Consider the following 125,392-nt stretch of genomic DNA (forward strand, 5'->3'; position numbering starts at 1 on the left):
TCATATGGCAGGGCAAAAACCTGAGAAGTTCCGCTTCCTGTTTGGATTTTTTCTGAGGTGGCAGATTTTCAACCAAGCTCTCATTGAAATTGCAGCGAGATATTGATGAGTTTTCACTTCCTACGGCTTCCACTAGATGTCAACAGTCAATAGAACTTTGACTGATGACTCTAATGTGAAGGGGGGCCAAAGGAGACAGGAATTAGTCACCACTGCCACGAGCTGACCATGCTTTGACCACGAGCGTTCACGTGAGAGGCAGCTCCGTTCCATCGCTCAACTGAAGTCAATCTAATTCTCCTGTTGGAACGTTATTCAAGATGTATGTTAACAACATTCTAAAGATTGATTCAGTACATCGTTTGACATGTTTCTACTGACTGTTATGGAACTTTTGGACATTTGGTCACGTTATAGTGGACGCGCTTTGTGACTTTGGAATTGTTTACCAAACGCGCTAACCAAAGTAGCTAATTGGACATAAATAACGAACATTGTCGAACAAATCAAGCATTTATTGTGGGCCTGGGATTCCTAGGACTGCATTCTGATGAAGTTCATCAAAGGTAAGGAAACATTTATCATGTATTTTCTGGTTTCTGTTGACTCCAACATGGCGGCTAATTTGGCTATTGTTCTGAGCGCCGTCTCAGATTATTGCATGATTCGCTTTTTTCGTAAAGATTTTTTAAAATCTGACACAGCAGTTGAATTAAGGAAAGGTATATCTATAATTCCATGTGTATAACTTGTATTATCATCTACATTTATGATGAGTATTTCTGTTGAAACGATGTGGCTATGCAAAATCACTTCATGTTTTTGGAACTAGAGAATGTAACGCGCCAATGTAAACTCAGATTATTTTATATAAATATGAACTTTATCAAACAAAAAATGCATGTATTGTGTAACATGAAGTTCTATGAGTGTCATCTGATGAAGATCATCAAAGGTTAGTGATTAATTTTATCTCTATTTCTGCTTTTTGTGACTGCTATATTTCACTGGAAAAATGGCTGTGCTTATTGTGGTTTGGTGGTGACCTAACATAATCGTTTGTAGTGCTTTCGCTGAAAAGCATATTTGAAATCGGACACTTTGGTGGGATTAACAACAAGATTACCTTTAAAATGATATAAGACACATGTATGTTTGAGGAATTTAATCATGATATTTCTGTTGTTTGAATTTGGCGCCCTGCACTTTCACTGGCTGTTGTCAAATCGATCCCGTTGGCGGGATGCAGCTATAACAAGTTTTAAGAACAAATTCTTATTTACAATGACGGCCTGGTGTGGGTTAACTGCCTTGTTCAGGGGCAGAATGACAGATTTTTACCTTGTCAGCTTGGGGATTCAATCTAGCAACCTTTCGGTTACTGGCCCAATGCTCTAACCACTAGACTACCTGCCACCCCATAGAGCAGCTATTTCCATGTTAAAATGTTATGGGATGCATTTTCTCCATTGTTTTTGATGGTAGGCCACTCTGGTAGGCCTACATTATGATCAAATAGCCGCAGTAGCCTACGTGGCCACTGTTAAAACTGTAACTTAAAGTGGGTACAGCCTCAGTGTTCACAGTAAATGTTTGCTGGAAGTTGCACAGAAATTTCACAACATTCCAAGTTTGCACTCAGCAGACCTGAAATTTGCTCAGTGCCCAAAATTATTTGATGGAACATTCCTGACAACCACATGACGACCTTGACAAGTGAGAAGAGAAACAGTCTGTGTGATTCTGATATACAGTACATACTGCTTGCTGGCATACTAGTTATTATGCAAGGCATGTAGGTGATAGATTGGGGGTAAGGCCTTGCGTCAAACTAGTGTCCTGTCCAGCGGCTGTACAGTGCCTTCAGAAAGTATTCACACACCTTGACTTTTTCTTTACATTTTTACATTACATTTTGTTGTTAAAACCTGATGAGGATAGAGGGCGCTATTTACACTTTGGGGGAAAAACGTGCCCAATTTAAACGGCCTCGTACTCTATTCTTGCTCGTACAATATGCATATTATTATTACTATTGGATAGAAAACACTCTCTCGTTTCTAAAACCGTTTGAATTTTGTCTGTGAGTAAAACAGAACTCATTTGGCAGCACACTTTCTGACCAGGAAGTGGAAAGTCTGAAAATTATGCTCTGTTCAAGGGCCTGCCTAGAAATGGGCATGATACGTATGAGTATACATGCACGTCATACACCTTCCCCTAGATGTCAAGAGGAAGTGAGAGAAAAAATGAAGTGTTTATCTTGGTCTGAGGTGGAATATATCCTCTTGGCACGACGAGTCATCCATTTCCTGTTTTCTGGAGAGCGCGCAGATGGACCTGGAATTGCCTTTTGAAAAGCCGTCGTTATAGGCGACTACTATCTCCGGCTTTGATTTTATTTGATACATGTCACAATATCATCGTAAAGTATGTTTTTTCAATATAGTTTTATTAGATTTTTGAAATTTATTCGGGACGTTAGGCGTGTTGCGTTGTGTGCCTTTTTTCAGAAAGGAGAGTTTGCGCAACTTAGCCAGTGTGCTTGCTAATTTACATTTACATTTAAGTCATTTAGCAGACGCTCTTATCCAGAGCGACTTACAAATTGGAAAGTTCATACATTTTCATTTTGGTCCCCCCATGGGGAATGAACCCACAACCCTGGCGTTGCAAGCGCCATGCTCTACCAACTGAGCCACACGGGACCTAACGGGACCTAATTCAAGAGGGAAAAACGATGTTCTAAATCCAAACAACGACTGTTCTGGACAAAGGACCCCTTGTCCAACATTCTGATGGAAGATCACCAAAAGTAAGAAACATTTTATGATGCTATTTCATATATCTGTCGAACTGTATACTAGTAGTTTTGCGCCCCGGTTTTGGCCACTCTCTCGCTATAACATAAGCCTTATGTCGAAATGAAGATATTTTTTGAATTCTAACACTGCGATTGCATTAAGAACTAATGGATCTATCATTTCCTATACAACATGTATTTTTTTGTAATGTTTATGAATAGCTATTTGGTCAGAATAGGTGAGAGTCTAATAGAAATGTCCGCACATTCTGGGAAAAGGAAGCTACGTTAGCATAATGGATAACCACTGATTTCAGCTCTAAATATGCACATTTTCGAACAAAACATAAGTGTATGTATAACCTGATGTTATAGGACTGTCATCTGAGGAAGGTTTATGAAGGTTAGTGAAAATTGATATCTTTTGCTGGTTTATTCGCTAACGCTAACGTGCCTATTGCTATCGCTAACGTGCCTTGATGAATGAATGCGGTTGTGTGTAGGCTATTGTAGTAAGCTAATATAATGCTATATTGTGTTTTCGCTGTAAAACACTTAAACAATCTGAAATATTGGCTGGATTCACAAGATGCTTGTCTTTCATTTGCTGTACACGATGCATTTTTCAGAAATGTTTTATGATGAGTATCTAGGTATTCCACGTTGGTCTCTATAATTACTCTGGCTGCTTCGGTGCTATTTTTGACGGTAGCTGTGATGGTAGCTGCAATGTAAAACTGATTTATACCTCAAATGTGCACATTTTTCAAACAAAACATAGATTTATTGTGTAACATGTTATAAGACTGTCATCTGATGAAGTTGTTTCTTGGTTAGTTTGGTTGGTTCTTGGTTAGTTAGGTTGGCTTTGTGCATGTGTAACGGATGTGAAATGGCTAGCTAGTTAGCGGGTACGCGCTAGTAGCATTTCAATCAGTTACGTCACTTGCTCTGAGACTTAAGTAGTGTTGCCCCTTGCTCTGCAAGGGCCGCCGCCTTTGTGGAGCGATGGGTAACGATGCTTCGTGGGCGACCGTTGTTGATGTGTGCAGAGGTTCCCTGGTTCGCGCCCGTGTCGGGGCGAGGGGACGCCGTAAAGTTACATCTGTTACACATGCTACCTGTGCTGTGAAAAATGTCTGTCCTTCTTTGTATTTGGTGGTGAGCTAACATAAATATACGTGCTGTTTTCGCTGTAAAACATTTAAAAAATCGGACATGTTGACTGGATTCACAAGATGTGTATCTTTCATTTGCTGTATTGAACTTGTTAATGTGTGAAAGTTAAATATTTCTAAAATATATTTTTTGAATTTTGCGCTCTGCCTTTTCATTGGAATGTGGGAGGAGTTCCGCTAGCGGAACGCCTGGGCTGTAAAGGTTAAAAAGTGGGATTAAAATGGATTTCATTGTCATTTTTTTGTCAACAATCTACACAAAATGCTCTATCAGAGGAAGAAAATTTTGAACATTTGTAAAAAATTGAATATGAAAAATAAAATATATCTTGAGTCAATACATGTTAGAATCACCATTCACAGATATTTCTGGGTAAGTCTCTAACAGCTTTGCACACCTGGATTGTACAATATTTGCCCATTATCCATTTCAAAATTCTTCAAGCTCTGACAAATTGGTTGTTGATCATTGCTAGACAACCATTTTCAGGTTTTGCCACAGATTTCAAGCGAATTTAAATCAAAGCTGTAACTCGGCCACTCAGGAACATCCAATGTCTTCTTGGTGAGCAATTCCAGTGTAGATTTGGCCTTGTGTTTTAGGTTATTGTCCTGTTGAAGGGTACATTAATCCCCCTGTGTGTCACGCCCTGGCCTTAGTATTCTTTGTTTTCTTTATTATTTTAGTTAGGTCAGGGTGTGACATGGGGAATGTTTGTGTTTTGTTGGTTTTGGGTGTTTTTATGGTAAAGGGGTTGTTGGGTATAGTATATGGGTTTGTGGTGAGTAATTGTCTATGTCAGAACGTTTGTAGCCTGTTGTATGTGCACGACGTTTATTAGCTTCACGATCGTTTGTTGTTTTGTTAGTTTGTATTAAATGTTTCGTGTTTATTTTTCGTCATCTTTTTTTAAAATAAAAGAAGATGGCTTACTTTCCAAATGCTGCGTTTTGGTCCATCAATCCGCCACACGATCGTGACAGAATTACTCACCATTATAGGACCAAGCGGCATGGAAAGCGGCAACAGGACCTACCTACACAGGATTCGTGGACATGGGAGGAGATACTGGATGGTAAGGGGCCGTGGGCTCAACCGGGAGAATATCGCCTTCCTCGTGAAGAGCTGGAGGCAGCTAAAGCCGAGAGGAGGCGATATGAGGAGGCAGCACGGAGACAAGGCTGGAAACCCGTGAGTACAACCCAAAAATTTCTTGGGGGGGGCCTTAAAGGGAGTGTGGCGAAGTCAGGTAGGAAACCTGCGCCTACTCCCTGTACTTACCGTGGAGAGCGAGAGTACGGGCAGACACCGTGTTACGCAGTAGAGCGCACGGTGTCTCCTGTACGCGTGCATAGCCCGGTTCGGTACATTTCAGCTCCACGTATCGGCCGGGCTAGACTGAGCGTTGAGCCGTATGTCATGAAGCCGGCCCAACGCATCTGGTCACCAGTGCGTCTCCTCGGGCCGGCGTACATGGCACCAGCCTTACGCATGGTGTCCCCGGTTCGCCTACATAGGCCGGTGCGGGTTATTCCACCTCCCCGCACTAGCCCTGAGATGCGTGTCCCCAGCCCGGTGCCACCAGTCCCGGCACCACGCACCAGGCCTACAGTGCGCCTCAGCCGGCAGGAGTCTGCCGTCTGCACAGCGATGACTGAACTGCCCGTCTGCCAAGCGCCATCTGAGCCATCCGTCTCCCCAGCGCCATCTGAGCCATCCGTCTGCCATGAGCCTGCAAAGCCGCCCGTCTGCCATGAGCCTGCAAAGCCGCCCGTCTGCCATGAGCCCACTGAGCCGCCAGCCAGACAGGAGCCGCTAGAGCCGCCAGCCAGACAGGAGCCGCTAGAGCCGTCCGTCAGACAGGATCTGCCAGAGCCGCCAACCAGACAGGATCTGCCAGAGCCGCCAACCAGACAGGATCTGCCAGAGCCGCCAATCAGACAGGAGCAGCCAGATCAGTCAGCCAGCCATGAGCAGCCAGATCCGTCAGCCAGCCATGAGCAGCCAGATCCGTCAGCCAGCCATGAGCAGCCAGATCCGTCAGCTAGCCATGAGCAGCCAGATCCGTCAGCTAGCCATGAGCAGCCAGATCCGTCAGCTAGCCATGAGCAGCCAGATCCGTCAGCTAGCCATGAGCAGCCAGATCCGTCAGCTAGCCATGAGCAGCCAGATCCGTCAGCTAGCCATGAGCAGCCAGATCCGTCAGCTAGCCATGAGCAGCCAGATCCGTCAGCTAGCCATGAGCAGCCAGATCCGTCAGCCAGCCATGAGCAGCCAGATCCGTCAGCCAGCCATGAGCAGCCAGATCCGTCAGCCAGCCATGAGCAGCCAGATCCGTCAGCCAGCCATGAGCAGCCAGATCCGTTAGCCAGCCATGAGCAGCCAGATCTGTCAGCCAGCCATGGGCCGTCCCTCAGTCCGGAGCTGCAGTTCCTCCGTCCGGAGCTACCATTCCTCAGTCCGGAGCTGCCATTCCTCAGTCCGGAGCTGCCCCTTACCCTGGTGCTGCCCCTTACCCTGGTGCTGCCCCTTACCCTGGTGCTGCCCCTTACCCTGGTGCTGCCCCTGACCCTGGTACTGCCCCTGACCCTGGTACTGCCCCTGACCCTGGTACTGCCCCTTACCCTGGTACTGGCCCTTAGTCCGGAGCTGCCATTCCTCAGTCCGGAGCTGCCCCTTAATGCAATGGGGTTAATGTGGAGGGGGGTCATTTGGAGGAAGCCTAGGAGGTGGTTAGGGACTGTGGTGACGTGGGGACCACAACCAGAGCCGGAGCCGCCACCGTGGATGGAAGCCCACCCAGACCCTCCCCTAGACTGTGTAATGGTGCGCCCGGAGTTCGCACCTTTAGGGGGGGGTTATGTCACGCCCTGGCCTTAGTATTCTTTGTTTTCTTTATTATTTTAGTTAGGTCAGGGTGTGACATGGGGAATGTTTGTGTTTTGTTGGTTTTGGGTGTTTTTATGGTAAAGGGGTTGTTGGGTATAGTATATGGGTTTGTGGTGAGTAATTGTCTATGTCAGAACGTTTGTAGCCTGTTGTATGTGCAATCAATCAATCAATCAATCAATCAATTTTATTTTATATAGCCCTTCGTACATCAGATAATATCTCGAAGTGCTGTACAGAAACCCAGCCTAAAACCCCAAACAGCTAGAATGCAGGTGTAGAAGCACGGTGGCTAGGAAAAACTCCCTAGAAAGGCCAAAACCTAGGAAGAAACCTAGAGAGGAACCAGGCTATGAGGGGTGGCCAGTCCTCTTCTGGCTGTGCCGGGTGGAGATTATAACAGAACTATGCCAAGATGTTCAAAAATGTTCATAAGTGACAAGCATGGTCAAATAATAATCATGAATAATTTTCAGTTGGCTTTTCATAGCTGATCATTAAGAGTTGAAAAACAACAGGTCTGGGACAGGTGGCGGTTCCATAACCGCAGGCAGAACAGCTGAAACTGGAATAGCAGCAAGGCCAGGCGGACTGGGGACAGCAAGGAGTCACCACGGGCGGCAGTCCCGACGCATGGTCCTAGGGCCCAGGTCCTCCGAGAGAAAGAAAGAGAGAAGGAGAAAATTAGAGAGAGCCAAGATTTTCAAAATGTTCATAAATGACAAGCATGGTCAAATAATAATCAGGAATAAATCTCAGTTGGCTTTTCATAGCCGATCATTAAGAGTTGAAAACAGCAGGTCTGGGACAGGTAGGGGTTCCATAACCGCAGGCAGAAGAGTTGAAACTGGAATAGCAGCAAGGCCAGGCGGACTGAGGGCAGCAAGGAGTCACCACGGCCGGTAGTCCCGACGTATGGTCCTAGGGCTCAGGTCCTCCGAGAGAAAGAAAGAGAGAAGGAGAAAATTAGAGAGAGCCAAGATTTTCAAAATGTTCATAAATGACAAGCATGGTCAAATAATAATCAGGAATAAATCTCAGTTGGCTTTTCATAGCCGATCATTAAGAGTTGAAAACAGCAGGTCTGGGACAGGTGGGGGTTTCGTAACCGCAGGCAGAAACAGTTGAAACTGGAATAGCAGCAAGGCTGGGCGGACTGGGGACAGCAAGGTGTCAGCATGCCCGGTAGTCCTGACGTATGGTCCTAGGGCTCAGGTTCTCAGAGAGAAAGAGAGAACGAGAGAATTAGAGAGAGCATACTTAAATTCACACAGGACACTGGATAAGACAGGAGAAGTACTCCAGGTATAACCAACTGACCCTAGCCCCCCGACACATAAACTACTGCAGCATAAATACTGGAGGCTGAGACAGGAGCGGTCAGGAGACACTGTGGCCCCATCCGAAGAAACCCCCGGACAGGGCCAAACAGGAAGGATATAACCCCACCCACTCTGCCAAAGCACAGCCCCCACACCACTAGAGGGATATCCTCAACCACCAACTTACAATCCTGAGACAAGGCCGAGTATAGCCCACAAAGGTCTCCACCACAGCACAACCAAGGGGGGGCGCCAACCCAGACAGGAAGTTCACGTCAGTAACTCAACCCACTCAAGTGACGCACCCCTCCTAGGGACGGCATGAAAGAGCACCAGCAAGCCAGTGACTCAGCCCCAGTAACAGGGTTAGAGGCAGAGAATCCCAGTGGAGAGAGGGGAACCGGCCCTGGAGAGACAGCAAGGGCGGTTCGTTGCTCCAGAGCCTTTCCGTTCACCTTCACACTCCTGGGCCAGACTACACTCAATCATATGACCTACTGAAGAGATAAGTCTTCAGTAAAGACTTAAAGGTTGAGACCGAGTCTGCGTCTCTCACATGGGTAGGCAGACTGTTCCATAAAAATGGAGATCTATAGGAGAAAGCCCTGCCTCCAGCTGTTTGCTTAGAAATTTTAGGGACAATTAGGAGGCCTGCGTCTTGTGACCGTAGCGTACGTGTAGGTATGTACGGCAGGACCAACTCGGAAAGATAGGTAGGAGCAAGCCCATGTAACGCTTTATAGGTTAACAGTAAAACCTTGAAATCAGCCCTTGCCTTAACGGGAAGCCAGTGTAGGGAAGCTAGCACTGGAGTAATATGATCAAATTTCTTGGTTCTAGTCAGGATTCTAGCAGCCGTATTTAGCACTAACTGAAGTTTATTTAGTGCTTTATCCGGGTAGCCGGAAAGTAGAGCATTGCAGTAGTCTAACCTAGAAGTAACAAATGCATGGATTAATTTTTCTGCATCATTTTTGGACAGAAAATTTCTGATTTTTGCAATGTTACGTAGATGGAAAAAAGCTGTCCTTGAAACAGTCTTGATATGTTCGTCAAAAGAGAGATCAGGTTCAAGAGTAACGCCGAGGTCCTTCACAGTTTTATTTGAGACGACTTTACAACCATCAAGATGAATTGTCAGATTTAACAGAAGATCTCTTTGTTTCTTGGGACCTAGAACAAGCATCTCTGTTTTGTCCGAGTTTAAAAGTAGAAAGTTTTTAGCCATCCACTTCCTTATGTCTGAAACACAGGCTTCTAGCGAGGGCAATTTTGGGGCTTCACCATGTTTCATTGAAATGTACAGCTGTGTGTCATCCGCATAGCAGTGAAAGTTAACATTATGTTTTCGAATAACATCCCCAAGAGGTAAAATATATAGTGAAAACAATAGTGGTCCTAAAACGGAACCTTGAGGAACACCGAAATGTACAGTTGATTTGTCAGAGGACAGACCATTCACAGAGACAAACTGATATCTTTCCGACAGGTAAGATCTAAACCAGGCCAGAACTTGTCCGTGTAGACCAATTTGGGTTTCCAGTCTCTCCAAAAGAATGTGGTGATCGATGGTGTCAAAGGCAGCACTAAGGTCTAGTAGCACGAGGACAGATGCAGAGCCTCGGTCTGACGCCATTAAAAGGTCATTTACCACCTTCACAAGTGCAGTCTCAGTGCTATGATGGGGTCTAAAACCAGACTGAAGCATTTCGTATACATTGTTTGTCTTCAGAAAGGCAGTGAGTTGCTGTGCAACAGCTTTTTCAAAAATTTTTGAGAGGAATGGAAGATTCGATATAGGCCGATAGTTTTTTATATTTTCCGGGTCAAGGTTTGGCTTTTTCAAGAGAGGCTTTATCACTGCCACTTTTAGTGAGTTTGGTACACATCCGGTGGATAGAGAGCTGTTTATTATGTTCAACATAGGAGGGCCAAGCACAGGAAGCAGCTCCTTCAGCAGTTTAGTAGGAATAGGATCCAGTATGCAGCTTGAAGGTTTAGAGGCCATGATTATTTTCATCATTGTGTCAAGAGATATAGTACTAAAACACTTAAGTGTCTCTCCCGATCCCAGGCCCTCGCAGAGCTGTGCAGATCCAGGACAGCTAAGCCCTGGAGGAATACGCAGATTCAAAGAGGAGTCCGTAATTTGCTTTCTAATGGTCATGATCTTTTCCTCAAAGAAGTTCATGAATTTATTACTGCTGAAGTGAAAGCCATCCTCTCTTGGGGAATGCTGCTTTTTAGTTAGCTTTGCAACAGTATCAAAAAGAAATTTTGGATTGTTCTTATTTTCCTCGATTAAGTTGGAAAAGTAGGATGATCGAGCAGCAGTGAGGGCTCTTCGGTACTGCACGGTACTGTCTTTCCAAGCTAGTCGGAAGACTTCCAGTTTTGTGTGGCGCCATTTCCGTTCCAATTTCCTGGAAGCTTGCTTCAAAGCTCGGGTATTTTCTGTATACCAGGGAGCTAGTTTCTTACGACAAATGTTTTTTGTTTTTAGGGGTGCAACTGCATCTAGGGTATTGCGCAAGGTTAAATTGAGTTCCTCAGTTAAGTGGTTAACTGATTTTTGTCCTCTGACGTCCTTGGGTAGGCAGAAGGAGTCTGGAAGGGCATCAAGGAATTTTTGTGTTGTCTGAGAATTTATAGCACGACTTTTGATGCTCCTTGGTTGGGGTCTGAGCAGATTATTTGTTGCGATTGCAAACGTAATAAAATGGTGGTCCGATAGTCCAGGATTATGTGGAAAAACATTAAGATCTACAACATTTATTCCATGGGACAAAACTAGGTCCAGAGTATGACTGTGGCAGTGAGTAGGTCCAGAGACATGTTGGACAAAACCCACTGAGTCGATGATGGCTCCGAAAGACTTTTGGAGTGGGTCTGTGGACTTCTCCATGTGAATATTAAAATCACCAAAAATTAGAATATGATCTGCTATGACTACAAGGTCTGATAGGAATTCAGGAAACTCAGAGAGGAACGCTGTATATGGCCCAGGAGGCCTGTAAACAGTAGCTATAAAAAGTGATTGAGTAGGCTGCATAGATTTCATGACTAGAAGCTCAAAAGACGAAAACGCCATTTTTTTTTTTTGTAAATTGAAATTTGCTATCGTAGATGTTAGCAACACCTCCGCCTTTGCGGGATGCACGGGGGATATGGTCACTAGTGTAACCAGGAGGTGAGGCCTCATTTAACACAGTAAATTCATCAGGCTTAAGCCATGTTTCAGTCAGGCAAATCACATCAAGATTATGATCAGTGATTAGTTCATTGACTATGACTGCCTTTGAAGTGAGGGATCTAACATTAACCTGTTTGGGGTGCAAGCCCGACCTCGGACCGAAAATGACAACAGCTGCAGAGCGCGAAATTCAAAATCTATTTTTTAAAAATATTTAACTTTTACACATTAACAAGTCCAATACAGCATTTGAAAGATAAACATCTTGTCAATCCAGCCAACATGTCCGATTTTTTAAATGTTTTACAGAGAAAACACCACATATATTTATGTTAGCTCACCACCAAATACAAAAGTGGACAGACACGTATGAATTATGATTATGAAGTATGAATTATGATTGAAGTAGCATGCACAACCAACCGAAATAAACTAAAACCAACCTAAAGAGCCCAGAAAAAACGACCTCAGATGACAGTCATATAACATGTTACACAATAAATCTATGTTTTGTTCATAAAAAGTGCATATTTTAGCTATAAATCTGTTTTACATTGATGCTACCCAAAAATGCTAACACATAGCTAGAGTCTGAATCCAGCCGGGAGTAGCCAGAGAAAATACATACACCAACGTCGGCTACTAATTACACCTCATAAAACATTTCAGAAAAACATATGGTGGATAACTAATGAAAGACAGATATCTTGTGAATACAGACAACATTTCCGATTTTTGAAGTGTTTTACAGCGAAAACACAATATATCGTTATATTAGCTAACATCATAAGCTAGCATAAGGCAGCATTGATTCTAGTCAAGCGCTAGCCTAGCATAGTTAGCAGCGTTAGCATTCAACAGTTCGACATATATATGAAAAAGCATCCCAAATTGGGTCTTATCTTTCTTGGTACTCCATCAGAATGTTGTAACGGGGTCCAATGTCCAGTAGAGTCTTTAGTTGGGTTCCAGAACGAAGGATTCCCCTCTTTGGTTAGCTAGCACGGTAGCATTGCTGCGCCAGAAAGCGTTTCTTCAAAAAATTCTTCCGTCGTTTCACATCTAAAGTCCAGAATAAATTGCAATAATATAATTAAAGTATATTGAAAAAACAACCTTTAGGATGATTTTGTGACATGTAGCAAATAATATCGTAGTCAGGCATCATATTCAAAGTTATCTACCTTGTTCCAGAAGCCGAGATCAAATTATCCTTCGCGCCCGGATTTTTATTTTAACTGCGCATGTCTCACAAGAAGTTCTGTTATTCAGTCCAGGGACGAGATATTCGACCCCTTTCAATTCTCACTTCCGCATTACAGTCTGAGGTACGCCTCTGACGTGTCTCTATGGTCCCAAGTCAAATGGCCTTTTATAGAGAAGGTCTTAAAGAGACACATCGCATTTTGGGAAACTCAATTCGGCTGGGAAAATGGCTGTAAAAATATTTCTGTTCGACTTAGAGAAACAATTCAAACCTTTTTAGAAACTACAGACTGTTATCTATCCAACAGTAGTAAATATATGCATATTGGAAAATAAAAAGTTTCTTAGGAGGCCGTTTGAAAATGTGCACACATTTTCCAGTTTTTTCAATATTCAGCGTGCAGCCAGAACAGGTTTTAAGTAACCCTATTTTGAGATGTGAGGTATCACGATCTCTTTCAATAATGGCAGGAATGGAGGAGGTCTTTATCCTAATAAGATTGCTAAGGCGAACACCGCCATGTTTAGTTTTGCCCAACCTAGGTCGAGGCACAGACACAGTCTCAATGGGTATGGCTGAGCTGACTACACTGACTGTGCTATTGGCAGACTCCACTAAGCTGGCAGGTTGGCTAACAGCCTGCTGCCTGGCCTGCACCCTATTTCATTGTGGGGCTAAAGGAGTTAGAGCCCTATCTATGTTGGTAGATAAGATGAGAGCACCCCTCCAGGTAGGATGGAGTCCGTCACTCCTTAGCAGGTCAGGCTTGGTCCTGTTTGTGGGTGAGTCCCAGAAAGAGGGCCAATTATCTACAAATTCTATCTTTTGGGAGGGGCAGAAAACAGTTTTCAACCAGCGATTGAGTGCTGAGACTCTGCTGTAGAGCTCGTCACTCCCCCTAACTGGGAGGGGGCCAGAGACAATTACTCGATGCCGACACATCTTTCTAGCTGATTTACACGCTGAAGCTATGTTGCACTTGGTGACCTCTGACTGTTTCATACTAACATCGTTGGTGCCGACGTGGATAACAATATCTCTGCTTTAGCCAGCACCATCTTAAGATTAGCCTTAACGTCGGTAGCCCTGCCCCCTGGTAAACAGTGTATGATCGCTGGGTGATTCGTTTTAAGTCTAATACTGCGGGTAATGGAGTCGCCAATGACTAGGGTTTTCAATTTGTCAGAGCTAACGGTGGGAGCCTTCGGCGTCTCAGACCCCGTAACGGGAGGAGTAGAGACAAGAGAAGACTCAGACTCAGACTCCGACTCGCTACATAATGGGGAAAACCGGTTGAAAGTTTCTGTCGGCTGAATGAGCGACACCGGTTGAGCATTCCAACAGCATTTCCCTCCAGAAGCCATGAGAAAGTTGTCCGGCTGCGGGGACTGTGCGGGGGGATTTATACTAACGTTACTATCTGTACTTACTGGTGGCACAGACGCTGTTTCTTCCTTTCCTACACTGAAATTACCCTTGCCTAACGATTGCGTCTGAAGCTGGGCTTGCAGCACAGCTATTTTCGCCGTAAGGCGATCGTTCTCCTGTATATTATGAGTACAGCGACTGCAATTAGAAGACATCATGTTAATGTTACTACTTAGCTTCGGCTGTTGAAGGTGTTGACGAACCATGTCCAGATAAAGCGTCCGGAGTGAAAAAGTTGAATGAGGGAAAAAAGTTGCGATGGAAAAACTAAAAATATAAACGGTAATTAAAAACAGAAACAAAACAAAAAACGTAAAGTTGTCAGCTAGCAAAGTAAAGTAAAGTTGGCAGCAAAACGCACAGCAACACGTCTGCAGATTCAACAGGAAGTCAACGGTGCACGACGTTTATTAGCTTCACGATCGTTTGTTGTTTTGTTAGTTTGTATTAAGTGTTTCGTGTTTATTTTTCGTCATCTTTTTTTAAAATAAAAGAAGATGGCTTACTTTCCAAATGCTGCGTTTTGGTCCATCAATCCGCCACACGATCGTGACACTGTGTCTGGTGGAAAGGAGACTGAAACAGGTTTTCCTCTAGGATTTATCCTGTGCTTAGCTCCATTCCGTTTCTTTATTATCTTGAAAAAATCCCAAGTCCTTAACAATTATAAGCATACCCATAACATGTGGCAGCCAACACTATGCTTGAAGATGTAGTGGTACTCAGTAATGTGTTGTATTGGATTTGCCCCAAACATAATACTTTTCACTTTGCTTTTTTTGCAGTATTTTTTTTGTGCCTTGTTGCAAACAGGATACATGTTTTGGAATACAGGCTTTCTTCTTTTCACTGTCAGTTAGGTTAGTATTGTGGAGTAACTATAATGTTGTTGATCTGTCCTTTTTTCTCCTATCACAGCTGTTTTAAAGTCACCATTGGCCTCGTGGTGAAATCCCTGAGCAGTATCCTTCCTCTCTGACAACTGAGTTAGGAAGGACACTTGTATCTTTGTAGTGACTGAATGTATTGATACACCAAAGTGTAAATAATAACTTTACCATGCTCAAAGGGATATTCAATTAAACAAAATGTTTGTACCCATCTACCAATAGGTGCCCTTCTTTTCGAGGTATTGGAAAACCTCCCTGGTCTTTGTGGACTTTGTGGTGTTTAAAATTCACTGCTTGACTGAGGGACCTTACAATTATCTGTATGTGTGGTGTATAGAGATAAGGTAGTCATTCATTATTGCACACAGAGTGAGTCCATGCAACTTATCATGTGACTTGTTTAGCAAATGTTTACTCATGAACTTATTTAGGCTTGCCATAACAAAAAGGTTGAATACTTATTCACTCAGACATTTCAGCTTTTCATTTTTTATTCATTTGTAAAAAAAAAAAAAAATCCTAAAAACATCATTACAATTTGTCACTATAGGGTGACATAAACATCTCAATGTAATCAATTTTAAATTCAGGCTGTAACACAACAAAATTTGGAAAAAGTAAAATGGTGTGAATACTTTCTGAAGGCACTGCTGTACATCAAGCAGCCTCATGCTACAGAAACAGGAGATAGGCCCCTGGCCTATGGTCCATTCTGGCTCGGACAAGGCTTACTTACTTACTGGTGTATGCACTTACCCTTACCTCAGCTACTACCACATTCATATTAACATGCCAATTTGCCTCAGTCAAAATGTGGGGCCTCCATATTCTCCAGTCCCTATTATTGTGGCTTAAGTTTCCATGTAAATAGAGTGATAATGCAGTCAGCGGTTATGGTAATGGTTGACTCAAGCCTCGCTGTGCAAGTGTCTGTGGGAGAACCCAAGAATCCCGATGTTGATCGGCAGCACTGCTTCCCGCATTCACTTATACACGTGTATCACAACCTCTGTTATTTGCACCCCCTGCCCCCCCCCCCCCCCCCCCCCCCTCCATTTTACATTTTTACCTCAATCTCACAGTCCCTTGCTCTGCACTCGATAAAAATTTAATTTTTTTCTTCTCCAGCTAATGTGAGGGCAGACTAGCCCGCTGGCTTCTTTTGTTAATTTCCAAATTAAACTCGTACTCACCACTCGCGTAATTCATTGTGACAAATGGCCTCTCAAGTTTACAGTGGAAACCAGCGAGGATCGGACTAGAACCTGGGTCGTGTCTGCCTGCAGCAGACAACATTATAAAGGTCCAATGCAGTTGTTTTTATCTCAACATCAAATAATTTCTGGGTAACAATGAAGTACCTTACTGTGATTGTTTTTAATAATACTTGTCAAAAAGAAACAAAAATAGCTTCTTAGCAAAGAGTAATTTCTCAAGCAAGAATTTTGCTAGGACTGTCTCAGAGTGGTTTGAGTGGGGAGGGGAAAACTGAAAACTAGCTGTTAATGGCAGAGAGGTTTGGAACTCTTTGTTATTGGTCTATTTGGCCTGTCACCAGGCAGGCCAAAACTCCATCCTACAAAACAGGCTGAAAATGAATCTGGTCTTTTCTTTTCAAACAGCTCTTAAACATAATTTTCACAATGTATTATTACAGTATTATTCCAACCTCATAGTGTGAAAATATATATGAAACACAGGTAAATCACGTTTTTGACTGCGCTGGGCCTGCAAAAGAAAACTGCGCTGCAAAAGAAAACGGAAATTAGTGTTTCTTATTGGGCAAGTTCAGGTAGTCCCTCCCTGTTCCAGCCTGTTTGCTTACGTTTCATGCCTAGTGAATATTACTGTAGTTTTGTAGAGCAATAGCAAGGCAGTTAAAAAAGGGGGAGCTGCTTGAGCATTTCATTTCTCAGTGACAATTTTGTATTTGTATTTATTATGGATGCCCATTTGTGGTAGCAGAGTAGTGGCCTGAGGGCACACACTTAATGTGTTGTGAAATCTGTTGAGAAATGTATTTTAATGTTTACATTTTTTTATATAACTGCCTTATTTTTGCTGGACCCAGGAAGAGTAGCTGCTGCCACATTACGTGTGTGCCCTCAGGCCACGACTCTATCCCCACATATCTACCACAAAATCAATGTGTACGTGTATGCATAGTGCGTATGTTATCATGTGTGTGTGTATGCCTGTGTATTTGTCTCTTCACAGTCCCCGCTGTTCCATAAGGTGTATTTTTTATCTGTTTTTAGTGTTTGCATGAGTTACTTGATGTGGAATAGAGTTCCATGTGTAACAGTTTTGCTTCCTTCGCTCTCCTCAACCTTACCTGGGCTCGAACCAGGGACCCTCTGCACACATCAACAACTGACACCCACTAAGCATCGTTACCCATCGTCCACAAAGGCCATGGCCCTTGCAGAGCAAGGGGAATAACTACTTCAGGTCTCAGAGCGAGTGATGTCACCGATTGAAACGCTATTAGCGCGCACCACCGCTAACTAGCTAGCCATTTCACATCGGTTACACATGTAGTCATGGCTCTAAGTAGTACTGTACACCTCCCATAGTCTGTTCTAGACTTGGGGACTGTGAAGAGACCTCTGGTGGCATGTCTTGTGGGGTATATATGTGTGTCTGAGCTGTGTGGTAGTAGTTTAAACAGACAGCTCGGTGCATTCAACATGTTCATACTTTTCTCAAATACAAGTAGTGATGAAGTCAATTTCTCCTCTACTTTGAGCCAGGGGAGACTGACATGCATTTTATTTACCTGGCACCATCCCTACGGTGAAGCATGGAGGTGGCAGCATCATGCTGTGGGGATGTTTGTCAGCGGCAGGGACTGCGAGATTAGTCAGAATCCAGGCAAAGATGAACAGAGCAAAGTGTAGAGAGATACTTGATGAAAACTGCTCCAGAGCGCTCAGGTCCTCCGACTGGGGGGCGAAGGTTCACCTTCCAACAGGACAATGACCCTAAGCACACAGCCAAGACAAAGCAGGAGTGGCTTCGGGACAAGTCTCTGAATGTCCTTGAGTGGACCAGCCAGAGCCCGGACTTGAACCCAATCTAACATCTCTGGAGAGACCTGAAAATAGATGTGGAGCAACATTCCCCATCCAACCTGACAGAGTTTGAGAGGATTTGCAGGGAATAATGGGAGAAACTCCCCAAATACAGGTGTACCAAGCTTGTAGTGTCATACCCAAGAAGACTCGTGGCTGTAATCACTGCAAAAAGGTGCTTCAACAAAGTACTAAGTAAAGAGTCTGAATACTTATGTAAATGTGATATTTCCGTTTTTAATTTTTTATGCAACATTTTCAAAAATGTGTCATTATGGGGTATTGTGTGTAGATTGATGAGGAACAAAATGTATTTAATCCATTTAGAGTAACGTAACAAAATGTGGAAGAAGGTAAGTGGACTGAATACTTTCTGAATGCACTGTATTTCTTGCCACCCATTCTGAAACTGACTGCAGCTCTTTGTTAAGTGTTGCAGTGATTTCACTTGCTGTGGTAGCTGACGTGTATAGTGTTGAGTCATCAGCATACATGAACACACAGGCTTTACTTAGAGTCAGGGCATGTCAATAGTAAAGATTGAAAACAGTAAAGGGCCTAGACAGCTTCCCTGGAGAATGTCTGACTCTACCTCTACCTCCCACAATCTTTTTATTATCAATTTATCTTAGCCAATCATCAGTCATTTTTTGTAAGTGCCGTACATGTTGAATGCCCTTCCCTATAAGCGTGCTGAAAATGTTGTTAATTTGTTTACTGTCAAATAGCTTTGCATCTGGTCAAACACCATTTCTTCCGAAAGTTAGCTAAGGGTTGGTCACCGACTGATTGGTCAGCTGTTTGAGCCAGTAAAGGGTGCTTTGCTATTCTTGGGTAGTGGAATTACTGAGGTCACACACTTTCCTGTAGGCTTAGATTGAAGAGATGGACAGTAGGAGTAGCAATTTCGTCCTCAATAATCCACATTTTTCATCCAAGTTGTCAGACACAAGTGGCTTGTCATCATTGATAGAAAATAATCATTTGTTCACCTCTTCCAAACTCACTTTATGGAATTCAAAATTACAATTCTTGTCTTTTCATAATTGTAACGGTGGTCCTCCTCCTCTTCAACCGAAAAGGAGGAGTAGTGAGGGAACCAAAATGCAGCGGAGTTTGAAGACATAATTTATTAAAGAATAACACGAGAACACGAACTTGACTAATAAACTAACAAAACAACAAACGGTGTAGACAGACCTGGACGACGGACTCACATAACACGAATAACGCACGAACAGGGAAAATAGCCTACACATAAATTAACGATGAACAAACAAACCGAAACAGTCCCGTATGGTGCGACAAACACTGACACAGGAGACAACCACCCACAACGAACACTGTGAGACAACCTACCTAAATATGACTCTTAATTAGAGGAACGCCAAACACCTGCCTCTAATTAAGAGCCATACCAGGCAACCCATAAACCAACATAGAAACAGAAAACATAGAATGCCCACCCAAACTCACGTCCTGACCAACTAACACATACAACAAACTAACAGAAATAGGTCAGGAACGTGACAATAATTTGTTCTGTTATGCATGGATGTGTAGGTTCAGAATTTGTTGTTGGCATGTCATGCCTTAATTTGCTAATCTTGCCAATTAAAAAAATTATTAAAGTAGTTAGTGGGATGGCGCCAACAGAGACGGTCGACTCGCTTCAGGTCCTTAGAAAACTATGCACATTGTTAGCCCAGAAAATCTCAAATGTTATTACATACAGCCGGGATGAACTACTGGATATAAAAGCGATGTCAATTTACCAACATTATGACCAGGAATACGTCTTTCCCGAAGCGGATCCATTGTTCGGACCTCCACCCTGGACATGGGATCTTATCTCAGAGGCCAACCCAAAACAACGCGGTGGCCGCAGGAGAGGCAGACGGAGCCTGCTGGTCAGACTCAGAAGGCGAGCACACCATAGACCGCTTCTGAGCATCTTACTCGCCAATGTCCAATCCAATCTAGATACAATTCGGGCACGAGTTGCCTTCCAGAGAGACATCAGAGATTGTAACATTCTCTGTTTCACGGAAACATGGCTCACTCGGGATATGTTTTCGGAGTCGGTACAGCCACCCGGTTTCTTCATGCATCGTGCCGACAGAAACAAACATCTCTCTGGTAAGAAGAACGGCGGGGGTGTATGCCTTATGATTAACGACTCATGGTGTAATCACAACAACATACAGGAACTCAAGTTCTTTTGTTCACCTGATCTAGAATTCCTTACAAACAAATGCAGACTGTATTATCTTCCAAGAGAATTGTCTTCGATTATAGTCACAGCCGTGTATATCCCCCCACCAACCAAGTCGGCCCTGAAAGAACTTCACTGGACTCTATGTAAACTGGAAACCATACATTCTGAGACTGCATTTATTGTAGCTGGGGATTTTAACAAAGCTAACGTGAGAACAACTTTTCCTAAATTCTATCAGCATATCGAATGTGCGACACGAGCTGGTAGCATTCTGGATCATTGCTACTCTAACTTCCGCGATGCCTACAATGCCCTCCCCCACACTGCCTTCGGCAAATCTGACCATAACTCCATTTTGTTGCTCCCAGCCTATAGACAGAAACTAAAATAGGAAACGCCCGTGCTCAGGTCTATCCAACACTGGTCTAACCAATCGGATTCCACGCTTCAAGATTGCTTCGATCACGTGGACTGGGATATGTTCCAGATAGCCTCAGACAACAACATTGATGTATACGCTGACTCGGTGAGCGAGTTTATTAGCAAGCGCATCGGAGATGTCGTACCCACTGTGACTATTAAAACCTTTCCAAACCAGAAACCGTGTATTGATGGCAGCATTTGCTCAAAACTGAAAGCACGAACCAACGCTTTTAATCATGGCAAGGCGACTGGAAACATGACCGAATACAAACAGTGCAGCTATTCCCTCCGCAAGGCAATCAAACAAGCAAAGCGTGAGTATAGAGACAAAGTAGAGTCGCAATTCAAGGGCTCAAACACGAGACGTATGTGTTAGGGTCTACAGTCAATCACTGATTACAAAAAGAAAACCAGCTGACGTCTTGCTCCCAGACAAAATAAACAACTTCTTTGCTCGCTTTGAGGACAATACAGTGACACTGACATGGCCCGCTACCAAAATCTGTGGGCTCTCCTTCTCCGTGGCCATTGTGAGTAAAACATTTAAACGTGTTAACCCTCGCAAGGCTGCCGGCCCAGAAGGCATGCCTAGCCGCGTCCTCAGAGCATGCGCAGACCAGCTGGCTGGTGTGTTTACAGAAATATTCAGTCAATCCCTAGCCCAGTCTGCTGTCCCCACATGTTTCAAGATGGCCACCATTGTTCCTGTTCCCAAGAAAGCTACGGTAACTGAACTACCTGAACTGCACTTCTGTCATCATGAAGTGCTTTGAGAGAATAGTCAAGGATCATATCACCTCTACCCTACCTGATACCCTAGACACACTCCAATTTGCTTACCGCCCCAATAGGTCCACTGACAATGCAATCGCAATCACACTGCACACTGCCCAATCCCATCTGGACAAGAGGAATACCTATGTAAGAATGCTGTTCATGGACTACAGCTCAGCATTGAACACCGTAGTACCTTCCAAACTCGTCATTAACCTGTTTGGGCTGCAAACCCGATGTCAGAACGAAAATGACAACAGCTGCAGGGCGCGAAATTCAAAATCTATTTTTTTTAAATATTTAACTTTCACACATTAACAAGTCCAATACAGCATTTGAAAGATAAACATCTTGTCAATCCAGCCAACATGTCCGATTTTTTAAATGTTTTACAGAGAAAACACCACATATATTTATGTTAGCTCACCACCAAATACAAAAGTGGACAGACACGTATGATTATGATTATGATGTATGAATTATGATTCAAGTAGCATGCACAAGCCAACCGAAATAACCTAAAACCAACCTAAAGAACCCAGAAAAAACTACCTCAGATGACAGTCCTATAACATGTTACACAATAAATCTATGTTTTGTTCATAAAATGTGCATATTTTAGCTATAAATCAGTTTTACATTGATGCTACCATCATTGCTACAGCATAGCTACAGTCTGAAATCAGACGGGAGTAGCCAGAGAAAATACAGACACCAACGTCAACTACTAATTACACCTCATAAAACATTTCAGAAAAACATATGGTGGATAGCTAATGAAAGACAGATATCGTGTGAATAGAGCCAATATTTCCGATTTTTGAAGTGTTTTACAGCGAAAACACAATATATCGTTATATTAGCTAACAACATAAGCTAGCATACGGCAGCATTGATTCTAGTCAAGCGCTAGCGTAGCACAGTTAGCACAGTTAGCATAGCACAGTTCGACAGATATATGAAAAAGCCCCCCAAATTGGGTCCTTATCTTTGTTGATATTCCATCAGAATGTTGTAACGGGGTCCAATGTCCAGTACAGTCTTTAGTTGGGTTCCAGAACGAAATATTTCCCTCTTTGGTTAGCAAGCACCACGGCTGTGCGGCGCTAATCTTTCTGTCTTCAAAAAATTCTTCCAAAACATCACGTCTAAAGTCCAGAATAAATTGCAATGTGACATGTATCAAATAATATCGTAGCAAGAGATCATGTTCACCTTTATCGAGCTTCTTCCAGGAGCCGACTCCAAATTCTGCCTCCCGCCCGGAATTTTTTTTTAACTGCGCAGGTCTCACAAGAAGGTGTGGTATTCAGTCCATGGACGAGATATTCGACTGCTTTCAACTCTCACTTCCGCATTACACCCAGATGAAGGCGTATGATGTGTTTCTACGGTCCTAAGTGTAATGACCTTTTATAGACAAGGTCTTAAAGAGACACATCGCATTTTGGAAATCTCAATTCGGCTGGGAAAATGGCTGTAAAAATAGTTCTGTTCGACTTAGAGAAATAATTCAAACCTTTTTAGAAACTATAGACTGTTATCTATCCAACAGTAGTAAATATATGCATATTGTAAAATCAAAAATTTCTTAAGAGGCCGTTTGAAAATGTGCACATATTTTCCAGTTTTTTCAATATTCACCCTGCAGCCTGAAGAAGTTATTAAGCTCAAGACCCTGGGTCTTGACCCCGCCCTGTGCAAATGGCTCCTGGACTTTCTGACGGGCCACCCCCAGGTGGTGAAGGTAATAAACAACATCTCCACCCCACTGATCCTCAACACTGGGGCCCCACAAGGGTGCGTTCTCAGCCCTCTCCTGTATTCCCTGTTCACCCATGACTGCGTGGCCACGCACAACTCCAACTCAATCATCAAGTTTGCAGACGACACAACAATGGTAGGCTTGATTAACAACAACGACGAGACCGCCTACAGGGAGGAGGTGAGGGCCCTTGGAGTGTGGTGTCAGGAAAATAACCTCTCACTCAATGTCTACAAAACAAAGGAGATGCTTGTGGACTTCAGGAAACAGCAGAGGAAGCACCTCCCCTATCCACATCGATGGGACAGTAGTGGAGAAGTTGGAACGTTTTAAGTTCCTTGGGGTACACATCACGGACAAACTGGAATGGTCCACCCACACAGACAGAGTGGTGAAGAAGGCGCAACAGCGCCTCTTCAACCTCAGGAGGCTGAAGACATTTGGCTTGTCACCTAAAACACTCACAAACTTTTACAGATGCACAATCAAGAGCATCCTGTCGGGCTGTATCACCACCTGGTACGGAAACTGCACCGCCCTCAACCACAAGGCTCTCCAGAGGGTATTGCCGTCTGCACAACGCATCACCGGGGGCAAACTACCTGCCCTCCAGGACACATACCACACTCGATGTCATAGGAAGGCCAAAGAGATCATCAAGGACAACAACCACCCGAGCCACTGCCTGTTCACCCCGCTGTCATCCAGAAGGCGAGGTCAGTACAGGTGCATCAAAGCTGGGACCTAGAGACTGGAAAACAGCTTCCATCTCAAGGCCAGCAAACTGACATAAAGGCCATCACTAACATAAAGAGGCTGCTGCCAACATACAGACTCAAATCTCTGTGCACTTAAATAAATTGACTTAATAAAGGTATCATTAGTGACTTTAAATAACGCCACTTTAATAACGTTTACATATTATATTACCTATTTCATATGTATATGCTGTATTTTATACCATCTACTGCATCTTGCCTATGCCGCACGGCCATCGCTCATCCATATATTTATATGGACATATTCTTATTCATCCCTTTACATTTGTATGTGTATGAGGTAGTTGTTATGAATTTGTTAGATTACTTGTTAGATTTTACTGCATTGTCGGAACTAGAAGCACAAGCATTTCGCTACAATCGCATTAACATCTGCTGTGTATGTGACCAATAAATTTTTTTTTTTTTTGAAAACTCTGTTTATTAAGTTTTACACACACACAGACAAGACAAAGCAATATAAATAATATACTCAACTAGAAAAAAATACAAATAATACATATAAAAAAAATAACTTTAAAGATACCATACTTTAGACAAGTTAAACACACCAGGCAGAAGGCTACAAAAGGTTAAAGGGCAATCTATAGTATAGGGACAGAGCAAACACCTCACCATTGTTCCTGTAAACAGTCAAGGGATGGGGTGGGGAAATGCAACCACTCACAGACATTCAAGGCCACAGACCAACCATCCACTGGACCAAAAATAAAAAGTTTACAATGCTTTAAAATAAAAAATGAATAATAATAATTTTATGTAGGCGTGAACAGAATTAAAAAATAAAAATAACTGGGAAAAACAAGCTCACACCTTAGTCTCTGCCCGGGCAAGATGAACAAGGCATCCGCAGGTCACAATCAATAAGCACATCAACCTTAATGCCCCCCACCCCCACCCCAGAAAAAAACACAGAGAAATGCTCATCCAACCTCTAAGTCACAGGGGGGTCAAATACAGACTTATTTTGGTTTTAATAGGAATGCCATCAGAGGATGGACTGTTTAAAGTAAGACCGGAATGGAGCCCAAGCCTCATTAAACAGTTTGGGGTTCCCACGTGAATTGAATTGAATTTTTTCTAGTTTCAGAGAGCACAACACATCTCTCACCCAATATTTATAAGATGGGGGAGCTGCCATCTTCCAGTTCTGTAGTATTAGCCGTCTAGCTAAAAGAGTTGTATAAGCAACAGTGTCCGACTGGATTCTTGACAGGGGGGTGCCTATGGGCAGTACTCCAAAAAGGGCTGTAAGGGGAGAGGGATCTATAACAGTGTTACATATGTCAGAGAAACATTTAAATATTAATTCCCAGAAACCTGACAGTTTATGACAGCCCCAGAACATATGCAACAGTGTGGCTGGTTCAATTTTACATCTGACACAGGTAGGATCAAAATCAGAGAATACTCTTCCAAGTCTGGCCCCAGACCAGTGGATACGGTGAACCACCTTGAATTGAATGAGGCTGTGTCTAGTGCTAAAAGAGGACGAATGCACCCTGAGCAGCACAGATTCCCAGGTGTCTTCCCCAAGTTCCTCCCCCAAATCCTTTTCCCATCGAGTCTTTAAAGGCACCAAAGAAGGGTTCTGTAAGTCATGAATGATTGCATATACATCTGAAATTGCGCCCCTAGGAAGCTTGTTCAGCTCCAGGATGCTCTCTATAGCTGTATTCACAGGCCTATGGGGAAATTCAGGTGTGTTAGCTCTGACAAAGTTCCTAGTCTGGAGATAGCGGAAAAAGTGGGATTGGGGGAGGTTGAACCTTTCCTGTAGCTGAGCAAAAGAGGCAAATGTATCATCAAAGAATAATTGGGCTAGTGAGGAGAGGCCTAGTGAGTGCCAGATGCCAAAAGCCCCATCATTCAAAGATGGAGGAAATAAAATGTTCTGATTGATTGGGCCTGATAGAGAAAAGCCTCGGAGGCCAAAGGCTAAACGGAACTGATTCCAAATTTTAAGAGACTGCTTTACAATTGGGTTGACACACCTTTTGCCTAGGGACACTGGGAGAGACGAGCACAACACAGAAGAAAGTGCAGCAGGTTTACACGATTCAGACTCCATCTGGACCCAGATTGGTCTAGGGCCAGTAGGATCAGTCTGCAGCCAGTACAGAAGGGCTCTGAAATTTGCAGCCCAATAGTATGTCTGAAAATTTGGTAGAGCTAAACCCCCCAATGACTTAGGCTTCTGTAAATGTTTTCTACCAATCCGTGGTACCTTGCCATCCCAAATAAAATGCATGAATGTTTGATCCAGTGAAATAAAAAAAGATTTTGGAATAAAAATGGGTAAACATTGAAATAAATATAGAAATTTGGGCAACACACTCATTTTAATGACATTAATCCTTCCGATAAAAGAAAGAGGTAGCGCATTCCAAAAAGTAAAAGATTGTTTCAAACTGTCTGCTAGAGCAACCAAGTTTTCCTGAAACAGATTTGAATATTTCCTTGTCACTTTAACTCCCAAGTAGGTGAATTGATCCCGGACAATCCTAAACTGAGAACTTGTAAAAGAGCACTTTAAAGCAGCCTTGTTTACAGGAAAAAGCTCACTCTTGCCTAGATTCAGCTTGTACCCTGAGATTGATCCAAACCTTTTAAGAACAGATAAGGCGCGTGGCAATGAGGTATCAGGGTTAGAGATAAACAAAAGGAGGTCATCCGCATATAGCGAGACTTTCTGCTCTGAGCCCGTCCGGATTATTCCTTGAATGGCATCATTAGAGCGTAGTGCAATGGCGAGAGGTTCGATTGCCAAAGCAAACAACAAGGGGGAGAGTGGACAGCCCTGTCTGGATCCGCGGTGCAAGGGAAAATAGTCAGAGGACAAGTTGTTAGTCCGTACCGAAGCCATGGGGGAAAAATAAAGAATCTTTATCCACGCAATGAATTTGGGGCCAAAGCCAAATCTATAAAGGGTAGCTGTTAGGTAATCCCACTCAACGCGGTCAAAAGCTTTTTCTGCATCAAGTGAGACCACCACCTCTGGGTCCTCCGACGCAGGGGAGTACAGTATATTCATAAGGCGCCTAATATTGAAAAACAAATGCCTATTTCTCACAAAGCCAGTCTGGTCAGAGTGTATTACTTGATGCAGCGAGCCTTCCATACGGATGGCTAAAAGCTTGGCTAGGATTTTGTAATCACAGTTTAAAAGCGAGATTGGACGATAGGATCCACATTCCAGGGGGTCTTTGTTTTTCTTTAATAGTAATGAAATTGAAGCCTGATAAAGACTAGGCGGTAGCTTTGAGGTATTAAGGCACTCTGCAAATAGTCGAGACAAGAATGGGCAAAGCAGACCAGAAAACGTCCTGTAAAATTCGGTTGGAAAACCATCCGGACCCGGTGATTTACCACTTTTCATTGCGGACACTGCTGTTGCAATCTCCTCAGGTGTAAATTCTTCTTCTAGACAGTCATGGGTGTCTGTATCAATTGAAGGCATATTCAGGCCATTAAAGAAGGAATCAATCAGCAAAGGGTCTTGAGGGGATTCAGAGGTGTATAGCGCAGAATAAAATTGTTTGAATTGATCATTGATCTCTTTATGTATAACTGTGGTGGCACCAGACGGGGTCCTTATTTGTGGGATTAAACGTGAGGCCTCAGATTTACGGATCTGATGTGCAAGGAGTTTACTGGCCTTGTCGCCTTGTTCATACACTCTGTACCGAGCTCGCAAGAGTAACTGTTCAGCTTGCCTGGTAGAAAGCTCATCAAATTCAGATTGGAGTAGTTGGCGCTCTTTATGCAGATCAGAGGAGGGAACCGTGGCATACTTCTCATCCAATGTGGCTATGGATTCGCTCAGGTCCCGAAGTCGCTGAGAGCGAACTCTGTTTTGGTTGGCTGTATAAGAAATAATTTGGCCACGTAGGTATGCTTTGAGAGACTCCCATATGGTAGAGCAGGACATACCTGGTGTTGAATTAGTTTCTAGGAATAAGGTGATTTCAGAAGAAATGAAATTGACAAACTCCTTATCTGAGAGTAAAATGGGGTTAAGACGCCATTGATAACACATAGGAGGTCGCTGGGGAAACTCTAGTTCAAGCACTAATGGTGAATGGTCAGAAATAACAATACTCTTGTAAGTACACTGCCGAAGGTTAGGCAGAAGTTTTTTGTCCAAAAAGAAGTAATCAATCCGGGAGTATGTTTGATGAACATGAGAATAAAAGGAATACTGTCTATCTGTAGGATGTAGGAAACGCCAGGCCTCAAACATGGCATATTTCTGAAGAAAGGCTTGAATAAGTAGGGCACATTTAGATGGGCCTGTAGTTGTTCGTGAGGACTTGTCAAGAACTGGGGACATTTTGCAGTTGAAATCCCCCCCTAAAATCAACAAATGAGAATCTAAATTGGGTATAGCAGACAAAAAGGAAGAAATGAAACTTGTGTCATCCCAATTGGGAGCATAAACACTAGCCAAAACAAGAGGGGTAGAAAACAGTTTACCGGTTACTATGACGTATCGTCCCTTAGGATCAGCGATAACCTCAGAAGCTACAAAGGGAGTGGCTTTATCAACCAAAATGGCAACCCCTCTTGATTTACTATGAAAGTTAGAGTGGAACACTTGACCAACCCAGTCCCTACGCATCCTAAAGTGCTCACCAGTCCTCAAGTGAGTCTCTTGTAGAAATGCAACATTTGCATTCAAACCCTTTAAGTGTGTCAACACCCTCTTACACTTCACTGGGTTATTAACCCCTTTGGTGTTCCACGAAATGTACTTGATCGCATTGTTTCGGCCCCTCTGGGCATTCCCGTTATACAACCCTGTCATTAGAGCATAGAATGGAAAAGCAATGAGCGCCCAAAAACCCCAGAATAACTTGTCTCAGAGTAATAATGTACGGTGGTAGATGTTTGGAAAAAGTACAGAAAAAAAAACAAAAAAGACAGAATGACAACATTAGAACTGAACAATTCAACCCCTCCCCCCACCCCCTCCCCCCATCCCAGACAGTACCTCCCCAAACGAGGTACAAGCCTAAATAGAACATGTTCTCTTCGCACAGTATGTCTGTGAGAGTGCGGTCTTAAACCTAAACCCACAGTCCCGCTCTTTAAAGTCGTGTTTTGTTAGTGGATCAAACAGCAAAAAGAGATAATCATTTTTTAAATAAAAAAAATTAAAGTGAATCCCTTGTGCAGACGAAATTACAAAAGCACCACTTGTAGATGTATATAATTATATTCCCAGTCTTATAACAGGCATTTGAGAGAGAAAATAAAGAAAATAAATAGAATGTATAAAGGCTCTCAGCCGAAAACCTAATTTGAAGTAAGGAAATCGTAGTAAGACAATCAAAAATAATAATAATTATTATTATTATAATAGTTGTCTAGTTGAATGCTGAGACAGCTTACAACCAAGACCAAAAAACTAAAAAACTACGTGTGCGCAACGTTGAACGCTTGCTGGGCATAAATGACGCTCAGAACTTTTAAAATTTAAGTGAAGACCCCAAAAAACGTGTCGCCTCGGGAAGCATTTACTGTTTACTGGGTCAATGCAAACGGATGCAGTAAGCAAATAACCAAGAATATTTTGAGTCACTGAGACACTATGTAAACAGACTGAATAGGTGAGCAAGACAGCCTAGAAAACACAGGAGTATAGTAAAACCGCAATACAATGAAATTAAAATGACTGAATGCTTGTAAGGCAAGCACACTAGATGATCAAAACATTAGATCACATCAAATAAGCCTGAATGGGTACGCCAACTCCCCAACTATACAAAATTAGCATGTTGTAGCTAAACATAATTGTACCACAGGTGGGTTACTTACTATCCACAGTTCGCAAGCAACAGTTGCTGAACTATGAGCAAGTTCAAGACTTCTTGATGTGACGTTGAATGTGAGAGAGAGCCTCATCCGGAGATTCAAATGTGTAGTCTTTACCATCATGAGATAGCCATAAACGGGCCGGGAATCGCAGTCCGTACTTCACACCTGGATGGTCCCGAAGTAGTCGTTTGGCCTGTCCGAAAGCTGCGCGCTGCCTGGAAACAGTGGGGGAGTAGTCCTGGTAGATGGAGAAGCTCTGTCCTTGAAAGCTCAGAGTGGTATTGCGGGCTCGTCGGAGAATCTCCATCTTCTCATGGAAAAAGTGCACTCGAAGAATTATGTCACGGGGCCTCTCCCCATCCCGGGGCTTTGGGCGCAGCGACCGGTGGGCACGATCAATCAGGGGCTTTTCATCTAAGGCAAGAACATCCTTCAGCAGCCCAGAAACGAAATCCGTGGCGCGAGGCATTTCCGCTGACTCTGGGACTGATACAAGTCTCAGGTTATTGCGGCGAGAGAATCCCTCCAAACTTACACAGCTCTCCTTCACCTTTTTCAAATCCGCAGCTAGGCGTTTCACGTCAGCCTCCAGGGATGTAGTTAAGTCGGAGACATTTGTAGCGAAGGTCTCCAGTGCTGCATTCGTTGTAGTGTGCGACTTCATTGTTGTTTTGAGTGATGCGATTGCCGGCACCGTCTCGTTCCGCAGGATGGTTAGATCTGCTTTTAAAGTATCAGAAACCTCCTTTATTCGGGCCTCAATCGTAGCAACCACCTCCGTTTTCATTTCAACTATCTCAGAGCGTAGTAGTTTGATGGCCTCGAGAATGTTCACTTCAGCGCCGCCAGGCCAAGCCGCCCCCCCGGGTAAAGTATCAGTCCCCGGGCCGTCAGGCTCAGGGGAGGGCGGTGATGAGAGTGTGTCTTGTAGGCCGGGTTTTCTCAAAGTCATGCTTTTGGCCTTATGTTTCGTCGACATGCTGATATTTGGAAGTAAAGTAGTCTTGGTTTTTACGGGAAGGGATCACCAAAATAATATATGAAAATAAATACGGTTCTGCTGCAAAATTCACATAAACTTTAAAAATACCACGGGAGCAAACGGAAAACACGTCAGTCGCACATGGCGTCCCTCCAATCCCCCGTGACCAATAAAATTTGATTTGATTTGAGTTTTGTGATGAATGAGCCATCTGATTCAGTGAATGATGGAGCAGAGTTTGCCTTTTTGCCCAAAATATATTTAAGATGCTCCAATGTTTTTCACTATCATTCTTTGTATAATTTATCTTTGTTTCATAGTACAGTTTCGTCTTCTTTTTTTCAGTTTAGTCACATGATTTCTCAATTTACAGCACATTTGCAATCGGCTGTGCAGCAAGACTTATTTGCCTCATCCGTCTCAACCATACAAATTATTGTTTTTACAGTCATTTTCTTAATGTGCATGCTTATTAGTAACTGGAATAAGCAATTTTATAAATATGTCAAGTGCAGCGTCTGGATGCTCCTGATTACACTCTACAGACCAGCAAATATTCTTTACATTTTCAACATAGGAATCACTACAAAACGTATTGTATGACCTCTTATACACTATAACTTTGGTTTTCCTAGATATGGCTATTATATTGTGATCACTACATCCTATGGATTTGGATACTGATTTAGAGCAGAGGTCTGCAGTATTGGTAAAGGTGTGTTCAATAGAAGTGGATGATTTCATTCCTGTGCTGTTTGTAAATATCCTGGTGGGTTGACTGATAACCTGAAACAGATTGCAGGCACTGGTTACAGTTTGTATCTTTTTCTGGAGTGGGCAGCTTGCTGAAAGCCAGTCAATATTTAGGTCACCCAGAAAATATACCTCTCTGTTGATATCACATACATTATCAAGCATTTCACACATATTATCCAGATACTGATTGTTAGCACTTGGTGGTCTATAGCAGCTTCCCATGAGAATGGGCTATATGTGAGGCAGGTGAACCTGTAGCCATTCTACATCAACAGCATTTAACATGAGATCCTCTCTAACCTTTAAAGGCATATGACTCTGAACATAGACGGCAACACCTCCACCATTGTCATTCCTGTCTCTTCTGAAGATATTGAAACCATGTATTGCTAACACTGTATCATCAAAGGTATTATCAAAGTGAGTTTCAGTGATAGTCAGCATATGAATGTCATTTGTTATGTTATCTGTCACCAGGGTGCCATTTGATAAACACAATCTATGTAAAAGTTGCAATTATATTACCATTGTTCCTCGTTAGACATCAATAGGTGTACTACTCTTCCAAGATGGCGTAGCGGTCGGACGTGTGTGTTTGTCTTTGTCTTATCGGTATATCTTAATCTCAGGTTCTATCTAAAAACTAAATACACTTTCCTGCAACCCGCCTCACCCAATGCTGTACGGATCTGCTATTTTTATTCCTTATAACTAGAACTTCCATCAGGAGCTAGCCAGCTAACTAGCTACTAGTCTTTGTTAGCCACGACTAGTGGTCTTCATCTTTTTCTCAGTCACCAGCCAGCCTTAGCTCGGACAATACATGCCAGTCTGCACAGCGCGATATCAACCCAGAGCATATCGGACTGCTTCTCTCTACCACATCACCGGATGCCTGCCGCTCTGGATCATTACACCGGATCATCGCAGCTAGTTAGCTGCAAACGAGTGGCTACTGTTAGCTAACGCCTTTGTCCCGAAGCAAGCACCAGCTAGCCTTGAGCTAGCCTCGAGCTAGGCCCATAAACCAGCTAACCAGCTACAATACCTCTTTTGCCAATTGGCCTGGACCCATTATTGTCGACACAGAGCCCTGCCGATCCATCACGATCACTGAAGCTGGAGTCTTATATCTCCCTCAATAACTTTAAACATCAGCTGTCAGAGCAGCTTACTGATCATTGCACCTGTACACAGCCCATCTGCAAATAGCCCACCCAACTACCTCATCCCCATATTGTTATTTATTTTGTTGCTCCTTTGCACCCCAGTATCTCTACTTGCACATCATCTTCTGCACATCTATCACTCCAGTATTAACCTTTCACGAGTATCTACCCCGGGTCCGGGAGCACCCCCCCCCCCCACACTGAGTAGCATAGCCTAGCATAGCGTCACAATTAAATAGTAGCATCTAAATATCATTAAATCACAAGTCCAAGACACCTAATGAAAGATACAGATCTTGTGAATAAAGCCACCATTTCTGATTTTTAAAATGTTTTACAGGGAAGACAAAATATGTAAATCTATTAGCTAACCACGTTAGCAAAAGACACCACTTTTCTAACTCCATCAGTTTCTTACTCCATCAGGTGCTATCACCAATTCGGCTAAACTAAGATATTGATAGCCACTAACCAAGAAAAAACCTCATCAGATGACAGTCTGATAACATATTTATGGTATAGGATAGGTTTTGTTAGAAAAATGTGCATATTTCAGGTAGATATCATAGTTTACAATTGCACCCACCGTCACAAATGGACTAGAATAAATACATAGAGCAACGTGTTTACCTAATTACTAATCATCAAACATTTCGTAAAAATACACAGCATACACTAATCGAAAGACACAGATCCTGTGAATACAGACAATATTTCAGATTTTCTATGTGTCTTACAGCGAAAACACAATAAATCGTTATATTAGCATACCACATATGCAAACGTTACCAGAGCATTGATTCTAGCCAAAGAGAGCGATAACGTAAACATCGCCAAAATATATTAATTTTTTCACTAACCTTCTCAGAATTCTTCAGATGACACTCCTGTAACATCACATTACAACATACATATACATTTTGTTCGAAAATGTGCATATTTAGCCACCAAAATCATGGTTAGACAATGACAAAAGTTGCCCAGCTGGTCAGACAATGTCGTGCGCCATATTAGACAGTGATCTAGTCGTATACATAAATACTCATAAACGTGACTAAAAAATATAGGGTGGACAGCGATTGATAGACAATTTAATTCTTAATACAATCGCTGATTTACATTTTTTAAATTATCCTTACTTTTCAATACAGTTTGCGCCAAGCGAAGCTACGTCAAACAAAATGGCGTCATAAGCGATTAACATTTTTCGACAGAAACACGATTTATCATAATAAATTGTTCCTACTTTGAGCTGTTCTTCCATCAGAATCTTGGGCAAAGAATCCTTTCTTGGGTCTAATCGTCTTTTGGTCGAAAGCTGTCCTCTTGCTATGTAGAAATGCCCATTGCGTTCGGCATGAACTGGAACCGTGCCCAGAGATTCACAGTGTCTCAGAAATAAATGTCCCAAAATCGCACTAAACGGATATAAATTGCTATAAAACGGTTTAAATTAACTACCTTATGATGTTTTTAACTCCTATAACGAGTAGAAACATGACCGGAGAAATATAACTGGCTACACTAATGCTTGGAAAAAGAGCAGGTCGGTGTCCACCGCGCGCCCGACGCATCTGGAAAAGAGTTCCTACCTACACGTGTTTTTGTTTTATAGGCGCTGTGATTGCGCAATCGATACCATTCAAATCGTCATCACGTAAAGGCATCCAGGGGAAGACGTAAGCAGTGTCCGTATCCTGATAGCGTTCACAGTGGCCTTTAAACTGACTCCAGATCAGGGGCCAAAATGTGTGAAATCTGACTCCATGTCAGGGAAATTGCTGTAGAATGAGTTCTGTTCCACTCAGAGACAAAATTCCAACGCCTATAGAAACTAGAGACTGTTTTCTATCCAATAATAGTAATAATATGCATATTGTACGATAAAGAATTTAGTAGGAAGCCGTTTAATCTGTAATGCAATTATGCTAATGAGAAAACAGCACCCCCTGTATTCGCAAGAAGTTAATGCTAAATTGTAATTATTTCACCGCTATGGCCTATTTATTGCCTTTCCTCCATAATCTTATTACATTAGCACACACTGTATATGGATTTTTCTGTTGTGTTATTGACTGTACGTTTGTTTATCCCATGTGTAACTCTGTTTTGTTTGTGTAGCACTGCTTTACTTTATCTTGGCCAGGTCGCAGTTAAATGAGAACTTGTTCTCAACTGGCCTACATGGTTAAATAAAGGTGAAATAAATAAAATAATATATTTTTTTAAAGTAGTGTGTGTATATTATACACTGTTGAATCACCCTTCCACATCCCACACATTGGTTCCTCAGTGCAGGATTGGGAATTGCAGTCTCTTGGTATCAACTATTAAGCAAAATGTGCGTTAAGCAGCGATAATGCAGCAAAAAGGGTCTCCAAGGGGCCCAATCAGTTACTGATGAGATAATTAGCATACATGCTACTTCATTAATGATTCATTTAAAACAACCAGGCTCAAATTGATCAATATTTGTGAGTTCAGTGATGGTGTTGGTTATAATGATGATGATGATGTTTGACGATAACAATGTTGACGATAAGGATGATAACTGATAACGAATTAACAATGCCACAACTACTGGCAAAACGAATTAACAACTACTGTTAAAACACATATATAGCTGTAATATCACAGTTTGGATATTAGCTTATCTAACTTCTCCTTCTCCTGATAGTCATGTGTGTGATGGAGTGCAGTAGCGGGATTATGCAAATGACGCTGTGCGGAGAAACTGGCGGTTCCCCCTCGCAGTTCGACTTCAAAGCGAGAGCAGGACTGGAGAGATGGAATTAGTGCTCTGCCTAATCCCAATGGAGGAGGGAGGGGAACTTTCACTTGATTAATGCACTAGCATGCTTAGAGGGGGAGGGGGAGGTGTGGGTGGGAGATGGAGGGAGAGAGATGGAAGGAGAGAGGGGAGGGGAAAGATGGAGATGGAGGGAGAGAGACAAAGAGAGAGGGGGCTGGGGAGAGGGAAGAGAGATGGCAAAGGAGGGAGAGAGATGGAGGCCAGGGGATAGAGAGAGATGGAGGGCAAGGGAGAGAGAGGAGGGGGAGATGGAGCGAGTGGGAAAGAGGCGTTAGAGAGGGAAAAGAGGCAGGGCAAGTGAGAGAGAGGAGGGAGAGGGAAAGAGGTGATAAAGAGAGAGAAGAGAGAGAGAGGGAATGGAACAAAGATAATTGTTGTGCTAACCTGAATACTCCTGTTATTTCCTAGTTCCTCTAACACGGCTTCTTTTCTACAGAAACACCTCACTGCTAATACTATTAGTCAAAGAGGAGAACAAGAGGGGCAGGAGAGGAGCACATTACGAGAGGGAGAGACAGAGAGAGAGAGAGGGAAAAAGGGAAAGAGAGAAAGGAAAGGAAATAGAGAGGAGGGAAAGAGACAGAGAGAGGAAGAGAAAGATTGAAAGAGAGAGAGGGAGAGAGAACTGGAATAAGGAAAATGGAGAAAGAGGAAGAAAGAAAAGAGAGAGGGGGAGAAAAGAAGACAGTGTGAAGGACATCAATAAGGATACTGCAGATATATAGACTCTAAGCTACAGTACAGTGTGTATGCAGCCTGTGATACCCACCAGTCTAGCTCAGTCTTAGGAAAACACGGCAATGACCTCTATCAATTGCGTCAGCCATAATATCCCATAGAATATGCTGAAATAGACCTGATGTCAAAGCACCAACCGTCAAGGTCCTCTATCTCATTAATTCCAGAAAGAATATCATAGTGAAGGCTGCTTGGGAAGGGATCAACTCCTATAAAAAATAAATAGCTAACAATTTTTGGGGGTCAGTAGGATTTCGTTTTGAGAGAAAGATTGCAAGAGAGAGAGGGAGAGAGAGGAAGAGAGCGAATGAGAGGAAGAGAGAGGGAAAGAAAGAAAGTTCAGGCCCCATTCACACCTGAGTCAATACTCATCCCGTCTTATCTCATCTCCGAGTCAATCAAAGTTTTCTCACCGATGTCAACGGCTTGTCTCATTCTTGTCCCGTGCAGGTTGCCAGATAATCAAATGTATCTCATGCAGATTGCCTGATAATTACATTTGCATCATGCTTGTCTCATGCAGGTTGCCAGATAATAAAATGCTAATTCTGCCTGGCCTCCTCTGGCTGCCTGCCTGCTCTGCGGTGCTACATGGATTACAGTGTTTGGTTCTCATGCTATTTATTTATTTATTTATTTATTTATTTATTTATTTATTTGTTTATTTATTTGTGTGTGTGTGTGTGTGTGTGTGTGTGTGTGTGTGTGTGTGTGCGTGCGTGCGTGCGTGCGTGCGTGCGTGCGTGTACATTGCTTTAATGGTGCAGTGATCAAAGTACAAAATGGCGCCGGAGGAGATGGCCGCCGTTTTACGGTCTCCTAACCAATTGTGCTATTATGTGGGGGTTTTTCACAATATTTGTAAATTATTTTGTACATAATGTTTCTGCAACCATATCTTACGGAAGAAAAGAGCTTCTGGATATCAGGACAGCGATCACTCACCTCGGATTAGACAAAGATTTCTTCAACAACAACAAGCAGGACTCACACGATATTCTCCAAAAACCCCACAGGGCAGACGTCCCAATTATTCGCAAAAGGAAGCAACGCAGAGGACGAAGAGCCGGATGCCTCGTCCGGACTCGCAGAAGGCAACTAGGAAAGCTGCCGTTACCATCAATATTACTCGCCAACGTGCAATCATTGGACAATAAACTAGACGAGGTACGATCACGAATATCCTACCAACGGAACATCAAAAACTGTAATATCCTATGCTTCACAGAGCAGTAGAACAGTACACTCCGGTTAGACGAGGGGGGGGGGGGGGGTCTGTGCATATTTGTAAACAACAGCTGGTGCACGAAATCTAAGGAAGTCTCTAGTTTTTGCTCGACTGAAGTAGAGTATATTGTGATAAATTGCAGGCCACACTACTTGCCTAGAGAGTTCTCAGCTATACATTTCATGGCTGTTTATTTACCACCACAGACAGATGCTGGCACTAAGACCACACTCAGTCAGCTGTTTAAGGAAATAAGCAAACAGGAAACCACTCACCAGGAGGTGGCGCTCTCAGTGGCCGGAGACTTTAATGCAGGGAAACTTAAATCAGTTCTACCAAATCTCTATCAACATGTTAAATGTGCAACCAGAGGGAAATCAATTCTAGATCACATGTACTCCCACACACAGAGACGCGTACAAAGCTCTCCCTCGCCCTCCATTTGGTAAATCCGACCACAACTCTATCCTCCTGATTCCTGCTTACAAGCAAAAATTAAAGCAGGAAGCACCAGTGACTTGGTCTATAAAAAAGTGGTCAGATAAAGCAGATGCTAAGCTATAGGACTGTTTTGCTAAGCTATTGGACTGTTTTGCTATCACAGACTGGAACATGTTCCGGGATTCTTCCGATGACATTGAGGAGTACACCACATCAGTCACTGGCTTTATCAATAAGTGCATTGAGGACGTCGTCCCCACAGTGACTGTATGTACATACCCCAACCAGAAGCCATGGATTACAGGCAACATTCGCACTGAGCTAAAGGGTAGAGCTGCCGCTTTCAAGGTGCGGGATTCTAACCCGGAAGCTTACAAGAAATCCCGCTATGCCCTGCGACGAACCATCAAACAGGCAAAGCGTCAATACCGGGCTAAGATTGAATCATACTACACCGGCTCCGACGCTCGTCGGATGTGGCAGGGCTTGCAAACTATTACAGACTACAAAGGGAAGCACAGCCATGAGCTGCCCATTGACACAAGCCTACCAGACGAGCTAAATCACTTCTATGCTTGCTTCGAGGCAAGCAACACTGAGGAAGAGCATCAATCAATCAATCAATCAAGTTTATTTTATATAGCCCTTCGTACATCAGCTAATATCTCGAAGTGCTGTACAGAGACCCAGCCTAAAACCCCAAACAGCTAGAATGCAGGTGAAGAAGCACGGTGGCTAGGAAAAACTCCCTAGAAAGGCCAAAACCTAGGAAGAAACCTAGAGAGGAACCAGGCTATGAGGGGTGGCCAGTCCTCTTCTGGCTGTGCCGGGTGAAGATTATAACAGAACTATGCCAAGATGTTCAAAAATTTTCATAAGTGACAAGCATGGTCAAATAATAATCATGGATAATTTTCAGTTGGCTTTTCATAGCCGATCATTAAGAGTTGAAAAACAACAGGTCTGGGACAGGTGGCGGTTCCATAATCGCAGGCAGAACAGCTGAAACCGGAACAGCAGCAAGGCAAGGCGGACTGGGGACAGCAAGGAGCCACCACGCCCGGCAGTCCCGACGTATGGTCCCAGGGCTCAGGTCCTCCGAGAGAAAGAAAGAGAGAAGGAGAAAATTAGAGAGAGCCAAGATTTTCAAAATGTTCATAAATGACAAGCATGGTCAAATAATAATCAGGAATAAATCTGTTGGCTTTTTTATAGCCGATCATTAAGAGTTGAAAACAGCAGGTCTGGGACAGGTAGGGGTTCCGTAACCGCAGGCAGAACAGTTGAAACTGGAATAGCAGCAAGGCCAGGTGGACTGGGGACAGCAGGGAGTCGTCATGCCCGGTAGTCCTGACGTATGGTCCTAGGGCTCAGGTTCTCAGAGAGAGAGAAAGAAAGAGAGAACGAGAGAATTAGAGAAAGCATACTTAAATTCACACAGGACACTGGATAAGACAGGAGAAGTACTCCAGGTATAACAAACTGACCCTAACCCCCCGACACAAACAACTGCAGCATAAATACTGGAGGCTGAGACAGGAGCGGTCAGGAGACACTGTGGCCCCATCCGAAGATACCCCCGGACAGGGCCAAACAGGAAGGATATAACCCCACCCACTTTGCCAAAGCACAGCCCCACTGGAGGGATATCTTCAACCACCAACTTATAATCCTGAGACAAGGCCGAGTATAGCCAACAAAGATCTCCACCACAGCACAAACCAAGGGGGGGCGCCAACCCAGACAGGAAGATCACGTCAGTAACTCAACCCACTCAAGTGACGCACCCCTCCCAGGGACGGCATGAAAGAGCACCAGTAAGCCAGTGACTCAGCCCCTGTAATAGGGTTAGAGGCAGAGAATCCCAGTGGAGAGAGGGGAACCGGCCAGGCAGAGACAGCAAGGGCGGTTCGTTGCTCCGGAGCCTTTCCGTTCACCTTCACACTCCTGGGCCAGACTACACTCAATCATATGACCTACTGAAGAGATAAGTCTTCAGTAAAGACTTAAAGGTTGAGACCGAGTCTGCGTCTCTCACATGGGTAGGCAGACTGTTCCATAAAAATGGAGATCTTTAGGAGAAAGCCCTGCCTCCCGCTGTTTGCTTAGAAATTCTAGGGACAATTAGGAGGCCTGCGTCTTGTGACCGTAGCATACGTATTGGTATGTACGGCAGGACCAACTCGGAAAGATAGGTAGGAGCAAGCCCATGTAACGCTTTATAGGTTAACAGTAAAACCTTGAAATCAGCCCTTGCCTTAACAGGAAGCCAGTGTAGGGAAGCTAGCACTGGAGTAATATGATCAAATTTCTTGGTTCTAGGCAGGATTCTAGCAGCTGTATTTAGCACTAACTGAAGTTTATTTAGTGCTTTATCCGGGTAGCCGGAAAGTAGAGCATTGCAGTAGTCTAACCTAGAAGTAATAAATGCATGGATTAATTTTTCTGCATCATTTTTGGACAGACAATTTCTGATTTTTGCAATGTTACGTAGATGGAAAAAAGCTGTCCTTGAAACAGTCTTGATATGTTCGTCAAAAGAGAGATCAGGGTCAAGAGTAACGCCGAGGTCCTTCACAGTTTTATTTGAGACGACTTTACAACCATCAAGATGAATTGTCAGATTTAACAGAAGATCTCTTTGTTTCTTGGGACCTAGAACAAGCATCTCTGTTTTGTCCGAGTTTAAAAGTAGAAAGTTTTCAGCCATCCACTTCCTTATGTCTGAAACACAGGCTTCTAGCGAGGGCAATTTTGGGGCTTCACCATGTTTCATTGAAATGTACAGCTGTGTGTCATCCGCATGGCAGTGAAAGTTAACATTATGTTTTCGAATAACATCCCCAAGAGGTAAAATATATAGTGAAAACAATAGTGGTCCTAAAACGGAACCTTGAGGAACACCGAAATGCACAGTTGATTTGTCAGAGGACAAACCATTCACAGAGACAAATTGATATCTTTCCGACAGGTAAGATCTAAACCAGGCCAGAACTGGTCCGTGTAGACCAATTTGGGTTTCCAGTCTCTCCAAAAGAATGTGGTGATCGATGGTGTCAAAGGCAGCACTAAGGTCTAGTAGCACGAGGACAGATGCAGAGCCTCGGTCTGACGCCATTAAAAGGTCATTTACCACCTTCACAAGTGCAGTCTCAGTGCTATGATGGGGTCTAAAACCAGACTGAAGCATTTCGTATACATTGTTTGTCTTCAGAAAGGCAGTGAGTTGCTGCGCAACAGCTTTTTCTAAAATTTTTGAGAGGAATGGAAGATTCGATATAGGCCAATAGTTTTTTATATTTTCCGGGTCAAGGTTTGGCTTTTTCAAGAGAGGCTTTATCACTGCCACTTTTAGTGATTTTGGTACACATCCGGTGGATAGAGAGCTGTTTATTATGTTCAACATAGGAGGGCCAAGCACAGGAAGCAGCTCTTTCAGCAGTTTAGTAGGAATAGGATCCAGCATGCAGCTTGAAGGTTTAGAGGCCATGATTATTTTCATCATTGTGTCAAGAGATATAGTACTAAAACACTTAAGTGTCTCTCCCGATCCCAGGCCCTGGCAGAGCTGTGCAGATCCAGGACAGCTAAGCCCTGGAGGAATACGCAGATTCAAAGAGGAGTCCGTAATTTGCTTTCTAATGGTCATGATCTTTTCCTCAAAGAAGTTCATGAATTTATTACTGCTGAAGTGAAAGCCATCCTCTCTTGGGGAATGCTGCTTTTTAGTTAGCTTTGCAACAGTATCAAAAAGAAATTTTGGATTGTTCTTATTTTCCTCGATTAAGTTGGAAAAGTAGGATGATCGAGCAGCAGTGAGGGCTCTTCGGTACTGCACGGTACTGTCTTTCCAAGCTAGTCGGAAGACTTCCAGTTTGGTGTGGCGCCATTTCCGTTCCAATTTCCTGGAAGCTTGCTTCAAAGCTCGGGTATTTTCTGTATACCAGGGAGCTAGTTTCTTATGACAAATGTTTTTCGTTTTTAGGGGTGCAACTGCATCTAGGGTATTGCGCAAGGTTAAATTGAGTTCCTCAGTTAACCTGTTTGGCGTGCAAGCCCGACCTCGGACCGAAAATGACACCCCTGCAGGGCGCGAAATTCAAAATCTATTTTTTAAAAATATTTAACTTTTACACATTAACAAGTCCAATACAGCATTTGAAAGATAAACATCTTGTCAATCCAGCCAACATGTCCGATTTTTTCAATGTTTTACAGAGAAAACCCCACATATATTTATGTTAGCTCACCACCAAATACAAAAGTGGACAGACACGTATGAATTATGATTATGAAGTATGAATTATGATTGAAGTAGCATGCACAACCAACCGAAATAAACTAAAACCAACCTAAAGAGCCCAGAAAAAACGACCTCAGATGACAGTCATATAACATGTTACACAATAAATCTATGTTTTGTTCATAAAAAGTGCATATTTTAGCTATAAATCAGTTTTACATTGATGCTACCCAAAAATGCTAATACATAGCTACAGTCTGAATCCAGCCGGGAGTAGCCAGAGAAAATACATACACCAACGTCGGCTACTAATTACACCTCATAAAACATTTCAGAAAAACATATGGTGGATAACTAATGAAAGACAGATATCTTGTGAATACAGACAACATTTCCGATTTTTGAAGTGTTTTACAGCGAAAACACAATATATCGTTATATTAGCTAACATCATAAGCTAGCATAAGGCAGCATTGATTCTAGTCAAGCGCTAGCCTAGCATAGTTAGCAGAGTTAGCATTCAACAGTTCGACATATATATGAAAAAGCATCCCAAATTGGGTCTTATCTTTCTTGGTACTCCATCAGAATGTTGTAACGGGGTCCAATGTCCAGTAGAGTCTTTAGTTGGGTTCCAGAACGAATTATTTCCCTCTTTGGTTAGCTAGCACGGTAGCATTGCTGCGCCAGAAAGCGTTTCTTCAAAAAATTCTTCCGTCGTTTCACATCTAAAGTCCAGAATAAATTGCAATAATATAATTAAAGTATATTGAAAAAACATACTTTAGGATGATTTTGTGACATGTAGCAAATAATATCGTAGTCAGGCATCATATTCAACGTTATCTACCTTGTTCCAGAAGCCGAGATCAAATTATCCTTCGCGCCCGGATTTTTATTTTAACTGCGCAGGTCTCACAAGAAGTTGTGTTATTCAGTCCAGGGACGAGATATTCGACTCCTTTCAATTCTCACTTCCGCATTACAGTCTGACGAACGCCTCTGACGTGTTTATATGGTCCCAAGTCAAATGGCCTTTTATAGAGAAGGTCTTAAAGAGACACATCGCATTTTGGGAAACTCAATTCGGCTGGGAAAATGGCTGTAAAAATATTTCTGTTCGACTTAGAGAAACAATTCAAACCTTTTTAGAAACTACAGACTGTTATCTATCCAACAGTAGTAAATATATGCATATTGGAAAATAAAAAGTTTCTTAGGAGGCCGTTTGAAAATGTGCACACATTTTCCAGTTTTTTCAATATTCAGCGTGCAGCCATAACAGGTTAAGTGGTTAACTGATTTTTGTCCTCCGACGTCCTTGGGTAGGGAGAAGGAGTCTGGGAGGGCATCAAGGAATTTTTGTGTTGTCTGAGAATTTATAGCACGACTTTTGATGCTCCTTGGTTGGGGTCTGAGCAGATTATTTGTTGCGATTGCAAACGTAATAAAATGGTGGTCCGATAGTCCAGGATTATGTGGGAAAACATTAAGATCTACAACATTTATTCCATGGGACAAAAGTAGGTCCAGAGTATGACTGTGGCAGTGAGGAGGTCCAGAGACATGTTGGACAAAACCCACTGAGTCGATGATGGCTCCGAAAGACTTTTGGAGTGGGTCTGTGGACTTCTCCATATGAATATTAAAATCACCAAAAATTAGAATATGATCTGCTATGACTACAAGGTCTGATAGGAATTCAGGGAACTCAGAGAGGAACGCTGTATATGGCCCAGGAGGCCTGTAAACAGTAGCTATAAAAAGTGATTGAGTAGGCTGCATAGATTTCATGACTAGAAGCTCAAAAGACGAAAACGTCATTTTGTTTTTTGTAAATTGAAATTTGCTATCATAAATGTTAGCAACACCTCCGCCTTTGCGGGATGCACGGGGGATATGGTCACTAGTGTAACCAGGAGGTGAGGCCTCATTTAACACAGTAAATTCATCAGGCTTAAGCCATGTTTCAGTCAGGCCAATCACATCAAGATTATGATCAGTGATTAGTTCATTGACTATGACTGCCTTTGAAGTGAGGGATCTAACATTAAGTAACCCTATTTTGAGATGTGAGGTATCATGATCTCTTTCAATAATGGCAGGAATGGAGGAGGTCTTTATCCTAATAAGATTGCTAAGGCGAACACCGCCATGTTTAGTTTTGCCCAACCTAGGTCGAGGCACAGACACAGTCTCAATGGGTATGGGTATGGCTGAGCTGACTACACTGACTGTGCTATTGGCAGACTCCACTAAGCTGGCAGGTTGGCTAACAGCCTGCTGCCTGGCCTGCACCCTATTTCATTGTGGGGCTAAAGGAGTTAGAGCCCTATCTATGTTGGTAGATTAGATGAGAGCACCCCTCCAGCTAGGATGGAGTCCGTCACTCCTCAGCAGGTCAGGCTTGGTCCTGTTTGTGGGTGAGTCCCAGAAAGAGGGCCAATTATCTACAAATTCCATCTTTTGGGAGGGGCAGAAAACAGTTTTCAACCAGCGATTGAGTGCTGAGACTCTGCTGTAGAGCTCATCACTCCCCCTAACTGGGAGGGGGCCAGAGACAATTACTCGATGCCGACATCTTTCTAGCTGATTTACACGCTGAAGCTATGTTGCACTTGGTGACCTCTGACTGTTTCATCCTAACATCGTTGGTGCCGACGTGGATAACAATATCTCTATACTCTCTACACTCGCCAGATTTAGCTTTAGCCAGCACCATCTTTAGATTAGCCTTAACGTCGGTAGCCCTGCCCCCTGGTAAACAGTGTATGATCGCTGGGTGATTCGTTTTAAGTCTAATACTGCGGGTAATGGAGTCGCCAATGACTAGGGTTTTCAATTTGTCAGAGCTAATGGTTGGAGCCTTCGGCGTCTCAGACCCCGTAGCGGGAGGAGTAGAGACAAGAGAAGACTCAGCCTCAGACTCCGACTCGCTACATAATGGGGAAAACCGGTTGAAAGTTTCTGTCGGCTGAATGAGCGACACCAGTTGAGCATTCCTACAGCATTTCCCTCCAGAAGCCATGAGAAAGTTGTCCGGCTGCAGGGACTGTGCGGGGGGGTTTATACTAACGTTACTATCTGTACTTACTGGTGGCACAGACGCTGTTTCTTCCTTTCCTACACTGAAATTACCCTTGCCTAACGATTGCGTCTGAAGCTGGGCTTGCAGCACAGCTATTCTCGCCGTAAGGCGATCGTTCTCCTGTATATTATGAGTACAGCGACTGCAATTAGAAGACATCATGTTAATGTTACTACTTAGCTTCGGCTGTTGAAGGTGCTGACGAACCATGTCCAGATAAAGCGTCCGGAGTGAAAAAGTTGAATGAGGGAAAAAAAGTTGCGATGGAAAAACTAAAAATATAAACGGTAATTAAAAACAAAAACAAAAACAAAACGTAAAGTTGTCAGCTAGCAAAGTAAAGTTGGCAGCAAAACGCACAGCAACAAAACGCACAGCAGACACGTCTGCAAATTCAACAGCTGTTCCGGACGACTGTGTGATCACGCTCTCCGTAGCCGACGTGAGTAAGACTTTTAAACAGGTCAACATTCACAAGGCTGCGGGGCCAGATGGATTACCAGGACGTGTGCTCCGGGCATGTGCTGACCAACTGGCAGGTGTCTTCACTGACATTTTCAACATGTCCCTGATTGAGTCTGTAATACCAACATGCTTCAAGCAGACCACCATAGTCCCTGTGCCCAAGAACACAAAGGCAACCTGCATAAATGACTACCGACCCGTAGCACTCACGTCCGTAGCCATGAAGTGCTTTGAAAGGCTGGTATTGGCTCACATCAACACCATTATCCCAGAAACCCTAGACCCACTCCAATTTGCATACCGCCCATACAGATCCACAGATGATGCAATCTCTATTGCACTCCACACTGGCCTTTCCCACCTGGACAAAAGGAACACCTATGTGAGAATGCTGTTCATTGACTACAGCTCAGCGTTCAACACCATAGTACCCTCAAAACTCACCACCAAGCTAAAGGAACCTGGGACTAAACACCTCCCTCTGCAACTGGATCCTGGACTTCCTGACAGGCCGCCCCCAGGTGGTGAGGGTAGGTAGCAACACATCTGACACGCTGATCCTCAACACTGGAGCTCCCCAGGGGTGAGTGCTCAGTCCCCTCCTGTACTCCCTGTTCACCCACGACTGCATGGCCAGGCACGACTCCAACACCCTCATTAAGTTTGTTGACGACACAACAGTGGTAGGCCTGATCACCGACAACGACGAGACAGCCTATAGGGAGGAGGTCAGAGACCTGGCCGGGTGGTGCCAGAATAACAACCTATCCCTCAACGTAACCAAGACTAAGGAGATGATTGTGGACTACAGGAAAAGGAGCACCGAGCACATCCCCATTCTCATCAACGGGGCTGTAGTGGAGCAGATTGAGAGCTTCAAATTCCTTGGTGTCCACATCAACAACAAACTAGATTGGTCCAAACACACCAAGAGAGTCGTGAAGAGGGCACGACAAAGCCTATTCCCCCTCAGGAAACTAAAAAGATTTGGCATGGGTCCTGTGATCCTCAAAAGGTTCTACAGCTGCAACATCGTGAGCATCCTGACCGGTTGCATCACTGCCTGGTACGGCAATTGCTCGGCCTCCGACCGCAAGGCACTTCAGAGGGTAGTGCGTACGGCCCAGTACATCACTGGGGAAAAGCTGCCTGCCATCCAGGACCTCTACACCAGGCAGTGTCAGAGGAAGGCCCTAAAAATTGTCAAAGACCCCAGCCACCCCAGTCATAGACTGTTCTCTCTACTATCGCATGGCAAGCGGTACCGGAGTGCCAAGTCTAGGACAAAAAGGTTTCTCAACAGTTTTTACCCCCAAGCCATAAGACTCCTGAACAGGTAACCAAATGGTTACCCGGACTATTTGCATTGTGTGCCCCCTCCCCTCTTTTACGCTGCTACTACTCTCTGTTTATCTTAAATGCATAGTCCCTTTAACTATACATTCATGTATAGTACTATCTAAATTGGCCCGACCAACCAGTGCTCCCTCACGTTGGCTAACCGGGCTATCTGCATTGTGTCCCGCCACCCACCAACCCCTATTTTTACGCTACTGCTACTCTCTGTTCATCATATATGCATAGTCACTTTAACCATACCTACATGTACATACTACCTCAATAAGCCTGACTAAGAGGTGTCTGTATATAGCCTTGCTACTCTTTTTTCAAATGTATTTTTACTGTTGTTTTATTTTTTTACTTACCCCCACACACACACACACACACACACATACCTTTTTTTTCTTCGCACCATTGGTTAGAGCCTGTAAATAAGCATTTCACTGTAAGGTCTACACCTGTTGTATTCGGCACACTTGACAAATAAACTGCAGTACAGTGTGTGTGTCACGTGCTGAGGTGTGCATGTGTGTGTGTTTGTTTACCTGTCTACTCTTTTACACCTAGTAAGTGTGTACAGAGGCGTCATGCTGCTAATCATTTCGTGGGGGGGGGTCTACTCTGTATTAATTTTAGTGCAACAGTAAGTATCCTTCAAACTATAATTGGTTAAAACTGGCTAATCTTCTGGCTAACTTTCCTATGAGTTACAAAATTCATTTTTTCCCCCTTCAAAATTCCCAGGTCCCAGAATCAGGAGGGAATAAGCAGGACATCTGGAATCCTCCGACAAGAAATTGTGCAACCCTATACCTATATATTCTATCTGTACATGTATCTGTGTGTGTATGCATGTGACAGACAGCCAAGACAAATCATTGGGACCGACTGCAGTTCTGCATGCTCGGCAGCAGAGCCAAGCGCAAAGGATGATACGTTTAATGAGATGATGAATGATGGGAGTGTGAGCAGGGTACTCAGGGAGAGAGGACATCCCTGTGTGTGATCATTTGATTTGTGTAAAATACACCTTGATTACCAGCGGAGACCAGCCGAGCCTAAGTGGCGAGCCATTAACCTCCCCCTGTTGATTAATGGTCGCCGCTGCGACTGATAGTGTGGTGCGAGCCAAAACAGAGGGGGGTATGAAAACAGAATCACATGGGAGGGATGAGAGAGAGCGAGAGAAATGCGGGGAGAGTGGCTTCAAAGGATGTTTCTGTTCAGGTTCTGTGACATTGAGTTTTCACTGAGTCATAACCTTAAGCTTTGTATCAAAGACGATGAGACAAATAGCGACAAAATGTATGTTTATCCTGTCTAGGATGAGGGTGCCGCTAGCGGCACACCCCCCCCACCCCCACTGAAAAGGCAGAGCCGCGAAATTCAAAAAAAATATTTTTTTAAAATATTTAACTTTCACACATTAAAGTCCAATACAGCTAATGAAAGACACAGATCTTGTGAATCCAGCCAACATGTCCGATTTTTAAAATGTTTTACAGGGAAGACACAATATGTAAAGATGTAAATCTATTACCTAAAAACACATTAGCATAATCCACCATCTTTTATTTGTCCACCAACACCAGTAGCTATCACCAATTCGGCTAAACTAAGATATTTATAGCCCCTAACCAAGAAAAAAACTCATCAGATGACAGTCTGATAACATATTTATGGTATGGGATAGGTTTTGTTAGAAAAATGTGCATATTTCAGGTAGATGGCATAGGTTACAATTGCACCCACCGTCACAAATGGACTAGAATAACTACATAGAGCAACGTGTTTACCTACTTACTAATCATCAAACATTTCGTAAAAATACACAGCATACACTAATCGAAAGACACAGATCCTGTGAATACAGACAATATTTCAGATTTTCTAAGTGTCTTACAGCGAAAACACAATAAATCGTTATATTAGCATAGCACATAGCACATAGCAGCCCAGCATTGATTCTAGCCAAAGTGAGCGATAACGTCAACATCGCCAAAATATATTATTTTTTTCACTAACCTTCTCAGAATTCTTCAGATGACACCCCTGTAACATCACATTACAACATACATATACAGTTTGTTCGAAAATGTGCATATTTAGCCACCAAAATCATGGTTAGACAATGTGAAATGTAGCCCAGCTGGTGAGAAAATGTCCGTGCGCCATATTAGACAGTGATCTACTCTTATACATAAATACTCATAAACGTGACTAAAAAATATAGGGTGGACAGGGATTGATAGACAATTTAATTCTTAATACAATCGCGGAATTACATTTTTTAAATTATCCTTACTTTTCAATACAGTTTGCGCCAAGCGAAGCTACGTCAAAAAACATGGCGTCCTAAGCCACTAACATTTTTCGACAGAAACACGATTTATCATAATAAAAATGTCCTACTTTGAGCTGTTCTTCCATCAGTATCTTGGGCAAAGGATCCTTTCTTGGGTCTAATCGTCTTTTGGTGGAAAGCTGTCCTCTTGCCATGTGGAAATGCCAACTGCGTTCGGGATGAACTGGAAGCGTGCCCAGCGATTCACAGCGTTTCAGAAATAAATGTCCCAAAATCGCACTAAACGGATATAAATTGCTATAAAACGCTTTAACCTGTCTAGGATCAGCGTGGCGCTAGCGGCACACCCCCCCCCCCCCCCCCCCCACTGAAAAACCAGTGCCGCGAAATTCAAAAAAAATATTTTCTTTAAATATTTAACTTTCACACATTAAAGTCCAATACAGCTAATGAAAGACACAGATCTTGTGAATCCAGTCAACATGTCCGATTTTTTAAATGTTTTACAGGGAAGACACAATATGTAAAGATGTACATCTATTACCTAAAAACACATTAGCATAATCCACCATCTTTTATTTGTCCACCAACACCAGTAGCCATCACCAATTCGGCTAAACTAAGATATTTATAGCCCCTAACCAACAAAAAAACTCATTAGATGACAGTCTGATAACATATTTATGGTATGGGATAGGTTTTGTTAGAAAAAAGTGCATATTTCAGGTAGATGGCATAGGTTACAATTGCACCCACCGTCACAAATGGACTAGAAAAACTACATTGAGCAACGTGTTTACCTACTTACTAATCATCAAACATTTCGTAAAAATACACAGCATACACGAATCGAAAGACACAGATCCTGTGAATACAGACAATATTTCAGATTTTCTAAGTGTCTTACAGCGAAAACACAATAAATCGTTATATTAGCATAGCACATAGCACATAGCAGCCCAGCATTGATTCTAGCCAAAGTGAGCGATAAAAGTCAACATCGCCAAAAGATATTAATTTTTTCACTAACCTTCTCAGAATTCTTCCGATGACACTCCGGTAACATCATATTACACAATCCATATAGAGTTTGATCGAAAATGTTTATATTTAGCCACCAAAATCATGGTTAGACAATGTGAAATGTAGCTCAGCTGGTCAGAAAATGTCCTTGCGCCACTTAGACAGTGATCTACTCTTATACATAAATACTCATAAACGTGACTAAAAAATATAGGGTGGACAGGGATTGATAGACAATTTAATTCTTAATACAATTGCGGAATTACATTTTTTAATTTATCCTTACTTTTCAATACAGTTTGCGCCAAGCGAAGCTACGTCAAAAAACATGGCGTCCTAAGCCACTAAAATGTTTCGACAGAAACACGATTTATCATAATAAAAATGTCCTACTTTGAGCTGTTCTTCCATCAGTATCTTGGGCAAAGGATCCTTTCTTGGGAGTAATCGTCTTTTGGTGGAAAGCTGTCCTCTTGCCATGTGGAAATGCCAACTGCGTTCGGGATGAACTGAAAAGCGTGCCCAGCTATTCACATCGTTTCAAAAATAAATGTCCCAAAATCGCACTAAACGGATATAAATTGCTATAAAACGCTTTAAATTAACTACCTTATGATGTTTTTAACTCCTATAACGAGTGAAAAGATGACCGGAGAAATATAACAGGCTAAACTAACGCTTGGAACAGGAGCGGGTCGGTGTCCTCCACGCGCGTTACGCACCAAGAAAAGACTTGCTAGCTACAGGGTTTTTTAATTTATAGGGCCTGTGAACGCGCAATCGACCCCATTGGAATCGTCATCACGTAAAGGCATCCAGGGGAAGACGTAAGAAGTGTCCGTATAGTCATAGCAATAACAGTGCCCTTTTAACTGACTTCAGAACAGTGGCCAACATTTCTGAAATCTGACTCCATGTCAGGGAAATTGCTGTAGAATGGGCTCTGTTCCACTTAGAGACGAAATTTCAACTCCTATAGAAACTATAGACTGTTTTCTATCCAATAATAATAATAATATGCATATTGTACGATCAAGGATTTTGTGGGAAGCCGTTTCAAAAATTACCCAATTAGCATAAATAGTCTCAACAGCGCCCCCATCCTCAACAGGTTAAATTAACTACCTTATGATGTTTTTAACTCCTATAACGAGTCTTAACATGACCGGAGAAAGATTACTCCCAACACTAATGCTTGGAACAGGTGCGGGTCGGTGTCCTCCACGCGCATAACGCAGCTCCAAAAGACTTACTAGCTACAGGGTTTTTTAATTTATAGTGCCTGTGAACACGCAATCGACCCCATTCAAATCGTCATCACGTAAAGGCATCCAGGGGAAGACGTAAGCAGTGTCCGTATACTCATAGCAATAACAGTGGCCTTTTAACTGACTCCAGATCAGGGGCCAACATTTCTGAAATCTGACTCCATGTCAGGGAAATTGCTGTAGAATGGGTTCTGTTCCACTTAGAGACAAAATTTCAACTCCTATAGAAACTATAGACTGTTTTCTATCCAATAATAATAATAATATGCATATTGTACGATCAAGAATTTTGTGGGAAGCCGTTTCAAAAATTACACGATTAGCATAAATAGTGACAACAGCGCCCCCAGCCTCAACAGGTTATCTAAAGGAATAACTGCTGATTCATCCACTTTGGATTTATGAGCAGGAAATGTATTCAATCCACTACTGTGCAGTGATAGGAATCTTAGATTGTGTGTCTTTAGTTTGAGAATGCCATATATAGAGATATATAATATACAGTTGAAGTCAGAAGTTTACATACACCTTAGCCAAATACATTTAAACTCAGTTTTTCACCATTCCTCACATTTAATCCTCGTAAAAATTCCCTGTCTTAGGTCAATTAGGATCACTACTTCATTTTAAGAATGTGAAATGTCAGAATAATAGTAGAGAGAATGATTAATTTCAGCTTCTATTTATTTTCATCACATTCCCAGTGGGTCAGAAGTTTACATACACGCAATTAGTATTCGGTAGCATTGCCATTAAATTCTTTAACTTGGGTCAAACTTTTTCGAGTAGCCTTCCACAAGCTTCCCACAATAAGTTGGGTGAATTTTGGCCCATTCATCCTGACAGAGTTGGTGTAACTGAGTCAGGATTGTGGGCCTCCTTGCTCGTACATGGTTTTTCAGTTCTGCCCACAAATGTTCTATGAGATTGAGATGGGATTGGGTTTTGTGATGGCCACTCCAATACCTTGACTTTGTTGTCCTTAAGCCACTTTGCCACAACTTTGGAAGTATGCTTGGGGTCATTGTCCATTTGGAAGACCCATTTGTGACCAAGCTTTAACTTCCTGACTGATGTCTTGAGATGTTGCTTCAATATATCCACATAATTTTCCTGCCTCATGATTCAATCTATTTTGTGAAGTGCACCAGTCCCTCCTGCAGCAAAGCACCCCCACAACATGATGCTGCCACCCACGTGCTTCACGGTTGGGATGGTGTTCTTCGGCTTGCAAGCCTTCCCCTTTTTCCTCTAAACATAACGATGGTCATTATGGCCAAACAGTTCTATTTTTGCTTCATCAGACCAGAGGACATTTCTCCAAAAGATCTTTGTCCCCATGTGCAGTTGCAAACCGTAGTCTGGCTTTTTTATGGCAGTTTTGGAGCAGTGGCTTCTTCCTTGCTGAGCGGCCTTTCAGGTTATGTGGATATAGGACTTGTTTTACTGTGAATATAGATACTTTTGTACCTGTTTCCTCCAGCATCTTCACAAGGTCCTTTGCTGTTGTTCTGGGATTGATTTGTACTTTTTCGCACCATAGTACGTTTATCTCTAGGAGACAGAACGCGTCTCCTTCCTGAGCGGTATGACGGCTGCGTGGTCCCATGGTGTTAATACTTGCATACTATTATTTGTACAGATGAACGTGGTACCTTCATTCATTTGGAAATTGCTCCCAAGGATGAACTAGACTTGTGGAGGTCTACAATTTTTTCTGAGGTTTTGGCTGATTTCCCCATGATGTCAAGCAAAGAGGCACTGAGTCTGAAGGTAGGCCTTGAAATACATCCACAGGTACACCTCCAATTAACTCAAATTATGTCAATTAGCCTATCAGAAGCTTCTAAAGCCATGACATAATTTTCTGGAATTTCCCAAGCTGTTTAAAGGCACAGTCAACTTAGTGTATGTAAACTTCTGACCCACTGTGATACAGTGAATTATAAGTGAAATAATCTGTCTGTAAACAATTGTTGGAAAAATAACTTGTGTCATGCACAAAGTAGATGTCCTAACCAACTTGCGAAAACTATAGTTTGTTAACAAGAAATTTGTGGAGTGGTTGAAAAACGAGTTTTAATGACTCCAACCTAAGTGTATGTAAACTTCCGACTTCAACTGTATATGGCCCTTTCCATAATGCTTTGGTAGATGCTGATCTTGGGTCAGTTTTGCATTTCCCCCACTAATGATTGAGATTAGGAATGGGGGAGGGGAAGCTGATCCTTGATCTGTATCTAGGGGAAATGTTACTTGGTGCTTTGATAATGCTTTCACTGGGGACAGGGGAGTACATGACCCCCCACTCACATACTGAAATTGCATTTTTGTCCCCCCCCAGTTTTATCATTGCACTGTGATACAAAATGCAGCACCGGTGTGCTTTAGCACCATGCAAACACCCCAGAGCAGTCCGGTAGTCTGTGTTCCGGTTTCAGCCGGCTGGATTTAGGATGGCAAGGACACCACAGAGCAGAGCATGCGGACCGGCTGTGTGATGGCAAAGCTTCTGAAAGGCTGCCGTATAGGACCAGCACGGGAGAGATGAAAAGAGGTTTAAAAGCAAGCAGAGCAGAAACTGGCTACTCTTTAGTTGACTGATCCTGCTGGCAAAGTAACTCCTGTTTGACAGAGAAAACAAGTATTTATTCCCAGTGCTGAGCTAGTAGTGTAACTGACATGTTACGTTAGCTAATGTTTCATCCCCTCTTGACTGAAGTGAATGAACTACTAGCAGCTACAGTACCAGTCACAATTTTGGACACACCTACTCATTCAAGGGTTTTTCTTTATTTTTACATTGTGGAATAATAGTGAAGACTAAAAAGTGTTAAACAAATTATTCTAAGTAGACACCCTTTGCCTGGATGACAGCTTTGCAGACTCTTGGCATTCTCTCAACCAGCTTCATAAGGTAGTCACCTGGAATGCATTTCAATTAACAAGTGTGCCTTGTTAAAAGTTAATTGTGGAATTTATTTATTTCTTAATGCGTTTGAGCCTATCAGTTGTGTTGTTACATAAGGTAGGGGTGGTATACAGAAGATAGCCCTATTTAGTAAAAGATGAAAGCCATATTATAGCAAGAACTGCTCAAATAAGCAAAGAGAAACAACAGTCCATCATTAAGACATGAAGGTCAGTCAATGCAGAATATTTAAAGAACTTTTAAAGTTTCTAACTTTAGCTACAATTTTTGCCTCAATCACACTAGACCTGAATCTAACGATGAAACCAGCAGCCAAAAGATTGAACACCGATATTCTGATGTTTCTCCAGCGCCATGTGAGTTTTTATTAGTCAGTATAGGAATATAACGTTATTAATCTGTCAGTTTCCCTAGCTAACTCACTACTTTTCACACTGATACTGTATAAACAGCTCTGCAGACTTCATTGTCATTGTGCATAGTTAGTACACAACACTATGCGCATCACGTCTTAGCAAGATCAGATGGTGACAGGTGTCCCTGCAGGGTCAGACAGCCAGGGAAGACCAGTCTACAGAGCTCAGGTGAATTTTGCAGTGAATGGATACAAAGTTCCCTCTTGAGTTGATGGGTAGGCTACAGTCTGGGATCTAGGAATAATGGTAATTTCCATTATTGAATCATTGATTCTATTCATGGATAATGTAATGTATAAATGTACACCAAGGTAATTCTTTGTCATGCCTCATCTGAGCAGGATCAGATCGTGACAGGTGTCCCTGCAGGGTCAGACAGCCAGGGAAGACCAGTCTACGGAGCTCAGGTGAATTTTGCAGTGAATGGATACAAAGTTCCCTCTTGAGTTGATGGGTTGGCTACAGTCTGGGATCTAGGAATAATGGTAATTTCCATTATTGAATCATTGATTCTATTCATGGATAATGTAATGTATAAATGTACACCAAGGTAATTCTTTGTCATGCCTCATCTGAGCAGGATCAGATCGTGACAGGGATCTCATCAGGGTCAGGCAGCCAGGGAAGACCAGTCTGTGACGGTGCAGAGGTGAACTTTTACAGATACAACATGTTATTCTCTCTGTGCAGCAAACACTGGACAAGCAAGACGCTTCAAAGATTGAAACTATTTTAAGGCATTCTGACAAACTTCTAAAGTTGATTTACAAACTGTAATAAGGGTTGATAGAGGCTTTTTTCCAGATGACACAAAACATGTCAAACAAAAATGTGAGGAAGACCTGGGAGACACTATTAATGGTGATGAATGGATACAGATAATGTATGTTAGAATGGCCAGTCATGTTCATATAATCTCAGACATAAATTACTGCAGTTTAACACCATCCATAGAAGGTACTATATGCCAGTGAAACTGAATATCATGCACTCAGAAATGTACTTCTTCTGCTGGAGGTGTAAAACACAAAAGGGGACATATTTGCATATGTTATGGTCTTGTGAAGGCTGGCTGAATTCTGGCACAGTGTGTTTTTTTATCTCAGCATGTCTACAGATTCTATCTTCTCTCCATTTTTGTTTGCTTGGAAATGTTGATACTGGAGACTGTGTAACCTAGCATCTATAGCAGCTAAGAAAGCTGAGTGGGGTGTGTTGGGTTGGAGCGCTGCAGGGCCGTGGACCCCTAGGAGCAGGACGGGGTGACCCAGCTATATTGTGTACAAGTAAAAAGAGCTCTACAGTACTATTAGGCCTATGGTATGAATTATATGGAGGGTGTACTGTTTTTGTGTGTTAATGTGTAGGTGTATGTGTGTTTTTATTACACTTTTGTTTTCCAAACATTTCCCTTGAGACATAAAAAAAAGAGTAATGTTGAGGTACTGACTAGACTAATATTTGTACTTTATTTGTAAGGGTTGAGGTACTGACTAGACTAATATTTGTACTTTATTTGTAAGGGTTGAGGTACTGACTAGACTAATATTTGTACTTTATTTGTAAGGGTTGTTAGGGTTGTTAATTTGTTAGACTATTGGTTAAAGGTGCAACAGAACATTGATTATTTAATTATCATTGATCTAGTTCAGTCGAATCAATCACTTAAACATATTTAATAATGATCTTTTACCTAGCTTGATGACTGTGGGCATTTTTGCTTACTTTTCATTGTTCTATATAGAGATGGCTAGAAGGGCCAGGGGGCATATTAGATTGTGTAGAAATGCATTAGATGGCCCAAAAATTGGGAGGACCCCAAGACCCCCGCCAAGTTATGTCCCCCCACTTCTAAAACCAAAGTTGCGTCCCTGATGCTTTGTAATCCTCATAGCACAGTATTCACTCCAGGGCCTCAGTTTTTGCAGGGGTTGTCGCTCCATGCCTGATCAACAAGGTCATGTCAAAAGAATTTAATACAATTACAGTTTGGAATACAAAATGTGTTCTTATTTAGTGATGAACTTTCACAGCTCCCCGACTTCGAATGGATTTCCAAAGAAAACTAGTCATCACAGTTGAGTGATGTGTGCGTATTTGCAGCCCAGTGTTTCCCAAACTAGAGGTATCCTGATTTGAAAATGGGGTCGCGAGAGAAACGTAGAAATGATGTGCTTGGTTACGTCAGTTACCTCCAATAGCCGCTAGATGTGGTTGTAATTAACAGAGTAGTTTCTGTTTTCTTCCTACAAATGTGGCTCTTTCATTTGAACGGTTTAAGCTACAAAATGTTTTGACCCCATCACCGAAAGATAAGACTCTCAGGAACACCTATGTGTCTTCTGTTTCCTTCAACAATTCCCACAAGCCTCGTTAGAACCGAGTGGACAAGACAAGGCACTAAATCAGACTGGGGGGGATCATCTAAAACCACATTTCCATCCACAGATTTTATACAAGTAAAGTCATACTGTATTTTTTTTTAAAGCCATAAAAAAAACAGCTGTGATGGAATCCTGATGTTTCAGTACAATTTGTTTATTCGACATGGTTGGATCTTTTTGTGTCTGTAAAATTAATTATGCGAGAAATAGCGGTGGAAAATCCTTTATGCACAAATATTGATTTAATAACCATCATATTGAAGTAAACTTGGAGTCACGCGTGGTCCTCCGACTATGACTCGAGAAAAGAACTTCACAGGGTAGTGAAAGCGCACGGTGATCTTGATGCTCCTTTCCATTAAATATTGAGGGTCTTATTCTGGTGACATGATGATCAATGCTTATCTATAATAATCTCATAACGTAGACTATCCTAGCCTACCCGCACTGTATCTGCAAGGGGCTTTGGTGAGAAGACCAGAGTAGCACATTTGCCATTTAAAGCAAAAGTGACAAAACTATCGGTAGAGTTGAAAATGCGATGGAAACAGATTGAACTTCGATTTTTATTTGGTATATGAAAACTTAAGCAAAGAAGTAATTGTTGTGTGCACTATGTCATCACGCACTGACTTTTATCAGCAACAAGTCCGTTTGGTGGAAACACCACTGGTGGGAAATCAGCATATTTTCTTTATGCAGAATCTATAATATTCACATGAAAATCTGTCTCCCAATGGATGGAAACCTAGTTAATGGCGATGTTCTTTTCTACAAAGAAGATCATACAAAATTATTGCCTGATGATCTTCTGAACTTCCTAATACCTTTCTGATGCATTTCAGTCACTTCAAACCATACTTCCTTCAGATTGAAATACTGTCAAAAGTGCTGTCAGACTGATTTGTAATACAGTGTCATACCCCCAATAAAAAAAATAAACATTGGCCGTTAACTTTTTTTTACATTGTGGGCCGCGAAAAAAAAAAGTCACATCAAAATGGGGTCATGGGCCAAAAGTTTGCGAACCTCTCGTGTAGCCTGATCTCTTAATAATGTGTGTGTGGGGCCCAATCTCTTAATATTGTGTGTGTGCCTGTCTGTCTGTGTCCTAAGGGATGGATAGAAAATGCCACTCAAACAATAGCCTACGGTACAACATTCTTGGCCCATCCAGATATTAAGACTTTTCAATATATAGTATTTTCAATATCTCAACATACACCACTGCAGATGTATATGTTGCGGCAGTAAGACACAGACGCTTAACGGAGTGAATGTTGCTGCCCGCTGGCGCCACCACATGGCCACTTGCTGCACCTACAGTAATGTCAGATGGCCATACACACAGAGATCAGCGTTGTGTTCATTAGGCAGAAGAAAGAAAGTTTTTGTTTTTATGAATTTTTACGATAGCCAATTTTCACTTTGTAGCTGGCCCATCTAGCGGATACCGCTCAGTTCTGCCTTCAGGGGAAGACTCATGACAATAATGCCAACCTGCCCATTGTGAAAAGCTACAGTGCATTTGGAAAGTATTCAGACCCCTTGACTTTTTCCACATTTTGTTATGTTACAGCCTTATTCTAAAATGTATGAAATTATTTTTTTCTTCATCAATGTAGACACAATACACAAATAATGATAAAAGCAAACAGGTTTTTAGAAATATTTACAAATTCATTCAATTTAAAAAGTCACATTTACATCAGTCCCTTTACTCAGTACTTTTTTGAAGCACCTTTGGTAGAGATTACAGCCTCGAGTCTTCTTGAGTAGGATTCTACAAGCCTGGCACACCTGTATTTGGGGAGTTACTCCCATTCATCTCCGTAAATCCTCTTAGGCTGTCAGATTGGGTGGGGAGCGTTGCTGCATAACTATTTTAAGGTTTCTCCAGAGATGTTCGATCGGGCTCTGGCTGGGCCACTCAAGGACAACGAGACTTGTCCCAAAGCCACTAATGCATTGTCTTGGCTGTGTGCTTAGGGTCATTGTGCTGTTGGAAGTAGAACCTTCGCCCCAGTCTGAGGTCCTGAGCGCTCTGGAACAGGTGTTCATCAAGGATCTCTGTACTTTGCTCCGTTCATCTTTCCCTTGATTCAGGCTAGACTCCCGGTACCTGCCACTGAAAAACATCCCCCAGCATGCTGCTGCCACCACCATGCTTGACCGAAACCTCTCCCCTATTTGACCTAGATAGTTTGTGTGTACAGACATGCGCAAATGTGTTGGTTCCCTTACAGCTCATTGAAATAATGCTTCATTCCACCTGAAAGGTGATGAAATTAAAAGCTATTTTATCATGTATACTTGCATGCCTTTGACATGTCATAGAATAAAGCAAAGAAGCTGTGAAAATAGATGAATTATTGCTTATTCTAAAATGGTCTGGACACATTTGTTGGTACCCCTTAGAAAATATAATAAATAATTGGATTCTAGGGATATTTCAAACAAATTTGTTTACTTAATTAGTATCACACATCTCCAATCTTGTAATCAGTCATTCAGCCTATTTAGATGGAGAAAAGTAGTCACTGTGCTGTTTGGTATCATTGTGTGCACCACACTGAACATGGACCAGAGAAAGCAAAAGGAGAGATTTGTCTGAGGAGATCAGAAAGAAAATTATAGACAAGCATGGTAAAGGTTAAAGGCTACAAGACCATCTCTAAGCAGCTTGTTGTTCCTGTGACAACAGTTGCAAATTAAGAAGTTAAGGTCCATGGAAGTATAGACAACCTCCCTGGGCACGGCCGCAAGAGGAAAATCGACCCCAGATTGAACAGAAGGATCGTGTGAATGGTAAAGAACCAAGGATAACTGCCAAAGAGATACAAGCTGAACTCCAAGGTGAAGGTACGTCAGTTTCTGATCGCACCAGCCGTCGCATTTTGAGCGAAAGTGGGCTCCATGGAAGAAGACCCAGGAGGACTCCACTTTTGAAAGAAAACAAATAAAAGCCAGACTGGAATTTTCTAAAATAAATATTGACAAGCCACAATCCTTCTGGGAGAAATGTCCTTTGGACAGATGAGTCAAAACTGGAGCTTTTTGGCAAGTCACATCAGCTTAATGTTCACAGACAAAAAAAATGAAGCTTTCAAAGAAAATAACTTCATACCTACAGTAAAACATGGAGGAGGCTCGGTTCTGTTTTGGGGCTGCTTTGCTGCGCCTGGCACAGGGTGCCTTGAATCTGTGCTGGGCACAATGAAATCTCAAAACTATCAAGGCATTCTGGAGCGAAACGTACTGCCCAGTGTCAGAAAGCTCTGTCTCAGTCACAGGTCACGGGTCCTCCAACAGAATAATGACCCAAACACACAGCTAAAAGAACCCAAGAATGGATAAGGACAAAACATTGGAATATTCTGAAGTGGCCTATGAGTCCTGATCTGAATCCTATCGAACATCTATGGAAAGAGCTGAAACTTGCAGTCTGGAGAAGGCCCCCATCCATTTGTGGCAATGCTATTACCCCTGTTCAGTCTTGTGTAAAGTGAACAAGAATGAGAGAGAACGTAAAAGTGAGAGAGAGGGGGAGGAGAAAGAGACAAGAGAGAGAATGAGAAGTAGAGAAATAAGCTGCCATTGAATCCTCTCATCCATGACTGACAGTGAGAGACAAATTCCAGTTGGTTTATCGCCCCTTAATAACTCTTAACTACCTGTAATGCCACTAAGAAGTACTATCAAGATGGAGTGCATAAAAACAACGCATCATCTCATCATACACACACAAGAATACAAACAAACAGACTGCTTCAAAAGGCATCGTATTCCCTAGTGCACTACCTTTGATCAGGGCCCATAGGGCTCTGGTCAGAAGTAATCACTATGTAGGAAATAGGGTGTCATTTGGGATGAAGACTAAAAGTCACACAAACAGCTAGTCAATGTGGGATCCTGGTTACGATCAATAGTCAATTATAGTGGGAGACAGTTCTCTCTACCACATTTGCGAGTGAAATTTGAACACTGTTTACATGGAAAACTGAGCAAGGTAATAAACTCAGCAAGAAAAGAAAGAAAATTCGTAAAAATTCAAATAACTTCACAGATCTTCATTGTAAAGGGTTTAAACACTGTTTCCCATGCTTGTTCAATGAACCATAAACAATTAATGAACATGCACCTGTGGAACGGTCATTTAGACACTAACAGCTTACAGATGGTAGGCAATTAAGGTCAATGTTATGAAAACTTAGGACACTAGAGAGGCCTTTCTACTGACTCTGAAAAACACCAAAAGAAAGATGCACAGGGTCCCTGCTCATCTGCGTGAACGTGCCTTAGGCATGTTGAAAGGAGGCATGAGGACTGCAGATGTGGCCAGGGCAATAAATTGCAATGGACAGCTGATCGTCCTGGCAGTGGCAGACCACGTGTAACAACACCTGCGCAGGATCGGTACATCCGAACATCACACCTGCGGGACAGGTACAGGATGGCAACAACAACTGCCTGAGTTACACCAGGAACGCACAATCCCTCAATCAGTGCTCAGACTGTCCGCAATAGGCTGAGAGAGGCTGGACTGAGGGCTTGTAGGCCTGTTGTAAGGCAAGTCCTCACCAGACATCAACATCGCCTATGGGCACAAACACTGTCGCTGGACCAGACAGGACTGGCAAAAAGTGCTCTTCACTGACGAGTTGCGGTTTTGTCTCACCAGGGGTGATGGTCAGATTTGCATTTATCGTCGAAGGAATGAGCGTTACATCGAGGCCTGTGCTCTGGAGCGGGATCGATTTGGAGGTGAAGGGTCTGTCGTGGTCTGGGGCGGTGTGTCACAGCATCATCGGACTGAGCTTGTCATTGCAGGCAATCTCAACGCTGTGCGTTACAGGGAAGACATCCTCCTCCCTCATGTGGTACCCTTCCTGCAGGCTCATCCTGACATGACCCTTCAGCATGACAATGCCACCAGCCATACTGGTTGTTCTGTGCGTGATTTCCTGCAAGACAGGAACGTCAGTGTTGTGCCATAGCCAGCGAAGAGCCCGGATCTCAATTCCATTGAACACGTCAGGGACCTGTTGGATTGGAGGGTGAGCGCTAGGGCCATTCCCCCCAGAAATGACCGGGAACATGCAGGTGCCTTGGTGGAAGAGTAGGGTAAAATCTCACAGCAAGAACTGGCAAATTTGGTGCAGTCCATGAGGAGATGCACTGCAGTACTTAATGCAGCTGGTGGCCACACCAGATACTTTTGATTTTGACCCCCCCTTTATTCAGGGACACATTATTCCATTTCTGTTAGTCAATAGTCTGGAACTTGTTCAGTTTATGTCTCAGTTGTTGAATCTTAAGTTCATACAAATATTTACGCGTTAAGTTTGCTGAAAATAAACGCAGTTGACAGTGAGGACGTTTCTTTTTTTGCTGAGTTTAGTACTTCAGTAACCAATGTAAGCCCACCCACGCAAAGTCAAAATGGCTGGTATTTAGTAAAGAATCATTATCATTATCATTATGTTACCCAACTAGCTGTAGCAGGCCTAGTATAACATGCATCAGAAAGTGTGAATAAGTAGTAGTAAGACTACAAATCATCACATAAGCTTTCTCCCCAGTGACAAGCTTTACCTTAGGTTTACCTGAGGACTCATTACCTGTACTGGGAATCTGTCTGTCTGATCCTCCTAAATCCTGGGCTTTGATGTGATGCACATTGCAATGTTTCCCCCCTCTGTTCTCACACAGCCTCTGTTGATGTATGTGTTCATCAAAAAGGCAGTTGTTTCAAAACTAAGCACATTTTCAATTGACTAAGAACACACAAAATCACACGACACTAAAATTGCATTCGCAAATACAGTACTGTAATACAGTAATATGCCATTTACGTAGCAGATACTTTTATCCAAAGCGACAAACAGTCCACACATTTTGGTATGTGACCCCAGTGGTAAATGAACCCAGAACTCTGGTGTTGCTAGTGCCATGCTCTTAGGAACCAAGCCACAATGCAATAAAATACATGATTACAATACAGGTGGAATATGTGTGATTGCTATCCCCATGAGCGTACCACCCTCCTTCAGGCCATGGATGAGGCTAGATGTGATTTCCATCCAGGCCTACAGTATGTCAGGCTTGGATTTGCGATTCCAAAAAGGTTTTTCCCTAGGTGCATGAACAACGCGGATATTTACTTTGATTTCGATGAGAACCGGCTTGATGCAAACAAGTGCCTGCTAAACATTGTTTCTTTATTTCATTTGATTACATTGTGAAAGATGATCACACAAGGGATAGAAATGATTTGATGTTCAGTCAATTTTAATGGGTATTGCAAGTGTATTGCCTAATGTGAAAACAGTCATGTACTGTAATTTACAGTCCTGTAGCATACTATAATCACATGGCAACTTTGAAACATGTATCTTACATGTTCTGCTATTGGATTAACTGGTTAAAATATAAAAACGCAACAATTAACTATTTTACAGAGTTCCAGTTCATAAGGAAATATGGGAAGCCCAGCACAGCCAATCAGAAAAAGGCTTTATTACAGACAAACACCCAATCCCACAGGTGAAGAACCTAGATTTGGAGGTCTTGGGTTGGCGTGGTTACACGTGGTCTGCAGTGATGAGGCCGGTTGGATGTACTGCCAAATTCTCTAAAACTAGGATAAAAGCGGCTTATGGCAGAGAAATTAACATTCAATTACCCGGCAACAGCTCTGTTGGACATTCCTGCAGTCATCATGCCAATTGCACACTCCCTCAAAACAACTGTGGCATGGTGTTGTGTGACAAACTGCACATTTTACAGTGGGCTTTTGACCCCAGCACAAGATACATTGTGTAATGAACACACCATTTAATCAACTTCTTCATATGCTACACCTTTCAGGTGCATGGATTATCTTGGCAAAGGAGAAATGCTCACTAACATGGATATATACAAAATTTGAGTGAAATAAGCTTTTTGTGCATATGGGAAATTTCTGGGATCTTTTATTTCAGCTCATGAAACATGGAACCAACACTTTACATGTTGGGTTTATATTTTTGTTCAGTATAAATAGAAAAGATATGTTGTATTTTGGCGATTAAACCAATGTACTCATATTTCACAGTATACTTATGTTGAATCAATGGTTGTGTGGTGAAAGATGTCTACAAACAAAATAAACACACAATGAAAGGTTTTGAACGCAAGACTGGCTGTGTTACAAGTCTTACCAGTTTGGAGTTTTGTACTAAAGAGTGGAAAAAAACAAAAAGCAACCAGATACTTGTGGAAATGGCACCAAAGCAAAAAAAATTAAGATATGTTAAAGGTTTAGTATAATTTCAGCCAGTAGTTTTGATAGTAGCGTTACCAAGCCAAACCGGTTCCCCGAAATTTGTGTACGTCGTCCATTTTGTATGAGATGTTATGTTCTAAAAAAAATAATAATAAATATGCAATTCGTACGATGTTACAAATTCCAATTTGTACAATATGTTACACATTTTTAAGTGCTTAAGATCCCATTCAATCGCTTTTTTACAAATCTATGAGTCCCTATGTTTTGTGTCATTGAGTTAATGCCTTAAAAATCACTCATTACAAATATATACTAGGACCTTGAACATTCCCTCCATTGGCAAACTTATCAGGGAAGGGGTCTATATTAAAGGAAATCATTAGCTGATCACACACTTTTAGTATGTCAAATTTAAGGATTCCATTGATAAAGTGTCTAAAGTGTCAATGGTGTTACTTCATTTAAATGAAGAGAAATTACATTCATGGCAAAATGATTAATTGCTTTAGTAAATTATTTTAAAGGGTTAATGACCTTAGATTTGAACATGTGTGGCCTCCATTTAAGAAAATCCTAAATTACAAAACAATGCGTCATCGGCATTCCAGACACTGGTGATACTACTCCTGCTGGTGGTGTAAAGGACTTCAAGCGGCTTGCTTAGCGAGTAATCCTTCCTCCTGATTCAGCTCATACCAAGGCTCGAACACAGTACCTCTGGCATCTTACCCAGTCATGCCACAGAAAACTAGCTATTCAGCAGCGCAAGTGGAGACGCTTCAAGCAGAGTGAGTTTCACAGATCCCCATCTGGTACAATGGCACAATGTTATATATCATAATGGTAAGAATTATTTAAAGTCATTAGGCTGCCATATTAGTTGATTTAGAAGAGACACCGAAATACATTTATAAAATGTTTGCCAAAATGCCACCGCAATTCAAGAATGACCCAGGCGTCTTAGTACTCCTCCAACCTGTTTTAGCTGAAGGAGCAGAACCCTAAAGATATAAAGCGCTCTGTACTACTAAAGTATCACTAATACTACCAATTGTCAATCACGTTGATGATAAACAGAATAATGGCATGACCTCAAGCTAGCCACACGCTCAAGTGCCGTAAGCGTGAGGTGAGCAAGTCATCTCCACTCCAAACTTCCATGGGTAACAGACTGACGGTCAGTGAGAAAAATATAAGTGGCTCTTGAAAACTATTTGGGCCAGTATCCATTCTGGGGTGGGGTAGAAAGGACATGTTTGATAGAGAATGGGGGTGTGTCTTGCTCTACTCTTAACACACAAACACAGAGGTATAGGGATCTGATGTGCAGTGAGTCACCAACCCCGACAGGGCAGCTAGTAACATATTTAGCAGGGTGGCTGATGAGTAGATGATAACATCACAAATGAATGCTAGCCACAAATAACCTCATGAACGCAGACGGTCGGGTTGAAAAAAAATCAGTGGTTGTGTGCGTTTCGGGCTCACACACAGGCAAGCGGACAGAGCGAGAGAGACTGACAGATCCACACTCAGACAGACACACACACCCCTCCAGGCCTCATCACCAAGTGATATGAACCTCATCCAGCTCCCCCACCAGGAGCAGACGACACATTTGTATGGGCCCCTTATCAGCTGATGCAACATTGCACCAAAATGGCCACCGTGTGGAATTGCAACAGCAGCATCCAGCAGGCCATATTAGCCATTTCCCAAAATATCTCATATTTTAGCGCTCCCCACCTCCCCTATTGTCCAAAAGTTTGTCTGTGCCTGGGTTCAGTGATGTGTGCGTTTGTGTATCAGTGTGTGTCTGATGCAGACAAATACTAATGCCCCCAGGGCAGAGTGGCCACACCGTTCTTGCCCTGCTGTACGCCTGCAGTGTGACAGTGGGGCTGACAGCTCTATTATCTGATAAAGTTAGAATGCACGCATGCGCAAGCCCCAACACAGTGTGCTACAGGAGGGGTGGATAGATTGTTTCATTAAAACAGAGAGCAGAAATAAGAGAGAAAGACAACAATGCAGGAAAGCTGTAGTGTCTCCTGATAGAAGTCCTTCATCTAGGACTGATCATCCCACTGTTAGAACTACCCGTTATGACCGACAGTTGAGGCAGAATTCAATCCCACGCCAGCAACACTTCATACCAGTAGCGGACAAAATGAGTCTTGGTTGGGCAAAAGAGGAGCTGTTGCTTCAGGTCTCGGGGATGGTGACAACCTCACGATGGCTGCTAGCTCACCTCTCTAGCTCACATCTGCAAGACAGGACTGATCAACACTGGCCCTTGATCTTTTCATCCATAATTGACTATCCTCAATTAAGATGTTTGGAGTCAAACAGGCTCTTACTAGTTTGTTGTGTGAGATGGCAATGATTGGTGAGCTACTGAAACCAGTAAGCAGGGGACTCATGGACTGCAATGGGGAAGAAAAATAAATAAAAATAACTATCTAGACTAGGGGGAAATGGCACTAGAATGTGTGTGCATGTTTTATGAGGAAAGAAGTGGTAAATATACAACAGGTTAGAGACTGCCCACTTACTGAACTTCAGGACAAGATAGTAAAACTTTTTTTGAAACCTTTCCTCACAGATTGATCAGAGCCCAAAAGTGACCCAAGAACAGTATCTAGGGGCAACTTCTCCCTACTCCCCTTGTCATCCGTACATGTTGGTTTCTTCCTCAGGTAGTGAGTCCTGTCTGCACATCACTGCAAAGGAGCCTAATAAAACCATGACCCACTTTGAGCAGACATTACCACCCCCCTAAAGAGAGAGACACACTGTGTACACAACAAAGCACTGTCAGACACTGGTACACACGGGAATGCAACCAGACACGGGCACACCTCATCCATCCTGTGACACACACTACTGTGCTTAGATTCATGGTTCTCATCAGCCAGTAATGAGCCGTGCCTGGCTATGTCACAGTGCTAGCGCTCATCTCTGGGGCCGTGGGGAGAATTACACAGAGCAACACGATTAGTGGGCTGGAGGAACTAGCCAATGAGGTTGACACGCAACGTCAGACCCCCTTCTCTCATGTGAGGGGAATTAACGTGCAAAATCTGAGTTAAAGTGGAGAGTAGCCTCCGAGCTCTCTGTGCAGAAGACCTTTTTCATTGGTTTAGGTGTGTTCAGAAATAGAAAACCCAGTTCTTTACGACTACTAAAGGGTTGTTATTTGGTGCACTATAGGCATAGCCTTCTCTACACATATTCAAAGTAAGGCAAATTAAAATCAGGTTAAAAGATATAGATTTGAATGTCAGCTTGGCCCTAGTTAATACATTTGATACATGATTGCGTCAATGAGCACCAGAGTTAGAGAAAAACAGAAATCTCATAAGAGAGGGAAACAAACAAATCAGCAGCCACACAACGGGTTGGTTCAGCATTGCAGCTGATGTGACGCATTTTGGGTAAATTGTGATTGACGGACGATCGACAAAGGAGTAGTAAAAAAAAAAAAAAAAGGGTCATTTGTAGACCAGTTAGTTGGCAGTTGCTTGCAATGTCAAACAAGCACAACGCTTGAAAGCCTCAGGTATTACAAAAACGGGACCGATTTTAGAAAAAGGAACCTCCCTATGAAAACCTGGGTCATGTTCATTAGGCACCAAACGGAAGGAAACGGAAACAGGGAAATACTACTTGGACCCGTTCAATAAATGGCATGTTTCAATTTTTTTGCAAAACGTTTTGGTACGGTGTGCCCTAATGAAGACGAACCTGGTGAGAAGTGAATCAGTCTGTTATAGCACCAACATAATAGGCAACCACCTGCTGAGCAGAAACAAAAACAGCTGTTTACAAAATATATTTCCTCCAACATAAGTTCTCCATTTCACAACTGCATGTTTATCAGTCAAGAAAACACCTCCGACGTAGCCAATAACAGATTGATGGGTCTATTCCTCATCATACTGTAGTCATGGCCAAAAGTTGAGAATGACACAAATATTAATTTTCACAAAGTTCGCTGCTTCAGTGTCCTTAGATATTTGTCAGATGTTACTATGGAATACTGAAGTATAATTACAAGCATTTCATAAGTGTCAACGGCTTTTATTGACAATTACATGAAGTTGATGCAAAGTCAATATTTGCAGTGTTGACCCTTCTTTTTCAAGACCTCTGCAATCCGCCCGGGCATGCTATCAATTAACTTCTGGGCCACATCCTGACTGATGGCAGCCCATTCTTGCAAAATCAATGCTTGGAGTTTGTCAGAATTTGTGGGTTTGTGTTTGTCCACCCGCCTCTTGAGGATTGACCACAAGTTCTCAATGGGATGAAGGTCTGGGGATTTTCCTGGCCATGGACCCAAAATATCAATGTTTTGTTCCCTGAGCCACTTAGTTATCACTTTTGCCTTTTGGCAAGGTGCTCCATCATGCTGGAAAAAGCATTGTTCGTCACCAAACTGTTCCTGGATGGTTGGGAGAAGTTGCTCTCAGAGGATGTGTTGGTACCGTTCTTTATTCATGCCTGTGTTCTTGGGCAAAATTGTGAGTGAGGCCACTCCCTTGGCTGAGAAGTAACCCCACACATGAATGGTCTCAGGATGCTTTACTGTTGGCATGACACAGGACTGATGGTAGCGCTCATCGTCTTCTCCGGACAAGCTTTTTTCCGGATGCACCAAACAATCAGAAAGGGGATTCAGAGAAAATGACTTTACCCCAGTCCTCAGCAGTCCAATCCCTGTACCTTTTGCAGAATTTCAGTCTGTCCCTGATGTTTTTCCTGGAGAGAAGTGGCTTCTTTGCTGCCCTTCTTGACACCAGGCCATCCTCCGAAAGTCTTCGCCTCACTGTGCGTGCAGATGCACTCACACCTGCCTGCTGCCATTCCTGAGCAAGCTCTGTACTGGTGGGGCCCCGATCCCACAGCTGAATCAACTTTAGGAGACGGTCCTGGCGCTTGCTGGACCTTCTTGGGCGCCCTGAAGCCTTCTTCACAACAATTGAACCGCTCTCCTTGAAGTTCTTGATGATCCGATAAATGGTTGATTTAGGTGCAATCTTACTGGCAGCAATATCCTTGCCTGTGAAGCCCTTTTTGTGCAAAGCAATGATGACGGCACGTGTTTCTTTGCAGGTAACCATGATTGACAGAGGAAGAACAATGATTCCAAGCACCACCCTCCTTTTGTAGCTTCCAGTCTATTATTCCAAACAAATCAGCATGACAGAGTGATCTCCAGCCTTGTTCTCGTCAACACTCACACCTGTGTTAACGAGAGATTCACTGACATGATGTCAGCTGGTCCTTTTGTGGCAGGGCTGAAATGCAGTGGGCATTTTTTTTTTTTGGGGGGGGGGGGGGGGGTTCAGTTCATTTGCATGGCAAAGAGGGACTTTGCTATTAATTGCAATTCATCTGAACACTCTTCATAACATTCTGGAGTATATGCAAATTGCCATTATACAAACTGCGGTAGCAGACTTTGTGAAAATTAATATTTGTGTCATTCTCAAAACTTTTGGCCACGACTGTAGTTTCAAACGGGAATATAATTCAATAGTAGGACTGCGCTGCTCTCTAGTGGCTATGTAATGATTAAGGAATATGAATAATTGTGAAGGCCACCTGTACAAATAAGTTTGACCAGGAGGATGCAAAGTTAAAGAATAGACAGATAAATGCTCTACAAAATGCATCCTATTATTTTCTGTCATAGCTAATAGGAAATCATGTCAGCTCTAGTAATTACATTTCTAGTTGCAACATTGTGAACATTTCACCTTATTGCATAGTGAATACACCCCTGACCCTAAGTACAAGTAATCCGTGGGGCTGAAAACAAGATACCTTATTAGATGGCTTCCCAAAAGTGTGTATTCTTCTGTTGCTTTTCCCTCTTTTCTTGATCCAACCAATGGAAAATGATCCACATAATCAAAACAGTTTACGCTCTGTTACTGTCAGAGGGTAAGACACTTATTTCCTGATCAGTTCACTGAATGAGCACCTTACCCTTAGATGACAGTAACAACAGAAGGTAAACTGTCAAAGGTAAAAACTTATCGGTCTTTGGCTAAAGACAGTACAGCGAATTTTAATCGAAAAATGACACCACAGGTGCATTTTAATGTAAGTTTCTTTTTTTTTATTTGAACTTTAAATGTTAATTTCCATGCTGTGTTTCAGTAAGAAGACAGACGGGGCGTGTGGGTCCAGTCAGAATATCCAGTAGTACAAATCAGATTCAAGCTACACATACTGAACAGAAGAGAAAATAAGGGGGCAGGACAGAGGGAGAAAGAGAACATTCTGGAACAGAGGGGCAATACAAGATAACATAAGCAGGTTTCTTTTTTTAAACAAAGTTTTTTTTACGGTGCCAATGCAAACCTGCTTTACCTCACATAAGAGAGATGGAGAAACTTCGCGCTCCTTGTTTCTTTTTTTACACTGCTACAAGCCATCGTCTCTATACGTCAGCAACCAGTACAAAAGCAGCGCTACAGACTGCAGAACAATGCGTGGTCCATGCCTCGGACCTGAGTGGTGATCGCAAAGAAAGAGATGCCCGGGGGAAGTTCTGTTATCGTCATTGATAAGTGTCTGGCAAAGAGAGAGGAGAAACACAAAGGGCACTCCGTTCCTTCTAAAAAGCTTTAAGTCCCTTTTAAAAACAGTCAAAAGCCACCACCATCCCTAATTTGCGACCAAAGGCTTAGACGACTAGAGTAAAGTAGCACGAAGACATCAATCAGTTCTAGAAAAAGAGAGTTACAGCAAACGTTTGTGTTTTAAAAATCAAGTCAGGGAGCGCGTGAACGTTGACGACCGCAGGCAAGCATACTTGGCAACTGATGACACAGCAAAAATGAAAACAAAAAAAACGTGAAGATAAATGACATGACCCTTACATGGCCAGGCTTGCAACAGGAGATACTTTTTTATATATATATATATATATATATATATATATATATAAAAAAAGTAACACCCAGGAACAGCTCGAAGCTTTAGCTTGTATATTTTCTCTTGTGTTTAAATGCGGAAGTTATTATTTCCAATGAAATGGGCGATTTTTAATCTTTATTTTTTTATAAAAGAAAAAACCAGAAGAACTGACAGACAGATAGAGAGTGATAGTGAACAAGAAAAGGGGTAAAAGAGCGAGTTGGCATCGGCGTAACAGCCGAGTTTGGGAGCTCTCACTGACACCATAGTTGGAACTGGGGCTAGCAGGCGGAGAGGGGAGGGGTAGGGAGGGGTGTCTCGTATTGGCCGTGAAGTCTCACTGGGTCTCATCCTCCACATCTTGCAGCGCTTCTTTATTCTGTTCTTCACCTGAAGAGAGAGGCACATGTATTCCATTTAATTGTATATTTGTAATCTTCATCATTCAAAGCCAGTGTTATTTTCACCACAAACATAAATGGACAAAAGAAAGTCCAGAGCCCACCCACTGTTACCATAGCAACAGGGAGGTGAGGTTTAAAGTGATATGGTCTTCAGGGGAGGAGTGATTAGTAAAGTTAGGTGGTGATGGGTGAGTGAGATGGGCTGAGGAAGGGAAAGGGGCATACCTAGTCAGTTGTACAACTGAAAGCGCCTTCCACATTTAATCCAACCCCTCTGAATCAGAGAGGTGCGGGGGGGGCTGCCATAAATCGACAGCCACGTCTTCGGCACCCGGTGAACTGCCTTGCTCAGGGGCAGAACGACAGGTTTTTACCTTGTCAGCTCGGGGACTCGATCTTTCAGTTAATGGCCCAACGCTCTAAGACCACCAGAGTCAGACTCCAAGATTAAGGTCCACTAGGCATAGATCTAAGATCTGCTTTCCCTCCCCCAATCATAACCTTTAAGGGATAGTGCTTTGTTCTACTTACCCAAACATACCATTTTGTTTCTGCGTGCAATGTGAAGGAAGTTAGCTGTAGTTTCGAAAACCAATGCTAGAGCAATGAGCATTACAATTATAAAATTGTCATTTGGTGTTCAGTGTATGCCAGCAAAATGTGTGATATGAATGCTTTCAGGTCAATGGGAGAGATAACATACCGATTCTACTTTCGCTACAAAGGCGTTGGAAAATCCACCCACGAGTCATGTTGCACAAAAAGGTTCATTCAAAACACATTGGTGGTTGGCAGGAGAATGTACATAGTGGCATCAGAAAGTTTTCATGCCGCATGACTTATTGCACATTTTGTTGTGTTACAGCCTGAATTTTAAATGTAATACATTCATATTGTGTCACTGATCTACACACAATAACCCATAATGTCAGTGGAATTTGTTTGTAGAAGTTACAACTTCAAAGCTGAAATGTCTTGAGTCAATAAGTGTTCAACCCCTTTGTAATAGCAAGCCTAAATAAGTTCAGGAGTAAATGTGCTTAACAAATCACATAATAAGTTAAATGGACTCCTTAGTGTTCAATAATAGTGATTAACATGATTTTTGATTGACTACCCCATCTCTGTATCCCACATACACAATTATGTTAGGTTCCTCAATCGAGTAGTGAATTTCAAGCACCGATTCATCCACCAAGACCAGGGAGGTTTTTCAATGCCTCTCAAAGGGCACCGATTGGTAGATGTGTAAAAAATATATATAAAGCAGACACTGAATATCCCTTTGAGCATGGTGAAGTTATTAATTAGGCTTTGGATGGTTTATCAATAAACCCAGTCACAACAAAGATACAGGCATCCTTCCTAACTCAGTTGCCAGAGAGGAAGGAAACCGCTTAGGGTTTTACAAGGCCAATTGTGATTTTAAAACAGTTAGAGTTTAATGGCTGTTATAGGAGATAACGGAAGTTGGATCAACATTGTAGTTACTCCACAATACTAACAAATGACAGAGTGAAAAGGAAGCCTGTACAGAATTTAAAAAATCCAAAACATACATCCTGTTTGCAATAAGGCACTAAAGTAATACTGCAAATGTGGTAAAGAATTTAGCTTTTTGTCCTGAATACAAAGCATTATGTTTGGGGCAAAACCAACTGAACACGTCACTGAGTACCACTCTCCATATTTTCAAGCATAGCAGTAGCTGCATCATGTTATGGGATTGCTTGTCATCGACAAGGACTAGTGAGTTCTGGATAAAAATAAATGGAACACAGTCATAAGCACATGCAAATTCTTAGAGGAAAACCTGGTTCAGTCTGCCTTCCAACAGATACTAGGAGACAAATGCACCTTTCAGCAGGACAATAACCTAAAACACAAGGCCAAATCTACACTGGAGTTGCTTTAGAAGACAACAATGTTCCTGAGTGGCCTAGTTACAGTTTTTACTTAAATCTACTTAAATATGTATTTAATCCATTTTGAATTTAGGCTGTAACAAAATGTGGAATAAGTCACAGGGTATAAATACATTCTGAAGGCACTAGTGCTAGTGTGCAAACCAGTAACAACACAAATATATTTATTCTTCACACTGCAAAATGTCAAAAGCCTCAGTAAAGATTTGATAGCTAGCAAATGACTTTCGGGCCACCTAGGCTGGTTGCTTAGGAAGGTTTCCATAGAGATGGCACAGCCATCTAACTTTGTAAAGAATTAAAGCAGCGAGTCTAACAAAGGTTCAGAATCTACGAAGATCAAAAATAGAAACTATAATAAGGTGCCTAATTAGTGCCTACGAGATGCTACATGCAGTTGGTGTGGACGACAGCACAGTGTTGATGTGCATCAACTGCATGTTTGCAGATTTACGAGTGACAAACAGGGTCCCAAGGATTCAGTGTGATTACTGAGTGTATCATGTTCAGCCATAATAATAAGTGGAATACCTAAACTCTAGCCCAAAACCAGACAGTGTTGGTAAAAAATTGCATTGCAGTGAGTAAGACAGTGACACTAACCACACAGCACTCAAATGTTTCGAGTTCCACAACATTTTACTACAGTGTGAATTAATTAACCCGGCGCTGGAAGATGCAGAGAAAAAGTGTTAGTGAAGTCTGATTGACAAAGCAAGAGGGATGCCCAAGACAGGAGAAAAATGACTTACAAAATACATTTCTATCGAGGGAATGGAGTGGGGGGGGGGGGGGGGGGGGGGGCGTTGTCCTTAAGAATCTACACAGTGGAAGATGGAGACATGAGAGAGAGCCTTGAACATGAGTACATCTCAGACAAAGGGATAAAGACTGTAAAAGAGAAAAAGGTGAAACAAAAAGATAGAGAAAAAGAGAAATAGAAAGAGAGCTGAAGAAAGATAGAGGTAGTGCTGCTGAGGTTAGAGAAAAACCACTGTGCTGAGGGGGGAGATAAAGGGTGGGTGAGGTCAACTCTCCAACCCTAAGAGCACACAGCACCAGCCCAGCAGTATGTGCTGTCAATAGGTGGAAAACATCCATCCCCCACGTGACCAGACGCTGCAGTGTGTTTAGTCCTTGAACTGTATTGTTCTACATATAATAGGTGAAGAAGCATGGAACGCTCACCGTCTCCCTGCATATCTGAAGTCCATAGTGTCAGGTTGTCGCGTAGCAACTGCATGATGAGTGTGGAGTCCTTGTAGCTCTCCTCGCTCAGCGTGTCCAGTTCTGCAATGGCATCGTCAAACGCCGCCTTCGCCAACCTGAGGGCAACAGCGTGGGCAGAGAGGGAGGGTCAAAGGTTGGATTTTACAGTGTGTCCAAGTCACATCAACAATTTGCTGAACATTAGTCAACATGTCTTGGTATGGAGCATTCAATAACATGTCTTGATAAATAAAAAAGATATCATATTACTAGCCAGGACATCAGGTGACTTTAATGTACTGTATAGGAGAGACTATTGCATGCCCAGTCTGAAATAAAGGCATGGGCGGCATACCGCATATAGCATATATCAGGGTATTTGGAAAAAGCCACGGTAAGGTTTTTCAAAACCGTTGAAACTATTTCTTTGAACTTTTTCCAATAAATTGTTATATTTGTAGATACTTTTAAGTTAATACCTGCAGTCAACTTGTACAATACGTTAGGACATAAAGCAGACTGCGGTTTTATGTCACTGTTCACTTTATAAAGCTTACCCTAGTTCCCCAGAACAGAAGGAGCCAGTCACATGTTTGTTTGTAAATAGCACAACGGGAGAAAGGAAGCTGGTGAGTCCATAGCATTATATATGCATCGGCGAGTCTGTGTGCGGCGCACGAGGTGATGAAGTTACACTTGTATGCAATTCACTACTAAGTGTTTGCCATCAGAAGTCAAAGAGCTCTGGATGAGTTCTGTATAGCTGACATTATTTCCCCGGTGCTTCCAACTAGCATTTAATTATTCTCCCATCTGCTCCGTGTACACATGCTGCTCTTCCTTCAAAGAAGGATGCATCCCATTTTTTTTCATTTGCACAATCTCCTGTTCACGTTCGCTTGTAAATGTCCACACTCACCAAAAATGACATTTGGTAGCTACTTGCTATGCTTGTATAACCTTCTGAGCTGGATTTGCCAGTCTTTGCAATTAGTTGATGTTTGGTTTTGCTGTGATTTTGCTAATTGTTTGTGCTAATTTTGTTCGCATTGGTAATAGAAGCCCAATGGCATTTTGTTGTATTTTTTAACACCCCCTTGTGTGCTATGCCGGTAATTCAATAACTCCCAGGATGAGAGAAGGATGTTATGACGATATAACATGTGGATACCGCCCAAGCCTAGTAGACATGATGCAGCACTAGATAAGGATGTCCAAAAAACCTAATCAAATCAGAACTCAATCTGTTTCTTTGAAAATGTTACTGAAAGACTAACACTTGGTACTGCAGAAAAACACTCCGTAAGGCATAGCAAAAAAGAAAGAAATACATAAAAAAAAAAAATGTAATCAGGCCTCCTGCTTGTGCATTATTACACACTCACAATCGCTATCTATTTGAAACATGGAGCGTAGATGAGGGAGATGGGAGAGTGGGGAGTGAAAAGACGAGAGAAGAGTGGGGAGAAAAGATGAGGGGGCCCACCTGCATGCGCGGTCGGGGGAATTGAGGATTTCATAATAAAATACGGAGAAGTTGAGCGCCAGTCCCAGGCGGATGGGGTGTGTCGGTGGGAGTTCGATCATGGCGATGTCGCTTGCAGCTTTGTACGCAACCAAGCTGTTCTCTGCCGCCTCCTTTCGGTCGTTTCCCGTGGCAAACTCTGCCAGGTACCTGTGGTAGTCTCCCTTCCTGAGGAAAAAAGGGAGAACGAGACCACTTATTTCAACCTCACAAAACATATGCAGACCATGGATTGATTGAATGTTAACATATGAATATTCTTAACAGACAAGCATGGCTTGTGGGTTGAGAAAACTCTGCATAATTCTATGAATGAACCCTATGTACAAAAGGGAGCTAATTCTCTTACTGTCATGCAGCCCTTGAAACTGGTATGTGGACACTTAAGCCTACTCCTTGACCAGGACTAGACTTGCTAGAGACTAAACTTGCGTCCCAATATTCCACATTTACCCTGAAATATGCACTTCCGCACTTCCGCACTCCCCTATTTGGATTTTAAAGGATTGGTGTAAGAGCCCTTGCTTACACCAATTGTGTGCTTTTAAATTCATGTGGGGTTGCGCACAAGTGCACAGTTCAGGGCAAAGGGTAAAGCATTGAGAAGCAGATGTTTTCACACACAGAGCACGAGAGAGCAGAGACACCTTTCTCATGTTACTAGAACAGTAAGGGCATAGATATTAGCTGCTGTGCGCTAAATAGTTTTTTAAAAGCTGTCCCATCCGCAGACATACATTTTGTAGTAGAAAACCTTTGATTCTCCAGTGTTTGCTGCTGGAATGAGGTGCTTGTCCAGTACATCCAGAATGTCATTACAGATTGATTTCAGCTCAGTCTCCACCTGCAGAGCAGACAAAACACACAACACCTGTTGGCAACAAACTCAAGGAGAACAGACAAAAACAACAAACTCAACTTTAAAGTCTATTTTTTAAACATAACCCTTTGAACGACCTGTTTAAAAATTAAACATTAAATAAAAGGCCCCAGAGTATAATCCTCTACTTTGAAAGGAGCCACACACCACCCCTATCTAACTAACTAACATTTCAACATTAAGCCGCCCTTATCAGGGTTCTCCTCTACTATCACCGTCCACGTTCCCGTGGCTCACCATTTGCCTGTATTCCCGGATCATCTTCAGTTTGTCTTCGCCTCCTTTGTTCTCCTCCTTCTGTTCAAGGCTGCTGATTATCCTCCAGGACGCTCTTCTGGCTCCGATCACGTTCTTGTAAGCCACCGACAGCAGGTTCCGCTCCTCCACCGTCAGCTCCACGTCCATGCCCGCCACGTTCTTCATGGACTCCACCATTTCTGACAGAGAGAGAAAAGACTGAACCTAAACCATCAAACACCCTGCCTTCAATAAGTTACGAACAATTCGTTCTGTTCTGGATTTTGTCTGTTTTTTGCTGGCAGCAATTACACAAGAACATAGAAAATCTGGACAATGTAGATTTTGGCTAGGGAATAGAACAATTTCTATTATGTATGAATGGAGGAAATGTTCAGAAAGAAGGAAATCCTGATTAATAAAGACAAATTATCCCTGACTGAGAATAACATGTAGGGTTGGGTGGTATCCAGATTTTCATTTCGTCATTCTCTCATTCTGGGATTTATGGCATTACCAGCTTAGTACACAAGGGGGCGCATAAAATGGGCATTAAGTACCAGAATGCTAACAAAATTAGCACATTTCCATGGAGGCTGCTAGCTAAATATTTTAATGATCGCAATTTTTTTTACTATGATCGCAAAAAAATTAACTAGCAAGTTAAACTTAAGGGTTGTAATAAAGTAGAATTCATCACTTTTCACACAGGAAAATATATAAAACGCATAAGAAATCTTGCTGCATTTTGTAAATGCAGATCTAAAAACGCTTCTTATTGCTATTTCTGCTCAGCCTCAGACTAATTTTGTTCTTCAGTTGCACTTCACTTGGATGAGAATTCACAAATGGGCATTCTAAGAGCCGATAGCTACACAACAGTCAGTGTTCTACTTCTCTCGGTTTAAGCAGCCTACTTTTCTCCGGTAAAATGCAATATTAACTTTATGTAAATTATTTATTGATAAACAGAAATAGGATGGCCTTACATTGCTTGAAGAAAAATACAAAACCTTGTGTGGCTTCCAGGCAAATAGCGTTGCAATTCTGTTTTCATCTGATTAAAATGAACCCATTTCTGCAGAATGTGATGCACTAAAGTATATTCTGCAAAGGAAAACTTGCACGTCTATGATCACAATTGAGAGAAAAAGAAAAAAACATTCAATATAAAACGCAACCCGTCAACACACAGCTGGACTCCCCTGCTCCCCTGAAATACCCCACCCAAGCCTACAGACATGTCATACAGAAAACACAGCGCACACAGTATTTAACCACGCTTACAGGAACACTGATGGAAATGATAGGTGTTAAGGCTTTGTTGGTGCTTGTGAGATGTAATTAGCAAGTATTTTGGGCTGGACCAACCGAACTTCTCAGCGTAAGTAAAGACCGACTCCTTGAAACCAGGGCTGAAGTGGATCAACGTATTACAGAGCATTTGATTTTGGGCCACTAACGGTTCCATAAGCAGTGTGTGAATGAGTCAGGACACTTGCTGCCTCATGAACAAACAGACTTGTGAATCAGTCTATGAATACGCAAATAGCCACTACCACTGTACAGTACTAGTCTATAAGGCTCACCACAAGCAGTTACAGCCATTACCAAATCTAAAGCCTAAAAAGATGGGCTACACAGCCATTATGATGGAAGATCTGACAAGAGCTACTAGTACGACGGATCCTTATCTTAGCCGAGTACTAGTCCTTAGCCGCACATGACATACCAAGAAGAACCCAAATATCCAAATCAAAAGGAGGAACAGGGGCCAATATCGAGCATTACGGTTTTCCATGCCTGTCATTTCAAACCTCATACCACTGACCTTTAACACTGAGCTTGTTACCAGGCAACCCAAAGGTCAGGGTCTGCACTGGTGTATTGGGGGGGGAGACAAAACAATGCTTGAGTTCTGATGTAAGCCAATTTCTTTGAGTGGTTGTAATGTGTATTTTAGTGGTCGCTCTTGTAAAATAGATTTTCATCTATGAGAATAACCTTTAAGTATATAAAGGCTGAACGCAACTTCGATATACAAAACCTTAACATGCCACTGCTTTGAATTTAAGTACCATGACTACGGATGCAAATTTCAGTCAATTCTGCTGCGACTAACCAACCCTTATTAACCGGTAAAACGATAAAAAAAATTCTAAACAGTAAAATGACGTGACCAACAGAAAATACTATGCATGCATGCAAGATAAGGCCATTCTTCATTAAGAACTAAATTAAAACATGCAATAGCAAGCCTATCATCTTACAGTCAAAAGGCTATAGCCTATTATTGAACATGCAACTGCTGTAATGAAGCAGCTAAAAAAACTGTTCTCAACAGTGCACCTAATGCAAGCCATTCCATGACAGATGAATAATTCTGTTTGAAACTTAGAAAGAGGGGGAGTCTAATACAAACAACTAGGAAGGCTTGCTAATATGACTAGCATTGGGCATTTTGTTTCTGGACAATGAAAGAAGTTGATATGAACAAGAGAAATACTGGTTGAGTAATAAGTCTGTATAAAATAATTGTCTCCACAATTTTATGGTTGGATTTTGGCTAGGTTACTTTGAAGCAAGGCAAGACATTCTTCATTAGCTTAAGTAAAACATTCAGGGTTCAAACAATTATACTGCCTGAAGCTCACGTAGCAAAATAGTGGGTGACACTCCGATAGCCTGTCTACCACTGACTATAGCCTACACCCTCAAATGGCGAATGGGAGGCACGCGTTAATTACGAGTTGAGAAATGAAAATATATTTTTTTTAAATGTAATCGTGGCCATCACGATTGCATTTAGAATTTCTTTATCGCACAATGACAGTTTATAAAAGCACGTTTCATTCCAGTAGCTACTTTGACAGAAAACAAGCCATTCCGCACCTCAAAACTAGGCTCTGTATACTGTGCAGGCGTGATAAAATACATGACTAACGAAAATACATGCAATTTAATTCCACTAAATTATGCAAATTAACCTATAGATCAATAAGCATAACCAGTTAAATGTATTTTCGGTGGCTAACCATTAACATCCCTAGGAGTAAACCAAAATGGAATAGTTTGCCTAAGATATTTAATTACATTAATCTGTACTCCTTGCAATGCAAAGACAATGACACTGGGTTTTCATATACGACGACATTCAGGTGGGATCACAGACTACATACATTGTATAGAACAGCATCACATGGCACATCTCTTACATACCCCATAATGAAAAAGCAAAAGCAGGTTTAGTCATTTTTGCAAACAATAAAACAGATACCTTAATTATCTGTAAAGGCACACACACATGTAAAGGCACACACACCCGTCTATATAAAGTCCCACAGTTGACAGTGCATGTCAGAGCCAAAACCAAGCCACGAGGTCAAAGGAATTGTCCGTAGAGCTCTGAGACAGGATTGTGTCGAGGCACAAATCTGGGGAAGGGTACCAAAACATTTCTGCAGCATTGAAGGGCCCCAAGAACACAGAAGCCTTCATCATTCTTAAATGTATGAAGTTTGGAACCACCAAGACTCTTCCTAGAGCTGGCCACCCGGCCAAACTGAGCAATTGGGGGAGAAGGGCCTTGGTCAGGGAGGTGACCAACAACCCGATGGTCACTCTGACAGAGCTCCACAGTTCCTCTGTGGAGATGGGAGAACCTTCCAGAAGGACAACCATCTTTGCAGCAATCCACCAATCAGGCCTTTATGGTAGAGTGGCCAGAAGGAAGGCACTCCTCAGTAAAAAGGCACGACAGCCCGCTTGGAGTTTGCCAAAAGGCACCTAAAGGACTCTGACCATGAAAAACAAGATTCTCTGGTCTGATGAAACCAAGATTGAACACTTTGGCCTGAAAGCCAAGCGTCACATCTGGAGGAAACCTGGCACCATAGTGGTGGCAGCATCATGCTGTGGGGATGTTTTTCAGAGGCAGGGCCTGGGAGACTAGTCAGGATCGAGGAAAAGATGAATGGAGCAAAGTACTGAGAGATACTTGATGAAAACCTGCTCCAGAGACTCTCAGGACCTCAGACTGGGGCGAAGGTTCACCTTCCAACAAGACAATGACCCTACGCACACAGCCAAGACAATGCAGGAGTGGCTTCATACCCAAAATAACTTGAGGCTGTAATAGCTGCCAAAGATGCTTCAACAAAGTACTGAGTAAAGGGTCTGAATAGTTTTGTAAAACATGATCTGTTTATTTTTTTTGACTATGGGGTATTGTGTGTAGATTGATGAGGGGGAAAAAAATATTTAATCATTTTTAGATTTTTTTTAAAAGTCCAGGGCTCTGAAAACTTCAAGGGCACTATGTAAAACATCACAGCAGAGTTAAAAAAAATATGGCTCATGTTCCATCATAGTTATGACTAAAAACATCTTGATGCAAAGTATATCAAAATAAGAAATTACTTTTTTCTTGCTATGTGACTGCAAAACCAAAAATATAAGTGCCAAGTATGTAAAATGTGTGTAGTAGAATGTACTTGTAACAAAAGAAAAAGCTGTAAAAACAATGTTAATTTTTGTCCTCAGAGGGGATGCCCCGCCCCAAAACTAATATGTTTTAATGGGTTATCCAAGTCCACAACAATGCTTAAACCAAATCAGGAGACCACTTGAAATCTGGGGAAAATGTTGGGTGTAGTTACCCTTTAACATAGTCTGAGTACCAGTCTCTATAGCCAACATTCCATTTCCTTGAACATCTAATCAAATAGCTACCCAGACTATTTATTGCCCCCCTTCCTCTTATACACCGGTGCTACTCTGTTATCATCTATGCATAGTCATTTTAATAACTCTACCTACATGTACATATTACCTCGACTAACCAGTAGCCCCCTGTATATAGTCTCGCTATTGTTATTTTACTGCTGCTCTTTAATTACTTGTTACTTTGATTTCTTATTCATTTTTTTGAACTGCATTGTTGGTTTTACGGGCTCATAAGTAAGCATTTCACGCATGTGATGAATAATATTTTATTTGTCATTGCCGAAAGGCCAGTCTCTTTGGCAATCTCAATGTTCAATATGCGCTGGATTTACGGCGGAGTTGCTCATTGGAAATAACATTAATATTTACATGAAAACATGTGGAGCCTCGGGAAATTGTTTTTGACTGTTATAAATTCAAATTCTAAACATTTAGCTAGACATGTTGTATTTTGAGGCCTAAAAGCAAAACGAATACATTTGGAGGTAGGTATTGCAGTATGTATTGTTGTAAACTTATGAAGAAAAAAAATCTTTCTTAACTGGATACCGACGTGTTCTGTGGAGAAAATGATAATGCAAATAATGAAACTGTCATTGGAGGATAGCTGTGCGGAGGATTAAATCCTGTTCTCCTCAAGCTCAATTATAAAATTTTCATATTCCAAGATCACAGAAAGATGAGTCTTTTCAGCATATGACATGGAGTAGAATAGCTAAAGATTCGATGCTCGACTACTAGTGCCCGGGAAGAGCAGCGGTACTACGGTATCTCTACAGAGAAAGAACACTTGACCTGTGACTTCGATGAGTGGGCTAGAGCCGTGCTCAGACAGTGACCACTCTCTGGATTGACACAAAACGTAAAAGGTAGGACAGGGAAATGAAACAAACAAGATTTCAGGATATACAGTGCTTTCAGAAAGTATTCATACACATTGTTGCGTTACAGCGTGAATTCAAAAATTGATTTACATGGATTTTTTCTCACCCATCTACACAGTACTCCATAATGACAAAGTGAAAACATGTTTTTAGAAATGTTTACCAATTTATTGAAAATAAAATACAGAAATCTAATTTATATAAGTACTCACATCCTTGAAAACTTTACTTTGTAGAAGCACCTTTGGCAGCAATTACAGCTGTGAGTCTTTCTGTGTAAATCCAAGAGCTTTCCACACCTGGATTGTGCAACATTTGCCCATTTTTATTTTCAACATTCTTCAAGCTCGGTCAAATTGGTTGTTGATCGTTGCTAGACAACCATTTTCAAGTCTTACCATAGATTTTCAAGAAGATTTAAGTCAAAACTAACTTGACCACTCAGAAACATTCATTGTCTTCTTGGTAAGCAACTCTAGTAAAGATTTGGCCTTGTGTTTTAGGTTGTAGTCCTGCTTAAAGATGAATTCATCTCCCAGTCTGGTGGAAATCAGACAAGGTTTTCCTCTAGGATTTTGCCTGTGCTTAGCTCCATTCCATTTCTTTTTTATCCTGAAAAACTCCCCAGTCCTTAACGATTACAAGCACACCCAGGATGCAGCCATCATTATTCTTGAAAATATGGAGAGTGGTACTCAGTAATATGTTGTATTTGCCCCAAATTTAAACACTTTGTATTCAGGGCAAAAATGTAATTGTTTTGCCACATTTTTTTGCAGTATTACTTTAGTGCCTTGTTGCAAACAGACTGCACATTTTAGAATATTTGTATTATGTACAGGCTTCCTTCTTTTCACTCTGTCAATTAGGTTAGTATTGTGGAGTAACTACAATGTTCTTGATTCATCATCAGTTCTCCTGTCACAGATATTAAACTATGTAACCGTTTTAAAGTAACCATTGGCATCGCGCTGAGCGGTTTCCTTCCTCTCTGACAACTGAGTTAGGAAAGACGCCTGTATCTTTGTAGTGACTGGGTGTATTGATACACCATCCAAAGTGTAATGAATAACTACACTATGCTCATTGGAAAACCTCCCTGGTCTGTGGTTGAATTCACTGCTCAACTGAGGGACCTTACAGATAATTGTATGTGTGGGGTACAGAAATCAAGTTAAATACTATTATTGCAAACTGAGTGAGTCCATGCAACTTGTGACTTGTTTTGAAAATGTTTACTCCAGAACTTTAGGCTTGCCATAAGAAAAGGGGTTTAATACTGGACAATAAATTTCAGCTTTTCATTTAATTAATTTGTAAAAGTGTTGAAAAACACAATTCCACTTTGACATTATGGAGTACCAGTGACAAAATCTCAATGTAATCCATTTTAAATTCAGGCTGTAACACAAAATGTGGAAAAGTTAAGGGGTGTGAATACGGTCTAAAGGCACTAGATTGTAGAAATGTCATGTGTGGGGGACCATAATCCCCAGTTTACAATTGGCTCATTCATCCCCCTCTCCCCTGTAACTATTCCCCAGGTCGTTGCTGCAAATGAGAACGTGTTCTCAGTCAACTTACCTGGTAAAATAACAGTAAAATAAATAAATAAATAAAATGGCGCTCAGGACACACAACAGCTGGCCTTCCATGCATGTGTGGAAGCATCACGTTTAACTAGTGCTCAGCTACTCTGCTGCCCTGAGTAGCATGACTCGACGTATTCAGATTCATTTTAATGAGCACCGCAAGAACACTTGACGTGTCTATAAAAAAATAACATTGTTAACTGTTCACTCTGTCCCCCCCCCCCCCCAGAGATGGAGTAGTATTCCTTCTTTCCTTGATTAATTGGGTTTAGAGGTGGATTGGGGCAGAGGAGTTACCACCACCATTACAACACCACATTGGAATTCATTCAGGTCTGTTGAGTGGCCAGGACCACTGAGCCCAGCCTCCTACTGAGGCTGGGGGCAGTGTATAAGTGCACTTCGTCAAAGAGGCAGCGGCAAGGAGGGGAGGGAGTAAAAAGTAAATGAGCAGTCTCTGCAAAGATCCCCACTAAGCAGAGAGCCCCTGTCTGATCCATTTGCACAAATATTGGGTCTGGATGACTCGCCTGAGCTGGAGAGGGGTTACGTAAAAGAGAGTGGCGCACTGGTGCCTCGTCTCCTCCCGTCCTTCAGCCCTTATGTCAGGGGGGCTGCATAGGCACATACCACCAGCTCCTACACCCCCACCCCTCTCTCTCTGGTCTGGCTCGACCCCAGCTGTACTATCCGCCTTGCACATTCCTCTGTGCCAAAGGGGGCTCCAGGAGGAATGGCCTGTTCCACAGCAGGCCTGCAGGGGGGGGGGGGGGTCAGTCTGGCTCTGAGCCCCTACAGGGGATTGTCCCCTTTCAGGAGGCCTAACGACAGGAGGGGTGGGGGGTGTCGCCTCTCAACAGTGGCTAGAGCTGGTAGAGAACAGTATCCTGTTTCAGAGCAGAGCAAGAGAGACCAGACTGCCTGGCCCGTGTGTACCGCTGGTGAATCTTTGATAGTAAAATATGGAAAACTGAAATCAGGTGCTACTACAGAAACTAATGGTATGTCTTTGTATAGAGTAGCATTCAGACACCTCGACTTTATCTACATTTTGTTACGTTACAGCCTTATTCTAAAATGGATTAAATAAATGTTTTTCCTCAATCGTGGGGAGAAAGGCCTTGGTCAGGGAGGTGAGGGAGGGACATGGAGACTAGTTAGGATCGAGAGAAAGATGAAGAGAGCAAAGTACAGAGAGATCCGTGATGAAAACCTGCCCCAGAGAGCTCAGGACCTCAGACTGGGGCGAAGGTTCACCTTTCAACAGGACAACCATAAGCACACAGCCAAGACAACGCAGGAGTGGCTTCAAAGTCTCTGAAAGTCCTTGAGTGGCCCAACCAGAGCCCGGCGTTAAACCCAATCGAACATCTCTGGACAGACCTGAAAATAGCTGTGCATCGACGCTCCCCATCCAACCTGGCAAGAGCTTGAGAAGATCTGCAGAGAAGAATGAGAGACCTCCCCAAATACAGGTGTGCCAAGCTAGTAGCATCATACCCAAGAAGACTTGAGGCTGTAATCACTGCTAAAGGTGCTTCAACAAAGTACTGAGTAAAGGGTCTGAATACTTATGTAAATGTGATAGTTTACATTTTTGTATACATTTGTAAGCTTTGTCATTATGGGGTATTGTGTGTAGATTGAGGGGGGGGGGGGGGGGGAGACTATTTAATACATTATATAATAAGGCTGTAACGTAACAAAATGTGGAAAAAGTCAAAGGGTCTGAATACACTGTATAACCCAACGGCACCAGTCGGAGAGGAGCGTGAACTAAATGTTACTGCTTCTACGGTGAATGCTGAGTACTGCACCTACAGTATTGCTTCGGTACTGCAGTTTAATTGCATCACGGCCGAGAAAGGTAATTCCCGTTGACGGCCCCATAGAGAAGTCAAATTTTAAACGGCCTAACAAGACACTAGTCATCACCTTTGGGAGAAAAAAAACATGCATTAACTTATTCAAATTGTTGCCCAGGCCACTCACAGCCGAAGATATTAACATTTTATATTCATGCTCTGAGGTCATGACCCCAGCTAGCCATGGGAAGTGCCGATTACTCCACCTGTCTTTCCAGTGCGCACAGTGCTTGAGTACAGGTGGAGTAATCTCAGTAAGGAAGATGGCAGCAACTACGGAACTGCGTATGCGAAAGTGATTAGATTTCGTTGAAAACAAGAGTTGGCCATATTTGAGGCAGTCTTGTTCTTATTATACCTCAGTGGTCCAAATTCACGTTTCGCCACACCCATCTAACTAGCTGAGAGTACCTGACGCTGTTCGTTGAGTGTTATTGCTAGTCAAATCCTTGGGACATCCCTACACTAAACCCTAACCATAACCAAACCCGAGCCTTAGCCTTCACTAGGGATGTTAACGGTTAACCGTTTAATGGGTTAGACGCCAAAAACACATTTGACCGGTCATGCTTATCGGTCTATAGGTAAATTAGCATACTTTAGTGGACTTAAATTGGTAGGTGTATTTTTGTTAGTCATGCATCTTACACACACAGCATACAGAGCCTAGCTTGAGGAGCGGAATATCCCATCACCTGTCAGACAGCGCGAAGGTAGCTCCTCGCTGGAGTGAAAGTGCTTTTGTAAGCCCAGTCATTGCACAACAAACAACTCTAAATGCAATCGGGTGTTAAAGGAGCTATTTTAATTTATCAACTGGTAATTAAAGCACGCCTCCCATTTGCCATTCGAGTGAGTAGGCTATAGTCAACGGTAGGCAGACTATCAGCGAGTCACCTACCACTTTGCAATGTGAGCTTGAGGTAGTAATTGTCTGAAAGCTGAACCTTTGACTTTACTTCAGATAATGAGGCATGTCTTACATTGCTTCAAAGTAGCCTTGCAAAAATCTATCCATAGAAAGAGAGGCATTTATTTTATAAAGACTGCCTGATGCCATTAACTAGCATTTCTCTCCTGTTCTGTTGATTTTCATATCAACTTCTGTTGTCCAGAAGCAAAAAGGCACAACCCTAGTCATATTACCAACCCATCCTACTGTAGTTTGAGATGTTCATCATCGTCACATATGGAACATTAACCAGTTAATGAGGGCCAGTTACTTGGCAGCAAAATTTACAGAAATGTGCATCCCTAACACTTACTGTAAGCATTTTACACTGAACAAAAATATAAATGCAGCATGTAAAGTGTTGGTCACATTTCATGAGCTGAAATAAAATATCCCAGAATGTTACATAAGCACAAAAACCTTCTCAAATGTTGTACATCCCTGTTAGTGAGCATTTCTCCTTTGCCAAGATAATCCATGCGCCGGTCAGTTGCGTCATATCAAGAATCTGATTAAACAGCATGATCATTACACAAGTGCACCTTGTGCTGTGGACAATAAAGGCCACTAAAATGTGCAGTTTTGTCACCACACAATTTCACAGAAGTCTCAAGTTGAGGGAGCGTGCAATTGGCATGCTGACTTCAGGAATGTCCACCAGAGCTGTTGCCAGAGAATTGAATGATATTTTCTCTACCATAAGCCGCCTCCAACGTCAATTTAAAGAATTTGGCAATACGTCCAACCGGCTTCACAACCGCAGACCATGTGTATGGCGTTGTGTGGGCAAGCAGTTTGTGGATGTCAACCTTGTGAAGAGAGTGCCTGGCCCATGGTGGCGGTGGGGTTATTGTATGGGGAGGCATAAGCTACAGACAACGAACAGAATTGCATTTTATCAGTGGCAATTTGAATGCACAGATACCGTGACGAGATCCTAAGGGCCACTGTCGTGCTATTCATCCGCTACCATCACCTCATGTTTCAGCATGAGAATGCACGGCCCCATGTCGCAAGTATCTGTATACAATTCATCCATGGCCTGCATACTCACCAGACATGTCACCCATTGAACATGTTTGTGATGCTCTGGATCGACGTGCACAACAGCATGTTCCAGTTCCCACCAACATCCAGCAACTTCGCACAGCCATTGAAGAGGAGAGGGACAACATTCTACAATCAACAGCCTAATCAACTCATTGCAAAGGAGCTGTGCCGCGCTGCATTAGGCAAATGGTGGTCACACCAGAGACTGTTTTTCTGATCAAAGCCCCTACCTTTTTTCGTGAAGGTATCTGTGACCAACAGATGCATATCTGTATTCACAGTCATGTGAAATCCATAGATTATGGCCAAATGAATTTATTTCAATTGACTGATTGCCTTATTTGAACTGAATGTAACTCAGGGCCATCCCAAGGATCCTGACAGCAAGGACCATTCACTAAGGCAACGCCTGCAGTGAGAGGCAGTGCTTTGCCAGTGGCTAATTTTGTGATTGATCTTTTTCCATTCAAGTGACTACTACCAGAACTCAGTGGTTACAGCCCTCCTATCAATGAAAACAGCTAAATACCAAATAAAACATTGCAAAACTTCCAGGAACGCTTGTGAAACCGACCAAGCCGGGGTTTTAGAAGTCAATGAGAGAAGGGAAAATTCTTCCTTTGTTCTTCATTTTCACAAAGTCTAAAGCCACAACCTAGATGAGCCAATGTATTAACTAGCTGAACATGTTATTACTCCAATCTCATGAAAGTGACAAACTGACATGTTTCTATTTTTGTCAACAAATTTATATTGAAGGAGGGTCTCTGATTTGAGGGCCTGCACATGCAGTTTGGTGCGAGATGACCATTAGAAACACGTCATCGGGTCTACACATGAGCTTAGCTAGTCAACTTCGCCATGACATCGCCTACAAGTGTGCTCTGGGATTTCTATTGGAGAAGCAGTTTAGCCTATCTTCATACTGTACTGTCTTTGCCAATACCTTGAAAATGTGTCCTGTTGTTTTCCAGCTGGAATCAGTGCAGTTTGTCCTCCTTTCCCTACAGTAACAGTATTCCACATTAAAAAAATATGTGTGGTTCTCCTAAATTGTATGTGGTGCTTACATTCATGTTTTTTCCTCAAAATTAGGAAATCTTTAGAGGTGTGGTACCTTGACTGTTTATACCGATCTAAAACAACACAAATCTGCGATGCTTTAGGCGAGAAAGAAGCAGTTAAATGCCAGAGAAAGACGCGACTGATGCACATGGGAATAATCTCTGGTTTGTCTCTGACATTGAGAAACTGAGATATGAGCTTCTAAAGTTGAGGAGTCAAAGATATTAAGACTTGTGTGAATGTTGCCATCAATTGAAGTAATCACTTTCTGTAAAAGAGAATGTTTAATTAAATTTAGGGCTCATATAAATGATCATAAAACATTTGGTAGCTGAATAACATTTGGGGAAAATTGGGTCTAGACTTAATTTTCCTTATCCATTATTATTAGTATTATATAGCCTACCTAAAATATGTCATGAGTCTTGCTAAACTAAATAGAAATGCGCTTCAAAAACACAGAGACATTCAAATTAAACAAAATCAAGCTTTTGGTGTATTTAATATAGACTTATATAAAAATAAAAAAAAGGGGCGGAGTGAGCGTGACATTTTTCAAATGTGAAAAACGTGCCCTGTAGAACAAAGGTTGGGAGCCCCTGTATGGCAGAGATCCATATTACAGCAAACTATAACTATCCCTAGATTTGACTACAGCATTATAACAGTGTTGCTCTATTGTAGAAGTATTTAAACCCCACTAAGGGCCAATGAATGATTAGTACAACAGTTCATTGATGTGGACACCATTGTAAGCCAGGAGCCAAGTAACTAACCCAAGCTTGCCATGTCAAAGCCTGTAACATTGTAACCATATTTGTCTATGTTAGCACGTGTTATCCAACGTGCACTACTAATAAAAATAAACGACAAATGAAACATAACAGCTCATTTGTCAAGGTACTGACTGGCTAGCTGAAACGTGTTACACTGACTGGCTTGGGATAATGTAATGAGCCAACATTAGCTATCCCTGTAACAACCACACCCACTCGGCTTGCCAGGGACTGCGTTCATTCCACGGTTGGGCTAATAAGGTGGCTCGCGCTATCTAGCTAGCTATAACATTAAACAAAACTGACAGCTAATGTTAGCGTGTTGAGTTTAATGTTGGCTTGCTAGCTAAGTTAGCTAGCTAACTACATGGCTCTGACGTTAGCTATCTAAATAGCGAAATGTCTCTGGTCAGTAGCTAATGTTAATTGGCTCTGGTTGATATACATTTACATTACATTTAAGTCATTTAGCAGACGCTCTTATCCAGAGCGACTTACAAATTGGTGCGTTCACCTTATGACATATACTGTTTAGCCAATCATGTCAAGGCAACAGTTAGCTAACTGGCATCTATAGAGAAAACTAATACCAAGATAATTACCCAACGTGTACTAGCTACTGTAGATAGCTAACTACATGTGTTGCAGAAAACCCGAAACCCAACCCACAAAGCACTGTCGTCGCAAATGGGTTTGACAGCCTGTGTGCGCGCACACACACACACACGATAGAAAGTTAGCTAGCGTCAAGACCAACTAACTAGCTAGATTTACCAAGCTGTAGTTGTTTATCTTATACTGTCACAATAACTAACTATTTCATCATAAATCAGCCAATTGTTTTAGCTAGCTAACAAATTAGCTTGCGGTAACTCATCACCATGGTAGCTAAAGTTGTACAGTAGCTAACGTCTCCTTTATGCACATTATTAAACAGTTAGCCGCCATTGTACCACAACTAACGTTGCTGACAGGCTATAGTTCACTAGTTAGCAATATTAGCTACAATATAATAGCTAGTTAACGTTAGTTGTATATCCATTGAGGGTCAACAACGACGTCGGAACTTCGGCACCACCAGCAGAAATAACCAACGGGTTTCAAGAAAGTAACTAGATATAGCGTATACTGAATGACACATGCTAACGCTGAATGAACAAAAGCCCAGTCATACACATGTTAAACATTATTGCTAACATTATTCCGTCAAACAAAACCACTTCTCTAAACGTTAAATGACTAGTTCAGAAACCCTCTTCTCCGCCATTTTGTCTCTACTACGATCTCTAACTAACCATCTTCAACCCACCTCGAAGCCCCCCCTTAGTAGAGGGGGGGGGGGCAGAGGGAACACGCGAATGAGACTGAGGCATACTCCGCATTGACAGTATATCTCAGCCCTTACCATCGTATCTCTCAGCTTGTTCGGCGAGTTTGGCCTGGTATACTAAATGCTCTCGATCTGCCATGGTGTTCGGGATCGGACTGTCGATGGAGAGCGGATCGAACTTGCGTATGTCTGTCTCAGTCGGCGGTTCTTAGTGGAGCAACTGCAGCGTCCCCACTCTCTAGCTACCGGTAGCAGCAGCACTGGTGTAAAGATGGCGTCGGAACTCCATCCGGGAAACCAACGCAATCCATGACGCCACCGTGCCCCAATTTACATATCTTTATGACGTAGAACTGTAATCCAAAAATCTGTTGAAAGTTAATGTGATACACATATTACTATTAAAAATATGTTGTTATAATATAATAATTTCAGCATGATAGTAGTGTGTATAGTTCACACAACAGTCATTCACATTTTTGTATTCGGCTCTGGTTTACACCTTTGACTAGTGATGGGGAAAGTGATGCGTTGAGTCTTTCCAGCCAATTGTGTTGAAAATAGGTTCATTACGTGAGGCTTTGGTAAACAGTGTACACTAGTGCCACCTGCTGGTGATAAGAAATTAGAGCAGCCAAATCATTATAGATGATGTCCAACACGCTGTAGCGAGTGCACAGAATAGCCTTTTAGTCTTCTACCAAAAGCAAAAAGGTTTGACAAAATGAAGCTTGGGACTTCATTGATCACGTGTTTCTAATAAAGTGATATAGGCATAGGCACACTACTTTGAATGAAACTGCTTAGCGATTTCGACGCATGACTCCGAGGTCCGGTACCAAACGTAACATCACTACCTTTGACCAGACAGACACACAACTCCTTATCATTGCTGGTATCCATAATGTTATTATAATCTGATTATTTAAAATCAGATTCAGTACAGACAACCCCAGACCCAACTCATCAGAATGCCTCCACCCCATGACCTAACTGGCAATTTAGATCAGTCTGATGTGGTCCTGATGATGTATTTTTATTATACAATTATATAGATATACAGTTGAAGTCGGAAGTTTACATACACCTGAGCCAAATACATTTAAACTCAGTTTTTCACAATTCCTGACATTTAAATCGTAGTAAAAATTCCCTGTCTTAGGTCAGTTAGGATCACCACTTTATTTTAAGAATGTGAAATGTCAGAATAATAGTAGAGAGAATGATTTATTTCAGAATTTCTTTCTTTCATCACATTTTCAGTGGGTCAGATGTTTCCATACTAATTGAGTGTATTTAGTAGCATTGCCGTTTCAGGTAGCCTTCCACAAGTTTCCCACAATAAGTTGGGTGAATTTTGGCCCATTCCTCCTGACAGACCTGGTGTATCTGAGTCAGGTTTGTAGGCCTCCTTGCTCGCACATGTTTTTTCAGTTCTGCCGACAAATTTTCTACAGGATTGAGGTCAGGGCTTTGTGATGGCCACTTCAATATCTTGACTTTGTTGTCCTTAAGCCATTTTGCCACAACTTTGGAAGTATGCTTGGGGTTATTGTCCATTTGGAAGACCCACTTGCGACCAGGCTTTAACTTCCTGACTGATGTCTTGAGATGTTGCTTCAATATATCCAGATAATAGATGGCATCATGAGGCAGAAAAATTGTGTGAAGTGCACCAGTCCCTCCTGCAGCAAAGCACCGCCACAACATGATGCTGTCACCCCGTGCTTCATGGTTGGGATGGTGTTCTTCGGCTTGCAAGCCTCCCCATTTTCCTCCAAACATAACGATGGTCATTATGGCCAAACAGTTCTATTTTTGTTTCATCAGACCAGAGGACATTTCTCCGAAAAGTACGATCTTTGTCCCCATGTGCAGTTGCAAACTGTAGTCTGGCTTTTTTATGGCGGTTTTGGAGCAGTGGCTTCTTCCTCGCTGAGCTGCGTTTCAGGTTATGTCGATATAGGACTCGTTTTACTGTGGATATAGATACTTTTGTACCGGTTTCCTCCAGCATCTTCACAAGGTCCTTTGCTGTTGTTCTGGGATTGATTTGCACTTTTCGCACCAAAGTACGTTCATCTCTAGGAGACAGAACGCATCTCCATCCTGAGCGTTATGACGGCTGTGTGGTCTAATGGCGTTTATACTTGCTTACTATTGTTTGTACAGATGAACGTGGTACCTTCAGACGTTTGGAAATTGCTCCCAAGGATGAACCAGACTTGGTGGTGGTCTTGGCTGATTTATTTTGATTTTCCCATGATGTCAAGCAAAGAGGCACTGAGTTAGAAGGTAGGCCTTGAAATACATCCACAAATACACCTCCAATTGACTCAAATTATGTCAATTAGCCTATCAGAAGCTTCTAAAGCCTTGACATAATTTTCTGGAGTTTTCCAAGATGTTTAAAGCTCAGTCAACTTAGTGTATGTAAACTTCTGACCCACTGGAATTGTGATACAGTTCATTTTAAGTGAAATAATTTGTCTGTAAACAATTGTTGGAAAAATGTATTGTGTCATGCACAAAGTAGATGTCCTAACCGACTTGCGAAAACTATAGTTTGTTAACAAGACATTTGTGGAGTGATTGAAAAACGAGATTTAATGATTCCAACCCTAGTGTATGTAAACTCCTGAGTTCTACAGTATACAGTACCAGTCAATAGTTTGGACACGCCTACTCATTCAAGGGTTTTTCTTTTTGAAATAACACATATGGAATCATGTCATAACCAAAAAAGTGTTAAACAAATCAAAATATACTTATATTTAAGATTCTTCAAAGTAAACACAATTTGCCTTGATGACAGCTTTGCACACTCTTGGCATCATCTCTACCATCTTCACCTGAGATTCTTTTCCAAAAGTCTCCTTCAAATATTTTTTATTGAACACACACAAGAATGGTGTATAGGTATAAAAGACAAGTATGCAATTCTTATCTGAACATAAAAGAGCAGACAGAAACAACAAGACCCAAAGTTCTAGGTACAAAACAAATATTACAAAACAAGACATACAGAACAAGGACACGTGGAAAGAAAGAGGGTAGATGTCACCCCCCCTTATTCCCCCCTATTCCTCGGGTGGCGGGGCAAGCACATGCTGCCCAAAGGTAGATTAAAATATTACAATTGAGAGTGCATTACAATGTACAAATTCACAGCGCCGACTGGTCCAAGTAAGAGAGGAAAGGCTGCCAGATTTGAACAAATGTTGATAATTTATTGTTCAGAATATATCTAATTCTTTCTAATTGTACAGTGTTTGCCAATTCGCTGAGCCATAATTTGATAGAGGGAGCTTCCCTCCTTTTCCAAAACAGCAAGATAAATGTTTTTTGACGAAATGAGACGGTAAGAGATTAGTTGTTTTTGGGGGTTGGTTAATCCGTTTAGGGAATCAGACACTCCCAGGATTATCAGACGCGGGTCTCCAGAACTTCAGAGAGGATCCTAAAAATTCCACACCAATAACCATACAAGCTAGAGCATAGGGCAAAGCAGTGGAGTAGTGTACCCTGCGCAGCCTGACATTTATCACACATAGTACAGTACAGTGGGGAGAAGAAGTATTTGATAACCTGCAAAATCGGCAGTGTTTCCTACATACAAAGCATGCAGAGGTCTGTAATTTTTATCATAGGTACACTTCAACAGTGAGAGACGGAATCTAAAACAATCACATTGTATGATTTTTAAGTAATTAATTTGCATTTTATTGCATGACATAAGTATTTGATCACCTACCAACCAGTATAAATCTGCGGGTCACAGTAAGTGGGTTTGAGGCCCCCTCACCTCAAGCTTTTTTGTTATTGAAAAAAACTCTACTGCTGACCATCAATGCTCGATTCAAATATGAAGTGGATGATTCTAATAATGCATATAAAACGTACATTTAAGTGTAGCTATGTAACATACGTAGGCCTAATAAACATATTATTAGCAGTGTGTTTGTCTACAAGACTGAAGAAAGATGCATCTCATTAAATGTAGGCAGTCCTTATTCTTAATTTTCAATGTGTTGTCTGCACATCCCTTCGCAACACATTAACACAAACATAAATCTGTTTGAAAGTAAAAAACTCTCACCTGGATTTCGAACTTGCCGCAAACTGAAAAAGATACCATGAGCCAGACTCACTACACTTAACTATTCATCCAGTTTAAATTGTGTTTTACTAACTTTGATTAGCAGATGGTGCCATTTGACTTCTGTTCAGGACACTCATGGAAAAGTGTTCGATCACATCCAACCATGTCAATATCTTTAATTGGCTGATGCAGAATTTGTTACCGGACATAATCACTGCTAACCTGGTCAAATTAGCATAGTGCTAAATGTGCCAGGTTATGTAATGGAACAGCTAACGTTGCGTATTAATCACATGCAACTACGTCAATGATTTTAATTGGCTGATGCAAATTTTGAAAAAAAGTTCAAACTTTATCTAATGTTTGAATGTATGGACCAATCAGGACCTGGCTCCACATGCAACACATTGCATAATGGTGTTGGTGAGAGACGTTTGAGAACATTTTAAGCAATAATAACAAAGCAAACAATTTCCCCAATGTAAAACACCTTCTTACAGTATGAACATACTGGTAAAAGACACCCATCAGCACCATATCAGAGGACAATATTAAAATCAGCTGAAAAAACTATTTCCCCCCCTTTTAAGAAATCTAAGCAATATTGACAACCGAGTTGAAGAAAACTAATAGGGGGATATGAAAAGTGCCGGGAACATACAGTGCATTCGGAAAGTATTCAGACTTTTCCAAATGTTGTTGAATTGCAGCCTTATTCTAAAATGGATTAAATATTTTCCTCATCAATCTACACACAATACCCCATAATGACAAAGCAAACAGGTTTTTAGAAAAGTTAGCATTTTTAAAAAATATATATATATATATATATATAAGTATTCAGACCCTTTGCTATGAGACTCGAAATTGAGCTCAGGTGCATCCTGTTTCCATTGATCATCCTTTAGATGTTTCTACAACTTGATTGGAGTCCAATCAATTGAATTCACCAAAGGTGGACATGATTTGGAAAGGCACACCAGTCTATATAAAAGGTCCCACAGTTGACAGTGCATGTCAGAGCAAAAACCAAGCCATGAGGTCGAAGGAATTGTCCGTAGAGTGCCGAGACAGGATTGTATTATGGCACAGATCTGGCAAAGGGTACCCAAAATATTCTGCAGAATTGAAGGTCCCCAAGAACACAGTGGCTTCCATCATTCTTAAAAATGGAAGAAGTTTGTAACCACCAAGACTCTTCCAAGAGCTGGCCGACCAGCCAAACTGAGCAATCGGGGGAAAGGGGACTTGGTCAGGGAGGTGACCAAGAATCCAATGGTCACTGACAGAGCTCCAGAGTTCATCTGTGGAGATGGGAGAACCTTCCATCTCTGCAGCACTCCACCAATCAAGCCTTTATGGTAGAGTGGCCAGATGGAAGCCACTCCTCAGTAATGGGCACGACAGCCCACTTGGAGTTTGCCAAAAGGCACCTAAAGGACTCTCAAACCATGAGAAACAAGATTCTCTGGTCTGATGAAACCAAGATTGAACTCTTTGTCCTGAATGCCAAGTGTCGTGTCTGTAGGAAACCAGGCACCGCTCATCACCTGGCCAATACCATCCTTACGGTGAAGCATGGTGGTGGCAGCATTATGCAGTGGGGATTTTTTTTCAGCGACAAGGTCTGGGAGACTAGTCAGGATCGAGGGAAAGATGATCGGAGCAAAGTGCAGAGCGACCCAGAGCGCTCAGGACCTCAGACTCGGGTGAAGGTTCACCTTCCAATAGAACAACAACCATAAGCACACAGCCAAGACAATGCTGGAGTGGCTTCAGGCCAAGCCTCTGATGCCCTAGACTGGCCCAGCCAGCTTGAACCCGATCGAACATCTCTGGAGAGAACTGAAAATAGCTGTGCAGCGACGCTCTCCATCCAACCTGTCAGAGCTTGAGAGGATATGTGGAGAAGAATGGGAGAAACTCCCAATACAAATGTGCCAAGCTTGTAGCGTCATACCCAAGAAGACACGAGGCTGTAATCGCTGCCGAAGGTGCTTCAACAGGGTCTGAATACTTATGTAAATGTACGTTTTTTTAATATGTTTAATACATTTGCAAAAAAATATATTTTTGCCTTGTCATTATGGGGTATTGTGTGTAAATTAAGGAACAAACCCTGTAAATAATTTTAGAATAAGGCTGTAACATAACAATGTGGAAAAAGTGAAGGGGTCTGAATAGTCCACAGCACCCTTCCCAATCAATGTATTGACTTTATAAAACAATATTAAATGTTGTGCAATGGGGAACTGTCATGCAGTTTGTCACATTTTCAGTTTGAGTTTGTTACATTCATTCATTTGTGCAAGTCTTTCTTGGTCATTGCTAATTACAGAGAGCATAATTTCAAATTCACAAAACGCTTTGAAATATTCTTACACAGGGGCGACAAGGGCTGTTGGTTCTAGCAGTGACCCTGGTCTTGTTCAGTAGGGAGAAAACATTAAGACAGAGTGAAACTGGGAGGTACTACCTGAACTGGACCAATAAGAACACTGATCCCCCCCCCCCCATTGCAAAACATTTTGCTACATTGTACCCTACTGAACACAACACTGGTGCTTTCTGTAGAAGTCATAGTTCAATAATCCTCTTGCCATACTACTCCTCCCGTCACTGAACTCAGTTTATATCACAAACAGAGCATAAAACCATTAGACATTACTGTTCATTGTCTCATAATATATAAAATAAATAAAATGCTGCTGCAGTCACGCAAGTTATGCAGGTTGCCCTCAGTGTTTCTTTCAATAGAGCAACCATATTGTCTTTGTAAACTTTAACAAACATCTACATAGGGCTTGTTAATAGTCTAACGCTTACTTAGTATTATTAAAAAGCCTTGCAGCTTCATTAGACCTGGACTTGGAAGGGGGGGTTCTTACTCTCTTGTGAAACATGTGCACCTAGCAGGCTAATTCCCGGCACATATTTACAAAATACCACAGGATATAGTTGAGGGAGTAAGGAAAGTGTTTTTGCTAGCATTGCTCCTTGAAAAAAAAAAAAAAAAAACATTTCCACAAAAATACTGATGAACTGAGCATGGCACTTCAGATCACTTATTTTCATATTTCTGAGGGAAAAAAATCTATATAAATTAAAACAATTCAGACATGAGGTAGAGGACAAATAAACATGCTCTCCCTAAATGACAACAATTGGCCTAAAACGCTCCCATATGCCTACGATTGGTCCACACACCCACCCATGTTACTATGATTGGCCAGTGACTGTGTGCCTTTCACCCACAGTCCTTTAGCAATGTGGTGTCATCAGCATATGATGACACCACATGGCTTTGTGGCTTTGTGTGTCATAGCTGAGCCCAGAGGGTAGGTACTGGGTGAGGGTGACAGATTGGCACCAAGGGAGAGACTCTAGGGAAATTACTATGGTTGTGTTCAGGCGGGAGGAGATGCATTTTGAAACGGGGAGGTACTACCTGAACCTGTCCAATAAGAAACATTCATTATTGTTTTCTGTTACAAAAACTTTAAAAACACTTTCAACACTGTGCATTACCAAACTCAACCCAGACCTAACTCAGAGCTCCCAGTTGAAACGAAGCAGGCAGAAATTAATTTAGTACACCTAAAAACGTGTATGTACTGTGTTTGTTACAGTCCGCATGGGAGGGAAACGAGGGGAGAGACCAAAGGATTAACGCCGTGGCTTTGTGTTGATTGTGACAATATGAGGTTCTGAATCATTTTAAATATGTTGACACATTCCCCCTGCCAAAAAGGCCTTTGTATACACTAACACATTAACACTAACACAGCAGGTGTATCTAGTATCTTTGGCATGGGGGAGGCCGGGAGGAAATGGATCGGACCATCTTATAAATGAACGAGACAGGAGGAGGAGATCAAGAGGATGGGAAAGGAGGGGACCGGGGCAGACCAAAGTAAGAGGAGAGAGAGTTCAAATATATCCGCTTGGTATATAAATATACAAAGCCGTTGTCTGGCCATTGTATATCTCACAACAATGAGGTGGACTGAACAAAGGCCCCATACTTTAGTCCTAAGGAATGTCTCCACTTACTCCCCAGACAAGACACAGTCATCATAGCATTTCAGAATGTCAGTGATCACACAGGGCGGTGAAGGTCTTGATCATGCACAGGGTAAAAAAAACACACAAAAAACATTTAACATAATATTTAGTATGTAATGGTGTCATATGTCATAATATTTTCCACTTAATTTCAGTACAAAAAGAGTACTTGGGGGTTTGAAGCAGAGGGGCTTGGTTAGGGCCCCTGTGGTGGTTGTCCTGTGGTAACTTGTTCTATCTGTGGAGTGCAGCAATGGTCGTTTCAGTCGCAGTGAGCGTCTTTCTCCACAAGAGTGAGTCAATCAGGAGTCAGTATGGCCATTCTTCTCTTCGAGGTCCTAGATTCACTGTCCTGTACTACAAAAGGGTGATCCAGGAGTCTGAGAGAAGCCACATATACACCAGCGTCTGGGCATGTGTGTGTGTGTGTGTGTGCGGGCAAATGCGTGTGTATATGTGTAAAGGACGATTTCTTGCCAAACATGGGAGAGGGGGTGTAAACTCTGCTGTGTGTGTATTGTATCAGGACTTCAATACTGGGGTAGAAGTGTAAATTATATTCCGTATGTGTGTGTGAGTGAGAACTTCATCTAAATAAATTCTCTCTTACACACATTAGCAACAGCAGCGAATGAGTTGTAACTTCTGACCACTGCAGTCAGTAAATCATGTGTTATTATATGTGTTATCATGTGTTATTTTCAATCATAGGTGAAAATCACAGAGGACTGGATTGGACTTATGTGAAGTGAGGAGTGTGTCTGTAAGTATGTGTGTGTCTCAGCTCTCGTCCTCGGAGTGTTGATGGTCCAGCAGCCGGACATGCGTAAAGGGAAAGTGGTCGCACTCGCCCTTGCACTCGCCCTCCCACTGGCCGTTCACGTTGATCTTGGTCACTTTCACCATGTCTCCGACCTGCACAAAACACACACGTTAGACTATAGAGACAAATTAGATAGAAGCAAGACCTTCAGGGGTCTGCAACGTGTGGCTCTGGAGCCGCACAAGGCTCTTAAAAAGCCTCTATGGGGCTCAATGATGTTCAATAAATTGTTATTTAAAGCAGCCTAATCAATCAACTATAATAGTAGTAGAATGAATACATCAAATCAACTCTATTCACACTTGAAACACATTAAAATTATTTAGCCTAATTAGTTGGCTACAGCCCTTAGCCTGACGACTCACATTACATTCTTCCGCTGCTCTGTCATTCACTACATACTTTAGGTCGGCTACTGCAATCATTTAAGTCTTGTGGTTACAAGAGGGGCGTTGTACAAAACAAAGTAATCAGCGATTCGATTGTTTCTAACCAATCAGAGTATCAAAGCCTATGACACATTTTTAAACAGCCACTTTACCCACGTGTGTTCTGGCTCTGGCCCAACCCAATCTGACAGCCCTGAATCTGTTTGCATTCGGTGAAGGGTCGGGAGGTACACAGATCCAGACTCATTGCGGAGAAGAAACTAACGTCCGTGGGTGTTGTGCAGCGATTGGCCGGAGCAAGGACTCTGGATAGCCAGCCAATACAGCCCAATTCTGCTTTGTTTTGTTTGAGTTCCCGACCCCAGCCTTAGCCTGACAAGTAGGGCTGGGCATTTGAAATCATTTCACATTCAAATAAACAAAAATTGGGATAAACTTGGACACTTTGTTGCGCAGCCTGCACCACGGGAGAGACATTGCACGGGATGGGCAGGGGCCAATGGTGTGTGACAAGGGAGACCGAGGAAAAAGTAGCAACTGGCTCATGCTAGTTGACAAACTTGTAAATGCCACAGGTTATCTATCATCCCATCTGGCTGGGCCTGTCTTTACTGTATTCAATCTTATTTTTCTACTGTATGTTTGTTTTACTCCATGTGTAACTCTGTTGTTGTATGTGTCGAACTGCTTTGCTTTATCTTGGCCAGGTCGCAATTGTAAATGAGAACTTGTTCTCAACTTGCCTACCTGGTTAAATAAAGGTGAAATAAAAAAAATCAAGGTAAAGAAGCTAGCTAAGATTGCCAGATATTAGCTAGCCAGCTTGTTAGCTATGCCAGTTGAGGCTATTTTGCTGCGCTCCCCGTCCTCGTCTACACTAGAGGTCGACCGATTAATCGAAATGGCCGATTAATTAGGGCCGATTTCAAGTTTTCATAACAATCGGAAATCAGACATTTTTGACACCGATTTTGCAGATTTTTAAAATTATTATAATTTTTTGTACAGCTTTATTTAACTTCTCTGGGATATGTGGGACGGTAGCGTCCCACTTGGCCAAAAGCCAGAAAAAATGTAGCGCGCCAAATTCAAATATATTACTATAAAAATTAATCACACATGAAATCACACATGAAAGACACCAAATTAAAGCTACACATGTTGTGAATCCAGCCAACATGTCTGATTTCAAAAATAATTTATGACGAAAGCACACCAAATGATTACGTTAGCTCAGTATATAGCCACAGAAAAAAACAGCCATTTTCCCAGCAAAAGATAGCCACAAAAGGCAGAAATAAAGATAAAATTAATCACTGATCTTCATCAGATGACACACATATGACATCATGTTACATAATACATTTATGTTTTGTTCGATAATGTGCATATTTATATCCACAAATCTCAGTTTACATTGGCGCCATGTTCAGAAATGCCTCCAAAATATCCAGAGAAATTGCAGAGAGCCACGTCAAATAACAGAAATACTCATCATAAACTTTGATGAAAGATACATGTTTTACATAGAATTAAAGATACACTTGTTCTTAATGCAACCGCTGTGTCAGATTTTTACTTTACGTAAAAAGCACACCATGCAATAATCTGAGACGGCACTCAAAAATAACAACATTTCTCCGCCATGTTGGAGTCAACAGAAATACGAAATTACATCATAAATATTCCCTTACCTTTGATCATCTTCATCAGAATGCACTCCCAGGAATCCTAGTTCCACAATAAATCGTTGTTTTGTTCGATAATGTCCATTACTTATGTCTAAGTAGCTACTTTTGCTAGCATGTTTAGTGCACATGTCCAAACGCTCGCGCAGATGCAGGAGAACTCGGACGAAAACTTAAAGTTATATAACAGGTCGAATAAACTGGTCAAACTAAGTAGAGAATCAATCTTCAGGATGTTGTTATCATATATCCAATAACATTCCAACCGGAGCATTCCTTCGTGTCTGTAGAAGTTATGGAACGCAAGGCGATATCATGAGGAAAGCGCATGACCAGGAACTGGCAATCTGCCAGACCACTGACTCATTCCCCTCTCATCCAGCCCCACAACACAGAATAAGCTTCATTCCACGTTCCATAGACTGTTGACATCTAGTGGAAGGCGTAGGAAGTGCAAACAGATCCATATCTTACAGGGAATTTAATAGGTGATGAGTTGAACGTTGACCAGTCTCAGAATTCTCATTTCCTGTTTGGATATTTTTCTCAGGTTTTTGCCTGCCATATGAGTTATGTTATACTCACAGACATCATTCAAACAGTTTTAGAAACTTCAGAGTGTTTTATATCCAATAGTAATAATAATATGCATATATTAGCATCTGGGACAGAGTTGGAGGCAGTTCACTATGGGTACGCAATTAATCCAAAAGTGAAAATACTGCCCCCTATATCAAATAAGTTAACTAGGCTAGTCAGTTAAGAACACATTCTTATTTTCAATGACGGCCGAGGAACGGTGGGTTAACTGCCTTGTTCAGGGGCAGAACAACAGATTTTTACATTGTCAGCTCAGGGATTCAATCTTGCAACCTTACGGTTAACTAGTCCAACGCTCTAACCACCTGCCTCATGAGAAGCTACACATGTTGTGAATCCAGCCAACATGTCTGATTTACGCAAATGCAGTAAGAAGCCAAGGTAAGTTACTAGCTAGCATTAAACGTATCTTATAAAAAATCAATCAATCAATCATAATCACTAGTTATAACTACACATGGTTGATGATATTACCAGTTTATCTAGCGTGTCCGGCATATAATCGATGCAGTGTGCATTCGCGAAAAAGGACTGTCGTTGCTCCAACGTGTACCTAACCATAAACATCAATGACTTTCTTAAAATCAATACACAGAAGTATTTATATTTAAACCTGCAATATTAACCAGGTGAAATTGTGTCACTTCTCTTGCGTTCATTGCACGCAGAGTCAGGGTATATGCAACAGTTTGGGCCGCCTGGCTCATTGCGAACTAATTTGCCAGAATTTTACGTAATTATGACATAACATTGAAGGTTGTGCAATGTAACAGGAATATTTAGACTGATGGATGCCACCCATTAGATAAAATACGGAACGGTTCCGTATTTCACTGAAAGAATAAATGTTTTGTTTTCGAGATGATACTTTCCGGATTCGACCATATTAATGACCTAAGGCTCGTATTTCTGTGTGTTATTATGTTATAATTAAGTCTATGATTTGATAGAGCAGGCTGACTGAGCGATGGTGGGCACCAGCAGGCCCGTAAGCATTCATTCAAACAGAACCTTCGTGCGTTTTGCCAGCAGCTCTGTGTTTATGAATTCAAGCCTATCAACTCCCGAGATGAGGCTGGTGTAACCGACGTGAAATGGCTAGCTAGTTAGCAGGGTGCGCGCTAATAGCGTTTCAAACGTCACTGGCTCTGAGACTTGGAGTAGTTGTTCCCCTTGCTCTGCATGGGTAACGCTGCTTCGAGGGTGGCTGTTGTCGATGTGTTCCTGGTTCGAGCCCAGGTAGCAGCGAGGAGAGGGATGGAAGCTATACTGTTACACTGGCAATACTAAAGTGCCTATAAAAACATCCAATAGTCAAAGGTATATGAAATACAAATCGTATAGAGAGAAATAGTCCTATAATTCCTATAAACTACAACCTAAAACTTCTTACCTGGGAATATTGAAGACTCATGTTAAAAGGAACCACCAGCTTTCACATGTTCTCATGTTCTGAGCAAGGAACTTAAACGTTAGCTTTCTTACATGGCACATATTGCACTTTTTCTTTCTTCTCCAACACTTTGTTTTTGCATTATTTAAACCAAATTGAACATGTTTCATTATTTATTTGAGGCCAAATTGATTTTTATTGATGTATTATATTAAGTTAAAATAAGTGTTCATTCTGTATTGTAATTGTCATTATTACGAATAAAAAAATATCAGCCGATTAATCGGTATCGGCTTTTTTTGGTCCTCCAATAATCGGTATCGCCGTTGAAAAATCATAATCGGTCGACCTCTAGTCTACACCAACTCCATTCATTAAACAGCAGCCTACCTTTTGGTTGCTCGTTGTAACCATTTAGCTAACTTAATTCCATTTTTTAAATTTGCATTGATTTGAGACCTCCCACTTCACAGCCTCTGACTGTAGTGCCAACAACAACAAACCTGTGTAGGCTATAAGTATTTTTATTATGGGTCACACGTCATAAAACTCCATTCAAAGTTTGTTTTATTAGATTAAGAATTTCAAATATCATGGCATATCCTTGTGTGTAACAACGTCAGAAATTATGATTTAATTGAGACAAACTTATCATTGTTAATAGGCCTGTGATTTCCCCCCCCCCCCCTCAAATAAATACTCACAATATTCTAATACTAACATGCCCATCCATACTGACAAGCACAGTAGCCAAACTCTTTATTTCGTTTCGCTAACCCAGGCCAGGGTTGGGGTTGCTTCCATTTCAAATACACTCATGAACAGTTGCAATTGGAAATCAATGTGAACTACCGGTATGTCCACCGACTGACCAATATTGGTATGGAATTACCCGAACCCTGATTGACTCACAGCCTGTAAGGGAATTGACCCGAAGCCCTGATCTACACAGCAGCACAGTCCTACTAAGCCTTTACCTTGGGATACACACTCCACGCCCATTCCCCATCATTCACTATAATCTCTGTTGCTTCACTTTCTAATGTGCAAATTTCTTCTTTTTTTAAATGGCCCGAAATGGCACCCTGGCCTATTCCTTAGATGGTGCACAACTTTTGACCAAAAGCAGTGCACTAAATAGGGAATAGGGTGCCATTTGGGACAAAACCCATGTTCCTCTCATGACATACAGTTATACCTGCAGGTGTGGTACTCAAAGGAACGCTCTTCATCAACACTGACAAATTGGACTCTTAAGCTGCAAGCTATGAACTGCGAGGCAACCTTTGTTCGGGCATTGCCATTTCTACTGTACGACTCGCAACCTTCAAACACCTTCTAATCTTAAAATGGATAGTTCTACAAAACTACATATTTATGTGGAACTGAACTATACCTTTAATAGGTATTTAATAGGCATTTGTTGTCTCATTTTGGCCGTTTGTTTCTCTACTTAATTATACAAGGGGAGTAGAAGAGCACGAAAAGTGTAGTCTTTGGTATAGGGGGGGGATGAAGGTGAGAGAAATAGAAAGCGAGAGGGTGCACTTCATCTCTAATCTGTATTTGATAACCAGGACAGTGACCTCTCTGACACCAGCCAGCCTCAGAGCAGCGGAGGGAGAGAGCGACTATTCTTGTGTATTTTATTCATCGTGTTACTATTTTTTAACTGCATTGTTGGGAAGGGCTCGTAAGCAAGTATTTCATGGCCCGTTCTGAAGGTTGGGCCCAGGCGTGTTGACAAAGGGCTGAGCATACTAGCCCGACTCCCCTAGAGGCAGATAGGGCAGCTGGGGCACCGCTCCGTCCATAGTACTGCCATCACTATTATTTTGATATTTTTTTTTACTTTGCATCATTGTATTTAGCGCATGTGACAGTACTAGCTCTCCTCTCGGTCTGCTTTTCTCTATATGCATGAACCCATTATACATGTCATTGTGTGTGTGGTGTGTGGTGTGTGGTGTGTGTGTGTGTAAGCATGCAAGTGTGCCTGCCCACATGTGTATGGATGGTTGTGTATACTTACAGGAAAGAGTAAGCAATTACAGCAGCTGCACCCTGGCAGAGAGAACATATAGGGGACATGAAACAGAAAAGAGGGAGAGAGTGCCATGGGGCACAGAGGAAGGCGAAGGGGGTGAACCAATACCTCCAAGGCGAGGGCCGTCCTGTCGTAGGCATTGGGCACCCTTTTCTGAATGGCGCGGGCATAGACGGGCCCGTTCTGCAGGTTGGGCAGGGGAGTGTTGACCATGGGCTGGGCATACTGGCCTGGCTCTCCCAGAGGCGGGGGATGCTGGGGCGCTGCTCCATCCGTAGTGCTGCCCCCAACACCCGCCGGCCCTCCCGCACCGTCGGGCCCCCCCACCACCGAGGTGGGCGAGGCGGGCCGGTACTTTTCCACATAGGGTACGGGGATCATGCCGGCGCGGCACTCCTGGTTAGCCGCGTTCCACCACTGCTCCTCATGCTTCTCCAGCACACGCAGCACGTCACCCTTGCGGAAGGGCAGGTCCTCCTCGTCGTTGCCGGGGAAGTCGAAGATGGCGCAAACAAACTCTGCCTCCTGCGGGGCGCTGCCCGATGCAGTGGGAGGGGCGGTGGCGGCACAGCTCACAAAGCTAGTGTACGTGGCCTTGCTGATGGGCTCGATCAGCGTGGTGGTGTCCAGGTAGTGGATCTTGTAGAACTCCAGAAGGATGGGCAGGCCGTCAAACTCCTGGTCCCCGATGCGGAACCGCGGAGGGGCCAAACCTGGATGGCGAGAGGATGACAGTTTTATTTTTTAAATCCTCCTGGAACCCTGAGGCTACTGAAACTGAAAGTGCCTCAGCTGAGCTTTCTTCTGACAATCGAGTCCTAACAAAACAATTAGGCTTAAGCCAAGGACTTAGCTGAAATAGTCTGTTTAAGCCTCCCATGACTTCACATACAGCATGTATACATTCCCTGTCACAACTTTTGCAAGTTTATTAAGAAAAACAATCTGTTCCAGAAGATTTGGCCTACTCATTCGATAGTTTTCAATTCAATTTGACAGCTTAGCTAATGGTCACACACTTGCAAAGCCTGCAAGGTAGGACATGTATGGTGACATTTCCAAAAGGAAGTAGCCTAAACAAATAAAAAAGTACTGAGCCTGTGTGTGTGTGTGTGTGTGTGTGTGTGTGTGTGTGTGTGTGTGTGTGTGTGTGTGTGTGTAATTAAAACAGGGCAGGACCACATGCATTCCACACACACCATTCGGGAAACAGTCATCCTCCAATTGTGACAGCATGTCCATTCATTCATAGGATCAGCCCAATCCGACCACTCACTGTCTACCTGGCTCTTACTAAAGACAAAGTACCTAAAGCCTCCAGCTGACAAAACTAAACAAAGACCTTTAAAACCCCACCATTACTACAGTTACAAAAACCACAGCCAGTTATGTGTAGCTAGGTAAACACTACCAAATCCCTAAATAAATACTATTTCCAAATCTTGGTGACTGTTCAAATTAGAGTTCATTATCGAGCCCAGACCACGACCATAAGTTAATTGACAAACTACACAATGACTGTCAAGTAGTTAACACAACTAGGGGGTTGCTTGTTTCTGTGCATAGCCATAGTTTGCCTTCTGTTCCAACAGCTAGCTTCAGTCCGACCTTAACAAGAATGATAACTAACTACTGATGCTAAGTGTTCATAGTGTAATACAGTTTTCAAACGTATACTCAATTTTGTTTAGCAAACTAACATTAGCTATGTCTGGTGTAGCCAGCTTCCGGCCAACTAAATTATCTTAAACGTAGTTATGTACCGCTAACTAGTGCCCGCTAGAACTGGGTCAGTGGCGTTTTCCCACGTTAACTAGTTTACTACGTTAGCGAGCTAGTATGACAGCTATCTAATCTTACCTGATCCAGATTGCCGGTTGTTGCTGATGCTGTTGATTATATAATGTGATACTTTTGAGTTCTCTGAGACGGATAGCACGTAGTCCCCGGGACTGGTAATAGAGTCCCTGACGAGAAACACGCCATGTCTCTGACCCTGCAAGAGGAAAACCGCCTCCTGTCGGCTCAACCTTCCCCAGTACCAGCTAGCACGATCCTCCGCATCAAAATTCCCGGCCATGACTGCAAATCCTCTCCGAGGCCTTCCCCTTGCCTCTCCCTGTCCACAGCTAGGATCCAACTCATACAACTTTGTTTCACAGTAGAACATGCTCCGGGAAAAGACACGGCATCGATACCGCTTTAAACCGTTAGATTTATATAAATGTAACCGACTCCCACAAAACAATACTGACCCTTCCCCCTCCCCCTTAAGAATTAATTGTTGCAACCAGAACTATGTAATTTATTTATCAAGGCGTTTTAAAAGAAATCTCTGAAGTAATTTGCAACGTGAAACTCAGGGGCTGAAACGGCGGATCTTGGTGTAAAGGTTGACTTCATCCCCAAGGATTTAACTGGGTGTAGCTAGTCACGATGGGGCATGTCCGCTGGAGGCTGCCAATGAGGTATGGAATGTCATGATGGGCATCACATCCATCCATTTTGAGAAGGTCGAGAAATGTTGATCAGTCAAAGGTTCACATGCTCTGACTTAAACTCAGCTGGCTGCTTGTTAAATATTACAATACCAGGTTATTTCGCATGGACCGCAATATGTTGTTATTGATAAGTAACTAATAAGAAGAAGAATATGCTGTTTCAACAATTTGACACTAGATGTCATTCAAATGGCACTCCTAAACTCCAAGGTAGGTGTGGTGAGAACTCGTTCCGGTGGAATACGAAGATACGAGCGCTTATTTGAAAGAGCGCTCCGTAAGCCACGCCCCAGTGGGTAGAGCTAGACATGCTGTACTGGATCACGTTTTAATACGACTAAAAGGCTCTCAATTTACAGTGGGTCCGCCATGGTTCTGTGTATCTTAGTTATGCTGACATATTTGCAGTTAATTTTGTCTGACGTAATAAGTAAAACAGGAAAACAATGATCGAGTCACAGACAGTTCGCAGTAGAACATAACAGAGAAGGGCATCGTTTACTGCTTAAATTATTGTGATCATCTGGTTACCCCCAGTGTTTGGAATATGACGAGCTCGTTGACAAAACAGACCACGAGACGCCTTTTTTACACGGATATTTATTTGTTAAAGGTCCGCGGTGGGTCGGTGTAAACTATGCGATTATATTGGAAGAAGGTTTATAGCAGTGGATGTAATCTATTAATGTACTTTTATAGTATTTCTAAGTAGCAGCCATACAACAGCCAGGGAAACTAATTGTACTCAATCTTAACATTCCGATTTTTCTGCCTGACTGTGGCGCTCTTTATCCGAATTATTAGGATTTCCTGGTAATCACAACAAAACTACTTATTTTGCTCAAATAGAGATAATTAAATTGTGTTTACTTCAAAAAAAGTTTGGTCAGGCCAGAATACAACATTCCGTTTTCTGCATGGCGCTGTTTATTGCAATTTTCTGGATTGTCTTGTGATCAGAACAAAATGTAAGTATTGAAGACTCATCTCTTCGGTAGGTCCTATGATTCAGTGTAGTTTGGCCCAGGAGTGTGAAGGTGAACGGAAAGGCACTGGAGCAACGAACCACCCTTGTTGTCTCTGCCTGGCCGGTTCCCCTCTCTCCACTGGGATTCTCTGCCTCTTACAGGGGCTGAGTCACTGGCTTACTGGTGCTCTTCCATGCCGTCCCTAGGAGGGGTGCGTCACTTGAGTAGGTTGAGTCACTGACATGATCTTCCTGTCTGGGTTGGTGCTGTCCTGTCTGGGTTATTCCTAGGTTCTGGCCTTTCTAGGGAGTTTTTCCTAGCCACTGTTCTTCTACACCTGCATTGCTTGCTGTTTTAGTGTTTCTGTACAGCACTTTGTGACATCAGCTGATGTAAGAAGGGCTTTACAAATACATTTTAAATTTGATAGAATTATTTACTCAACTACAGATTGAAATAGTGTTTCTTTAAAAAGATGTGCCTGGCTGACATGGACTGTTTCCTTACCTTATTCCCTTTGTGGTTATCCATGGTTGTTGGTTATTTACCAGGTAACAAGTGAAAATGAAACAAGGACCGTAGCAATAGGCTCCTTATTTTACTCAACTAGAGGGTTTCTTTGAAGAGATTGTCCATGGCTGACATTAAAAATACATTAAGGGGAGAGGCTGATTATCTTTCTGCACACTCTTTATGTCCAATGCTGGCTGCCATTGATATCGTATCACAGGGGCACAACTTTGATTTTTAAAGTGGGGGGGTACATAACCTGGCGGGGGGTCTGGGGGAGGAAATTTTTTGGCCATCTAAAGCTAATTTCCTGCATTTCTACACAATCCAATATGTTTCTGTCCAATAAAGCCTTTTTGTGGCAAACAACTTTGATTGGCTGGGCCTGGGTGATGCCTGTGCACCTGCCTAGTCATTTGAAATCCATAGATTAGCGACTAATTAATTAAAATGTACTTATAATTAATACTTTCATGTGATATCCTCTGGGTCCACATTGGGCGTTTTGTATGTCTGTTGCACAAAATAAATTGTTGCATGTTGAATTTATGTTGTTCAGTATAATTCATATCACTGAGCTCTTTTTACTTGCACACAATATAGCTGGATCGTCCGGTCCCTAGGGGTCCACCGCCCTGCAGCACCCCAACACACCCACTCAGCTTTAGGATCTTAGTGAAACATTCATTACTGGTTTCAGGTGTGTTAGGCCACGGCCAGAGTGACAACACACAGGACAGCAGAACCCCAGGGTCAGGACTGAGCAGCCAAGCAGCTAGGGACTGCCTAAATAGATATCTCCCCTGAGATATTATTTTTTCAATACAGACTCCTTTGTATCGTTCACTGATATTGTTAATACACTGCAAAAGTCACAAGCTCAATAGACTTGTCTTCCCTGGCTGTCTGTCCCTGTTGGGACACCTGTCACCATCTGATCCTGCTTAGACATGATGAGCATAGTGTTGTGTACTGACTGTGCACCATGACAGTGAAGCACGTAGAGATGTTAATTACTCTGTTTGAAAAGTGAAAAGTAGGGAATTAGCTAGGGAAACTGACAGATCAATAACGTTACATTGCTATACTAACTATATACTTATTTTCCACCATAATTTGCAAATAAATTCATTAAAAATCCTACAATGTGATTTTCTGGATTTTTTTTCTCATTTTGTCTGTCATAGTTGAAGTGTACCTATGATGAAAATTACAGGCTTCTCATCTTTTTAAGTGGGAGAACTTGCACAATTGGTGGCTGACTAAATACTTTTTTGCCCCACTGTATGTGTGTGCCGAAAGAAAGCAAAGAGACCCCTTAACCTATGTTTGAACTGACCCAGCTATAACTCTGTGGAGATAAAATAAGACAGCGAGAGCCCCTCCAGTTTTTCCGTATCTGGGGGGGAACTGGAACTGTCAGCTAAGTGGTAATAAACTGTGGTGAGACTTCAGGGGATAATCCAAATATAGTGTGTATGTATGTGCGTAGTTTAAGAGAAGGGATAAAAGGAACGTTTTTGTATATGCACGTCAGAGCTCTCTAAATAAACATTCCTGACAATTGTAGCTGGGCCTCCGCCTGATTCATTTCAACCAGTTTCTTACAAACTCAGGTTTCAGGCTGAGTAAATAATTCAATTTGGTATTATGAACAACTGAGAACAAAATTCTCGTAACAATCAGTTGTTCTGCACTTTGGTATATCCAATCTAGTGCTTTGAAATCCAACCAAAATAGCCTGTAAGACATTACCAAGCACCCCATTTTACACTATCCATTCTCAAAATAGTCCTGTGAGCGTAATGACCCTGATAGAACGCTAACTTCAATACGCTTGTATATTGAGCTTCTTATTCTGGTTCTATGTGTTTGTTCTAATTCATAATTGCCTCCCTGAATTGTTTATTTGATTTGAATTCTCCTGTTTATAAGGCAATGTTGCCCTGCATTATCTAGTTTACTCTTTCATATTCGAGCCGAATTGGTAGAATATTACGTGCGCTTCTTTCAGCGACTCCATCGTTTTAAAATAACTATTTTCCAAGGTAAGGCTATCCACTTCCCCGGACAATAATGAATTAGTCACCGCACGTAATATCTTGTTTTAGAATCTATTCTATAATGTCTGCAAATTCATTACTGGATAATACAGATGACTTAATGTCTTGTTCCAGTATAGCGCCTCAAATATCACTATTATTGATATCCCACGTTATCTAAACCATTCACACTTGTCTTCCTATTTCCACATAATCTTTCATAACAGTTAAACTTTTCTGGGTTCCTTCCTGCACCTTGCTCAGTCTCCCCTGTCCTTTCCAGGTCCTTTTATTTTACCTAAGAGGGCAGAGAGAGTCTCCTTATCATCTTCCACCTCCATTTCTCTCTTTATTTCCACAACTCCAGGTTTTGTAAACCATTCCACCTTCTTTCTGTCTGACTTTTCCTTGTCCTTCTTCAACATTCCTCTAGCTTTCTTTATACTTTTCAACAATCCTTCTCCTTCTTTAAACATTCTCAGTATTTCTTTTTCTCTTTCTTTCTTGTCCTATTGCTACTGATATCCTTACTTTCAAATGTTTATTTAATTTCTAGTTATTATTTTAGCTTCCTATAATATCCGCACTATCTATGCTGTTTGAGTTATTTTTATTGTGCTATTCCCCTATTTAAAACCAATCCTCCTCTGTTGCTTTAATATATATCCCTGTCCTTCCTGGACTATATATTCCTAGTGGTCTGTTAAGTAGTGGATTGCTCGACCATACTCTCATACCTACTGTTATCCACACTACTTTAATATCTCTAGTTATTGTTGCTAGGTGGCGTATCATATGTCCCGTCTTCACATGTCTATAATCATTATTCCTCCAGTAGTATAGTTTTACTTTAAATGTTATTATATCCATGTTTCCCTGTACTGCATATTCCTCTACCTCACACCCCAGTATACATTTTCTATAAACCTTACTGGACACTCACCTATGATGTTTATACACCTCTATATGACTCATAGTATTTCTTCCTAACTTCTAGTATTGTGCAATTCCACTAGTCTTCATATATCATTTACACTCCTCTCTCCTAGTGCAGGATCAAATGCGCCCCTCCTGCCAGGTCACATTTAAGTGACGTCACAGGATGGTTGCGCAATCCCCCTCACTCAGGACAGACAACTCACACACTTTAACACCCTACTTCTTTCCTAAACCTATAAACTTTCTCCACACAGGGAAACTTTACTCATTCAGTCTTTTATTCACATTAATTCAGGCTTTTATTCAAATTCACTCACACACACTACATTTGACCTAAAACAACCTATAGTTTTTAGCCTAACCTGATGCACTTCCACAAACACAGGAAAACGTTATTTCTACAGGATTTTTGTGGTATGATGGGAGTTCTGCCGAATCGGGTCAGAATCCCATCATTCCCTATTCACCCATCCAGGCAGACCTCTTACTCAGAGCGGTATCACGGATGACCTACTAATTACCGACCCCCGATTAGTCAGACGGAGCGTTATTTGCAGGATTTATTTTGCAATAGGACCTTGCCGAATCGGGTCAAAGTTCTATTGCGCCCTAATTATTCACCCAAACAGACCTCTCTTCCTGAGAGCGGTATTGTGAACACCTATCCAATCAGTCTCTTACTAATTTATTAGAGCTGTGCCATAGGCTTTCTACCTACTTATTTATGCAGACCTCTACTCATTAGAGGTGCATTCATAAGTAACTTATCCAAGCAGACCTTCTACTATTTTTATTGAAGCGGTATCATAGGCTTTTTCTATCTATTTATTTGTGTTGACAATACAAACAGGGAGGAGCGATGCCACACCAGGCCACGCAGCCAGCTAGTCAGGGCAGACAAACACACCAGGCCACGCAGCCAGCTAGTCAGGGCAGACAAACACACCAGGCCACGCAGCCAGCAAGTCAGGGCAGACAAATACACCAGGCCACGCAGCCAGCTTGTCAGGGCAGACAAACACACCAGCCAGGCTGGACAAGTTCCCCAGATGAACGGTCCGGAGAGAGAGACAACCTGAATCACACACCCAACTCGGACCGCCTGATCAAGTTGAATGGGTTGTGTTAACGCACAAGCCCAGACAGGTTCTGAAACAGTCGTGCCCGGCCAAGTAGAATCAGACAGGACAATCCCTACTCAAACAGGCCATCCATGCGGGTCCGTTGGACAGTCCGACCAGAGCAAGTGAAAGCCCCTCCCTACCGACCACTCAACACCAGCAAGGCACAACCCCCTATCCATCAAATCCACACAAATGTCTATCAATAACTATTTTTAACCCCCCAAAGCTTAAGCACGCATGCAGTTATTGAATTCAAAAGCTCTCAGTATTACTAGGGTCATTTAGAAATTGGTTAGAGACCTACGTGGTGCTTCTATCGCTGAGACAGGACCCCCGAGGCAAATCACACAAACATTCAACTATCGTAAGAACAAGCTCACCTGAAATAGTTGGGCGGCCACCCGTTTGCGAGACTGCCCATAAGAACCTCTGTCAGCCACAGAAGCGTCACTGTCCTATGGTCCCTTGAGGCCCTCCTGGCATGCTCACCATTTATGTTGTGGAAAATATTAAATCAAATCCTACTCAGATACTAGAGCTTGTGAATTCAATTAGACTTTAATTGCAGAGTGCAACAAAGCCGAGCACCTCCATGGAAGTACTGCCTTCTCATTCTTAGTGCTTGGCTTTTATAAATGTTTTCCTTTACATAACGTCATCAACCCATTTGCTTTGTTACATAGTTTCCATTATCTTATTGGCTCAGATATTGAGGCATAGATTCTATTGGTGGCGTGACATGCATACCATTGAGCTAATATTCCTGTCCAAAGGTCTTTACAAGTTCAGATCTACATTATCAATGTATGCTTAACTTGTGTGCGTGTCCAGTAGCCTTCACAAGATCAGATATGGCCCAGACCAGTCACGTCTTGTTAGTTTACCTTGCATCATCTCCACAGATTCTGCTTACGTTCTGTTCTTTACATGTCCAATGGTCAATTCGATGTTGATTTAGCTTAGACACTCACATAGGTTTAGCCTTCATTCTGCTTACATATGTCTAATATTTAAGCTTATATTGATTATTCTTTCTACTTCAAAAAGAACAGTATAGGTTACTGAAAATCATCACTGGGAAATCATAACTGGAAAATCTCCAACACTAACCATGTGTGAGTGTAGCAAAATGCTTGTGCTTCTAGTTCTGACAGTGCAGTAATATCTAACAATTCCCCAACAACTACCTAATACACACAAATCTAAAGGGGTGAATGAGAATATGTACATTTAAGTATATGGATGAGCGATGGCGGAGCGGCATAGGCAAGGTGCAATAGATGGTATAAAATACAGTATATACTTGTGATATGAGTAATGTAAGATATGTAAACATTATTAAAGTGGTATTATTTAGAGTGCATTGTATAATGTGACAAGTGCTCCATTTATTAAAGTGGCCAGTGATTGGGTCTCAATGTAGGCAGCAGCCTCTCTGAGTTAGCGATAGCTGTTTAGCAGTCTGATGGCCTTGAGATAGAAGCTGTTTTTCAGGCTCTCGGTCCCAGCTTTGATGCACCTGTACTGACCTCGCCTTCTGGATGGTAGCGGTGTGGACAGGTAGTGGCTCGGGTGGTTGAGGTCCTTGATTTTTTTTACTTTCCTGTGACATCAGGTGCTGTAAGTGTCATGGAAGGCAGGTAGTTTGCCCCCGGTGATGCGTTGTGCAGACTGCACCACCCTCTGGAGAACATTGTGGTTGAGGGTAGTGCAGTTGCCGTACCAGGCTGTGATACAGCCCGACATGATGCTCTCGATTGTGCATCTGTAAAAGTTTATCAGGGTTTTGGGTGACAAGCCAAATTTCTTCAGCCTCCTGAGGTTGAAGAAGCACTGTTGCGCCTTCCTCACCATACAGTCTGTGTGAGTGGACCATTTCAGTTTGTCTGTGATGTGTACTCCGAGGAACTTAAAACTTTCCACCTTCTCCACTGCTGTCCCTTTGATGTGGATAGGGAGGGTGCTCCCTCTGCGGTTTTGTTTTGTTGACGTTGAGTAAGAGGTTGTTTTCCTGACACCACACTCCAAGTGCCCTCACCTCCTCCCTGTAGGCGGTCTCGTCATTGTTGGTAATCAAGTCAATTACTGTTGTGTCATTTGCAAACTTGATGATTGGAGGTGTGCATGGCAACGCAGTGGTGGGTGAACAGGGAGTACAGGAGGGGGCTGAGCATGCACTCTTGTGGGGCCCAAGTGTTGAGGGTCAGCGAAGTGGAGATGTTTCCTACCTTCACCACCTGGAGGCGGCCTGTCAGAAAGGCCAAGACCCAATTGCACAGGGTGGGGTTGAGACCCCGCCCTGAGCTTGGAGGGTACTATGGTGTTGAATGCTGAGCTGTTGTCAATGAACAGCATTCTTACATAGGTATTCCTCGTCCAGATGGGATAGGGCCGTGTGCAGTGTGATGGCGATTACGTCGTCTGTGGACCTGTTGGGGCGGTATGCAAACTGAAGTGGGTATTGGGTGGCCGGTAAAGTGGAGATGATATGATCCTTGACTAGCCTCTCAAAGCACTTCATGATGACAGAAGTGAGTGCTACGGGGCAGTAGTCATTTAGTTCAATTATCTTTGCCTTCTTGGGTACAGGAACAATGGTAGCCATCTTGAAGCATGTGGGGACAACAGACTGGGATAGGGAGTGATTGAATATATAAAAGGACACCAATAAGAAGAGACTTGCTTGGGCGAACACGAGCAATTGACATTAGACTGGTAGAAATTTGTCCTTTGGTCTGATGAGTCCAAATTGGAGAGTTTTGGTTCTAACCACCGTGTCTTTGTGAGATGCGGTGTGGGTGAATGGATGATCGCTGCATGTGTTTCCCACCGTGAAGCATGGAGGTGGTGGTTTCATGGTGCTTTGCTGGTGACAATGTTGGTGATTTATTAAGAATTCAAGGCACACTTAACCAGCATGGCTACCACAGCATTCTGCAGCGATACGCCATCCCATATGGTTTGGGCTTAGTGGGACTATCATTTGTTTTTCAGCAGGACAATGACCCAACACACCTCCAGACTGTGTTAGGTTTATTTTACCAAGAAGGAAAGAATGAAGTGCTGCATCAGATGACCTGGCCTCCACAATCCCACGACCTCAACCAAATTGAGATGGTTTGGGATGAGTCGGACCGCAGATTGAAGGAAAAGCAGCCAACAAGTGCTCAGCATATGTGGGAACTCCTTCAAGACTGTTGGAAAACCATTCCAGGTGAAGCTGGTTGAGAGAATGCCAAGAGTGTACAAAGCTGGCAAGGCAAAGGGTGGCTATTTGTTTAAGACTTTTTTGGTTACCACATGATTCAATGTGTTATTTCATAGTTTGTCTTCACTATTATTCTACAATGTAGAAAATATAAAAAAGAAAGAAAACTCTTGAATGGAGTAGGTGTTCTAAAACGGTAGTGTATATACACTGCTCAAAAAAATAAAGGGAACACTTAAACAACACAATGTAATTCCAAGTCAATCACACTTCTGTGAAATCAAACTGTCCACTTAGGAAGCAACACTGATTGACAATACATTTCACATGCTTTTGTGCAAATGGAATAGACAAAAGGTGGAAATTATAGGCAATTAGCAAGACACCCCCAATAAAGGAGTGATTCTGCAGGTGGTGACCACAGACCACTTCTCAGTTCCTATGCTTCCTGGCTGATGTTTTGGTCACTTTTGAATGCTGGCGGTGCTCTCACTCTAGTGGTAGCATGAGACGGAGTCTACAACCCACACAAGTGGCTCAGGTAGTGCAGCTCATCCAGGAAGGCACATCAATGCGAGCTGTGGCAAGAAGGTTTGCTGTGTCTGTCAGCGTAGTGTCCAGAGCATGGAGGCGCTACCAGGAGACAGGCCAGTACATCAGGAGACGTGGATGAGGCCGTAGGAGGGCAACAACCCAGCAGCAGGACCGCTACCTCCGCCTTTGTGCAAGGCGGAGCACTGCCAGAGCCCTGCAAAATGACCTCCAGCAGGCCACAAATGTGCAGATGTGAGCTGCACTACCTGAGCCACTTGTGTGGGTTGTAGACTCTGTCTCATGCTACCACTGGAGTGAGAGCACCGCCAGCATTTAAAAGTGACCAAAACATCAGCCAGGAAGCATAGGAACTGAGAAGTGGTCTGTGGTCACCACCTGCAGAATCCCTCCTTTATTGGGGGTGTCTTGCTAATTGCCTATAATTTCCACCCTTTGTCTATTCCATTTGCACAACAGCATGTGAAATTTATTGTCAATCAGTGTTGCTTCCTAAGTGGACAGTTTGATTTCACAGAAGTGTGATTGACTTGGAGTTACATTGTGTTGTTTAAGTGTTCCCTTTATTTTTTTGAGCAGTGTATATTTTTCTTTCTCCAGAAAAACAAAAGGGTGTGAGATCAGTGGCATGTATTCATGGCTGCCATGTATACATGTCTGGTAATAGGCAGAATATCAGAAAGGGAGAAGTCAGGTTTGAACATTGTCTTGCATATGTGAATATATCTGTGAAACCATGTGAAGGGCTCCACTATGTCTGTACTCCAGTCATACCCTCCTTTTCCCATTGGGGGGAGGAGTATGGCAGTGTCTGGAACCATTATACCACCCCTCTGATGTTGAACTTATCTTTCATAGTATATGACCTAGAGGTTCACTCCCCTTAGTGAGCTTCTCCAGGAGTGGGGAGAAGAGGGGGTGTATTTGAGATGGGAGTATCTAGAATTAAAAATTGATATATGCCATTGGATGAGGTAATGTTTTGGTAATAGGAAGTACCAAGAACGAGAAGTAGAACCTCGTCTAAGAGACCAAACTGAACGATAATTTATAGATAATGCTATCTGGCTATGGGATACTCCTCTTTCAAGTGAAAGGCCCTTTGTGAAGTTCCTAAGATCTGTGGTTCGTCATGTGAGTTGAGAGGGGTGTATCTTGGCTATAAAAGATACTAAGTATTCTTTTGTAGGCACTCTCAGAGAATTAATTTATAGACACTGAATTGATCTGAGAGTCAAAGGGCTATGGTGAAGCTCATATAATTAAAGATGGAGTTTAAAATATAACTGACTTGTGTGTGGTTTGTAAACTCTCATCATTTAGTAACAGGAAATTACCACGACAGTAGCCAATCAGCATTGAGCTAAACTGAGTGAGCTCAACTGTGAATGGTCCTGGCGCACCAATATAAAGTGTCAATGGAATCTAATTTGGATATGGCTTCACACCAGTCACATCAAAAGTCATTGATAGAAAAAAAACTTGAATTGTTGCATCTCGTTGTGTTGTTGTCCTCCGGTGGCAAGCTCGCTAAAATTGGTCCTTTCCTAAATTAGCCATGGATGGAGAGTGAGATTTGGACTTCTGGTTTTACTTAATTCTCTGTACTGGCCAATGATTATAACAGTGATTCTGATCCAACCCTTAATTCACACATTGAGCCTCTGGCCTGAGGATGGAATTTCAATTACTAGCAGGTTAACGGCTAATCGTTACCCATTAAAGGAAATTAGGCTAGCGAGCAAGCATTTTAGCCAGTTAACCTAGGACAACAAAATCTAAAAGCGTGTACTGTATGGACTGAGGAGTCACAGGCTACTTAAAGAAGTGGCTCGGAGTTCCACGATGCCTTACCACCATAGGCCTCTATGGAGATGGTGTCCTCAAGCTGCCCCTCACCAGTCTAACAGAGGAATTCAAGTGTGCAAAAACCAGGCTCCAGATGACACTGAATGAATCTCGAGACCCAGTGGTGAGCAACAATGCGCCGACCTTGGCAACTGGGCGCAAATGGAGGCCAGGAAAAGCAGTCCAGGAGGCAACAGCAGCCCTCAGACATGCTGACATTGTGGGTAATGTTCAGCAAGGGAGAGGAGGCCTTGGGCTAACTAGCCGTGCTGCTCGGAGTAAGGCCACTGCACCAGAGGGGCGGAAGATGGTAGTGCAGGAAGTACGCCATCAGGAGGAGGCTGCAAGGTGGGCCAAGGCAGTCTCTCTTGCCAAACAGGGACAGTGGACTCGATGAGACAGTGTGAAGAAGAGGAAGATCAGCTGGAAGGATCTGTGAGCCATGGAAGCGAGGCGGTTGAGCTTTTCCATCAGAGCAACATATGACGTCCTTCCAACACCAGTTAATCTTCACCAATGGTATGGTGAAGATCCGGACTGTGCCCTCTTTTCCATGCCAGCCAACCTCAGGCACGTTCTCACAGGGTGTAAAACAAGCCTCACCCAAGGACGCTACACTTGGCGTCACAACCAAGTCCTTAAAAACCTTGCGTCCGCCCTGGAGGACAAGCGAGCTGCCACCAACTCCCTACCACCCCCAGCAGCATCACACCCCTTACGGACGACCTTTGTCCGCGAAGGGGCTAAACCACTGAAGAGCGGCTCTACACCATTAGAGCGAGACCAGCTGCGCTTGGCCCGCGACTGGAAAATGCTAGCTGACATTGGCCGGCAACTTGTGTTTCCTCCGGAGATCGCAACCACCACCCTAAGACCTGACATGGTGCTCTGGTCCCGTTCGCTCAAGAAGGTCTTCATCATTGAGCTCACAGTACCCTGGGAGGACTCAGTAGATGAGGCTTATGAGCGAAAACATTTGCGCTATGCTGATCTAGCTGCCGAAGCACGACATCATGGCTGGAACACAGAAGTCCGACCAGTGGAGGTGGGCTGCAGAGGTTTAGTGGCAACATCTACAACCAGACTGCTTAGAGACCTGGGAATTAAGGGCCAGAGCCAGCTTTCGGCAATCAAAGCTGTGTCAGAGGCGGCAGAAGGCAGCAGTCAATGGCTCTGGATGAAGAGGAAAGACCCCAGCTGGGCCCCGAAGTGAGAGGGCCAGGAGGTATGCGGTCAACAATGCTTGACTCAGGGAGGAAGACGCCCCTGCCATGCATAGTCCCATGGGATGTTGGCTATCAACAACAAGGCAACTCCTATGACTAATTGGGAATGGGACGCAAGCGTAGGATTGATCACCCTGTCGCTGGCCGCCTTTGGGGAGTGTGTATAGTGTGAAAGGCCGAAACACCCTAGGAACCAAAGGTACACTACTGACGATGCGCTCCCCAAATTTCACCAGTCTCACTGTTCATGAACTCTTGGAAGTGCTTGCACAAAGGATAGTAACATCTCATCCTGTGTTCTTGGAATCTGACCGAGTCATAGACCTTCTGCAACATGAAAGAGATGGCATTGGAGTTTCTCTACAAGTAGGGTGAGTCAACATTTTTCTACTTACGCATGTACACACACATAAAAATGGACAGCAACATGATATTTAGCTTACGTTGATTGGACTAAATTGTTTTTGGAATCTTTTAGTTGTCACTGTATTAGACTAAGCATGGGTGATTTGATGATTCTGAAATGTTGAAGTGGTGCTGGAATAGTGAAGGCAGCTCCTGTTTTCTTTGCGACTTCCGATAACTCTGGTGTTCTAAATCAATAGTTGTTTAGTGGTCCGAAAATGTCGGAGACATTAACTTCCTTGACCATGCTGTAGGTCATGTAACTGTTTGTTACATGCAACATACTTTGTGGACTCCACCGGAGAGATATTTATTGCTCTCCGGTCTTGTGATGAAACAAAGGTGTGGTTGAATTTATTCTGCCACTTCTTATTGTCTCGGCCTTTGGCCTATATATCACGGTGTCAAGGCATATGAACTAACAGGTTATAGAGCAAACAATGCAGTTATCACAACACATAGGTTGTAATATGGCTTTTTTCCTGGCTTGGATTCCCCAGTGATTTTACACATGCGATGTGTGTTCCCACCCTGTGAACAATAAAGTTGGTTTAAGGTGCCTAGTTCAAATGATCAAGGAGCTAATATATTAAGGTAAAATATTCTGAAAACCTAAGGGTGTGCAATGTGTCCTTATCCTCTGAACTGTCCAAAGTATTCCATCAAGTGATTTTGTATAAATACATAAAAAAATTAGGAATAATTTTATGAGAAAACAAAAAGGGTGTGCAACATGCCTCTATGTAAGGAATAATGGACAGTTGAAATGAGGTTGCTAAGTCACGTGGTGTAAGAGCTATTGATATTTGAATATTGTGATCATGCACTTTGTTGACGGTCCCCAACTACTTGCATCAATAGCGTGCCAGGCTGCCTACACCACTGACCATGTGATAACGACTAGGGTCGGAATCGAGAAATAAGACCTGTGCAATGTTGTACACATTTGATCATTAATTAATTAATTAATGCTCATCGAACATCTCATTCCAAAATCATGGGCATTAATATGGAGTTGATCCCCCTTTTGCTGCTATAACAGCCTCCACTCTTCTGGGAAGGCTTTCCACTAGATGTTGGAACATTGCTGCAGGGACTTGCTTCCATTTAGCCACAAGAGCATTAGTGAGGTTGGGCACTGATGCTGATCAATTAGGCCTGGCTCGCAGCATTTTAATTCATCCCAAAGATGTTTTATGGGGTTGAGGTCAGGGCTCTGTGCAGGTCAGTCATGTTCTTCCACACCGATCTCAACTAATCATTTCTGTATGGACCTCACTTTCAGGATGACAATGCCCCCATGCACAAACAGGAAACGGCCTTCCCCAAACTGTTGCCACAAAGTTAGAAGCACAGAATCGTCATTGTATACTGCAGCATTAAGATTTCCCATAACAGGAACCAAGGGGTCTAGCCCAAACCATGAAAAACAGCTCTAGACCATTATTCCTCCAAAATGTATAGTTAGCACTACATAGTCGGGCAGGTAGCGTTCTCCTGGCATCCGCCAAACCCAGATTCATCTGTTAGACTGACAGATGGTGAAGCGTGATTCATCACTCCAGAGAACACTTTTGCACTGCTCCAGAGTCCAATGACGGTGAGCTTTACACCAACCCAGGCGACGCTTGGCATTGCGCAAGGTGATCTTATGCCTATGTGTGGCCATTCGGCCATGGAAACCCATTTCATGAAGCTCCCGACAAACAGTTCTTGTGCTACGCACAGTCCCGTTCTGTGAGGTTGTGTGGCCTACCACTTGGCGGCTGAGCTGTTGTTGCCCCTAGAAGTTTCCACTTCACAATAACAGCACTTACAGTTAAACCGGAGCAGCTCTAGCAGGTCAGATATTTGATGAACTGACTTGTCATCCTATGACGTTGCCACGTTGAAAGTCAATGAGCTCTTCAGTTAGGCCATTCTACTGCCAATGTTTGTCTATGGCGATTTCATGGCTGTGTGCTCGATTTTATACACATATCAGCAACGGGTGTGGATGAAATAGCAGAATCCACTAATTTGAAGGGGTGTCCACATACTTTTGTATATATAGTGTAGATCAAGTCGTTGGGGAGATATTTAAGGTTCGAATTTCTAGCGAATATAAAATCGCAAACAAATGTTTTCCATGGTCTGGTACCATAGGAAAGATATTTCAATTCATCTACCAGTAAATGCTAACTAAGCCAACAATAGGTATGCAAACCAGGTATCGAAGAAGTTTGGTCCGAAGTCTTGGTTGAATCATTATGTGCTGTAAGAACATTTCTGAAAGGTTTTCCCGAAAACCCTTCCCAATTAAATGCAAAGTAGGCCTACCTTGTGATTTGTATCAATCGAGATGGCATTTGTTTAGATAACTCTGCCATCACATGTACACTATTGTTGTACAGTACAGAAACACAGCTAGCCAAATGGTCTCTTGCTAGGTGCTCAACTGAATTAAAAATTAAAACTACACCCTCCCAATTATTAGATATTATTTTCTCCCAGATCTCAAAAAGGTCTCCTGATACGGTTTAAGCATTGTTGTGGACTTAGAACATCCAATGTTTGTTGTTGTTTTTAATATATATATATATATATATATTTAAAAAAAGTGTGATTTTAATAGCAAAAACATGTAGAAAAACATACATTTCACACAGGGCACCTTTGTATACCCACATCTCCAGGCACCACCATGTCACTGCAACCCCCAACTGAAGCAAGCCAAACAGTAGCATGGGAAATAATAGGGTGGACAGTAACAGGGATGACATTTTCAGGCTTAAATCAGCCATAACTTACAATGTGACTGTAGCCACATTGGGGCTGATTCAGTTTGAGGAAACGTAAGCCTCTCCTATGCATGACTTTCCTGCGCACTTCTCAGTATTTGGTATTCAGACTTACCTTATACAGTCACGTAACGGGCTCTGCAGGTGTGGCTACCTTGCACGCTCTGAATAAATTTAATTGAACTGAAATCCCTCTTACTTGCTG

General features: G+C 42.4%; 2 protein-coding genes across 3 annotated transcripts; both read right to left on the reverse strand.

The window, feature by feature from the left end:
• Positions 1-70,732: 70,732 nt before the first annotated feature.
• On the reverse strand, positions 70,733-96,793 carry LOC129868104 (14-3-3 protein epsilon). Of its 2 annotated transcripts, none has more exons than XM_055941743.1 (6): positions 96,077-96,793; positions 77,739-77,938; positions 77,359-77,465; positions 76,583-76,789; positions 75,076-75,212; positions 70,733-71,948 (listed from the first exon to the last, which is right to left on the reverse strand). In XM_055941743.1, exons 2-6 carry the CDS (start codon positions 77,934-77,936, stop codon positions 71,896-71,898), a joined length of 702 nt encoding a protein of 233 aa, XP_055797718.1. In that variant the 5' UTR covers positions 77,937-77,938; positions 96,077-96,793; the 3' UTR covers positions 70,733-71,895. The 2 variants fall into 2 exon arrangements, with proteins under 2 accessions (XP_055797718.1, XP_055797717.1); XM_055941742.1 differs by lacking the exon at positions 96,077-96,793 and adding an exon at positions 92,053-92,260.
• Positions 96,794-96,889: 96 nt separating this feature from the next.
• LOC129868102 (adapter molecule crk-like) lies at positions 96,890-109,809 on the reverse strand. Its single transcript, XM_055941741.1, has 3 exons — positions 108,945-109,809; positions 107,193-107,797; positions 96,890-101,059 (listed from the first exon to the last, which is right to left on the reverse strand). The coding sequence occupies exons 1-3, from the start codon at positions 109,252-109,254 to the stop codon at positions 100,925-100,927; spliced, it is 1,050 nt and encodes a 349-aa protein (XP_055797716.1). The 5' UTR covers positions 109,255-109,809; the 3' UTR covers positions 96,890-100,924.
• Between the last annotated feature and the right edge of the window lie 15,583 nt (positions 109,810-125,392).

This window comes from Salvelinus fontinalis, chromosome 13 (assembly GCF_029448725.1).
Source record: "Salvelinus fontinalis isolate EN_2023a chromosome 13, ASM2944872v1, whole genome shotgun sequence".
In the NCBI taxonomy this organism is placed as follows: Eukaryota; Metazoa; Chordata; class Actinopteri; order Salmoniformes; family Salmonidae; genus Salvelinus; species Salvelinus fontinalis.

Excerpts from the sequence above, each read along its gene's own strand:
- LOC129868104 (XM_055941742.1), bottom strand. The coding sequence starts at position 92,116 with ATGGCAGATCGAGAGCATTTAGTATACCAGGCCAAACTCGCCGAACAA. Across the intron at positions 77,466-77,738 it reads TCCGGGAATACAGGCAAATG|GTGGAGACTGAGCTGAAATC; the intron begins GTGAGCCACGGG and ends TCTGCTCTGCAG. Across the intron at positions 75,213-76,582 it reads TCCCCCGACCGCGCATGCAG|GTTGGCGAAGGCGGCGTTTG; the intron begins GTGGGCCCCCTC and ends TGTTGCCCTCAG.
- LOC129868102 (XM_055941741.1), bottom strand. The coding sequence starts at position 109,254 with ATGTTCTACTGTGAAACAAAGTTGTATGAGTTGGATCCTAGCTGTGGA. Across the intron at positions 107,798-108,944 it reads CAACCGGCAATCTGGATCAG|GTTTGGCCCCTCCGCGGTTC; the intron begins GTAAGATTAGAT and ends CTCGCCATCCAG. Across the intron at positions 101,060-107,192 it reads GGACGGCCCTCGCCTTGGAG|GTCGGAGACATGGTGAAAGT; the intron begins GTATTGGTTCAC and ends TGTTTTGTGCAG.